Source organism: Chamaea fasciata, unplaced genomic scaffold, assembly GCF_029207755.1.
Source record: "Chamaea fasciata isolate MVZ Bird 193981 ecotype frontalis unplaced genomic scaffold, bChaFas1.0.hap1 SCAF_4, whole genome shotgun sequence".
NCBI classification, from domain to species: domain Eukaryota; kingdom Metazoa; phylum Chordata; class Aves; order Passeriformes; family Sylviidae; genus Chamaea; species Chamaea fasciata.
The window spans coordinates 12385600-12513714 of NW_027094089.1; the positions used below are offsets into that span (position 1 = coordinate 12385600).

A 128115-nucleotide genomic window follows, 5' to 3' on the forward strand; every position below is an offset into this window, starting at 1 on the left:
CCTGCGCAACCATGGGGAAGACATGGGAAGGTGGGATGGGAAGCCCACTTCGGTCCTGGCAGCATGGGTGCGTGAGCTCAAGGAGAGAAACACTCACCGAGGGGTTTCCACTAAAATGAAGGTAGCCTCAGCCTCCCATGATCAAGCCACCAGGTATTATAGAAGTGAGGATGATATGTCGGATCCCCTTAAAGAAACCTCTAATATGTATGTCGAAGAAGAGAATAATAACCAGTGCTAGAGGGGCCCTGCCTCTAGCCAGGAAGAGGCACAGAAAAACCAAGTCTTTTGGACAGTGTGGATTCAATGGCCTGGCACATCAGAGCCACAGAAATGTGAAGCTTTGGTTGATACTGGGTCGCAGTGTACTCTAATGCCATCGGGACATGTGGGGGCAGAACCAATTTCCATTGCCGGGGTGACAGGGGGATCACAGGAATTAACTCTGTTGGAAGCTGGGGTGAGCCTGACTGGGAAGGAGGGGCAGAAATATCTGATTGTGACTGGCCCAGAGGCCCCCAGTATTCTGGGCGTAGACTTCCTCAGGAATGGCTATGACAAAGACCCTAAGGGTCTCAGGCTTTTAGGATAGCTGCAGTGGAGGCAGAGTGTATTAAGCAGTTGAACACCCTGCCGGGACTATCAAAGAACCCATCTGCAGTGGGACTCCTGAAGGTAGAAGAACAACAAGAACCCGTTGCCACCTCGATGGTGCACTGTCGGCAGTATCAGACAAATCGAGATGCCGTGATCCCCATCCACAAGATGATCCGTGAGCTGGAGAGCCAAAGGGTGGTCAGCAAAACCCACTCACCCTTCAACAGCCTCATCTGGCCTGTGCGCAAGTCTGACGGAGAATGGAGACTGACTGTGGACTATCGTGCATTGAATGAAGTGACTCCACCGCTGAGCGTTGCTGTGCCGGACATGCTGGAACTTCAGTACGAGCTGGAGTCCAAGGCAGCGAGGTGGTATGCCACTATTGACATTGCCAATGCATTTTTCTCCATTCCTCTGGCTGCAGAATGCAGGCCTCAGTTTGCTTTCACCTGGAGGGGCGTGCAGTACACCTGGAACCAACTGCCCCAGGGGTGGAAACACAGCCCCACCATCTGCCATGGGCTGATCCAGGATGCACTGGAGAAGGGTGAGGCTCCAGAACATCTACAGTACATCGATGACATCATTGTGTGGGGGAAGACTGCAGCTGAAGTTTTCGAAAAAGGAGAGAGGATCATCCAGATTCTGCTGAAAGCCAGGTTTGCCATCAAGAAGAGCAAAGTCAAGGGACCTGCCAGAGAGATCCAGTTCCTGGGAGTAAAGTGGCAAGATGGACGGCGGCACATCCCCACTGAGGTCATTGATAAGATCACAGCAATGTCTCCACCGACCAGCAAAAAGGAAACACAAGCTTTCTTAGGTGCCACAGGTTTTTGGAGAATGCACATTCGGGAATACAGTCAGATTGTGAGCCCTCTCTACCTGGTTACCCGCAAGAAGAACAATTTCCACTGGGACCCTGAACAGCAACACGCCTTTGCCCAGATCAAGCAGGAGATTGCTCATGCAGTAGCCCTTGGCCCAGTCAGGATGGGACCAGATGTGAAGAATGTGCTTTATTCTGCAGCCGGGAACAATAGCTTGTCCTGGAGTCTGGCAGAAAGTGCCTAAGGAGACTCAAGGCTGAACACTGGGTTTCTGGAGTCGAAGTTACAGAGGATCTGAAGCCAACTACACTCCCACAGAGAAGGAGATCTTGGCTGCCTATGAAGGAGTTCAAGCTGCCTCAGAAGTGATTGGCACAGAAGCACAACTCCTCTTGGCACCCCGACTACCAGTGCTGGGGTGGATGTTTGAAGGAAAGGCTCCCTCCACCCACCATGCCAACGATGCCACATGGAGCAAATGGACTGCCCTCATCACACAGCGTGCCCGTATTGGAAACCCAAATCGCCCTGGGATTTTGGACATAATTACAAACTGGCCAGAAGGACAAAACTTTGGTCTCACGGACGAAGTGGAGCAGGAACAAGTGACACGGGCTGAAGAAGCTCCTCCGTACAACCAACTGCCAGCAGAAGAAACACACTACACTCTTTTCACTGACGGTTCCTGTCGCATCGTGGGAATGAACCGTAAGTGGAAAGCAGCCGTATGGGGCCCCACACGACAGGTTGCAGAAGCCACTGAAGGAGAAGAGGGATCAAGTCAACTTGCTGAACTCAAAGCTGTTCAATTAGCCCTTGACATTGCTGAAAGAGAGAAGTGGCCAAAGCTCTACCTCTACACTGATTTGTGGATGGTAGCCAATGCTCTGTGAGGCTGGTTGGAAAGGTGGAAAAAGGCCAACTGGCAGCGTAGGGGAAAACCAATCTGGGCTGCTGATGAATGGAAGGACATTGCCACTCGGGTAGAGAAGCTGCCTGTGAAAGTCCGCCATGTAGATGCCCATGTTCCCAAGAGTCGGGCTAATGAGGAACACCGAAACAACAAGCAGGTAGATCAGGCTGCCAAGATAGAAGTGTCAAAGATAGATTTAGATTGGCAACACAAGGGAGAGTTGTTCCTAGCTCGATGGGCCCATGATGCCTCGGGTCATCAGGGCAGAGATGCCACCTATAAGTGGGCCCGAGACCGAGGGGTGGATTTAACCATGGACAGTATTTCGCAGGTTATCCATGACTGTGAGACATGTGCTGCAATCAAGCAAGCCAAGCGGGTGAAGCCCTTATGGTATGGTGGGCAGTGGTCCAAATACAAATATGGGGAAGCCTGGCAGATTGACTACATCACCCTTCCCCAAACCCGCCAGGGCAAGCGCTATGTGCTAACCATAGTGGAAGCCACCACTGGATGGTTGGAGACCTACCCTGTGCCTCATGCTACTGCCCGGAACACCATCCTGGGCCTGGAAAAACAAGTCCTGTGGAGACATGGCACCCCTGAGAGTATCGAGTCGGACAACGGGACCCATTTCAAGAATAGTGTTATAAGCACCTGGGCTAGAGAACATGGCATTGAGTGGGTGTACCATATTCCTTATCATGCACCAGCGGCCGGGAAAGTTGAACGGTGCAATGGCCTGCTTAAAACTACCTTGAAGGCACTGGGTGGGGAGACCTTCAACAACTGAAATATTAATTTAGCAAAGGCCACATGGTTGGTGAACACTTGAGGTTCCACCAACCAAGCAGGTCCTGCTCCATCTGAGCCCTTGCAAACGACAGACGGAGATAAGGTTCCAGTGGTACACATGAGAGGTATGCTGGGAAAAACTGTTTGGATTAATCCTGCCTCCAGCAAAGACAATCCCATCCGTGGGGTTGTCTTCGCTCAGGGACCAGGTTGCACCTGGTGGGTGATGCAAAAGGATAGAGAGACCCAATGCATACCTCAAGGAGACCTTGTTTTGGGGTGAACTACCCATGAAAATGTGGCTGTATCCATATTTGCATGTGTATATATATATATATATATATATATATATATATATATATATTTAACAGTTAAAACTCAATGTAATATGTTGGTATGGGAAAAAAATTCGGGGTGGATAATGTTGGGGGTTAGGTTTGTTCCTTCTTTCTCTAAAGAATTTTTTCCTCATAAGTTATCAAGGAGACCAAGTGTTGGATACTTGAGAGTACTTAACCAAAACAAAGAGGTGGACAAAGTTGGAATGAGGAGATAATGCAGGTAAAAGACAGAGCTTGAGGCAGCTGTGGGCTGTTCTTTTTTCAGCATTCAGGAAGAGAGAATGGCTGGGCTGTTGCTGGCTGGAAGAGTTTCACTGTGGCCAAAGGGATCCAGTCCTGGGAAATCTACTATCACCGGTTCGGCCTAAATCCTGAGGTTTTTTTCTGCCACCCACGGGAGTTGGGCCAGGCCCTGCCTCTCCTTCGGCTTCTTCAGCGCTGCTCCTCTTGCTACAGCGTGACCCTGCACCCCCTGCGCTGCCGGGACATCCTGCCCCTGCCTGCCGGGACACCCTGCCATCCCAGCTACCAGCCTGGAACTTTTCCACTGTTTCAGCTTGGCGCTCTGAGGGTCCTGCAGGGGCACTAAAACCAAACTGCCCTGGCTTTTGTGAAACAAAGCCCTCAAGGTTCTTGGTACTGTTTTCTTTTGTTATTAATGCTGTAGTTTTTTGGTGTTTTATTGGAGGGGTTTTTTGGGGGTTTTTTTTTTGTTTGTTTGCTTTGTAGTACATACTAGTAAAGAACTGCTATTCCTATTTCCCAAATCTTTGCCTAAGAGCCTCTGATTGTAAATTTATAATTGGGAAAAAAAAAAGGGGGGAGTGGGGGGGGGAGGGCATTACACTCTCCATTCCAGAGGAAACTCCAGCTTTTACCTGGTAGATACCCGTCTTCCCAAACCGAGACACCTCTAATAAAGGTAACTGGGTAATGCTCATGCTTGGTCACCAATAACATTGATGCAGTGGTATTTCCCATTTCTTACAGAATCCTGTATGGTGCTAAGCAAACTTTAGAAATACTTTAGAAATACTTTAAATTTGTGTTTGGACAGCTTTAGAAAACTAAGTTGTTCTTGCAGTAGTGAATTGCATGAATTTGAAATGAAGTCTCTGGAAAATGTCTAATGAATTCAGGAAGTTTTTGTCTTACTGCTGGTTTTCTTTGTTTGACATTTGGGAGTCATGGGAATAAAGCTTTAATTCAACGTATTCAAGGCTACTGAGATATTGTTAAAGGATGCCTTTTTTTATTTAGCCCCCAGTTTTCATAAAACCTCCTTTACCTTCTATAAACTTTGCTATTGCTCAACAGATTAATAATTTAGTGCAAGGAGAGAAATAGTACAATTATCTTTACCTTTTTTTTAGAAATTAAAAGATACAAGTTACTTGCATTGAGCCAGTACACTGGATGTTCTTGCCTTGCAACATCCTATAGATGATGAATGGAAATTAATTTCTTTGCTCTGCTGTTGGTTTTCCTTCTTTATAAAACAAACAGTAAGAAGTTGTAAAGTTACTTCAGATTTGTTAAATTTATATTGTTAATCTTCTTCTGTGTGTTTTGTTTTGAATAGTAGTTTTTCTAGTCACTGCTCAGCTCAGGAGGTACTTTCCTTCTTGCCTCTTCTTCTTGCCTGGTAGTGCTTTTTCACATTACTACAGCTTTCCAGTCACTTAAATCTGTTGCCTAGAAGACTACTTATAGTCCATGCAGAAGTCCACCTGATGTGATGGTATTTTCAGAAAAAGTTTACAAGACCAACAAAATCAAGGTGCTGTTCTCAAAATGCAAGTTGCAATTATCCCTGCACAACTTCTGTCTGTAACAGTATCGTAGGTAAGATTTCAAATGAGGGAAGAACAGATCAAGGTTTTGTTCTTCAGGAATTTCAGATTAGCAGCCTCCACTTCTGCAGATTGCATCCTAGCAACATTCTAGATGATGGTAGCTACTGTTGAAGAAGTACCACTGTTTAAATACTTAAGACTGGACCAAGAAGAGAACTGTCCAGGTTTTGGCTGGGGTAGAGTTAATTTTCTTCAGTGGCTGGTATTGGTCTGTGTTTTGAATTCGTGCTGAACACAGGATTGATAATAGATGTTTTTGTTACTGCTGAACAAATAAGAGCCAAGGCCTTTTCTGTTTTTGATACTGCCACACTGGTGAGAGGGCTGGGGGTGCTTGGGAGGAGATACAGCAGGGACAGAGACCCAAAATGACCAAAGGGATATCATGCTGGTATATGAAGTGGGGAGAAAAAGGAGGAAGGAGAAAAGAGGGTACATTTGGAGCTATGGCATCTGTCTTCCCAAGATGGCTGAACACCTGCCTGCCCACAGGAAGCACTGAATCAATTGCAATTTTTTTCTTTCCTTTTGTGTGCAGGTTTTTCTTTCCCTATTAGACTGCCATGACTTTTCTCACTTTTCTAAGTCTCTCCCCAGTCATACTAATGTGGGAATGAGTGAGTGGCTGTGTGGGGCTCGGTGGCTGGATGGGGTTAAACCACAACAACTTTGCTCACTCTTTTAGCCCTCCACAGCCTTGTTCTAGACCCATCTCAGTGTAAAACACCCAAGTCCTCCTTGAAAAGGAGACTGGAGTCTCTCCTATAGTTTCTCTGCCAGCACAAGTGAATCATACATCTTTCTGTAGATGAATGTCTTCTCTGTGCTCTCCTTCTAGATTGAATTTTGAGTGGTTTTTTTTAATATGCCAACAATACTCAAGGGATTGAAAGCATAGCCCTCATGCAAAAGGATCTATAGACAACAGCTTCAAAGTATTTTAAGAGAGATGAACTTTTCTGGTTCTTCACAGTATGACTTTTTATAAAAGGCAACAGCAACCACTTCTTGTCGTATTGTGCTGGGGGGGAGAAAAAAACCAAAAACAACAAAAACAAACCCAAACAAACAAACAAAAAGCCACTCAAAACCCAAAACAAAACCAACCACAAGCCAACAAACAAATCCAGAAGTGAAGTTTACTTTCACTGAGTGCATAGTTCTGCATGGAGTCCAAAGACCACCACGCTTGCCAGCAAGAGCCTGCCAGGCCCTATTTGGGAAACACGCAGATGTGGAGCTCCAAATCTCTAGGATGCCCACACTGGAGCCAGGGTATCTCGGACAGTGGATGCCTATGGCTACCATTGAACTCAAGCCTCCAGTACAACAAACCTGAGAGGAATCCAGGTTCGAAATCCCCTTTCAAGTATCCACAGCTGAAGTAATTCCTTGAGAGTGCATTTCTTTTACTTTGTTTTTTTTCTGTCTTTTTATGTCAGCCAACATTTTTAGGACACAGAGGTGGTTATGGAGATTCTAGACCTGCAAGGGAAAAAAACTGTCGAGATTAAGTTTTTCATGTTTTCAAAGCAATACAAAAGGGCATCGGCACTGCTCTCCGGGCCCAAGCAGGAACAGCTGAGGCCCAGACCTGGCGGAGGAAAGGAGCATATCTCCAGGTAGATGGGGGCCGGGAGCCCGAGGAGGGAGGCCGAAGGTGAGGTGCACGGCGGCGTGAAGAGCCGCGACAGCTAGCAAGGGCAGAAAGAGGGAAAGGCGCTGTCCGAGGGCTCCTCGACGGCTGTTTCAGGCACAGGGACCGCCCGGCGAGAGACGACAGCGGCGGCATCGGGGAAGGGGAGGGGGCCTGGGCCCGGGGCCGGGGCCGTGACGTGACTCAGCGCCTCTCGCAGCGCATAAAAGGCGGGCGGCGGGCAGCGGCGAGGCTGGGCTGGACGCCGCGGTCGGGGGCGTTGTGGCGGCCGTCGGGTCTGCTGGGAAAGCGCCCGCGGGACGGGGACGGCGCGATGGGGATGGCCAAGCTGCGACTGCTCTGCGCCGCCGTGGCACTGCTGTGTGCGGCACCGCCGGGGCAACCCGGCGCCGTGCTGCCCGCGGACGAGGGGGACGGGTACGGGGTGAAGCTGTGCGGCCGCGAGTTCATCCGCGCCGTCATCTTCACCTGCGGCGGGTCCCGCTGGAAGCGCCTCTCTCTGCTGGCCGTGGAGCCGGCGCCCGCAGCCGGTGAGTGCCCCAAGAGCGGGGCCGAGGGGCAGGTGGCTGTCGGGGCGCTTCGCTCGCTGCCGAGCGACGGCCTGAGAGGACGGATGGAGAGAACGGGAGGGAACGGGGAAGGGCGAGCGCCCCGCGGCGCCTCTCGCTCCTCCCGCCCTGAGCCGAGGAGGGAAAGTCCCCGTCCCTCTCTGGCTTTCCCTCTGGATCCTGGTTGGCTTTTCCTAGACTTTTGGAAGGACGCCCTGAGATTCGGAGGGAGTGGGACGGCAAGCGCTGGGGCGTTATTTGCCGGGATAATCCACAAAGTTTTTTGTCAGTTCGGCGATACCGCGCGGCTGGGCAGGGATGCCGGCTGCAGAGGCGCTTCTACCACAAAATCCCAGAAAATCACACTTCTTCCTTGTCTTGGCCATGTGGGGAGTCTGATGCGCCCTGGGGAGTGGTGGGGAATGCCTGTCGGTATGGCTTCTCTCCCTTCCCAAGGCTCCGTAATTCCTCGGGCGGCGGAACGAGGTGGGGGTCCTGCCGGGCTTTTCCCCCGGGACGGGAGCCCTGGCGCCGCGCTGCCCGTCAGAGCTCCCGGGATGTGCGGGACCGCCACCGCGATGTTATCGCTCTCCTGTGCTGCTCTGCATCAAAGAGTTGGCACCTTGGAGGATGGACTCCGGTGCTTCAGGTTACAATTGGCACAGCGAGACCTGCTTTATGGTGAAGCAGTTAATGGGTAAAATAGTCCTCATAGTTTTACTGTCGCGTGTTCCAAGACCGATATATTAAGAAATTGTTAGTAGATGTCTTTTGAGCTGTATTCTCAAACTGTGGTAATGTAACTGCGGTAAGTAACTTTAAGTGATTACTCTAATTTATGTTTATATTTGAATACTGAAAAATAATGTTTTTTAAAAGGACAAAAGTTGAAATTATGGCTAAAACTTGCATTGGAATAGAGTATATTTTTTTCTGATTAAACACACACAGTGAAATAACTTAAGACTTCAGGCAGCTGATGAAGCCAGTATTCTGGGTTTTCCGGGAATTTTTTGCCTACCCCTCACCCCCCTCCCGCCCCCAACAGGCGGAGTAAAAGATAAAAGTAACCTTTGTAATTATAACAAATTATTTACATACAGCCTCTGTGGGGATTATGTTGTTTCCCAGCAAATTTTGCTTTTCATTAACAGGAGCTTCTGAGAACAACAGTCACTAAGGACCCTCCACTATGTTGCATGATCTCTAACTAGAAGACTTCTCCACCCCAAAAGACTATTAAATAGCAGTCACTGTCTAATTAATAAAGTAGCTACAGCTACTTTTATTTTTGCACAGACTCAGGCAGCTGTTCTATCTGAAAATTATGTTCTAATTAGCCATATTTAGGTAAATGCAAAATTTGCTGGATGTTCTCATGTTCTTTCAGCTTTCTGAAACAAAAAATTGTGTCAGCTATATCGGCATTAAGATCACAAGACAAAGTCTTATTTTGGATTCTTTTAAAGTTAAGAATTGAAGAAGCTCCTTTTCTTCACATTAGCTGAAGGAAGCAATGTCACTTGCAGAAGTAAAATCAAGAGAAACAGTGTAAGGTGGAAGGAAACAATGTCACTTGCAGAAGTAAAATCAAGAGAAACAGTGTAAGGTGAAAGGAAGTAGGGCTGGATTTTTAAGAACACTTTAGTCAGTGAGATGAAGCATGTCATAAGTAAATTCTGCAAGCCCCTGATATGCCTTGAGAAATGAAAGAAATGAGTGGAAAGTATCAGTTAAAAATAGCTACAGAAAAATGCAATCTAAGAATCAGTTTACATGCAATCTTTGCTTATTTAGTCCTTCCTACATTTGTTCTTCACATGATGCTAGTTTGTGTGATTGTGCACAGGAGAGGAGGGGTCTGATCTAATTCATCACACACAAGACATAGCACTGTGGTGTTCCTGGAGACTTGTCTTTACAACAGAATTCTGTTTCTGTGGAAAAATTGAGACTGCTCTATCAATTGTATCACACTATCAACTGTGTCACACTGCACTTGTGACAGGATGCCTTTACTTCAGTTACAGTTTTTCCTGTGTACTCTGCATGTCTTACAGGAGCTAGACTTTAAAGCATAGATTCTGCTAAAAGTAAGCTACAATTAAGTCATGGTGTGGAGACTCTGAAGTACTGACAGTTCTCCTACATAATAGTGTTTCACTTATTACTAACTGAATGGATTTTGTTGCTGTTTCTTAGAGTTGTGTAATCCTTTTGATGCTCCTACAGTCTGAATTTAAGATAAGTCTTCTCTTTAAAACAGATTCTGCACAAACAGCAAGTAACAAACAGCTGGGAAGCTTCAACCTGCAATCAGTTTTGGATCCTGAAGTGGAGCGGCTGCAGAGAAGCAGCCCATTTCTTGGATGGGAGACGTTTAAGGACTTGTATAGTTTAAATTACTATAATGAATATGTACCTGTGGCAGGCGACTTAAAAAAACTTGTTCGACAGGTAGAGGAAGCTGTTCAGAAGGACAGGGGGGGAACAGGAAATGCAAATCCCATGGAATCAAGCAGCTACCTTTGGGCCAGGTATCCCAGAAGAAAACGGGAGTCTCTGGGTTTGGCAGGAATGTGTTGCAAATGGGGCTGTACAAAAGCTGAAATTAGTACTATATGCAGAGTTTAAAATCCTCTCTACACTTATGCATGAAATCAGTGTTTGTTGCAGTACTACTTGATTGATTACTTCATGGAGGAAGAAAACTCTTGCTGTATTTTATCTTGTCTATATGTGCCAGTCAATATAGCTGGTTTTCTTTAAAAAAAACAAACAAACAAAAAAAACCCCAACCAAACAACAACAACAAAAATACCACCAAAAAAACCCAACAAAACAAACAAAGCATAAATGTAATTGCAATGAGTTTGTTTTGCTGCAGTAACTTCTAATCTATATTTTTTACTAAGTCTTTTCATTTTAATGTTGAGCCTTTACACTTATATTACGAATGTATTATATCTTTGTAACACTTTAAGAAGGACTTCAATATTTCATTAAAATGTAATTATACTAAGTGTTGCCAAGTTATTCTTCCTCTGTCAAAAGAATGAATATAGAATCATAGAATGGTTTGTGTTGGAAGGGACCTTAAAGATTATATAGGCAGGGACATCTTCCACTGAATAAAGGGAAGAGATGCATCCAACCATGGCCTTTAACACTGCCAGGGATGGGGCATCCACAACTTCTCTGGGCAATCTGTTCAACCCTCACAGGAAACAATTTCTTCCACAATATCTTACATAAATTCTCCCTCTTTCAGTTTGAACCTCTTACTTCTACTGCTTCTAAGTTTCTAAAGAGTCCCACTCCTGCTTCCTTGTAACATCCAACAGTATAAAAATGGGGTTCATGGTTCAAAACTGTACCAAAAGAGTATCTTGTCAATTGAAACCCCACTGACTCAGTTTGCTGATTATTTTGACCACACATTTTCCATTTCCTTGTAATTGCATATTTTTTTATGTAGTGTTATCTTTAGAGAAACTTTACCACAACACAACACCGTCAACCTGAATATTTTTTTGTATTTATGTATAGGCTTACACAGTTAGAGTATTAACTCTTCGGTCATTCCTTGTTTACTTCTCAACTTTTTTCCCTACTGCTGAGGCTGAGTGCTGGATGTGCAATAAGTGACTTGTCGTACAGACACATCTCTCTGTGTGTTCTTAAGATATGCTGGTCTACACTCATTCACATGTACTTCTAAGTTGCTAATTGCTACTGTATTTATAAATATCTGTTTTAATCCTTGTAGTTTCTAATCCTTTTGCCTTCTGGCATGTTTTTCTCAGCTGTAAAAGTTGTATTTCTAGATATATGGTTCATGAGGTGAGGGTTTTGGTGTACCTGACCTCTATGATGCTCATGGTAAGTTATCTTTGTAGCAGTAGTTTGCTCAGAGTAGGCTTCGTGGCTTAGGCTGTGTGGTTGGTGCCTTTGGCTTTGTACTTCAAATTATTTTTTGACAAGTATTTATTGATTAGACTACTGCTCCCTGCAATTATTGCATAATTTTTTTATTCCTCTTCTTAAAATATTATTGCTATTGCAGCAATTAGGAATCTATCAGTCCTTTTTAATTTTTTAAGACATCCATTTTATTTAGTAGAGGTTGGGCAGAATGGGCATTCACTATGAATGCTGTTATGTTGGGGAAGATGAATCAGGGAAACCTTATAAATATGATTGCCTAGCAAAAGATTCTGAAAATATGAAACCTATAATCGAAATAGAAATGGAAGCTTACTTTGAGTTGTAGGATACCGAGTCTTAGTTACTATATAACCTGAAAACAATAGTCTAGCTAGCTGAAGGAGAATCCCTTTTGAGTGAACAATACCTTCCTGCTGGCTAAGAAACCAAAGGTCAATGCAGCAAAACAGAGAAGTCTAAAGAGTAGTTTTTAGAGTTTAAAATATAACATAGTATGGTAATGTAGTAGTTCTTACAGGCTACATGTAGATTCTATAGGATTTTGTGTCTTGTATTTGTTGGTCACTGTAAATTAGAACATTCATCACAAAAGAAGATACAATGTATTGTAAAAAGGACCTTGCTCTCTTACCTCTTCCTCGTTCTGCACTTACCTCTTACCTCTTCTGCTCTGACCTCTTCTCTCTTCACCTCTCTGCCCCCTACTCTCACTCTCACCTTTTCCCCCTGCTCTCTGACTCCTGCCACCTTGCTCCCTTGCTCCCTTCTCTCTTAATTCTTACCCCCTTTTTCTTTCCCCCTCTCTCTTTAGGACTTCCCTTCAGCCGAGGCTGGTGGCTGAAGGCAAGGCCCTCTCTACCCACAACCCTTGCAATAAAACCACATACTCTAGAATATCTCGGGTCAGCAGAGTTCCTTCTCCCTGCTGTCCATGGATGCTACTACACTGTTATCTTCCACATTAAAAGAACCATCTCTTCATGAGGTGAAGAATTTATATTTATGAAGAATGAGTCGTCTTCTTAAATGTCTTAGTTGTAGTGACTGTAAAATGCTTTTTGCCACTCTGAGGGGAAAAAGCAACTGTGTGACATTCTGCTATAGTTTTGGGTGGGTTTGTTTCTGCAACTGATTAGCTAAATATCTATAGCTTGGCTTCCAGCATCTCCTCTTCACAGATAGTTTTGGGTCTGGAGAATCCTCATTTAGATTAGGATTTCCTAGAAGATTACAGGAGGGGAAGTATTCCTTATTTTTGAGAAGTATCAAGAACTTCTGGAGTAAAGATTACTTAGTAGTAAGGTGAGGAATAAGAGGAACATAGAATCCCTACTAAAAAACAAAATATGGAAATTCCATGAGAGAAGAAACTGAAAATTGTCCTATATGCATTTGTCTTGCTAGAAAACTGTCTCCCAAACTTTTGAAAAGGAGAATTGGAAAAGGTGAATATGGTTATAGCAGGGTTGAGTGAAACAAAGATGTGGTTAAAACCTTAAATTTGTGAGTTTAAGCCTTGAATGGAACATTCTGGAATTTAACTTGCTGGGTTAGATGTAAGCCATTGGTAAAACTATAAATAGTGTAAGTGGAAATAGTGCTTGAGTGGAACTGTTTCAGGCTGAGATGGCATTATAAATAGAAAAATCAGTCCTTATCTGATATAAAAACGCTTTTCTCAGAGGTATGAGTCAACCTAGAGAAAAGGTGAAATTTGTATTTTCATTTGGTTTCTTAATAGGCCTAGTCATAGACTGTAACAACTTTAGCAGGCAGGCCAAGGCACAGGTAGATGGCACAGACAAAATTTAAGTCTGTATTTTAGAGTAAGGAAGTATTACACACTTTAAGGAAGTATAAACACACATATTACTGTGTGCAAAGTAACCTCTCCCTCTCCTCATTTTCTGTGATACTAGGCTGTATTTTCTAATGGTTTATTTGCAATGTAGCCAAAGGGGATAATCATGTGTCACTCAATTGGAACAGGTCTAGAGGATGCCATCTGCCTACTGCTCACATCACTTGGTGTCCAGAGATACTTTTCTTAAGATGAGAAACAAGCCTTTTATGTAAAATGAGGTGTCTGACTATTAGGTAAGGAAAGCAAACGTGCTTTGAAGAAAACATACTTTGGAGCAGACAGCTCAAGATGTAAAATAATGATTGAATTGGGTATTGATCCAGATAGCAGAGCAAAAGGATACTCTCTCTGCTGAAAGTGCCTTGGAGAGTGCTGCCTTATGTATCCAGCTGCACAAAGTAGGGACAGCACTTTAAGGCAACACATTCTGCTTACCATCACAACTGTTCAGAAACATAATGAGGAAAAAATTGAGGGTTTTTTCCTACATTTCTTTCACAGAAACATTAGGTAGGTATTGAGGAAAACATTGTTTTAGCAACTTGCTGCTTACAGAAATTCCTTACAGTCCTGTTGATTAAGTCTCACTGCATAGGAAGTGTCCAATTTCCGGATAATCTATTAAGATGTGTGAGCCATTGTCTGAACAGCTGTTTTGAATTCATGAGTAGAAAGTGGTATACCAGCACATTCCCATATTAGTGCTGCCATTTGTGGCTGTATGAGTTATATTCTGAATGTTTTGGGGAATTTTTTTCACTAGGGGTGTAGTCTGATTCAGGTCTGACTATGACCTCCTAGAACAATGCCCAATGGCCTCAGAATAATTCACAGCAGTATGTAATAATAGGTTTCCCAGCTCTGTTCCTTGCTATTGCCTTGTTTTAAAGCTGATGGAAAACTCTTAAGGCAATTATGCAATGTGTTGATTGCAGTATAGCTAGAGCCCTGTACCTCAAGTAGTGAGGATGTGTAAGTTTGACCATAGACAGAATGTTAAATGTGCTACAGAGAACTGTGTAGTAAGTCCCAGAGACCTGAAAGACACATCTCCCTCCTATCTCTAGTCCTGTTTGGTCAGCTCTTTATTTTGCCAGTTGTTTAAACTATAGAGGAAAACATCTAGATTCCTGAGTTACTACTGGAGATGTGCTATCCCCCTTTTTTTTTTTCCTATTTTAGCCTCCACTTACAGGCAGAAAAAACATTAACATTTATTTTTGCCTTCTGGCAAAGCTGGACACAGACCTAGAGTTAGCACTCTGAGTTTTAGGGAGAGTTCCTGAGACTACCATGTTTCCTATTCAGCTGGCAGTAGAGAAATTACTCTAGAAAATGACAACTCCTTTCCTACTCAGCAAAATGGAACCTGGGCAGATTTGTATCCCGCCTCCTGCTCTGCAGTCACTCACTTGTATAGGCAATTAGCTGAAAGGGTGTCCTTTCCTAGTTTATGCCACACTGCCACCACACATGGAAGGAATTCTATTCATCACACAGTTTTCATGTATCTTGGAAAATAACACCTGAGCTGTTGGCTCATTTCCCTGGATTTTAGTTCCAACAGACTCACTTGACTGTTAGACTTCTTTGTGCCACCTGTTTTGTGGTGAGATCTTGATATTAGACACTACACTGTAGCAGTGTGCTTGTCCCATACTGTTTTCTGACCTACAAACTCTAAAGAACCAACACTAAGGGGAAGGAAAGTAAATTCTTTAGCTTGTGCATCAGATTCTTTTTCTTCATCTAAGCTTCCTGCTACCTGTGTTTTTTCTGGAAGTTTCCCACACTAGATTTGAATTGCTACATGTTCCTCAAGTGCAGCCTGCTCTCATGTTTTAATCTTAGAGTGATGTATCACTATGATTTTTCAAGAGCACATGACTGACAACACGGCTGAGTGATGTAGTGTATCTCTCATGTACAGAAAGTCAGAGAAAAAAAACAAACAACCTATCTGCCAGCCTTTGTGCTTTGAAAACTCCTTGGTACTGCCCTTCAAAATAGACCGGCCAAACAGCCCACAGCAAAACATGCTTCTTTGCCTTGTCTGAATTGTCTTCCCTGGACTGTAATGTTTGACCTGAGACTCTGCAGGTCTTTTCAGTTTCCATGAGATCTCAGGCAGCAAGTGATGCATCCCTTCTGCCACAGAGGAGTGCCTCATCAGGGGCTGTTTTCTCCAAACAAGCTGAAAGCAAAGTGCCTCTGAATCAGAATGGGATTCCTATGGTTTCAGGTCTCCTGGTATCATTACTCAGTGGTTAATTTATTGAAGGTTTTCACTGTGTCAGCAACCCAGTTTAGTTTGCCTGTGACCATATGCTTCTGGTACTGTAGAAGTCATTGAGTCAGCAACAGCTAGTCTTGACACCAAAGGCCACCGTTGAAATGCTTCTCTGTTTGTGTAGTTTTGCATCCTTTTGTCCCTGCACCAAGAGATGAGATGTTTCCCATGTAGCAACCGTGTGACAATACTGTTTTTCCTCCTGACCTTTTTTCACTTGACATCACAGTAGTTGCCTGAGGGCTCCCATGCAGTGCCATGCTGACCCCAGTAGTCTTGTGCCCTCTGTGCAGAGCTTTTGAGAGGCAGCACCTTATTTCAAAATGCAAGTCAAAATTTCTGTCCTGCTGACACGTGGTAGCTGTTGGCCTTGGAGCTTGTCAGTAATGTGAGTGGCTGGCTTGTTCTGCAATGGACTGATGACAGCTTGGGCATCTTCCTGGTTTAAGGCACCTGCATTCCACAGATCCTTCCAGCCCTGATACAAGGAACAATGTGGGCCAAGGTACTTGAACAGCAAGGCACCTTTTCAGAACCTCTTAAGGTTTGTAGCAGTGTGGCTGTACTTCCATTGCACAGGAAATTCTGGTTCTTTTCACACCTTGTCAGATTTCCTGCATTCCCAACATTAGTCTTAAATCTCTCAGCTCTAGTTCTCTTGGGTCTCTTCCATTCTCACTGAGTGCTGCATGAGAAAGAGAACTGTGAGTTCATCCCTGTGTATCTAAATTAGAAGGCTCAGAAACTGAATAGGCCATGGGAAAAGACAGTCTTTTATATTGTTCCAGTTGTCTATCAGTCTGTCAGAACCTGTTTGCTAGATGTGAGTCTAATGCATTTTAACTTTTTACCTTGGTTCAGCCTTTACCCACCTGATGGAAGACAAGCATTCTCAGCTTTGCTTTTGGAAACTTAGATGGTTTCCAGCCAACACTGAAGACCGTGTAGGTACATCTTCCTGCCTGTCAATTCAGCTGCTTGTCTACGCTGACTGTTAGAAGTGTGGAGTGTGGGTATCTTCAAAGAGATACACTCACTTTGGAGAGCACCTTTTTTCACAGAAACCTCACCCTTTAATGTCTACATGTCCTCTTTTCAATGATTTTTAGACTATGCTGCAATTCCTGTCAGTCTTTCCAAAATTTTTATGAAGAAGCACAACTTCCCAAGCTCTTGCTGTCTCCCTCTGACTTTCTTTTTTTTTGGCAGATCCTTAGTAACTCCAGCTTTGTGAATCTACCTTCAAGTACACAAAAGCTTTTTTTCATAATGTGGCTCCAAGCTTGTCCAAAAATATACTCAACAGCATCTATCTCAAAATTTGTCAGTGAGTTTGTCAAGTTCCAAGCCACACAAAAAGGTCATATTGGAAGCTAAAACCCATTTTTATTTTCAGAGAGACAGTCTGTTAAAGAAAAAATTTTAATGATGATCAGAGCCATGTACCTATTCTAAACTCAAGTCTCATTAAATCACAGTGACTTGGGCTTCAAAAATAAAAAAGCAGCCCTGCTAATGGTATAGTCCTTTACAATGACAGTGTATGTAAAAGAACTACCACTGCTGTTCATTCCTCACTTGGCTAAGCTATCGCCTCGTTCAGACTTGCAGCATCCAAGGGTTAAGGAGTATATTCAGTGCAGGTAGCTTGGTGGCCAGCTGCAGTATCAGATGCAGATTGAGCTCTGGCAGCTCAAAGCAATAGGCTATGAACTGGTGGACCCTTTGCAAACCCTTTTCAAACAAAAGCACAGGGGTGATATGCTGCCTGTGTGACTGCACACTCAGAGTCAGAGCAGGAGCCAGCCTAGACTCCGCAGCCTCCGGCCCAGGAGTCAGATGGAAGAGCAAGACCTTTATTGCACTGACTGTGAGGGCATTAAGAGCCCAGGGATTACTTTGTTCAGGGTCCCTCCTTGGAGGCACTTCAGACTGCTTCTGTGTTGCTGCACCATGAATAAATTGCATGAAGGATCAAGTTGTCGGAGCCTCTGAGAAGCTGAGACTGAGAAGTCTGAGAAACTTGGGGTCAGACCAATAAGGAAACTTAGTCTAACTGGACATGAGTGCAGTGTGGAGAGTCAAATGTAGAAACCATAGGCTCTCTGGAGATGCCCACTGTGGAGGGGCTTTGATCCCAGCTGTGGAAGTATCTGCCCACACCTGAGTGGGATGTTTCCTTAACACAATCATCTCCTAAGTTTTGAGTCTAAATTTAACCATAAACTTAGATTACAGCTAAACTAAAATAGTTGACCTGAATAGGTTATTGGAGAATCCAAAAAATCCCCATGACACAGTCCACTGCCATCAATAAAGAGGTCATCTGGGAGCAAGGCTCTTCACTGCAGTATATGGGGAGAGGATGAGAGAAAATATTGGTAAAGTGAAACAGTGGTGCAGGCTGAAGATAAAAAGAAGCCTTTAGCCCACAAAGGTAGCTTTGCCAGCAGGGCGAGGATCCAGAAAATTTGTGTTGCCCCCAGCTTTGAGGAATTTTCAGGCCCTGTCAGGGTAATGCCTCAAGGAGCTTGGTCTGACCCTGCAGCTGAGCGTGCCATGGGCAGACTGCGGGACAGCAGCCTTTCCCAATGTGCATTCCTCTGAGATTTCTCCTGCAGGAGTGCTGACCAAGATACAAACCAAGGAGCCACGTACAAAATGGCAATTGATACAAAGACTCGGGCGTGAAAGGAAGTATTTTCCTGGTGTGGTCTTGAGAAAGCTAATCTGACACATCTTAGTTAATTATATACAAATATTTATTCATTGTATGATATTGTTCATTACATACTAACAGGTAACTAGCATTTATATATCTATACATACACTATAATTAATTACATAAACATACTATGAATATGGACAAGGACAAGGAAGACGACAGGAAACAAAAATGGCTTGGTGTCTTAAATCGTATTCAAAATCATGTCTTAGTTGGCATGATAGAGATTTGGTTGGACAGTGCACACAGGCATGTATGGCCTGTTCAGGAAAGACATTTAAGACTAAAAGACTATTTCCAGGATGTTTATTCTTAGACCTGAAGGGCTTTTGGAAGCTGGAGTGATCAAACTTTTCTCAGTAAAAAAAAATATTGCTGTCATGCAGGGGACTATGGTAGGCTGTAAATAAAGTTGTTAATGGAGAGGAGTCTTTCTCTGTGTGATCAAAGGACTTATCAAAAGCAGAACAACTTCATACTAATGGGAAATTTCAATTACCATTTTGATGAGAAAGTGATACAAAAGGACACAAACTACACAGAATTCAGGAAAGGTGTTGAAGCACTCTGCAGAAGATGGAGAAAACTGGAGGAAACTGTGCTACTTAATTACCCCTAAGAAAAGATCTAGCTGAGAATGTGGACATAGTGGGCATCATAAGAAAACAATTACCAACACATAGTCATTAGTTTCAGAAAATAAAGGAGTATTAAAACAAATAATGGCATAGAGAATATTAAAAAACCCTGTTTCTAGTACCTCTCTCCATGCCCCAGTGTCTACAAAAATTCCCAAAAGAGTGTAATTAACTAGCAAAACTCCAACAATGATCTAGGGCTGAGAACAAAGACTAGCCTAATGTTGTGGATGAATGGAATACATCTCAAAACAGAGAAGCAGCAATATGTTTTACTAAGGTAAATTAATAATTTGACAAGGTTCAATAAATTTGAAGAAATTTAATGAAGAGTGGCTCGACAAGATTCAATAAGTTTCATGGCAACGTTCACCTTATCAATTGTTGCATGGAGAAAATGAAAGAGAATCCATTTAGAATTTAGAAAGCTTCAAATAGAGACAGATGCTAAGAGTAGGGAGAACCCCATCAGCAGAGAGGACTAACTTCCTAAACCCCTGTGGGCTCAAGGTGGGGCTAGGTCCAATCTTAGGCTCCGACTTGGACAATGATTTATGTCTAAAGGAATTATCTATACAATACTTATAATAATATTGAGTAGCTAAAAAGGATTAGTAGTATTTTACTAATTTTAATTCACCACACAGTTAGCCACTTACCAAGGATCTGTTGTGGATTAATGATCTGCCTTGGGCATGGCAGGATCTGTCAGTGTCAGGTAAGGAATCTGAAATCCCAAGTGTCCCAGCTCATGGGGAGTGTCATCTGTCACACAGTCCAGCTGCAGTTCAGGCAGAGCTCCAGGTGGGTCCATCCTGATGGTGATATCTATAGAGTGAAGTAGCTGGCTGCTAGTGAATAATAGATACAATATAGATATCTTAATTTTAGCTTTCGTGTCCTGTTCTCTGTGTTAGATTTCATGCATTTTTGGGTTTTGAGACCACCATTTGAAATTTGAAATATTTCACCTTTATGCCCTTTTATGAGAGCCAGGGATTGTTAAACTAGGTGTTTGCCTCACCCAGGCTTAGACTCCAAAATTGTTAATAGTTTTCTGTGGGAATTCAAAGAGGATGAAAGAGCTTTCCAGTGGTAGGAAAAAATACATAAACTGTGCAAGATTGGACAGAAAACTACAGATTAGTAATTTAGTCTAACTGTAATTCAAGGAGCAAGAGGAAATACAGCAAACATTCAAGTGTAAAATATAAGTACTTATAAGGTGATGAAGAACCACCAATATGGATTAAAAAAATAAATCAAATCTTGTTGTTAGATGTTATATATCTTGGCATCAAAACCGATAATCTTTATAATTAAACCAGGGTAAGACAGAACAAACTTAACTATTAAATAAGATTAGTTCTGTCAGATCCTCTTAGTATCTTTAGTATGTTTCTGCTATTTAACAAATATGTGGTTTCAAGGAGGAGAGACAGACCAAACTGAATTCACAGCATCTTCCCTTTGGGATATTTGATATTTTCATTAATTGCTTGCATGAAGGGAGACAGTGAAGTTGCAGAAAGAACTGGCAAACACATGCAGAGGAATTCACAAACAGTATTGAGAAGGAAGGGACTGGAATTACATTGGAAGACTTCAAACTGGTCATCAAAAATTAGGGAAATTGATTATTCCTAAACATAGGAAGTAAAGTCCTTTTCTATCAAAACATTCTTTTAAACAGCAAAGTCTTTAGCTAAGTGAAGAGAGGACTTCATACCCTTATGGCAGGTCCTCCTCTTTTGAAGACTGAAGTCAAGCTGAAGTTCAACCTTAAATGTTACTTGGGACCTTTTCAGAGGTACTTTCAGAGATAAGAATCTGTATAGGCTTATTTGTAAGTGCCATACTTCACACACAAAAGCTGCTGTATGCAGACTAGATGGTAAGATTGATTTACCTTTCTACTTGACTGACCAAAAGATTGACCCAAGATTGACCGAAAATTATAAGTATTTTGTTCTGTCATTTGTTATGCAAGCAGAACATATTTGACACCTCCCTCTCTGTTCAATCATTCAATTTGAAGATCTAAATCACAGACAAGAGAAGCAAATTGAATAAAATGGTGCTTGGGGGACGTTCAGTGTGTTGGACCCTGGCTACTGTTTATCGGACACTGCTCATAACTAGACAGCACCCTCAGGGGAGGAGGAGAAAAAGCAGACCAGAAGGCACTGTGGCCACTCAAACTGCAGTTGAATCGGGGGAACAACCCCTGCTGGTAGCAGCTACCCCTGTACAGAAGAAGAAATATAAAGCCAAATCAGTTTGCTTTGTGAGGGATGAAGAGGAAGCAGGACCCTCACCACAAGAGGAAGAGGTAGGGCCAGCGATATAATTTACCCAATCCCCACACCTCAGTCAGCTGCAAGACATAGGGAAATATTTCAACCACCAGACAGGAGAGCCCCCGTTGATCTGTCTGCTCCAATGCTGGGATATTGTGGCACATGGTATGAAACCAGATAGCAGCAAAGCCAAGCAGATGGGATCCCTGTCACAGAATTTGGGCAATGACAAGGGGATTAGGAAGAGGACTGAAACTCTCAGCTTTTGGAGGTGATTTCTGTCAAATGGGAGGGAGAGATATTTTTTCAAGGAAGACCCAACACATGAAAGGGCAATCACCACTGTGAACAAAAAAACCACTTTATGAAGAGAGTAACCAAAAGCAGTAAGGTGCAGAAAGCTCCCATGGCTTTATGTCCCCTCCCTCCACCAGTCTGAAAAAACCTAAGAGCTGGGACAATACAAATTTGGAAGACAGATCATTCATGTTGCACTGCTCATTTAATTTTTTTTAAATTTTTTTTTTCTAGACTGCTGAGCTCAACTGTATTTGGCACTGTTCCCCTGGCTTGGCTCTGTCCTATGTGGCTGACTCCAGCTTGGCTTGGCTTGGCTCAGCTTGGGTTTTGAGCTCTGCACAGCTGCTTCCACTCTGCCTGAGCCAGGAGTGCTCACTCCACTGGGCTCAAAGGAATAGAGAGGGGACCAGGGGTGATGGAGCAGGATTGAGTCCACCAGGCTGATCCTGACACCTTATTGGCTAGGGATAGCCAAGATGGTGCACTTCCCCGTCTTTCTGATCCTTGCCTTTTCCTGCAGAAGTCATATCTCCATTGATATGTGTGTGGTATGCAGTAAACAGTGTCATCACACCCACATAGCACTAAAAGCCCCACCCCTTTCCCTGTAACCAGGACACTGAAATGTGTGCTGCAGCCCAGCAGATCAAGCAGGTTGCAGGTTGCCCTGTGGTATGGTCGATGATAGTCAAAAATAAAATACAGAGGAGTCTGGCAGACTGATCCCATCACACTCACCCAAACCTGCCAAGGCAAGCACTACATGCATACAAACAGTGGCACAACCACTGGATGGATGGAGATGTACCCCATGCCTCATGCCACCACATGGAACACCATCTTGGGCCTTGAAAAGCAAGCTGGGAGATGGCAGCCCTGAGAGAAGTGAGTTGGACAATGGGACCAATTTCAAAAAACAGCCTCATAGACATCTGGGCCAGAGAGCATGGTATTGAGTGAGCGCCCTGTCCAAACAAAACCTCTTTATACTGTGGAAGAGAATAAAGTCCCTATGGTCCATATGGGGAATGTGTTAGGGAAAACTGTCTGGATTAGTCCTGCCTCAAGCAAAGGCAAACTCATCTGTGGGACTGGTTCTGCTCAAGGACACAGGTGTTCTTGGACACAGGTAACACCAAGGGACCAGCTGTGTATTTGGTAGGAGTATTCAAATCTGTTCAAGGTAAATGGTAGTAATTTTCATTAAAAATGGTGGTAATTTTCCTGTAAAGTTAAGTCATATGGAAAGATGACAAAGTAATCAAAATAAAGACATAAATAAAAACCAAATAAAGACATTTGAGTTTCTAACAAATTTAAGAAACGTAAGGTGGAATAAGGTACCCTCTGTCCTACAAACTTGCACCTCTTTAAATACTGAGAGCAAAAGGAAGTGCTTCTTGTTCCCAAATTAATCTGCTTAATGGAAACCTTCATTAAAAATAGATTAAAAGCCCTCGGTCTTATTGTTTAGGTAAGACCTAATATACACCTTTACTTTGGTACATCTAAGTTTCTTCTAAAGGATTAAATGCTTCATATGGCTACTCCAGGAAGGTCAGAAAGTTGTACATGCTGTGCTCTACCTCATCAAACAGAACAAGAAGCGATTTGTAACAAATTTAAGTGTACAAAAGAAAATGCTAGCAGGCATGTGTCATTCATTGTAATCAGCTACTTTATTTTCACTATCCAAATGCAAAAGAAACACACAGTTAAGTTTCAGGTATGGATACACAGTTCTCTAAAAATATCCCTTTCATATTCTCTTCAATAAACCATGTGTTCAAATGTTTACACTTCAATCATAAGTAGAAGGTATCTTCTCCTCCCTGCTCCCTACCACCAGGGGACTTTTTCTACTTTAATATAAAGTACTGTAAACCTCTTATTCAAAAAGAAAAATTCAGAACAAAACTTCTTAGTCAAAGACCTTTTCAGAATTGTTGTCTGGCATGGCACAACATTTAGTAGTTTATTTTGGTATAGTAATTACTGAAAGTTTTTCAGCCAGGTTAGGTGACTGTGAATATTTCAGACTTAAGGCAGACAATACACAGTTTCGAAATACATTAGCATATATTTGTCATGGTATGGCATTTTCAGTAGACATCAGTTTTTCATAATTCATTGTGCATTTCACATTTCAGAAAGCTTCTCCCATGCTGAACACCATCCTTCTTCCTTTAGTCTTGTTCTTCTACACTTTGCTTTTGCTCTCAAAACCTTTTTCTTTGTTGTTTGTGATTATATTGTGTTTATGATCCTGCATTCCTGAAAAGCTTGCTTTCTTTACACAAGAGTTACATTTCTTCATACTTAATAAGTAACATCTTTTCCCATACATTCCAAGGCAGCTGGTCAACATCTCAACTAAATGCAACAATTAAAAATTTAATTTTGGGGGAATAATGTAATTCTTACATATATTTTCACAGTTGTATTCATCAGCACATTTAATAACAATTATCTCAACTATGGAAGCTTTTAACCAGTACTAGGACTTGACAAGAACACGGGTTTCTTTTCCTGAAAATTCATTTCTCCTCTGGCTTACCACATGACTGTTGCATGTTTGTGGAATACTGTATGGAATATATTTTAAAACTAACTTTGAAACTTAACATATTTATACTGATAGACAACAAACCAATACTACACAACACAATACTTGATTGTAGAGATTCTATAAGATACATTGTGCACTTATTAAAAAATTCTTTCACTTCAAATATAAGTGCAAAGCAGTAGTTAATATTTTAATTCTACACTGTAGTAGCAGTCATGTATACATAAACCAGCACTTTTTCTACCAGCAAAATCAAACAGCATTTTGGGTAGCATAATGATTACACTAAAGAATGACAAATGCAATGCCAACAGGAGACAATTTCTAAAACAAAGTACTTAGTCTATTAATATAAAAGCCATGTAAAAATATGACATTATCAATGCTACTGTAGATCTGAGAGCTTTCAAAATACAAAATACAGTGTTTTTTGGTGTTGTTGTTGTTTTGGTTTTTTGTTTTAAAGGTTACACAATTGGCAGTAGCAAATTCAGCAAAATCACTACATTGACATCCTCAACAGGTTTTTTGAGAAAGCCACCGGGTCTGCTCTGGGACCTAAATACTGACACGGCAGATAACTGTACATCCCCCGAGTCCTAAGCACTACTTGGTCCTATTCTCCCAGCTAAGAACATTCATCTCAAATGATCAAGCCCTCTGCACAGGCCTCTGGTTGTTAAAAAAGACTGCCTCTGACCAACAGCACACAATTACACTGCAGTGTAAAGATATGGCTTTCTCTAAAAATGATATAGCGTTAAAGTAAAAAAAAAACAACAAACAACTCCACAAGACACTTAAAAATCATCCTTGAGTTCACCACTACATTTATGCAATCAAATAGACTATATAATTAGTCATACTGTAGTAGAACAAGAAAAAGACCTTTGATTCACTTGAAAAATTAGCAGACTGGAAGATTTCTTCATTGCATTACACAAACTTCCCTGAGATTTTTACATAAATTATGTTTAGTCTACTATGTATTTGAAACCAGTGAGCTACTGTCATACACTGCAAATTTTATGTAATTCCTGCATATGTTATCCAGCTAAAATGCTGTCTTGATGCTTTAAAGCTTTATCTCCTTTATTACAAAAAACCATATACACATAACTGAGACTACAAATACAAAGACATTTTTTGCACAAAATTTCAAATCCTCAAAGCAATGTATAGAAATCGATAAAACATGTTAAATTGAACAAAGCACTTCAAAGTTCTTTGCGTCTTAAAAACTGACTGTGAAATTAGTTTGAATAATTGTCTATGCAAATGCTTGGTGGCAAGAACACTAACAGAAATAGTTTTAAATGTAATGGCCAGAGAGAAGGCTGACGCTGCTCTCCCTTTTTTGCACTCTGTTGTACTATAAAATAGTAATTTTGTAGGAGTGATTGTGGGAGAGAAACAGCATAGTGGTACAAAATACTACTATACTGGCACAATGTTACACTACGTAACGATTGTTTGGTTTGTTTTTGTTCTTTTTTTTAGTTTTTTTTAAAAGTTGAGGTTCTTCAGCTTCTGATAAGATGGATATAGTTTATATTAATAACAAGTACTAAGGAGGCTCCACAGTGAAAGTAACCTCTGTTTCACTAACTCACTGCCACAAGTTTTAAAAATGGACACTTCATTTTAAATATAAATCTGGATGTCAGGTCAGTTTGCCAAGCTGTATATCCCCTTGACTGAACTTCTCTCAGCAGAAGTCCAAGAAGAACAAGCATTTAACTTTGCAAACAATAGCGCTTAAGTAAAAACAAACAAACAAACAAACAAGGTTATTTGAACTAAAAATAAACAAACCCTGCAATTACACTGCTTTGAGAGATGAGATTATCCCCAAGTTTTATGCCTCAAGGCAAAACTGAAGCGTTCTCTTTTCCAAAAATTTTTCTTACTTATTTCAAAAGCTGAATTATACAGCATTCATGTAGCTCTGATCTTCTCCCAGTTCTCAGGAACTGGAATCATATCCTTGCCCTCTGCTGAGTCTGGAGCAATTGCACTTTTAACTCCTCCTTCCAAATAGTCTCATGTTGGGTGTTACCACAGAAAGAAATAGGCTTGGGCCACTTCAACAGGCTCGATGTGGTTGTGACTGGCCATATCAGATACTGAGTTGTAAGTATTCTTTTTCTGTGCTGGATAGAAGATACTAAGATGATCATCTTAACAGCAAAGTGAGGAATTCTGAAAGTGAGGGAATTCTCTAGATTTTTAATCCTGCTTTGAAGTTCCAATTCATAGATACAGCATGAAAACTATAAAGATAGAAAGGAAAAAAAGAGCAGCATTTAAAAGCAGTATGTCTAGCTTTTTGTCATTTAAACTGCTTTGTGTAAAATGAATTCACTTCTGTGTGTTATCACTGTATCTTCAAATCTCTAAAAGCAATCTAATACTTAACAGAGGAAGGGCAAGGAAAAAAGGATAACATCTATGTTTTTTCATTTTTAAATTAAAATTTTTGCATGGATTAGTAAGTTTTCTTCTCTTCCAATACAGCACATTTTGCTCCCTTTCCCTCAATATACTTACAGTACATCATACAGTCTATTACATCTCTTTGGATATAATGCTAGCTGATAACTGATTCAGACAGACACAGCAAACCACTTCTGCTTTGTTACACAGAGAAGCCAGTTCTGCATCAACAATGAAAAAATCACAAAACTGTATTAACAGACAAAAGTCTTTGTGCAACACACAAAACAGGGTGCTCAAACACTATACACTCAGTGTAAAAGCATTTCTAGAAGACTTTTCTGGGCATCTCCATTTCAACAAGGAAATACACTGGTTTTCTATCTCTTAGTTTTATCACATTTTAAGTCACCTCTTTTTTGTATTGCCAAGTCAGGCAAATAATGGTGTTGCTGAATGACCATTATTTAATTTAGAAAAATAATTTCATTCCTTATTGAGAATTTCAACATGTTCTCATAGTAACAAATATATCCTGATAAAAAAAGCCCCACCAGGATTCCTCAGTACGCAGATTGAGATAGGGTATTTGCCACACAGATTTTACTTCCAGCAAGGATAAGATGTGTGCACATGTACACATGTCAAATGTACACAGCTGACTAAGTACATTTTGTTCTGCATTCCAACTCATCCTCTGAAGGAGGGACAGTTTTCTCATCCACCCATGTTTTCCCTTATATGATCCACTCGCTGAGTCAGATCCCGAAAGGTGGGGCGCTGGGCAACACTATTGTTCCAGCATTCTTTCATGATAGCATAAATCTGGAGAAGAAAAAAGAAAATTGGTAGTAGGTAAACAGATACCATACATATTTACTTTAAACTGGACTAAAAGACATCCAGCTTAATTTTATGCTTACAAACAGCAGCAGTAAAAGAGTGTGCCTGAATTCTTGCTATACCCATCAGTTTATCTGCTTGATCCCAGTGACAGCAAGAACCTAGGAGAGGTGGCTCTGCAAAAGTTCTTATTTTAAAAGACTTTTTTTTAAAGTTAGCATGAAAATTCACTCAGCTGTCTTTTGAAACTTTTACAAGACTTATGTTATTTTGCTCAAGTTTTTTCTCTTGCTCTTTTTTTTGAAAAGTTAAAAAATGCTTTAACATGACAAACCCCAGTATGTCCAGAAATCAGATTTACAAAGACAGTAGTTCTAAATAAGGCTTCCCCTGCAAAGTTATGATATACTTCTCCACATTTGTATATTAAATTCTTAATTATTCTTCAAATATAATCAGAAATAAGCAAAAAAAAGTTACTGTGCAAACTCAACCAACTTTGAAAGATATTTCCCCTACAATAGTTACATGGCAACAGTTTTCTTTTTGCCCAGAGATGTACCTAATACCTGGTCTCATAGAACTTGCCAAGCTCTTTACCTGTACTCTTCTCATTAATTCAATCTAGGTTGTTATTACCAATTTCTCATACTTTCAACAGTTTTTCACATGTTGCTTAAGAACAATATGTACAGCTACCAGGAAAAAAAGTAGAAACTGGTCCTTATCTTTCAGCAAATTTGAAACAGCTGCATTGACCAAGCTGCTTTAGAACCAAGTCTCAAGCAGCTTGTACGCTGCAAGATAAGCTGCTGTAAGCTACAGGTGTCTGGAAGATTTATTATCTGTGATGACTGGCCTTTCAGGATCAAAAAAGGATGAGTACAGTTTCTGACACAGAGACATTTCCACCTTGCTTTGATATCTGGAGAAATGTCAGACACTGAAACCTTTGGGTTAGTTAAAATACAGTTCAGTAAAACAGATTATGTATTATCTTATACATATGACATTCAGGTTATCTACAAAAAGCCAAACCTTTGCAATTCAACAGTTGCTGCACTGGAACATAAAATGCAAGAAAGGTTCTTCAAAGACTTTTCTTTCCATTCTCTATATATTTTTTCTTCCCCCATGGATTCCTGCCTCACTTGTAGCATTCCTTCTCTTTCAGACTACTTGACCCTGGTGTTTTCTCTTCATTCAGTTCTGAATGGATTATCTCTTGACTTATTACCAAGTGTGTTTGACTTTAAAGGGATGCAGCAATTAATCTGATCTAGAAGTTACATATGTAAAAAACAACAACCCATAACTGTTTAACTTCCTTTTTTTCATTACTGATTCACCTACACAGCCCAACAAGGTCAGTTTGATTGAACCTGGCTTTGTGCACCCTGATCTGAAGAACAGAATACTACAAGACTTAGAAGTGGTATGAAAGTATTTTTAAAAGCATCTGGTGTATAAGAAAAACTAAAAGAACACTGCAATAATTTTTGTGCTCTGAGGACAGCTTTACAGCCATACTTTTATATCTACAAAGAACATGAATACAAACCTGAAGACCTTCAACACAGAAAATCTGATTCATATACTTAACTGTGCCTACAGTCTGCAAATTGAAAATGTTTGACAGTGAATAATATACATGATAAACATGAGCCTTCCACAGTTGAAAAGGGAACAGCAACAGAAATGCAATAATCAAGATAAAAAGCTCTTTAAATCCTGGAATTAAATGTGAAAAACCTTAGGTAGATAGTAAGATATTTTTGCTAAATATTACAGATTTCAAAAGAATCCTAAGTTTACAGCTTTGAATGAGAATCTCTACATGGGACTTACACAGAATGAGTTCTATATACTAATCTTGTTGCCCTAATACATGTATCTTTTCAAAATAGAAGTGTGTGTGCCCAAGTACAGCAGTCAGTCATAATAGTTCCACTTCATAAATTCAGAAAGACTACAGTCTGGGCTCCTGAGGCAGTACAAGCTAAAGAATCAGAAAAAAATATTATATACTCATCATGAAACTGATAAAATAACAGCACAACCATTCCACTGGAATAAATACTTAAGTGGTCAAAGCAGAACAAAATACAAGTTTTGTATTTACAGGTACTCACCCTAACTGAGCACCCTTCACACTATAGTAATATTTTAACACAGTACTTCACCTCATCAGGGCATCCATCTGGTCTTGGCAGTCGTTCATTATTCTTCAAAAGCTCTATCAAATGAAATACAATCATCTGCCCTTGTTTATCATTGCCAATCATGCGCATGAATTCCTGAAAAAAAAACCCCAACTGTAATACATATTTTTTAGAGGAAAAAAGATGCTGCAATATTCCTACCAAGCAAAAATTCTTTATAAGAATAATAAGAATAAACTGAATAGTACACAACAATGACAAAATTATAAATTACACCTCCAGAGAATATACCAATAATTATATGGGGGGGTTTTGTGTGTCAAAGGGAATCATGATACAGAATAGAATAAAATGGAATGATATGTACACAATTTAAAACACTAACTGAAAAATCTTTAAAAATGTTGATCATCATCTCATGATTTGGCTACCCTGGATAAAGAGAAGGCTGATGTTTTCAATTACTTCTATGCCTGAGTCCTCAAGGGCAAGTGCTCCAGGCACACTGCCCAAGTTGAGAAAGGCAGATGGAAGGACTGAAAGAATGAAGACCCTAAGCCCACTAGTAGGAGAGGGTCATGTTCACAACCATCTAAGGAACCTGAATGTGCAGAAGTCTGTAGACCTGATGAAATTTATTTAAGATGAAGTTTGTGATGACTGGAAAAAGGGAAAGATAACACTGATTTTTGAAAAGGGGAAAGTGGAAGACACAATGAATTACAAGCCAGTCAGTCTCATCTCTGCCAGGCAAGATCATGGAGCCAACTCTCCTGCACATCATGCTAAGGCATATGGAAAACAAAGAAGTAACTGGAAACAGACAACATGGCTTTACTAAGGACACAAATTTTTGCCTGAGAAATCTAGTGACCTTCTATGATGGAGCTACCTAGACTTATGCAAAGTTTAACACTGTCTCACATGACATCCTTGTCTCTAAATGGGAGAGACACGGATTTGAGGGATGGCTGACTCAGTGGATAAAATACTGTCTGGAAGGCTGTGCTCAGAGTTGTGTTCAATGGCTCCATGTCCACGGGGAGAGCAGTGATGGGTGCTGTCCCCCAGGGGTGAGTCCCAGGGCCGAAACTGTTCAACATCTTTGTAGGTGCCCTGGATACTGGGACTGAGTGCACCCTCAGCATGTTCACTGACCACAGCCTGTGTGGTGCAGCTGACACCCTGCAGGGAAGGGATGCCATCCAGAGGGACCTGGACAGGCTTGAGAGTGGGCTCATGCAAGCCCCATGGTGTCCAGCAAGGAGACGCACAAGGTTCTACGCCTGGGTCATGGCAGTTCCAGACACACCTGCAGGTTATGAGGGGACATGATTGAAAGCAGCCCTGTGGAGAACTTGGGGGTGATGGCTGATTGAAAACTCAACGTGACCCAGCCATGTGCACTTGTGGCCCAGAAAGCCAAACGTGTCCTGGGCTACATCCAAAGAAGTGCAGCCAGCAGGGCTGGGGAGGGGATTCTGCCCCTCTGCTCTGCTCAGACCCCACCTGCAGGGTTGCAGCCAGCCAGCTCTGGGGCGCATCCAGCACAGGAGGGACATGGATGGACCTGTTGGAGCAAGTCCAGAGAAGGGCATGAGGTTGATAAGAGGACTGGAGCACTTTTCCTTATGAAGACAGACTGAGGAATTTGGGTCTATTCTGCCTGGAGAGGAGAAGGTTGCATGGAGACCTCACAGCAACTTCCTGAAGGGGACCAGCAGGGAAGGTAGAGAGGGAGTCTTCATAAGGAACTGCAGTGATAGGGAAAGGAGTAATGGATACACACTGAAAGGGGAGAAACAAAGGTTGGATATTAGGAAGAAATTCTTTTTGTGAGGGTGGTGAGACACTGGGAACAGCTTGCCCAGAGAAGCTGTGGCTGACCCATCCCTGCAAGTGTCCAAGGCTGGACTGGATGGGGCTCTGAGTAACCTGATCTACTGAGAGGTGCTCCTGTCCATGGCAGCAGGTATCGGGACCAGATGATCTTTGAGGTCCCTTCCAACCCACAGTATTCTATGCTTCTGTGATTAATTAGTTTTAAAAGGATGAAACTCACAGCTGATTCTAAAGAGCTCTCTGAAATATTAAAATAACTTAATGCTTTGAAAAATGCCAAAGAGAAAACAGGTATTATCATCCTGATGTATAAAAAAAGGTTAGCAGGACTAATCAGTAACTACAAAGCTGAAAAATTAGTATAAATATAGCCAGCAAAAATGACTTAGATAAACCTTGCTGTCCAAAATAACCAAAAAGCAGATTAAAACCTTACTCAGACTGCCAGACATCAAAAGTAAATGAGGATGTGCTATTAACTGATATAAATTTCTAAGCACAACATAACAGACATTTTTTTCCTCCAATACTACAAAATTTCTTTAATGATCCTTAACATGAAAGTGTGAAACACCCATGGGTTGAATGTGCAAATGGTCAAGTTGTGAAAACAATATGTAATTATAAAGACTATGAGAGCTGAACAGACCACTTAGGTTAAATTTACCAAATTACCTTTTCTTGATACATACCAACCTGATGAAGTGGTGAATGCACACGTAGAATTGATTCACTGAAAGAATCGTCCACCTATGCTTGTAACTCACTCTATCACTTTTCATTTCATAATACTTCTGAAGAACTCTAGGTGTCTGCAACATTTATGTTCTTATGCAGGAAGAGCTGTCCTGAGTTCTTCCTTGATATCTCTGATAGCTCATTGTATGGAATTAGTAAGAGATCCACTAAGGCCAGTGCAGAGTTATCCTCCAAGGGCATTCTTGCCTATTATCACTATTCAGCTCTCAAAACCACATTTGCTAGGACTGACACTCTGGCCAAGGGTAAGGCCAGCTCCAGTAAATACAGAAGCTTTAACTCTCCTCTGTTATGCCCATGGATACCATTAGGTGAGATCATGTATCTTATTTTCAATTGGAGGATAATAGTTTCTTTCACCCACTGTAAATTTGTTTTTAAAGACACCTGTTAACAGTCTGCAAAAAAACACTCCTTTCCTTCTTGACCTTCGCTAACTTACTAACTGGGGTTCTGCTAATATAAAATACCTTTAAGTTCTTATTTAACTTAATTTATATGTATGTGTTTGGCTTAGCCTTAAATTTGGAACAACATTTAAAATAAAGGTCATGCAATGGAATGGTTGCATCTGGGATAACTCTCCACAAAGGATGGGAAAGAACAACTCATAAGAGATTTTAAAATCTTTTTCAAACAGAAGTTACAGAATGGATAAGATATGCACAGACTATGAAGTAATTTTCAGATCTTTCCTTCCTATGGCTTGATACCAGTACTTTTTAGTTATTGCTTCAGACTGGATTCTGTCTCATAAACACGAAAGTATTTCCAGAAAAAAAATCAGTAAACATCAACCTATTGAGGTACACAACAACCTAGAAAATTTAAAAAAACAAACAGGTTGTCTGAGATTCATTAACTATATACTTACAGCTGGTGGGCTTTTGCTTTTGTCAATATAGGTGAAGAGTTCATACAAGACCACACCGAAGCTCCACACATCTGAGGCCACAGAAAATTTGCTTTCTGTCAGAGATTCTGGAGCATACCTGCAACACAAAGTAGAAGGAAAACTGATCTCTGCAACATGTGTCATTTTGATTTTGAAAACATTTGTTTTAGTAAGATAGATTTTGTTTTCATGAGTAAGTGATCTTTATTCATTGATATTGGCATTTCCTTTCGGTATCTTCAATTAGTAATCACTCCTTTAATAACAGTTAATTGGTTTTGAAAACCAAATCCACCTTAAACACAGTTAGTGATAAGTAAAACCAAGTTTGATTTTTACCAACAAGGTTGTAGATATATTAGATATATTTCTTATTTGTAGTGCAAGTAAACAGGAATTTGATGTGGGAAGACCTCAAAGAAAGACAACTATAGCCATCCATCACTTTCAGTGAGCTTTGAACTGTGTTGCAGGCACTTCTGGAACTAAACTGTACCTCTCTAATAACATCTACTAAGATGCTATTTCATATCATTTATTCTTTAGGCAAACAGTGCCTGAATGAGAATTAAAATACAGACTAAAATCATATGTATGGAATGGCATTTTCTCTTGGGGTGTATCCAACAGATGTCAGCTGGAAGACCAATGAATGACCAGTGTTTAGGGAACTAGAAGGTCTAAAAATTTGAAAGTGTCCAGGTAAATAGGCCATTTTAGATTTCCTTTATCTCTGAATATGTTTTCTGTTGGACACTATTTCCTTTAAATAAGTATTTTGGGGGGTTTTGTTTTGGGTGTTTTTCTGTGGTTTTTTTTTAAGTATATTGAAAAGTCCTAGATGCTACTCTGTGAAGTGAAATACCATTGTGACTTTCACAGTGCTGGAAAACTGATGTGGAGCTTGCAAGTAAGAATTCCACAACATGCAAAATGAATTGGCTAAATTGGAAAAAACTGAAAACATGCCATGATTTCACATTCCAAAAGACGACTTACCAAAATATAGGACTTTCACCAGGTTCTTTCACTTTGTAGTATTCTTTGTCTTGTGGCAAGACTTTTGTCAATCCAAAATCTCCAATTTTAACTCTGTTCTCGTTCTCCACCAAGATATTTCTTGTTGCTAAATCCCGGTGAACATATCTTTTTGTACCCAGATACTCCATGCCCTAGGTGTAGAGGTTATAAACATAAAGGAAAAGAGCTGTTTTTACCACTACATAGCTGCACTTTCCCTAAGAGGATGAATTAACCTCGAAGTTAAAACCAAAACCAAGTTTGTCTTCTCTGAGGAGTTAATTTTTGCAAGCTCAGGGACTTCTCTTAACTGGAGTGAGATAGACTGAGCACCTATCAGAGCCAAGTATTTTTTTATTATGTTGCTGGATAAATGCTACAGCTCCTTCCTGTGCCCAAATGCAGTTGGCTGGTGATATGCAAAAGGAAAAAATTTGGGCTAAGCTGAACAATCCAGAGTACATGAGAAGAATGTCCAACCTATCCATTTCATTTATGCTTTTTTTCTTCATTTTCTGCATTTGCTTTCCCAATTACTTCCATGAAACTTTGTATTATGATTCCTTGAACTGGCAATTAGTCACTGTATTCCCAACTGTGTGCCTTGTTTCTCTTTTGTGTGGACCATTATTCACCAATACAGTTCTGCTTATTGTTATATTTCCACAGATTGCTGTAAAAAATCATTGGTCTGAAGCCATGCTGTCTTTTGCTGTTGATGATCCCTTCTTACCAATGCACCTAATTACTTTCACTAACCATTAAATTTGGAAGAAGCCAGTGTGTGTAGTGGGACTACTAAAACATGAAGGCCTTGCTTAGATAGCAATAAATGGAAGACTGAAAGTGATGCTGCACAATGTCAAGAGATACTCATATGAGAAAGGAATCACAAATCCCAAAGTTGTCAGTTTCACAATTTTATAAAAAAGCATATCACCCTTCAACACAACAGAAAAGTTAAATTACATTAATAGCACTGGTGATCTCAAAAGTTCTGAAAAGCAACATCATACTAGTCATGCCAAAAGGCTTATTTCTCTCTCTCTTTAATTTACTTCTTTTTTTTTTTGTGGGTTTTTTTGTTGTTGTTGTTGTTTTTTTTTTGTTTTTTTTTTTTTTTTTTTAATGTGAGAAAACTCAGTTTGGCTACAAAGTACAATCTTTCTCTAGTACCTCCCAGTACCATTGGGTGGCATTGCTGTTCTCTCACAGCTCATTCCAAAACTGTTCAAAAATGCCCCATTCCTCATTGCCAGCTTATTCACTACCATAAATACCAAACCTAACTTCTTCAAAGTGAGGTTTCTGTGTTTCTGGTACAACTAGCCTATGAAAATACTACAGTTTTTTCTTACTATGATGTATTATTCTGAAAACAGCCCTAAAGTCTGATGATAGTAACTTCTCTGTTCGCCTGAAAAACACCTATAACAGATCTTTAATTGAAATCATGCAAATTCTAAGTGGATATCATAACCTGGTGGCACTAGTCTAACAACAGATTTTAAATGTGATTTAAAATGTTAGTCTTTAAAACTGAGTTCACCACCAAGGAGACCTGAAACACTTCAAACATTAAGAGAAGGAAAACCCTTTCCCTGTATAGTAGCAAGGAACCAAAACACAGTAAACAACCAAACACATTTATCTTAATCCTCAGGTAATGGGTGTGCCTTCATTTCTCTCATACACTTCAGAGGAGAGTGGCAAGGCAGAGGTAGAAAGGTTTTTGATGAAAACGCCCCAAGCTTACAGATTGACAGAAATGCACAGCAGAAAGAAGAGATGTGATATGCTGAAAGAGCAAACATTTCAAGAAAAGCAAAACCAGCTAAAAAGTGAAACATGATCAGCTAAGCGAAGATAAACCACACATTTTCACAATATAAGGTAATTGCAAGGTTTATAATTAAGTTGTTTTGGAGTAACAGAATGCCACAGATTAGAGTGAAATCTTAAAGCGATTGATATACACTCTACTTTGAAGATTGTACAGCAACACTCCAAAGCAAGGCACATACACTGTAACTCTTCAATTTTGCTTTCCTTAGAAGTGAAGACATTTTTTTAAGAGCAAGTTCCATGCAAATTTCCCACATTTTCATACTGTTTATCCCCATGGCTTGTCATTATCAAAGCCAGATGTCTTTCTACTTTAGTATCTGCAGGATGCATATTTTAGTTCCCTTTCTCTTAGCTAGTGCCTGGTACTTACAAAGGAATCATCTCATCTGCTATTTTCATTTCTTACCATCCTGAAGGCCTGTAATATTATGAAAGTCCTTTCATATATGTGTATGTACACGCACACTAAGGTCCTTTTTTCTTGGTAGTTTCTGAATACAGTTCCTTTCCCAAAGGTTTCTACCATATTTTTGCAGCCAACAAAGGGCAAAATCCAACTTCCAGTCCTCCCAATAGACACCTCAGACCAGGGTCCTGAGACATGTTGCCACTATCGTTTCACCAGGCTTTGAATAAAAGCCTGAGGACTTCTACATGCTTCACAGCTTCTTATGAGAGTGCACAAGGCCAGCACCTTGAGGTAATAGACTGAGATGGACACAGAATAAAACAGCCAAGTGTCTGCAGCCTTTGTGTGTTCAAAAATCCATGTTGCATCTTACTGTATGAATGATTCGGTCACTGTCCTCATAGATGGTTAAGACTCTTCCAGGTCTCTGCTTGAACAAAGACTGTTTATAGTGACTTACCAGCATAACAACAATTTTTGTTGCAGAAAAAAGTACAAGATCATTTTTTAAGCCTGTTACCAGAGAATGACTTCTTGTTTTGGAGACACAGATCAGAGAGCACTTAAACCATCTGAAGTGGGTGGCCACCTATTCAATCCTTTCTCTCTGCAAAAAGACTGACACTTGCCATAGACTTGCTAACATTGTTTTCCCACATTCCATGCTGCTTGCCCATCAAGGAGCTTCTCTGGGAGACTACCCACATTGCTGTGCTTCATTGAAGCACATGACTAGGTGAGATAAGCTGTTAAGGGTGCATCATTCCTCATACATGCAAGAGGTTCAGCAGCTAAAAAGTTAGTCTCAGTTTCAAGCAGGAAACCAGCAAGCTCTTTTCACCATGAGAAAGTTTGAATGTCAGGAGAAGATCTTGGCTCTGGCAGAGACTCCCTGAATTCTTGTCAGACCTTCTCTGTTGATACTGCAGAAGCTAAGTCTTGGGACGTTAATGTGGCAGGGCACAATTACCAGACATAAGAATATCTGTGGGCCATATACCCTAGAAAATACCCTCATCCATCCTAAAGTGATGAGGAAGCTGACAGAAGAGCTCACCAAGCCACCCTCCATCATCTATCATCAGTCCTGCCTCACCGGGGACATCCCAGATGACTGAAAGCTGGCCAGTATGACACCCCTGCACAAAAAGGGCCAGAAGGAGGATCTGGGAAATGACAGACAGTAAGCCTCAGCTTGGTGCCTGGCAAGGTTATGGAACAGATTATCTTGAGTGCTATTACACAGAACCTGTAGGATGGCCAAAGACTCAGACCCAGTCAGAACGGATTTAGGAGGAGCAGGTTCTGTCTGGCCAAACGGATCTCCTTTTATGACCAGGTGACCTGCCTGGTAGATGTGGGGAAGGCTGTGGATGTTGTCTGCCTGTACTTCAGGTGGCCAAGAAAGGCAATGGCATCCTGGCCTATACTAGCAATAGTGAGGCCAGCAGGAGCAGGGCAGGGATTGCCCCCTGTACTTGGCACTGGTGAGGCCACACCTCAAATCCTGTGTTCAATTCTGGGCCCCTCAATTTAGGAAGGATGTAGAGTTGCTGGAGCATGTCCAGAGAAGGGCAATGGAGCTGAGGAAGGGTCTGGAGCACAAGTCCAGTGAGGAGCAGCTGAGGGAGCTGAGGTTGTTTAGCCAGGTGAAAAAGAGGGTCAGGGGGGACCTCATCACTCCCTACAACTCTCTAAAAGCAGGCTGTAGCCGTATGCAGGTTGAGCTCTTTTCCCAGGCAACCAGCAACACGACCAGAGGACACAGTCTCAAGCTGCTTCAGGGCAGGTTTAGGTTGGACATAAAGAAGTTTTTCACAGAAACAGTGACTGGGCATGGGAATGGGCTGCCCAGGGATGTGGGGAATTCACTATCCATGAAGGTGTTTAAGGAAAGACTGTGGCACTCAGTGCCATGGTCTGGTTGACAAGATAGTGTTCATTCATAGGTTGGACTCAATGATCTCAAATGTCTTTTCCAACCTAGCTGATTCTGAGATCATGTAAGCTTATGTAACCTATTATTTCCATGTCTTTGATGTAGGTATTGGGAAAAGAAATTTAGAAATCTTTCTGCTACATGCCTTGACTGGGTGTGGTTATATTTCGATTTTCTTTGTCTTTCTCCTCCTCCCACTTTTTTTTTCTCTTCACAAATTTCTAAATATGCAATGAAATCTCAAGGTGTCTCTAGTTTCTTATATCTAAAGTGCAATTACAGAATAAAACTAGGGAAGGCATAAGCCCTCTTTATAAAGAAAATGAGATATCATAAGAAAGATAACGTTTGTACTGCTTTTCAGGATTTTATGAACTATGTTTGGTACCAAATAATTTATTACAGGCTTCAGTACTTCTAAGGCCCCTAGTTCTGCATATGGAAATCATGTATCTTTGCTCTTACTTACAGTTATACGTAAATTATTTAAACATACACGTTGTCACGGTGTTTTTACAACTGAATGTCAAATTTCTGAAAATTCTACCATAGAATATCATGAACAGATTGCCCAAGTATATTAACTCCTACAATATTTTATGTCAGGTCACCTTCGGCAGAAAAGAGAGTATACTCTGTGTCAGTCAGCATATAAGCCAGTCTAAGCATCCTGCATTAAGACACACAAAAGTTTTTCCAGCTCTGGAAATGAATATATTGCTACTTTTTCTTAGGGTTATGTGAGGCTAGCAGCCCAACAGCATCATAGAAGATACACCAAAACAAGTTATTGTTGGTTTGAGACAAATGGGATGAAGAAAGGAGACAAAACTTTGTTCAAAGATGTATATAATTTGAAATGTCCTACCTTGCATATCTGAGATGCATACAGCAAAAGCTTCTTGTGATCCAGCCTCTCCTTGTGTTTCTGCAGATAATCTCGTAAACTTCCATATGGTAAGTATTCCATAATTAATCTTAGATTCCTACGTCCTTTTACAGCAATAACAAAAAATACAAATGTAATTTTCCAAAGATGAGCTTTTAAATATAAATATTTTAAAACATCTATCAATGGCCGTAATACAGAATGGACTTAATACAAAAAGATTAATTTATGATCTATACATCACTATGCAATTTTTCATATATTAATTAACTGTATTTTCTCAGAAAATGCCACTTACTGACACTCAACAACAATGTGGATATGCTTGAAAAATTAATATTTCACTAATCAACATTATTTCATCAATAATTCAGCTATAATTGCTAAGGCAGAGTAGAAGTCTGTATGTCTGTGTTATCTAGATGAAACTCAGAATGCCCAGTGACATCACCTTATTACCAATGTAAACATCTTTCAGAACAACTTCCTTTGTTTTGTACTCTCTCAGTCCTGGTAGATTTAGGACAAATCACAGACTGTCATAAACACTTAACTCTGAATTTCTCGGTATGCATATTTAGTTGTATTCAATATAGCACATACCTGCACTGTAGCATACTCCTTTGTATTTAACGATGTTATCATGCTGCAGAGATTTCAGTATTTCAATTTCTCTTTCAAAGTCCCTAAGGTGCTCCTCTGTGCTATGTTGCAGCTTTTTCACAGCAACCACCTCCCCAGTATTATCCTGCAGCGGGTCATACCGGCACATCTCAACACTGCCAAAATTCCCCTAGGTCACAAATGGAAACACTTGGGAATTAAAAACAAATCCACATCATTCTTTCTTTGTGTTTCCTAGTGTACATGTTTCTTCATGTCGAGTGTAGTTTTTGTTCAGTGCTCACTGTACTAAGCATTACAGTGATGTGATTAATTATTTAAGTGAAATGCCACAAAACTTCCCTGAGAGAAAAAGTGCAGGACCAAAGGTAACAGTTGCAAAAGACACATATTCCATAAAAGGAAGCAAATAGAACAGGAAATGAGAACAAGGAAAGAGGGTGATGTCCATCTATTTTTTCTCTCCTTTCACAAATTTCCACTTCCACTGGCATAATCCTTTTCCTGCACTTGCATAAATCCCTTTGTCTCGGTTCTTAATTCTGCTGTATTTTTTTGGCTCCTCTTTCATTTGTTTCAGTGTTCTGTCTCTTTCTTCATTTATATTGTCTTTTGTCTTCTTTTATGCAGCCATCACTTACCACTCTGTTGTTCTCCCTATGCTAGGCTATCATAGTCAACAACCAACCATCTGCAAAGAGAAGTACTTCTGCTATTTCACTTTCAAGCTGCTTCAGTACTTGAAGCCAAAGGAATACATAACTAGCATGTAAAAAACCAAATAAAACAGCAAAGAACCATTGCAGAAAAGTAGTACTTGGTGAAGATCTGCCAGCTGAACTTGGTCATCTGTCTAGGTATGTTTTCACACAGCCAGGCTGCAATGACTTGCAAAACCAAATGCTGATTTCTAAAGCCAAAAAGTTCAAGGCCTATGTGTCTCTTGAAGACATATCTTCCTTTAGAATTTAGAGACTGTATATTCAGATTTCTCAGAATATGCATACACAGAACCCCCAATCCCACTAGTTCTGCGCAAGACTGCACCGAGTGTTGTTAAATGAATATCAAGTGTGTCTGTATAGATCTATCTATACACACACACACACATATATAAAGTTTATGCAGCTCTGCATTACTGAAAAATACTTTAGCCTTTTGGTGTGACTGGATTCATTATGGGGGTTAGCTAATTTTCTTCTGTCTAAGAATATTGTGAAAGTGAAATAAGAGCTAGAAGGAACTGCATGTGTTGCTCAGATATGACTGAAATTAGTAACTTCTATAACAGAAGTTTCACTGTAAATAATGTATATTATTTACATAATCAAAGGGGTCATCAAAGGTTACTGAAAACCATAGTTATTTTCTAAACTATTACAGAATTTTGAAACATCTTACCTTGCCAAGTTGCTGTAAAAACTTAAGATGTCTCTCTTCAAATTGTGTTGGGTCTCGATCTTCAAAAGCGCCAGAAAATCCAAGTGCTCCAATTTTCATATTTGGCAACATATCGCTTTCTGTCAATAGCTCGTAATCTGAGAGGTAGAAGGAAGAAGGGAAAAAAGGGAACAGAAGACACAGAGTAGTGAACAAGAGAACGAAGAACCTTATTAAAATCGATGCATGTTCTTCTTTTGTTTGGCATACTTCAAGCCCAGTAGAATATTGACAGCCACCTTTATTTCTATATAGTAATTTGCAGTCAAATACAATGATGTATTGCATAAAACATACTAAAAAGAAAGTGAACCAATAGGAATCAGGAGTCTTTATGATTCTGTTGTATTGCAAGCTTACCTGGAGTGAACAAACTGTTCAAATCACGTATAATTGCTCTAAAAGAAGGCCTGAAATCCGGCTCATAATCCATGCAGTTGTTTATAAGATTAGCAAGTTCTGTCCAGTTTGGGGCAGGAAGCTGGTGCCTATCTTCATAAAACTGTAGTTTCTGGAATTAAACAGGTAAGTCATTTTACAACCATGAAGAGTAGCAGAAGCCTTAACATTCTCACCAGACTAGCTAAAAATTACAGCTCTAAACCTGGACTTGTTATCTCACGAAATGTACATCTCACAGATTTTCATAAAAAGCAAGGCTGGTATAATTTAGAGCGATCACTTCAGAAATTTCCAGCCAGTTAATGGTAGAAGATAAAAGGATAGAGGAAGATGAGAAAAATAGTGTCTCCTTTATTGGCAATTTCATAAATCCTCAGCTGGATGGGTCCAGCAGAAAATTCTACTGATCTGTGAACTGGCTGAACTCACAGTTGTGAAAAACGTTATGAGTATTATGAAAGAATGTAGGGCAACCTCTTAGCTTATTATTAGAAATATTTAGATATCTATAATCTAGGTTTAGGCAAACCATGGACATTATTGTAAGAGCTGATCAAAATATCTGAGAAATCAGATCAGGCTTTATGGGAAGGTTACAGTACCTTTAAAAAATAATACTAACAGTACTTTTGTGGCATAGTGAAGTACTCTTCTTGCTTCCGACTAAAGAAGCAAATACATATGAATTAATATTTTTATGGAATATGTCTCCCCTCCTTCTCCTGCCCCTACCTGAGATAAAAGTTAACATTTCTTGTTTAGCTAAAATAGTAGAATTTTGCAACACACAAAGTACTACTGTATTTAAGATGTTCAATTACAAGAATGCTAATTAAAATCCATGCAAGTTAGGAATACTTTTTCTTAAAGTGATACACTGCTGCAATAAAGCAACAAAAATATGAATAATAGATAGATAATAGATAATACTGACAATTCTGTACTTTGTTCCCCTAAAAATCAAAATAAACACCATAAAACCAAACTTCAAATCATCTCTTCAGGTTAGTATCTACAAGTAAAAATGTCTTTTTCCTATAGTGGTCATAGGCCACACCACTTTACATGCTGATGTGGTTACAACAGCAGATGTTTTAAATTAGAAGTGTTCAAAGAACTGCTATGACTGCAGACCCAGTAATACTCACTCTTGAAGAATCCAGTGTACTCAGGGGTTTGTCTCCTCCACTGCAGATTTCCCACAAAGTGGTACCAAAACTCCATTTGTCTGTAGCTAGGCTTAGTTGTTTGGGATTCTCAATACATTCAGGAGGAACCCATGGTATTCTCTCAAGAAGAACTGTGTGATCACACAAAGGAAACTTGTTAAGATGAATAACAAGGCCAGAAAATGCCCTAACATGTTTGATATGGTAAAAATTACTTTAATACACATGGGTATTTCACTCTGCAATGTACTAATAATACTTTTCCAAAGATTTGTTCCCATCAAGAAAATAAAATTATGGGATATGGACAAAAATAAAAATAATATTTGTGAATCAGAGAGGAGATCCATTAGTTTTATTGTAAAATAAGCCTAAAGGTATAAAATTGCTTTAATATCATTTCCATGTGACATTTTTTCTCTGATATCTCTATTTCCCCCAATCTTACCAAGACTTAATAGCTATCACAAGGAACCAAGACATCAAAGAATAAAAAGTACTTTGCTGGTGGTTGGCGTATTATGGCACAGCAAAAGGCACCATGAAAAGGAATTTTACCCTATGTGATTTTTAAGCTATTGCTACTGACTGTAGTAACAAGTTAAAACATGGGATTGTACTGATTTGGATTTACAGCTCCTTAAAATGTGATCTCATAAGAATAATGTAAGCTCCACATTAAAACACAGAGAATTTAAATTGTTTACTGGCAAATAATGACACTGCATTACTTATAGGCTGTTAGAAATATTATTTCTTTAGACATCAATAAAAGTACCAAGTATGAAGTGTTTTTATTAAAAAGAAAGACCACAAAAAGAACAGTAAGGTTACTTCCATTCCATTAGCATAACAACCTTGCACACATTTTCCTTTTAATTTATTTTGCTGTTTATAAAGCATTGGAACAGTGGATGATAACCCAGTATTTTTAACATCATCAAGTGGTTCCAAGTATTCACCAAGAAATGCACTGAAGATGCATTTTAACTGCCAGTCAGCATTTTCAAAAGTGCATTTGGTTTCCCTTCTGAAAGTTCCTGCAAGCCATAAAAGACTTAACCAATTACAGCTCAGCAGTTACTGCAAATGTAACAGACTATATTATATATTTACAATATAATATAATAATAGTACTACCAATGAAAAAGGGTTGAAAATGAGAACAGCAAGGAAAAAATGCTCACACAATGGAGAATTGTGGCTCTATTTCCTGTAGCTATTTGCTAATTAAAAAGATACACTCAAAACTGCTTGGCTAGGACTGTAAAGATAATTACAGAATGACAGATCAAGGAACTTACTATAGCAGAATTATTTTAGATGGTGGTCAGAAAAAAAACCCAACCCCAAACTTATTTTTCAAGTCAGAAGCAGTGAACAAGAAAGCTGATGCAAAGACTTACTATCTCTTGGCAAAACTGTAATACTGATGCCAGGATCACTTAGCTTTATAAATGGAAGGTTTCCAGACTTCCTGTCTTCCTCTCTGATAAGCAAGATGTTTTTTGCACAGACATTCCCATGAACAAGGCCTTTATCCTCCTGTAAACAGAAATGAACATTTTATAAACTGACCAAAAAAAAGTCTTACTGTTGAAGAGATATTTAAAAACAAATACTGTACAGCATGAGGGAAACATCAGCAAATAAATTATGACGGCACATTAAATTAATCAAGCTAAGATTAAGTTCACCAGTTTCTCTCAAAGTTACAGTTTTCAGCCAATTTTTTACCTAACGTCTCAAACAATTTGAGGTGTGTTAATTCAGAATACTCATCCATCCATTTAAAATTAATATAAGAACATTTAAATTCTGTTAAAGGAAAGACTTATCTAGTTGCATAAGAAGAATGCAATAGCAGAGTGAACGGTACAATGTTTTCCCCTCCCAGTAGTTAACACTACTAGGAAACAGTTTATGTTCAGCATCATGAGCTGAGGTGGGAAGTCCAGAAAGGACTGATTTGTGGGAGAGCTGAGGGGAAAGCATTACTGCAAACGTGTTTATATTTCATGCTAAAACATAAAGCATTAAAAAAGAATGAACATCCAACTACACTTTGTGCAAGATACAAAGTCTGCCTCTGGGTAGCTACTAAATAGCCAGTATATGGCCAACCCATTGCCAAAACCCTCCAGAGTTTCAAGTCTTTAGGTAATAGCTCAGCCTTTCTACACGCATTAGTTGGAATCACTTGAATTCTGCCATTTACAAAACTGAACCACTTACCAGAAAATGCATGGCTAACGCCAACTGTTTGGCTACTTCCAGCTTCCACAAAATATTGATAATATTTTTGTTCTTTTTCAAATATGTGTCCAAGGATCCAAATTTTACATATTCTTGTACAAGGATGTCTGATTCATAATGATAAAAAGAATAACAATTAAAACCAACAACAAATAATGAAATTTCAGGACAGATTAATGACTTTAGTGTCTCTTTTTTTGATACCTTGTTGGTGATCTAACTATAAATTTCAACCTCTGTGGTATCTGAATACTGCCAAAAATATTCTATGTTTCTTTATACTTCTTCAGAGTGTGGAAGTTCACCTAATTTCTTCTCAAATGCAAAGGTACCAGATTTATTCTTAGGGGTAGTTATTTAGATTTAACCTTCTACAGATTAGGTAAAATACAGCGAGCATCTTTCTTTCCTCACCTGAAAGGCACAATAACGTAACTGCTGATGAAGAATAGACATGTACAACACTGCCAATGTGGTGAGTACAGTAACATTCAAGTCATTCACTTCATAGTTGTTTATAATCTATATTCTTACTGAAAAAATGCATGCTTTACTGATAAAAGATGCTTTGCTTGAAAACAGACAAGTATCTGCCCTAAAATTTTGTATATGTATATTACATATGCCTTCATGTAGCCATCTAGTAAATAACTCCAGAAACAAGAACTTCTGTCTACATCACTTTCAACACAGAACTACTGTCTACATCACTTTCAACACAACCATTTCAAATCACATGACTGAACCCTTGCTCTCAGCTCCAAGATGCTCATAATGAAAACTACTGGTATTTTACCTGTTTGTAACAAATAAACAGGTTTTCTAACAAATTCATTTTAGAGACAGCAAACTCTTTTTTTTTTTTTTTTTTTTTTTTGCAATTATGTGGAACAACTTTTATCAAATTTGTACATCAACTGTGTAAATCAGAGAATCAATAAGAGCTACTCTTCCTATTTCTTAGTAACTGCCTCTCCTTAAACTATAGTAAGCCTCCTGCCTTCAGAAAGAGAATAACTTCTAGAGGACAGCTATAATTTTCAGGTGAAACTAGTAACCATATACCTCTTTCAACAATCTCTTTTCAATCATAAACTTGATCCACCTGAAATTTTATATACAGTCCCTGTGTGTGGTACAATGAATAAAATACAAAAACCCCATGTGGCTGTTTGGACACAAGTTCTTGGACAAACATAATGCTGTGCCTATTCCAGCCTTCTAAGAGAGGTAAATTCTGATTACAGAGGTAAATTCTGATTACTGAATCCATCGTCTCTTTTGGAAATTCCTTCCCCCTAATGACGGTAACCACCTACATAATATGCTCATGTTATTATAAAATGATTCCTTTAATACAAATTTCTAATCACAGAAAAAAAAAATGGGTTTTGGGCAAACAGACATTTCAGCTCAAAGACTGAATGACACAAAAAACTGTCAAAGTGAGATCCAGCAGTCATATCTGAAGACAGCACACATTAGCATATGACAACTATCCAAAATTAAGATTTCATTACAAGACAGTATGAATGTGTTCTTCAAGCGTTCTTTAAAAAGTCTTATTAATACATAGTCACAAAGCTGTAAGCTAAACTGAAGAAACATTCAACTTTTGCACGCTATAAAAAAATTTTACTACTGCTAAAATTTCGCAGTGTGTCTGTTGAATTACCAGTACCTCCTATTTTCAGAATGGGACCTCCAACAGTTATATTTGTGCTCACAAAGCCAGCAGGTGTGGAAAAGAGCAGCAATGTCTGTTTCTAAACATAGTAAATGAAGATTTTTCTGGGTAGCACATTACTTCCCTTTCTAGCTAACCACAGCTGATACAATGTAGGGCTGCAATTTTTCTGACACTTTAAAAGCTCATTCCAGAGGCACAGTGTTGGGGGTTAGGTTTGTTCCTTCTTTCTCTAAAGAATTTTTTCCCCATAAGTTACCAAGGAGAATAAGTGCTGGATACTTGAGAATACTTAACCGAAACAAAGAGGTGGACAAAGTTGGAAGGGGGAGATAATGCAGGTAAAAGACAGAGCTTGAGGCAGCTGCAGGCTCTTGGGCTCTTCTTTTTCCGGCATTCAGGGAGAGTGAGAACGGCTGTTGCTGGCTGGAAGAGTTTCACTGTGGCCAAAGGGATCCAGTCCTGGGAAATCTACTATCACCGGTTCGGCCTGAATCCTGAGCTTTCTCTGCCACCCGCGGGAGCTGGGCCAGCCCTGCCTCTCCTTCGGCTTCTTTGGCGCTGCTCCTCTTGCTACAGTGTGACCCTGCACCCCCTGCACTGCCGGGACATCCTGCCCCTGCCTGCCGGGACACCCTGCCATCCCAGCTACCAGCCCGGGACTTTCCACTGTTCCAGCTTGGTGCTCTGAGGATCCTGCAGGGACACCGAAACCAAACTGCCCTGGGTTTTGTGAAACAAAGCCCTCAAGGTTCTTGGTACTGTTTTCGTTTGTTATTAATGCTGTAGTTGTTTGGTGGGGATTTTTTGTGTTTGTTTGTTTTGTAATACATACTAGTAAAGAACTGCTATTCCTATTTCCCAAGTCTTTGCCCAAGAGCCTCTGATTGTAATTGATAATTGAAAAAGAAAAAAAGGGGGTGGTGGTGGGGGGGGTTTACACTCTCCATTCCAAAGGAAACTGCAGTTGGTTTTTTTTTTATTAGCTGGCAGATACCTGTCTTTCCAAACCAAGACACACAGCAAAACTGATCTCACATAAAACAGACATGACAGTCATTTACAGACGTTACTATTCACACTGACTGTACTGTACACGATTTTCGCCTTTTCTTTTTTTTTTTACTATTAACTAGTTCTCAGATACCAAGACTAACACTATTGCAGCGTGAACACATATTAGCTGTCCAGCTGGTGTTGAACTTGCATTGTTTTGTTTGATTTTTCCTTGGTTTTACCCCACAACAATGTCAAACTCTAATAGAGATGTTTAAAAATTTGTAAAAAATATAATTAATTTCTACTTACTCTCTTCTCCACAGACACAGACTCCATAGTTTAACACCAAATGTTTGTAAGAAAGCTGGCTCATCATACTTGCTGCTTCAAAAAAGGACTTTTTGGAAGGGGAGGGAGAGATCAACAAAGAAATAAGTGAAAACAAAGCCCCAAAATTCTAATAAATTTACTAAAACCATTTTTTTTAATATTTCAACTATCTCTTTGCAAAGACCCTACATAACATATATTATATTGTTGTTGGTTCGTGTTTGGCAACTGTTTCTTGGTTGGTTTTTATGTCAGTTTTTCGGTTGTGGAGGGTTTTTTCTAATTTTCTTTTTCTAAATAACTGGTTGTAGACATCACAGGTAGGTTAACAACCTCTTTTTCTCTGTGGGCAAGTCTGTCTAAACATTTTAAAAATCTTTTGTTTTCAGTGTCAGTTACCTAGGTAAAGTAAACTGAAGGCAAATTCATCATACACTATTCACTTTCTAATTTATTCTGCCATAATGCACCATTGAGTTTCCAATTTATTTCTTTGCAGCACATTTTTAAGTTAAAAGACAAAAAGTATTATGTAATTCATCACTATTGCAAGACCTTTTCCAACTTTGTCAGGAACATTTCAAATGCTTTTATTGCTTTCTTTATTTTTTTTATTCTGCTCAGTGGCATCTCCACCTACACTTGCTTATGTACTGATTATTCACCCAACAAAGTGAAGTGAAAAAAAGAACATTTTCTTTCAGGTGACTATATTTTTATTTCTATACTCGAGATTTTAGTAACTGATTCATACTTAACTTTAGAATATAAATGTATTACACCCATGTTATCAAAATTATAATTTTTACAATTGTTTTTAATAGTTCAAAGTGTATGCCTACAGTGTTTATGAATATTAGCCATGTGAAATGTCTCTTCTTTATTTATATTTTCATGTAGATTTATCTTAAATTATTGAAAACTGCACTAAATAGTGAACTGGTTTTCTTGGCTTGTTGTACACATAGCTAGATAATTAGAAACTTGAATAAACTACACGTATAAACAATAAGCAGTATATAAAGTTACATTAATATAGTAAGTTCTACTACACCTTGTGAAAATCATTAAAATTAAATTAATCACATACACAGTCTTGGGCTTGATTACACTACCAGTTTATTAGTTTTTTCACAAAAGCATTTCAGGTCTACTAAAAGCTTCACTCAAAAAGTGAGAAGGCTCAGTGATTATGGGTGAATCCATGTATGGGAAGTTTTTCTAATACATAAATACTTCTGATTACTTGATTTTACTGGAAAATCTGAAGACAGTCTACCCAGAGAAAGTGTTTTTCCACAAATACTGGTTCCTTGCCTGTAAATAATGAATGTACTGGTTAAAACAATCCTGTGGCCATACCACCCCTCCTCTGGTACTTTAACTGTACAAATGATCTGTTCTCCAGTTCTCAGTGGGTAGCTCTGAGCTCTCTCACAGGGGGTGGGAACAGGGTAAATAAAGTACATGGGTGTATTCCCAAAGCCAGTCTCAAATCCATACTCCCAGTGTCACAAGTCTAAGCATGAACTTGGTTCAACATATAACCCTCTACCATATAACAAATACTCATTTATGAAGTAAATTGCTACTGCTCAAAAAAAGAAGAGTAATGCTCAACATAGCATGGACAAATTTTATATAGCAGTCAACAACCACACCAACCTCAGAGTAGTTTCTGTGCACTTTGTCCAGCACCTTTAAAAGAACTTCAGTTTGATGGAGCTGGCCATAGTCTCCCACTTCTTTCCTTATGCCTTTGAAAATCTTAGTAAATGTGCCCTGTCCAAGGCTCTCCTCCTAAAAGGAAGCAAGGATACAGATAGAAAAAAAAGTCAAAAATATCTGCCTCTTTTAAAAGACATCTAAAGAAAACCACCCCTGCATAAGCATGTCTTTAGGGGTGTATTGGCTGTAGAGTCCAGCTGAGAAGGAAAGGAAGCAACTATATCAAAAACATCTTAAATTTTTGCTTGTTTTTTATTGCCTACTCAAGAATCTCAGAAAGTAACTTGCTGCAAGAACCAGAGAGGAAGGAATTCCATTAAATATGTATATAGACATCTCTAGAACAAAATAACTACTATTGCAGTCAAAAGGATGCTTATTAATTAAAAAAAATAGTTTTTTGCATTTCTGGAAAATAAAAGAAATTCTTTTCCATAACTCTAAGGAAAGATTACAGCAAAATCTCCCAGCTCAGATAAGATTCTTTTACACACGTACTGAGGTTTTTAAAACTCGGTGCCTATTAAACCCAACATCCGCAGTGGAAAAAAGCAACTAACAGACTTACAAATATCAAGTCCTCATTACGGATTTTGTGAAAGACCATCTGATTGACATTATTGTGTCTCTGTAGTGTAGGTGATGAAGGTACATCAGAAACGCTATTGCTTCTGAAGACTAGGAGATTTGATTTATCTGGGAGAAAAAAGAGGGAAAGGAAAATCAAAGTAAATTAATAAAATATAAAAATAAACCAAAATAATTTCAGAAGGGCTATTAATGAGGGACTCAATTCAACACAAACAAGATATCACACTGAGATTCAGTATTTTAAAAGCCACATAGCATTTAATTTGTATTTTTTATATTTCTTATTTTCTTATATTTCTATATTTTCTTTAATTTCTTATATTTTCTATTATAAGAAATATAACTATATTTTCAGTAAAATCATCTGGGTTCACTCATGAGGGTTTTTTTTAAGTATTCCTACTTTTGACAAACATTCTGAAAATATCCCTACCTCCTTTCACATTTTAACTGCTGCCCTATTTGTTATAACAATTGGGGATGGAAAAGAGGATGGAAATTACCTTCTGTTATAATAAAAAGTAGAGCAAGTCTGATACTTAAACTAAATCTGAAAAGTATGTCTTTGTGGGTATCTGCTCATATCCATGATTATACTTATTCAATAATTTATCATTCTGATGCATATGCATTTTTGATTTCAATGGAATAATGTTACAAAATTATTCTCTATCATGTGCATGCGTATTTATTTGTTGCATCTTTTCTAAGGTTTTGAATCCATTGGCTATTTTCAATCAAATTTGAGAGAAGTAAAAGTTATATAATATATTCTATTCTGGCAATTTGGTCTTTAAATAGGAACTTTGATAGAGACAAAGATTTATATTAACTGTATGTAGTGCTACTTAGAAGGGCAGATATTTAAAGATTTCATAAAGGAGAAAGATATGAACATCAAAGGCAAGAAAATTAAATGCGAATTCAAGAAAAATCCACTTCTCAGGCAGGAGCTCTCTTCCATGTGTATTTTTTTAGTGTTAAAAAGGAGCTGAAACCATACTGCAGACTTGGCCTAACTCAGCTAAGATCAACAAGGACAGACATTCACTGACAATGTTGTTTCTGTTGCCTATGGAAGTATTCTCAGTGATAAATAATCCATTTAGTAACTCTTTCCTTCTTACAACGTGAAAACATTTGACATAAGAAGAAATGCTACTGCACACAATCCACTGCAATTTAGAAATCAGTTTTGCTTCTAATCATGGAACTGGCTCCCATCACTACTTCTGGAAGACTATCTTACACCAAATTAAAATTTGGGAGATGCTGGAACTGAAAACTATGACAAAGAAGATGAATAAATAGGTCAGTGAAATTTAAAAAAAACCCCCACAAACGTACCACAGAATATTCTGAGTCGGAGGGGACCCACAAGAACTATCAAATCTAACTCCTGGCCCGCACAAGATCATCCCCAAGAGTCACACCACATGCCTGAGAGCATTGTCCAGACACTTCTGAACTCTCTCAGGTTGGTGCTGTGATCACTGCCCTGGGGAGCCTCTTATAGTGCTCAGCAACCCTCTGGGTGAAAAAGCTGTTTATAATATCCAACCTAAACCTCCCCTGACACAGCTTCAGGCCATTCCCTTGGGTTCTGTCACTGTCACCACAGAGAAGGGATCAGTGTCTGCCCCTGCTCTTCCCCTCGTAAGGAAGTCTTAACTGCAATGAGGTCTCTCCTCAGTCTCCTTTTCTCCAGAATGGACAGAACAAGTGACCTCAGCCACTCCTCATACAGTTCCCCTCCAACCCTTCACCACCCTCATGGCCCTCCTTTAGATACTCCCCAGTTTTATATCTCTCTTATACTGTGGCACCCAGAACTGCCCCCAGCACTCGAGGTGAGGCTGCCCCATCTCAGAGCAGAGCAGGACAATCCCCTCCCTTGCCTGGCTGGCAATGCTGGGCCTGATGCCCCCAAGACAGGGTTGGCCCTCCTGGCTGCCAGGGCACTGCTGGCTCATGTTTAACTTGCCATAGATCAGGGCCTCCAGGACTCTTTCCATGGTGCTGGTCTCCAGCATCTCATTCCCCAGTTAGTCTGTACATCCAGGGCTGCCCCATCCCAGATGCAGAATCTGACATTTTCCTTGTTAAACTTCATATGATTGGTCATTATCCCATTCTCTAATTTGCTGAGGTCTCTTTAAAGGACCTCCCTGCCTTCAAGGGTACCAACAGTTCCTCCCAGTTTTGTATCATGCATCTACCTGAGAGGCATTTAGTATTAATTTATTTTTAAGGTTTTAATCTAGAAGTTAGAAAACTTTCTGCTTAGAAACAATTTGTCTCTTACCTTTTGGTTTTGGAGGACAGCATTTGATGAACTGGAAAATTATGCTGTCTGAACGGACAGTTTCTGTCTGGTAACACGTCAAGAGATCCTTAAGATTACTAAAACTTTTCTTGGTTCCACTAAGATTATATTCTCCGTTCTCATTCTTTGTAATCAAACAGTGCTTATAATCTGTAGTACTGTCACGCTGCAGAAAATTTTTCCATTAAAAATGAAATTTATTAATATTTAATATTTGAAAGCTTATTTAAATGTATAGCACTCTACTAATTAAAGAAAGGATGCTTCAGGAAAACATGATCATAATTTGCTATTTTGTTCTCACTGTGTAATATTGATTCTGAGAAAACATGACTCTACTCCCATCACTGGAACTAGCATGTTGATGCTAGAGAAAAAAAAAATGTTAATGAAACCTGAAAAGATGGAGCTGAGAAAACAGATAATGGATCCTAGGAAAAATCCTTCAGAGCTATTAATGAAAGCTTATTCACCCTGACATGGGGTTACATCAAAATAAAATTTTATTGGAAGCAATAGCCCTAATGCTTATATTCCATGTTGGTTTGGCAAGCATTTGGAGATCTCAGCTGTAGTTCTGCTTTCCTGTCATCTCCAGCACAGCTCTAAGAAATTACTTCCCAATACATATTTTTAATATGCACTGATATATTTTCACAATGACTCATGAAAAGATAGCAATAAACATTTTTAAACAAGATGAGCTCTTAATAGTGCTTTTGTGGTCCTGTATCTCAATACTGCAGCAAATGTTCCAAAAAATTCTGAATATAGAAAGCTCTCCAATGACTTGCTCAAGACTCAGGAAAAGAAAAAAGTTGCAGCAGAGTCACTTAAAGGCAATGGTAGTCTTCTCTCACAAGCCTGACTGTCAACTTTGCCTCTCTCACCTTGTTCAGGAACGGATTTCTTTGTCTACAAAATTCCCTACCAAACATGCTTCATTGACTGGACATAACACTTCTCCATTCACACATCAGCATTACTCGGTAATTTTCAGAGATGCACCTATCTCTGACAGCATTAGCAAACTTGCTAGCTTGATGTACACCAGCAGGAAAATTCATGTATTACCTTCCCTAGCTAAAAACACAGAGGTAGCTCTGCACACAATAAAGAGAAATTAATTCTTGAAACAAGATCATGCAATTATTTAACAGTAATATTAAAGCATTATATTATCACTAGCTGCAATGTCAGAGAGAAGAGGTACATCTGGTTCTCTGCCTTCTTGAGAACCATATGCATTTCCAGGGTGGCTTTCTCCCTAGCTAACACCAGGAGATTTGTGCTGATGTAATAGCTGACAAATAATATGGCTGGTGCAGCACTGGGGGTGTGGACAGGACCCAACTCCAGAGGAACTTGTGAAGGAGGCACTCTCAGATCGTCAAAGGCTGTACACTCAGAAACTAATGAAGCCCACTTGTGAGTGGGGAGTTGTGTGGAAAACCCAGGGAAAAAACTCAACCAAAACCCCCCAAACTTTAAAATAATAGAAAACCCATCAAATTGCTCCTTCTCCAAAACATTTATCACAGTCCCAAGACTCATGTCACTATCTCCAGAACTCCTGAGCTCTCTTTCCTGTCTTGGTCTCCAAAGCATGTGGTATTTGCATTAGCAATTCTGTACCAACTCTGATGTTTCTCACAAGACCCTGAAAGTTAGCCCATCTGACAAAAGTAGCCACAGAATATCCATATCAGAAAAAACACTCTGGAGGGAAAAATTCAGAATCATTTACTGAACATCTCAGGCTCACTGTTATATCACAACAAAAACCAAATAGGCACTAAGACAGAATACAAACCTCTATAGCAAAGGTAAGGAAGTATTTTTTAAAATCTTTAGGACTGCAGCGAAGGACGTAGAAACCAGTCTGATTACCCGCTTTCTTCAGTTTACTGATAGCAAAGTCCATGCTACAGTAAAAAGAAAATGTTTAATATCGCATAATTGCAAAATTCAGCAATATAAGAGGTTGAGCAATGAACAATATTAACAAATATCTAATAGAACAACAATTAAAACTCTAATTTTGTACATCTTTCCTGAAGTTAATCTCTTTGCCCTTTATTTTCGAATATATAGGGTGGTTGCTTATGTAGAGAGCAGTACATTTTATTTTAAAAAAACTTTAAAATTTTCTGTACTAAACCATCACAATTATTTATCCAATAAGAAATGTTAAGGGCTAAAAAGTATATATCCCCCACAGCTTATGATATGATTTTCAACATGCATTATAAAAGAAACTAATTGTCTAAAATTGCTTAACAAATAAGCTTAAATTAGCAAAACATTAGTGTGGGTGAAAAAGGTGGGTTTAAGTAGGAAAATGGCTAACAAGAAAAAAGAGCTGAAATAAAACAACATTCATTCATCATTATAAGAACGAATTTCCTCTTAAACAAGCCTTGCTAACTCACTATTTCTATCCATATCAAGGAATGATCTTTCCACTTAACTTTTATAACATGTCAAGAAGGCACTGTATTTTACAAAGCGAAAGAAAAGAGGAAAAATATAAAGCATTTTATGTTACATAAATGCAATAAAGAAAACATTTTAAGATGCCTACCACAGTTCACAGACAACTAAAGGTCATCCTCAAAAAATAATATCCAATTGTCATATTACTAAAAAAATACTTACAAAATTGGCCCATGACAGTTGCTTTGGATATTTTCAAGGACTGATGGTGGTGCTACTTCTTTACAAAGATAATGATGGGCATCCGCTGTTAATCTGTAATATCCATCAATTAATGATACAAAGGAGAGAGCTTCTCTTAACGATTGAAATTCAGCCTCCTGTTCAATTGCCAGAGAACAATGCAGGGCAGGGAGGGAGAGAGAATTTCAACTTTTAATATGCAACAAAAAATGCCTGAATATGCTAATGTTATAAAAGATATACATATGTGCGCACTTTGAAGATATGAATAAAAGCAGTTTTTAACTGATATTTGTACATTCTACCTTCTTGTTATCTTTCAAAACTTGATAGCAACCTTCAATGTTCAAAATTAAATCCAAACCAAACAAAACAGAGAAGTTGTGGATGCCTTATCCCTGGAACAGGCTTTTGAACAATATGCTCTACTGGACTGTGTCCTGGCCCACGGCAGGGGTGCGGAACCAGTTGATCTTTAAAGTCCCTCCCAGCTCCAACCATTCCAGGAGTCTATGAAATCTGCCATAAAACACTCCCCCCTTAGTCTAAATAGATGAAACAGCAGAGGAATGCCAATATGAAAGAGCATTTGAAAGGGAAAAAATAGTAGATACAACTCAGCCTGCAGACACCTACTGAACTGCCAATACAGTGTTATTCTTCACCCTAAAGAATAGCCTTCACTTATCATGGATTTATATGTCTGCCTTCAAGTAAAAAGAAGAATCTCCAGGGATGCACCTGCCTGAAAACTTAATTACTAGTCAGCAGAAACTGGCATCCTGAGCTGGATCATAGACAGATCATCTTTTACTACTATGAAGACAGGTATACTAGATAGGAGCAGGAAGAAAAATAGTGTGGTCAAATGAAAATGGATGTGAAAAGGTCTTATGCTCAGTATGACTAATAGATAAAAGCAGGGCAAAATTAAATTCATCTGCAACAACATATTTATTGCTGCAGATAAAACAAAAATAGAGAAGCATTTTCTGAGTCACCCTAGATTTCATACAGTAATGTAACCCAACAGAACAGGCTTTAGTATGTGTTTGCCTGTGACCCTGGAGACATCCCTAGTAGCTGAACACAATTATTTGCCAAGTTCTTTGTTAAAGAGCAATAAAAAAAAAGCTGGTGTTTTTGAGTAAGTGAATTTAGAGTCTTCCTTTTTAAGAGGACCCGGAAACAACTGCAGCCCATGGTACAGCCCAGAGTGAGGTAGCTGTGCCTCTGCAGCCCATGGAGGTCCATGGTGCAGCAGAGAACCCCCTACACCCCATGAAGAACCTCATGGGGCAGAAGAGGATGTGCCTCAAGGAGGTTGTGACCCCATGGGAAGCCTACACTGAAACACACTTGTTGGCAGGACTTGTGACCCCATGGGCCAATATGGAGCTGTGGAGCAGTCTGCTCCTGGCGGACTGCACTTTGTGGAAGGGACCAACACTGGAGCAGTTCATGAAGAATTGCAGCCTGTGGAAACAATTTGCATCGGAGGAGTTCATGGACGACAGTCCACCATGGGAGGGATCAGTTGCTGGAGCAGGGGATGAGTTGAGGAAGACTGAGAGGTAAAGACAACATGTGATGAACTGACCACATCTCCCATTCCCAATCCTCTGCACTGCTGAGGGGAAGGAGATAGAGAATAACAAATAAAGTTGGCCTACAAAGAATGGAAGGGTGGTGGATAAGTGCTTTTAAAATTTTTTATTCTCATTACCCTACTCTGAATTGATCTGCAACAAATTTGATTAATCTCCCCGAGTCAATTCTGTTTAGTCCATGACAGTTAATAAGTAAGTGATATCTATCCTTATCTTGACCCACAAGACTTTCATTTTATTTTCTCTCCCCTGTTCAGCTGAAGAGTGGAGTGATTAAAGCAGCTTTGGTGGGTACCTGCTGCCCAGCTAGGGTCAGCTCACCCCACAACTCTGAGACAGTAACACTGCTAGAAAGCCTGACTCAAGTGCAAGGTTGTAGTTCAAGTAAAAAAAATTACATTTGTGTATAAAATACTTTCTTAAGATCTTCTTCGAAGAATTGTACACAGTAAAAGCAATAACATTCATTTTGTCCTGATCCTTATTTTGTATCACCATTCTTCAGTGCATTTTGAAGCCTTTTTCAATGTGTTGGTCTCTAGCAGACAGCTTATCAGGACACCATGGAAACAGCACACTTGAGTACTGAAACCATGGACTCAGGTTTAAGACTAATAAACAAAAGAACCAATCTGTGTACCAGAAGTTTTCCTCAGATATGAATATCTATTTCTATTTCATTCCAAGCACACAGTTTTGAATGCAGAAGACCTTTACTGCTCTGATACATGCCTTATACTGCTGATATGTGCTTAGTTTTATCTCATGCTTAATTAACATTGTCATGGATTATACAATACTATGTGTACAGCAAATACAGTCTGGTCCTAGCAGTATCTATTCAAAAGAACAGCAGCCAAAGTAAACAGACCAGATTCTTGCTGTCTTGTTTGTGAATGGTGACAATTCTTCTCTCGCTGGAGCCTTCTTGGCTTGCTTGTTTAATGCTGACATCAATGATATCAGGAAAATCACAGTATGTTTGTAAATCCTGCAACAAATATTATATAATTTCAGTAATAACATAAATGGCAATTAAAAAGCCTCACTTATTTGCAGCATTGGAACTCCTACAACTCTGAACTCATAACTCAGCAACAAAGAGGATTATAAAACTTTAAACATGCCATTACAAGCAAATATAGCATTTTTTCTTTATGGAATCATAACTAGGAGCATAAATTAAACAACAGACAGAGCTCCAGGAACCATATATAGAAATATACACATACGGGTCTGGGCTTTTATAACTGTAGATATTTCTTCACTCTGTAGTATTTTGTGAACAGTGGAACATTTTGATTACTTTTTAAAAGGTTTCTTTGATTCTTGGGTTTTTAAAGTTTTTTTGGTTGGTTGGTTGGTTTTTTTGTGAGCTTATTATTGGCGTCCTGATTGAACAGGTTTAGAAAGCCTGTTAACAATACAAAATGCCATGACTTGATTCATAGTGATAAAAGGTGCAAAATCTGTAGTTGGAATGAAGAAAAACTATAAGAAAAGGTTGTCCTCTCAGTCCTATCTACTTGTTCATCTGGCTGTTGAAAATGTAAGCTTCCAAAACAAATTTCTTCACAACCTACTCCACATATATCATTACATAAAATAAATAAAAATTATTTTTCAGTTCAGTATCTAAATGAAAATTCATCAAAAATGTTTACTGAAACGAGTTATGATCATGTTTACAAGCAGCCATATTAATTCATTCAGTTTTCAAAATCAACTTTATAAAAAGTTTCTTTACCTGTGAAAATACATGCAGTGTCTGTCAATAATAGAATAATAATATTTTCAATTATGAAAAAATAATTTGGTAGTCTTTATTAAAAAATATGATTCCTTCAAACACTACTCTTATGAAAGGCTTGGCTGCCAAGCCCAAACAGCTTAATACGCATACATTTTGTACACCTAAAACTGCAAATTGCAAAATCTGACATTTATAATAGCTCCTGCCAGAGCAACTGGCACTTACAGAAAAATTAGGGAAGGCAGAGGGCTGATACATAACAACTACGAATGAGATAATTGTCAATCTACAAATATTCTAAGAACATCAGACTTTTAAAAGTATGGGCATGTAATCAGATTTACTTTTTGCTAAGTATTGAAAAAACCCGCTAGCATATAGCCTTTTTTACAAATTATTACAGCACACTGTAAAAATACAACCTTTTGTAGTTAGATCTTGCCTGCTATATTTTATGAATCAAAAGTACCAAACCAATGCAATTATTTTGAAAAACTCACACATACTCCACTTTGCCTTTAATTTTACCTTTGGAAAACTCCCAATGTACACTGCTTTGAGTTTCTATCAGGTTTTGGTAAACTCAACGTAATGAGCAGTGGTGATGGCAAATCTTACATGCAGAAAGTAATACTGATAAATAAAAATGCAGCAGTATGTGATTACTAGCATTTATTGGAACCATTAAGCACATAATTCCTGAAAAAAGACTATATGGACTCCACAGTCACACAGATGTCATTTTAAATTTGCCAACTGAGACACTGGTAGGTGTCTAACTGCAGCAGGAAAGAGGTATAGGGGAATTTGCCTGTTGTTTGGAGTCCTTAGATCCCTGCTGTCAAAGAGAATTTGGGGAATTTCTGCATTTCATCGACACCTGTGGGCATGGTCATTACATTTCCACATTTTTTTATATGAAAAGCAGAGAGGTATTACACAACTTTTTTCTAGTATTTCAATAAAATCTAATTTTAAAATCTTGCACTGTTTAAGTCAATATATTCCTGTGATCCTCAGACATAAGGAAGTTGTATCATTATTGTGAAGTAAAATCTGCCTACCAAATTTGCTTGAGGTAAATCAGAACTTCTAAAACAAGCATAATACCCTGTCCCACAACAAACTGCACAGTTGCTAAAATAACTTTTAAAAATTACCTGCTCTCCAAGTGTCTCACAGTCTTTTAGTTTCCCCCTTGAACACTGAATTCCACCATTTCCAGTTATTACAACAGTTGCAAAACTTTCCTCTCCAGAAGGACCTCCACCAGGTTCTTTTACTTCAAAAACCTCTGAATAGAAGGCAGGCTGAAGGGTTTCCAGATTTATGAGATACTTAAGTTTCAGGTTTCTGGCCGTAGCTTTGCATTGGCCAAACTGTTGTATAAATTTGCGGAACCTGTATCTTATTCTTTTTCGTGTCAAAATGTGGTAGTCTTGGATTTTTGCTCGCACACACTTAGGTAAAAACATTTTGTAGCTGTGAATACATAACCAGACAAAAAAGCTACTAATTTTATCCATTAAATCCAGCAAAGATAATTAGTTCTGTGCTAAACATGTCAACATTGAAAACACCTTTCCCTCTAAATGTACCATTATTTTTTCAACTGTAGGATAACAAAGACCCTTTCTTAGATCTGTAGTATGTTCTTTCAAATACAGCCTCTTCTCTTCTTCCATTTTCCATTTTTTCCCTCACTCAGTTACAATATAAACTACACACTGAATTATCCACAAATTTAAAGATGTCTGTTCTTTCATTAGAGAAGTTCTGAGGTAAGGCAGTAGAAGTTACAAAATTGCTTTTTTTGGTGTAGAAATTGTGAAGAGGATACTGCATGGCAACCATATAGATAAAGGACAGATTTCCTGGCTGAAAATACAGGTGGTAGAATACAACACTGTGGTTGGTTGTCACTGAAGTTCCTATGTCAGGGACAGAATTAACTCAGCCGGAGTAGGAACTGATAGGATTGATACACTCAAGTGAGTCGATGAACTCAAGAAAGTTTAGCAGAACTCAAGAAAGTTTAGCAGAGATCTGCCCAACATCATTAAGAGCCTGGAGCACATGACAGGAGAGAGGAGGCATATGGGAGCTTGATTTGTTCAGCCTGGAGAAAAGAAGGCTCAAGTATGGTGTTCTACTAACCGTCTTCTAATAATGTGAAAGGGCAAGAGAGGATTATCAGTATCACAGAGGAGACCGATTAGGTACAGAGAAAATCTTTCACAATGACAGTGGTCATGCACAGAACAAAGCTGCACAGAGATACAGGGGAATATCCACATTCGGACATTTTCAGAACTTGACTGGGGATGCCCTGAGTCACTTCACCGAACTTTGAATTTGGCCCTGACAAGAACAGGGCCTTGGATCTGATGACATCCAGAAGGTGTTTCACCTAAAATTATTGCTTACACATTTTCTCACATAAGAAGAGGCTGCCTTATCTTTCATTAAGAGAGTCAAATTCAAGTCTCCAAATAATGAAAGGCCATCATGACACTAATTTTCTACTGATTTCTAGTTAACATAATACATAAAATCATGTAACTATTAGAATACATCAACTGCCAACAGCTGAAGACGTCCTCCTAGATACTAAGGTGCAAAAATACAAGCTTTAGGCGTCAGATAGATGTGAAACAGTTACAAATCACAGAATCACCTGACTGAATTGTAAATAGCCATTGGGGTTTGGTCCTTTTCTTTGGCCACTCTCATCATATCTAGAACAGCCATTCCAAGGCATTCTTCTTGTGTTTCATGAGTAACAGGCATCTGTACCCATCCATCCAAAAAATCAGCTCGCCACTGAGAAAGAATGCAAGAAAGCAAATGAAAACTGGTGCACTGCTACTTATCAAGAAGAGAGATTTGGGGTGCAGTTGTTGGGGAGAGCTGTTGTGGTGTTTGATTGTTTACGTTTGGTTCATTTAGGGGGTTTTATTTGCTTGGTTTTTTAAAGACTGAAGGACCTGCTTCATCCACAAAAAGATGTACTTATTCATAAGGAATACCAGCTGCTATCATGCTTAGAAGCACTGTTTTGAACTTCATCTTTCCAAATACACAATAGGACATAGAATTTAATTTCCAGCTTGAGAGGGCTTCAAGCTTTCAAGAGCCTACAGAGTTACTAGGAGAAGATGGAAAGGGACTAAATACTAATAACCTTTACCAATCTGCATTTAAAAACAAGCAAGCAAATCATACCTGTGCGAATAAATAAGACATGACAAGATCGTCAAGGACAGGGCTTTCTGCACCACGAAGAATGCCATACCGGTATGCTCTGTTGCTGCCACTGCAATACCAGTGGGGAAAGTAAAATCTGGTGGGAAATAAATTTAAGTAAATGTCAAAATCCAGACCTTTTGGCTAAAAACATTAGACATTATTGTTCTCATATACATGTAACTAGTGCTGCTGATCTGGAGGACCACTATGGAACCCTAGTTACTCAATGAAGACTTCAGATCTAGTATTTTTAAGTACTACAATATTTAAGCAGCGTGATAAACTGAACTGAAAGGAATGAGAACCTTTGCTAAGTTATTCTCGCTAATCAGAATACAGAGAAATTTTATTAGAGTCTTCTAGTTTCTTTTGAAACAGTTCCTAAAAAAAACACTCAGGCCAAATTATATAATGTAAATAAATTAGGCAATTTACAAAGGGAAAAAAATTACTCTAGTTTTAGTTGACCACATTCAATTATAAGGTTAGGGAAAAATGGTTGCATCACAGAAACATGCCTGACTATGCAGGACAATTACTCTACATTTCAGAAACTGCCACTTAAACAGGCAAGCACAGAGGAGATGTATCATTATTAAGAAAGTTATTGTTTTTACTTCTAGTATATTTTTATTGTTTGTTTCTTCTGGCATCTAACACTGGTAAGCATGTGGGATAGAGAAAACTAATAAAGTACATGATTCAAATCACTCCAATATTTTTGACTCTTTTAGCTCCTTGTATTTTAGAAAATGCCAGCAATCTGTTCATAACTTCTAAGAGAAACTATAGTTCAACTAAATATCATATTGGTTCTGTTTACTCACACGGTCTTGTTTTACCATGAAAAGTGTACATTATATTTAGATTACCTTATTCGGTAAATTAGGATGAGTCTGGTTGTTTCATCTACATGGAAGATGTGATTTGGGGGATACCACATTCTGTCTGTTTCACTCATGAGTGCAAACATGTTATGATACACTGGCATGATACCTACATGAAGAACAGAGAAGCACACATCAATAGGAAACTGTTTTCACAAAATATTAAAAAAATACTGTGGGTTAAAAGCAGAAGATTGCCACAGTGCTCTACTACTGTCAGCAACAGGTATCAATTATCATTGCCAACAACACTGCAATCATGATCTCATAACCTGCAGGCTGCTTTGCTGGTGAAATTTCTCATTCTTCCTTTATGTTCTCTGACTGAAGACTCTGTCCACCTGTTCTCCTATACCTCAATGTTAGACTACAGGATTTTCTCTGTATGGCATTTAATAAAATGTCTTCATAGCCTCTCAGTTTAGAAACAGCTTACAACAGTGGATTTTTTCCCTGCCTTTCCAAAATCAGATTGTTTGATTTGAGCATTGATTTTAAGACTAAGCATTGATTTTAAGACTTGAGACTTATTAAAAATTAGAAGTAAAGCAACACAAAGAAAGTTATAAAGACTAGGAAAACCACCGGCCATTTCCATTTTAGTAGCTCAGTTTAGAACAAACCCAAACATACACTGTTAAAATAAAACAGAACTGGAAAATATATTCTCTTCCCTCAACAACTTTGAATTATGCTAATGGTAACTAACAAGCAATCCTATTTAATCAGAAACTATAAAAATCATTAAGCATTCAATCTTCAGCAGCACCAGAATTTTAATTTGGCTTTGACAATCCCAGCTGAAACATAGCCTATGACTCAGCATTGTACTGTGCTGCAGTGTTATGCATCCATGTGATGCCAGTGTTAGATTTGGAAAATAGGTTACGTGCCCGAAAACTGACAGCAGAAAAGGATGAATTGCAAGTAATGACACACATGTTTTGAAGACAGAAAGACACAGGTTGAAAGGCCAGAGAGTAGGATGAAAAATTACAATGTCAAAGTCACAGTAGGTCATATCTAAAGAAAACTTTACATTAAAGCAATATACTTGGGAGTAAGAAGACAAAAAGGGAAAAAAAAAAACAGGTACAACAATAAAAGTAACTTAAAATGACATTAGGAGACAAAAGAATTCTGGGAAAGGGAAAGTACCCACACCCTTGCTCAAAGACTTAGAAAGAAGTAATTGAAATTCTCACAAGAAACCAGGATAAAAAAATATATATATCCTTTATTTCCGTCTGTTCTGAACAACAACTAGGTAATTACTGAAAGGGATAGATCTCACACTTCTTTCATCACATCTAAACTGCATGTGAGACAATGAGAACAACCAACCAATCAGCTCCACATATAAAACCACATAACCCTTTGGAATAAAACATATTTCAGTTTCAAACAACAACTAGCTTACTAAACTTGATACAAAAAAGGGTTTGCTTCTATAGGCATCCAGTAAGAGGGCCAAGAACTAGACTTCTATTCTGTACTTGTGAAGATTAAACTGCTGAAATCTGCAGGCCAATCATCTGACATCTTCTTAAACCAAAGCTCTACCAAACATACCAGAGTTGCAGGTCTTAACCCATGATTTTCTTTGAAAAGGAGTCATAGACTTACAGGAAACTAGAGAAATGGAAAGCATTATGTAAGGCAATGAAAGGGGAACCAAAACAAAACAATACCCCCACGGAAATAAAACCGAAGGGATAAGTAATTGTAATTGGCTGTAATTCTAAATGTTGCAAATTTATGGCGCAATATGATCTATTTGATCCATCCAAGTTTTGAGAATTTTTTTATGGAGTCAAAAAGAAACCTATCCCATGCAACCAAACATGGTTCTTGTTTGATGTGTAAAGTGGGATGAACTATACTATACTACATGCCAGTTGTTCATAAAGCAGTAACTCAGCAGTTACGAATTTAGCAGTTTTAAGGCTGTGTGGCGTCTGTATCCCAAACAATTTCAGATCAATTACAACATAATGTACATGGGAATCGCTAGCCTTTTTCATGACTCTTGCCAGATGCTAAACACCATTCAGGGCAATGCTGAATATTTACTATATAGCTAGTGAGACCTACCTAGTCTCCCTAATACATTTACCCAAACTACTAAACATCCCATGTACACTTACCGAACATTTCAAAACTATATCCTTAAATTCAAATGCTAAGCTACTGTATTTGAACAAATACATTACAGACACCACAATCACCATGACAAAAAAATCACCATCTCAAAAAACCCCACATTTTAACTTTAACCAAGACATGACTGTGGTACTCCTTCGACAAATCAGAAATACATATATTAAGCCTTCCCCCCACCACTGTCTCCCTTTGTATGAAAAGTCAACTGTGCACTCTTACATCCCTCATATTTTAGCATTTATAGTTGGTAACTTGTACCATTCACTGGTAGTATTTAACGACACAGAGATTATGCATATTTTTCAAGAAAAGGAGTTTCACTTTTTTATCCCTTCCCCTTAAGAACTATTTATTTGCTTGGTTAATGGTTAATGCTCAACAATTATAAACCAGAGCAAATCCCTTTATTAAACAGAGTCTTGAAAAATCTGACAAAAACAAAGAGGCCAGAAACTTCTTTTCATGCAATTCTTAGCACCACTATTAACTGCAGGGCCTTTTCAAGTGATGATAACTGCAGTACTTAAATGTTTTGTCTAGAAACAATGAAAATTGAAAAAACTCATGTGGGGAATAAAAGTCTTCTGCTGAAGCCTAGACATGTCAATAATAGTGAAAACTTAGGAGAAATGTATTTTTCAACACAAGTAAAATCATAAGAGTCATTCACAACAGGTATTTAAAGGCCTCCCCTGGATTTTTGCATTGCATTAACCACGCTATCAGCTCAGTCAGTGAGGAATTAGGAAAGATGATAGTGACTCAGACATAATTAATCAGAATTTTCTCTGCTTTTGCTTTTCCAGCAAGGGCTATCAAATAAATTTTCTGGACTTTTGCAATGACAAGACCTCTTTACAATTTATTTATTTATTTATTACATAAGGCTAAAGAAAGAAGCCTTGTCATACTATACAGTCAATTAACAACATGAAAGACTAGAACACAGCATAAGTTTATACTTTATCTCATATGAAACTCTCAATTCAAGCATGTAAGTCATTAGATATAAAAAGATGAAAGCAATTAGTTGAATGATTAAAAACAAATTTTAAAAATCTCAAATCTTCTATATAAAAAGTCTAATACATACATTAGTTATCATACAAGTGGAAGTAACCTATATAAAACTTACATAGCCTTGCATATACCAGACTGAAATTTGCTTGCCTTTTCTGACATGAAAATAGTATCTTGCATTCATCATTCATACAAACTGAAAGCTTACCAAACCCTTAACATCACATTCAATATCACTATCCTGTCAACAAAATGCTTTCTGAATAGTCAATCAAAGCTTGTGTTTCTATTCCTGGAAAAACAGGAAATTTGCCCAGAGTTCTGATTAATTCATTCCCCAGCTAGCCGGGGAGAGCAGGGGGCTGCATGTTCTGGGTGGATTTTCAGGAAAGGCTATCAACTAAAGGAAGACAAACAAAAACCGCCACCTCACAAAAACAAGTAAACAAACACAGACACACTCATGTGCACATACACAAAAAAACCTCAACCCAAAACCAAACAAAACCACCAAACCCTCCCCCCCCCAAACTAAAACCACTCCCCCCACCTCCTCCCAAAAAAAATCCCCGCCAAAACAAAAAACAAAACAAAACAAAAAAAACACCCTCAGTGAACAGTTTTACTCAATGATAATTCTGAGCTGTGTGAACCCTGAGTCACGTCAATTCTGGAACTTGAGGATGTTAGCAAAAATCTGCCTGGAATTCCCATTAGCAGCACAGAATCTCCTCTGACGCATAGAAGCAAATAGTATTACAAATCATCACATCATGCAAGGCAGTCTCTCCCTTGAAAATATTAAATTGACTGCAAACACCACCACCACTTGTCACATTAAATGCTTTGAAATAGTCTTTTTACTCAGTTATAATTAAAAATCCTCTGCCATTTAATGGTTTTCCAAGAGAGACCAGCATTTTTCAAGGGTAGTACCATGGAACTTCCACCATATTTGCAATTCAGATGGGTGAGAATTAAAATGAAGATAACACCTAACACAATGATTCTGCAACCTCTAGAATTATTTCTCTGATACATTTCATTTACATCATCAGTTAGTTCCTCTTATACCACTTTCCCCCACAGGCTGAGAGCAATACCTTTTCCTCAATTTGGTGTGACATTCCTAATATTTTACTTGGCAATTAACTAGCTAACATGCAAGAACTGAACCATTACTGACTCATCAATATAAATTTAATTTCAAGACACCTTATTTATATTTGCGTTTCTGTTAGGAAAATATGATAGTCACTTTTAAATACAGTTTTCCTTATTAAAAACACAAATCCACAAAAATATTTATATTTTTTCTAAACCAGAAAACTGTTTCTAAATAAAGTTTTCTTTAAAAGGGCCAAGCTTTTGCATGCATGTATCAAACTGGAAGAATAATACTTAGACAGACTAATACTTTAATAGCCAATACATACCAGACATAACAGATCTAACGTCAAGTTAGCAGTGACCAGAAAATCTTCAATTGTCTGAACTGTTTGAAAGGTACATAATAAGACTCTCTCTGCTGATGTTTGCCTAGATCCAGTCCTGCTTGCCACCAACAGCAGTCATACTTGCATGTTATTAGCTCTGCTATCAAAAGATCTATCAGTTGTTCAGATCAAAATTCATTAACAATTACCAGATTTGTTATATTAGGTAGTCTTGCTTACTACCCAAATCACTCCCTTCTTAATGAAGTATTCTGACTCATAGCTTGCTGCTGAAAGATGAGTCTTGCCAACATAAACATTATTTGACTGTATGGAGACATATGTGTTCTGCTGTAGAACAACAAAATCCTCTCAGAAAAAAAAATAAAAAAATTAAACAGTAAGAAGCAATGGCTCATGATTTAAGCATTAATAGTTGTTACAAAAGAGAAAAAAAAAAGAACAAAAAGATGGTCACTTTCTTACATGGAGACTATAGGAATGAATTTATTAAAAAATTCAATGTACTTCTGCAAAGAAAAAAGATGAACGCACAAAATGCATGCTTGAAAATTATTTTACTGCAGATTTCAGCCCTGGTGTATGCTAGACTGGGTAAATGCAACAACTCAAAGGCATTCTTAGATATCAATGTATTATTTATTTATTTAAAATATACCACGTTATTTACACACTTTATTTCCTAAACTGTTATGAAGAGTATTAACACACAAGCATTTATGTTATACCTAATAGAACAGTTTCCCTCTGCAAAGTGATTAAGCATGTATAATATACAAAATACGCATAAATTCCAGGACCTGTTTTGTTCCAGAATCTGTTTTGCAGGGCTGCATTAGGAAGTAATTCAAGGTATTTACAGCTCCTGCTATGATTTAACTATTTAAACTGTATCTCAGCTCAGTGAAAGATGACTTTCAGTTACAGGATACTATGTCCTTAAATTATTTGAAAAAATATGGCAGTCACCCAATCCACCTTCACAACCATTCTAATGAGAACAGTTTTACAGTCTGGTGCTAACTACTTCTGAAAGAACAGAGGAATTAGCATTTCAGTCTAAATGCCACCATTTTGATGAGCTTTGGATTGTCAAAAACTTTCTTGTATGAAGCTGGATTTCACTGCTTCATTAGATAAACTGTTCGATATATACTTACCACAGGCTTTACAGGCAACAGCACAAATCTCTTCTGCAACATATTCTCCAGCTGAAAATTGAAGATAATCTCCTTCTGTCTTCCCAGAAGAATGATAAAGATACACTTGAAGCAATGGCTCTGTCTGCTTGGGTGCACTGCTATTCCCACGGAGGTCACCATTCTGGTGGACAGTAGAAGTTGCTGCACTTTCCATATTTGTCATTGTAAGACAAGCCATAGTTTGTTTTGGTTCTGTTCAAAGCATCTGCCTGAAAGAAATGTAAGAAATACTCTTTGACTAACTGTACTTGGCTGTATTTGTAATATTCGCATTTAGTGACAGTACTGTTCTGACACTGAAACAACATTAAAATTTGAACACAAGAGAATAACTTAGATGGTTTACGAAAAGCTAAGTTTCACTTTGATTTACGACATAGCCCTAGAGAAAAAGTAACTGACAGTACTACAGGAAAAACCAAAATAATAACTGGGAGTCCAGCTAGAGGATTATCACTTTTCACTGTATTTTAGACAGCATGTGCTCACCTGCAACATGTTAATTAAACCTGAAAGCTAGAAAAATTGCTTTAATGAAATCTGTACAATTCATTTTATTCCCAGTTTGAACTTGGAAGACAAATTAACTAGTTGGGTCACAAACTAGCACTGATGAAGAGAAGGACAGAAATTGCACCTTTCAGCTGAGTTTTCATTGTAAGCAGATACTTTCAAACCAAGTGCTAACTGAGATGAGAATCTAACAGACTTAGCTTGCACCTAGGAATGAGAGATCTTCCAAGACCAGCTTCTTTCAGAAAAAAACATTTAATCTGCTCTCAAGGTAACAGTCCTCTCTGAAAAATGTAATCAAAGAAGACTAATAATGTAATAAATAACCACAGATATACCTGATAATGAAAGTAAATGTTCTAAAAGGTGAGATTAGAGAGTATATTCCAAAAGCCAGCCGAAGAATATCTTTGCTTCTCTGTGACTTAAAATTGTAATTTTAATTGGTATAATCCATACTTAAGACAAAAGCTTAGATCACAGTCTAAAAGCTTGCTTTTATTAGAAGTGATTCCAAGTAGCTACCACCAGGAATTCTGCATTTTGTTTGGTGAAAATGCAGAATAAGTCTAAACAAGACAATTATTAAGATTCAGGTTTTTAGAACCAAAGAATGGTTTGGGCCAAAATAAGGTTGCTCTGATGCCTCTTTCTCTTTGAGCTGAACAACCCCAGATGCCTCAGTCCTTCCTCATGGAAGAGGCTCTCCAGCCCTCTGATCATTTTCGTGATCCTTCTCTGGACTCACTCCAACTGGTCCATGTCTTTCCTGTACTAGGGGCCCCAGAGCTGGGCACAGGACCCCAAGTGCAGTCTCACAAAAACACAGCAGAAGAGAAGAGGAGAATCACACCCCTTGACCTGCTGGCAATGCTTCTTTTTATATGACGAAATTGGTTTTCTGGGGTGCAAGTGCACATTGCCCGTTCACATCTCATTTTTTACCTACCAAGATCCCCAAGTCCTCATCCACAGGGCAACTCTCAAATCCATTCATCCTCCAGTCTGTACTGATCCTGGAGATTGCTCTAACTCAGCTGCAAGACCAGGTGCACTTGGCCTTGTTGATCTTCATGAGTTTTCCACAGACTCATTTCTCAAGTCTGTCAAGGTGCCTCTGGATGGTGTCCCTTCCCTCAATCCCTTCATCTGCACTAGTCAGCTTGGTCTCATTCCCAAATTCACTAATAAGGGTCTGCATGTAGCTTTTGAAGATCACTGAATGGTTAATAAAGATACTTTACTTGAAAATGTAAATGTTAAAGTTAAAAATATGTTTATTGTTTTGCATAGGAATATGGGTGTTACATTCTTAATACATTATTTTCAGCAGCTTTTTTTTTGTATTGAACTATGTTGCTTTATCATTAAAGAGCTGTTTGGAACATGTTTAGGGTTTTGTTTTTTTAAAATTTAAATTGTGTTCCTAACTACAATTACTTAAGAAAGGTTGAGTGTATGAATATTCATTAATGTGGGCTAAAGATGATGTGTGCTATGGAAATCACAACAGTTACATCAGCAGGAAAAAAGGCTGAATATCTTAAACAAGGAAAACATTAATTTAATGAGTTATAAGATGACAAAAATATTCAATTATACATACAAGACGATAAAAGTGTGTTATCATTATGCTAATTCTGGGGGAAAGAGAAAAAAAGACACCATCACCAAGTGAAAAATGCATCCTTTTACTTCACAAACTAAGCAACACAAAGAACCAGTGTATCATAGATATGTATATACGAATGCCTAAATGCAAATGTCATTCACTACATTCCTTAGGCCATTACGTAAGGAATACAGATTCCCAATGCCTCATTTATAGAGCCAGCCACCTTTAACTGAGAAGATATGAGCTTTTAGCTCCAAAGGTAGCATAACTAACAAGTACACTTTTAACTAAGGAAAAAAGCATCCCCTTAACTCAACAAGGAATTATTTTTTTAGAAGAAAATAACCACCACATATTTAAATATAAACATTATATTTAAAAGATTTCTCATTACTTCTGTCAACATTATGCAAGAAATAATGTTTGTATTCTACAAATTGTTTTTATAAAACATTCACGTCTTTAACCTACAGCTTTAATCTCCACAGGTGGCTGTCTTTAATTACTACAGTAGTTTTCCCAAAATGCTCTAAAATATTAACCCTCTGTTTATTCAAACCTTGACCTGATCTTTTCAACTTGGTCATTTGGCTTTATGTCTATCCAACACTGAATGGAAATATAATTTGTAGACCTAACTGAAAACATGTCCAATTTCAGAAGTGTACTAAACACACGTGCTTGTGCCTGCCTCTCCTTCATAAAATCTGTCTATTTACAACATATTTGTCCTTTCAGAAAACTCCCATCATTCCCTCTTTGTTTCTGTATTACAAAACTCAATACACGAAGAAGGGAACCTTGCTTAATCACACCTAAGAATGTGAAATAGCAGTAAAATGCAGTAAAAAATGCAAAGTAAATACTGTAACAGAATACCCTAGTCTGTTCTATTTGTTGCACTAATTTCAAAGGTTCCATGTGACAATGTGAAAAAAATCTCAAGAGATACTATTTGTAAGATTGTGTTGTGACTTCAAATTAAATGACTTCCAAGTTTCAAGTTTGTCTTTTATGACAAAGTGCAGACAAAACAGGTAAAACCAAGAAATGTTCCTACACCACTTTCTTCACTGAAAATAGAAAACACATTTTCTTGGCCTCTGTCTTATACATGTAACTAAAGCAGTTAAAAGGGCAAAGCCTCACATGCAAAGTACCTGAAACACAAGGTCACCACCAACTGGAGCTGTGAAAAACAAACAAAACTGCTTTCACCTCTTTTTCTTAGCAGACAAGTCTCCAATTGAACACACTTGGTTTTCTCTGCTTTGCTCCCTTCAGAGAACACTATTTTAGCACAACAGAAACACTAAACACGGCAAAAAAATTTAACTGTTGTTGATCTAGCATATTTAAAATATGACCTATTCTTCTGATGGAGTTAAGCATTTTGAGACTAAATATACTGGGAGACAATAACGTACCTGTGTGCAGAACACAATGAGTATCATTTTCTGGGGTATATAGATTTGATATCATACTGTAATTCAGAAGAATTTCTGTGTTTCTGTTAAGAATGTAAGTAATTCTCACAGCTGTATGAAAGGATTTAATATATTCAGAATGTGACTTTTGTAGATAAGTTATTGAGTATCACAAAGGTATTTGTTTGAACAAAAAAAAAAAAACAAAACTATATCAAGTGCACACACATCTTAGAGTGGATGTCTGACATAATAAAGACTAAACGAAAAAATGGCCTAACCAATTATCCAAGTAATAAGTAGGAATAGGTAACAAAGTCTGAGATATAAGGAGGATGTTTTGGAGATGAAAACTATTAGGTGTAAGAGATGTGATTCTGGCACTGATGAACAAATGATTTGATTCAATATAATTATTTTATATTCCTAATCTGGATAATATTTTATGTCATGGCTTCTAAAGGATAAGATTAATCATTCCCTACACTGCTCTAACAACGATCAAAAGCATCTACAACAGAACATGTTTACATACAATTCTCTGTTGATGTTCCTACCAGCAATGCATCTGAAAATTATTTTCACCAGCCACACTGGGCTGCAGTAATTCATATGGTTCTTTTTAAGTCACCCACCAAAAAACTGGTTAATGAGATCAAAAATCATGACTTATGGGAGACATTTCACTAAAACATGGAGGATATACAAAACTCTCACAATTTAATAATATGTAGCATTCACAGCCTTCAAAAGATTGTTTTCCAGCTTATGCGGGGGGGTGGGTTGGGGTGGGAGGGATCATTTGAGGCAATATGTGGCTGCTGAAGGGAAGTCACCTAAGCCAGGGTCTTTAGCCATACCACACCAAATGTACAACTTTTAAGGGTTAAAAATAAGATCATCCTCTCACTGCAGATAAATCCCCAACAGTTAATTACCTTTTTATCACCTGAGAAATCTCTAAACTAAACATGGGAGTGACGAAGACCTTTAAATAAGCAGGTCACAAGCCGTCCACTTGCTGCAAGAATCCACAGAAAGTCAGACAAAGCAGGCACACAGGTGGAGGTGGAACATAATGAATCTGCATTAAAAATAAAATATTTAAAAAATGTTAATGGCTGTGAACAATATATAATGCATAATTATTGAAGAAATGAAATCTGCATTTAGATACAGATTAAATGATACCCTCCCATTTTATTTGCCCAAATTCCTGTCATCTTTGCAAGAAGTTTTTAATTTTAGGCTTTTTAAAATACTATTTTTTAAAAAAAATTGAAACCACATTTTTGGTACTGAGACTGCTTCTCAGTTCTAACAAGAATGTGGTGTAGAAGCCAGATACCTGACTTCCAATGTAATCACCAGGGTTTTTGCATACAACGTGTTTTTCTTTTCTGTGAATACAGCATCAGTTTAAGAAAACTGTTGATGGCATCACATGGAGAAAACAGAAATTAAAAAGGGAAAGTAATCACAAAAAGAAACATGGTATGTTCACTACATGTAGTAATAATCCCTTTAGCCACAACAATTAACAACTGTTGTTAATAATTAATTCTGTTAGAAAACTGACAACATGCACTCATTTCAATTCATGGGGAAGTTAAGATGAGCTGTCTCGTAGCAGGAAGGGCAAGGGCACACCCACCCTTTGCTCTCTTTGCGCAACACTTCTGTGGTTGCAGGAAACTATTGAAAGCACTTAAGCACAACAGCAGCTTCCTGCAGCAGTGAAAAAATACATATATTCCCTTCGTGACCCTTCCAACAGAGGAAGGGCCTGACAGAGAACCAAAAATTAATTTAAAACTGAATAAAGGTGGGGGAAATATAATGGAAATTCAAAGGGGTCAGAATTCAAAATGGAGAACTCTTCAAGTTTTGTTGGATGACTCTTCAGATGGGTATCTCCCCGAACAGGAGTGATGACTTCAACACACCTTTCTCAGTGTCATGTGCTGTGATGACTGAGTCTGTCATGAATACCACACTCCCTCCTTTCTTCCCTCCCCAAAAATGAACCCAGTTTCTTTCCCCACAGAAGTCAGACTGATGGCAATGATTAGCATTTCTCCTCTTGCAATACTAGCTTTAGAGACAAAGTTTTGCCTTTCTTGGACAGCTGTGTATTTTGTATGCACCTCCTCCAAGTGCTTCAGATCATGCCAGGATCTGATCTGAAGGCCAGTAGTACAGTCAGTGCAAGCTTTCCAGACCTGTGCTGAAGAGCCAGAAGGAGAGAGGAAGGGTTGTTAGGGGCACAGCTGTCTCTGATCTACGCTGATCTGAGAACAGACCGTCAAACAAAGCAGAGAACAACCACGTGTTCATGCAGGTTTCAGATCAAAGGGCATTGTGGGTATTCCAATTTATTTTCTATTTTAAAAGTATGGTTCTGTGCTCAGAAGTGCCAAGCATTTGTAACTCCCAGTCAGGCTCCTGACTTTAAGCAAAACTGCATGAAGATTTATCTGTGGCTAACTGTGCAGTTTCTCCACAAATCCAGCAGAATAAGGATTGCAAGATTTTGAATAGCATCAGTAACACTGCAACTTACATTTCACAGGCAAAAAAATCAATAGAACAGCCTAATATAAAGTCTATTCTTCACATGACAAACAAAAACGATTGCTTGTTTATGAAAGCCGCTTACAGCTGTGAACAAGAAGCATGGAAACTCAGAGATGAAAAACTCCAAGCTGAACAGGTTCATGTGACATTTCTCTCTTTCACCCTCACCCTTTTTTAAAGAGAGAGTCAGCATTTTCTTCAGCACACATTTACTGACATACCATACTGACATATCCATTTACAGGATCTGCATCAAGGCCTTATACAATTATTCAGTTCACACACTTTCAGACTAAGTCTCATCTGACACAACCTACTCTTTCATAAGCAGAGCTGCTGTACCAATCTCACAGTGCACCATCTTATCAGTGACCTAGCTCCTTTATTTCCTTCTTTCTTCTATTTGTTCAAGTCTACATCATCTTACATTTCTAGTAGCTGCAAGGATTTAAAAGCCCAGTTCCAAAAGGAACTTAATAGCCTAATGAAACTCAGTCAAAATAAATTAGTCCATCATCTCCAAGCTGCGACTGTCTGCAAAGAACACAATACAGCATTTGTTATTTCAGCAAGCCTTCAGAACTGCTATAAATACAATTAGTTTTTGTGTCCGTGTCACCAACTACTCAGTTTACTAGTGAAAGAAAAGATTAAATAGCATTTTCTATTGACAAGCAAGGCCTTGAAGACATAGGCTGTCTCCCAACAACTCAATATGTTTATTTCCAGTAAGCCAAAGATGACAGCAATGCACACACTTTCCATCTGCTTATACACACATCCCTCTTCCAAGGAATTTGAATGGATATTAAAAATTAAAGCCTTCCCAAGTAATGGTGGGTAGGTGGTGCAGCAGAATGCTCTGCCTGGAATGGAGTAAACCAACTTGAGCAACTGTTTTGCAAAGCTATCTATAGGGAACTAAAAGGAGGTGTCATGCTGCTTTCAGTGTTGAATTATGCTAAAACCAGTCTGATTCATCAACACCAAAGTTAAACACCCTGACAGTGACGAGAAGATGTGCCAGATATGGTAAAGTATCCTTATCTAAAAACACTAAGGTGACACAGTTCACCTGGATATGACTGACAGTCAATCACTTTATACTCTGAAAGTCTAGTTCCACTTTCAAACAGGTTCTTCTAACATATTAGAAGATATATCCACTTCTTGGAGAGTGTGTATGGAGATTCTTCCCTTGGGTGAGGATGCTCTACCCCTCCAGGTTAAGTAAAGTAGATTTGCCGACAGTTGGTGATATGGGTAATATCAATCTCTACTTAATTTTTAGGGGTTTCTTTGCTAGGTTTAATGGAATTGCTTTAATATAACTGCTTTGACACAGGACACACTATAGTATCCTAATTTTAGCTTCTGTATTGGGTAGTAAATAATTTTCATTAAGATCTTTATGTCTAATAATTTATTATAACAAATAATTCATTTCTATATAAATACATCTGGTTTGCCTCCCTTAATCCTGCGGGACAAAGCTGTACAAAGGTTCAAACACAGCCCTATAATTTCTTAGGCCTAAAACTATTAGTTTGGCACTAAAATTGGATCCAGCCATGCCAGGCTCCTCTTTGAGAAGGAGTTTAGAAGGCAAGGGGCGCCCTTCTACACCTCGTGACTCAGTGGGGGCTTTTCTAATATGCTTTGTCTGAAGGTGACACTCTACCTGTGACTGGAGATTAAGATCGCAGCAAAGTATCATAAAAAGTGCTAAGAAATCTTACATTAGTCAGTAGTAATAGAACATCACTAGGTTCAAAAGGGTATTATGTATCTTGTTCCAAGACAACCAAAATAAAATTTTTACCTCTAAATCTAAACTTAGGCTAAGAAAAACAGTCAGCTTCCTGCTTGCCATTATTTTGGCTAGTTTGTTTGATTTACACTTAATATGTATACTTAATATTTAATTATAGTCTTTGCAGTTCAGTTTGAATACACAGACAAATGGAGCACAATTAAGCTTGCCCATAACATGTGCTTAGCATGGCTTGCTATGTTATCAAAAGTTTAAAATCTTACAATGATAACAATAGTTTTCATATTCTGCATACACCACATGCGGTATCCTTGCAAATCTGGTCTGATTTTCTTTTCGTGTGCAAGCTTGTTTCAGTGGGTTGCTTTAAAAACAAAAAGTATACTCAATTCAAGGAACCAAATGCATACATTATTCTGACAAGCAATAAAGTACTGTATTTTTAAAACATCACCTCGTACAGAATGACAGTGCTTTTTAATGGGCCAACAAGAGGTTATGAAGCCTTTGTTCAGTCAGAATATGCCACATCAGCAAGAATTTCACAAAAAATTCACAGCAACAGATTTATATATTTCCAGTACATTTTCATATGAAAATATTCCCCTGAATAACTCTGTCAAAAAATTCAACAATACTTTTAAAAATACTAAGCAATCTGCAAAATCTGAGATCTTTTTTCCATTATTTGGATAGCAGGTGCCAAGGTCATAAATAAAGTTAATTTGTGCTTTAAATGCACCATCCTCTGCATTAAAACTCTGTTGTCTTTTGTCAGATAATATTTATTCTGACCTTAAAAACAGCTTTCACAAAAACCATAAAATATTGTTCTAAAGCATATTCAAAGATAATTAGTAAACAAGGGGTGCATCTTCAGTTTTCATAGTCATTTTCCTAATATGTCCTGCCATGAGTTAAAGCCACACAAGAGAACAACTGCTCCTACAAGAAACAAGCCCAAAAAGTTAAGTAACTCCAAAGCAATTATCCTGTTTTATCAGCTGTATACTAATAGCACACAAGAATTTTTAATACACCAAAATTTGAATGCATGTGGTAGCAAGCAAATACATAATGAAGGTGACAGATTAACATATCAAGGACAAAACATGCCAAAAAAAAAAAAAAAAAAAGGTAGAGAAGCAAAGATAACATTTGCTTACAGCTTTCACTTGGAAACCACTACCAGTATCCACAATTCAGTCCAACACCTTTAGTGTCAGAAAAGAGTAATGGTCCTGGCCTGATCTGCTCGCATGACACACAGAGGACTAAGTGGATAGAAGCTTAGGGATAATATGAGGATTATCACCTTTCTGTTCTGATTAGAAATTTTAAAATCATGATTTTTAAGTTCTTCACAACAGAATGAAGTAATTCTGTTAGTAAGTAATTGCTGTACTTATTGCAGAAAGAAAACTACCTGGGGCTGCTCTCAGAAAATTAATGGACACCAAACTCAGGTAGAAGCCTCAACACCACAGTAACCTGCCAATTAGGTGAGTTTCCAGGGAAGTATTCAAACCAAAGACCTGCCCAGAAGCAATAGCTCTGTTTAGGTTCCATTAGAACTTTGGAGAAAGTTGGTCCCTATGTGCAAAACATTTCAGTTTCACCATGGTGATAAATTTCAGCAAAAGTCTATTTCATCAGAAAATTGCCAAGCAATTTGAGCAGTTGCCCAACCATTTGGCACAGATTATGTGCCAAGATAATGGCATCTGAGGGTCCTTAGTCCATTCAGAGCTACCATCACATCTTTATACTCACAGAAGATATAGGAAAAGTAACAAAAATGGGTCGGGAAGACCTTTTGGATGAAGCACGTGAAAAATATCACCAGTTTACCTTTATTCCCTTACATACCTCCCAAATTCTTTTAAAGTGATACAACAAAAGATGACAACACCAAAATTAGGACTAAGCGGTATTTTCACAAGTTTACCACATCATAATAGATTTTTTTTGTTACCTGTACTGAAAACTGAGTACTGTTTAATAGCTCACATCATGGAACAAAAGTTAGTTACTAGAGCACAGGTCTTCCTGAACTGATTCTTTGATTTCTTTCAGAAAGACATTAAATAGGAATTGCCAGTGCTCCTGTGTACATGGAGGAAATTAATTCAAAGTAAAAAGCAGAACTGCTTGCTACTGGTTTCATTCAGAAGCAAGCAGTTGGCTTTTGGTTATAAAAGTTGGGTTTTGGTTACAAAAAAATAGTGAACGACTGTTCTACAGTGAACAATCAAAGCACAAGTTTCTACACCGGAAAAGCTACCAATGCATTATGAAGAAGTTAGGAAATGATAAAAAAAGGTTCACTGAAAAAATAACATTTTGACGTTGAAAAAATATTCCAACAAACCACCAAAGCAGAGAAAAAAAAAAAAGAAGTACTTTTCTGTTAAAAGGCATTTTTGTCAAAAATACTGTCTTGGGGAAAAACAAGCTTCAACAACATCTAGAGAATATATAAGATAGTTACAGCTACACTGGTAAGTTAAAATAAATACTAGAAGTGCAAACAAAAGCAAAAATTACAACAACAGCTAAGTAGTCTGTAAAATTACTTCACTTTCTTATATGTTGCAAGATTGTGACAGTCAGGAGGGTGATGCTGGAAGACACTTTTGAAGAAAGTTAGCTATTCTGTCCCAAATGCAATTCCTGCTGTCATAATTGAAGAGCGATTTGTGAAAACATGAACCAGCACTTGTTGCTACAGTACTGCAGGGCCAAAGAATAGCATCAACAATTGCAAAACAGAAGTCAGTTTACAGATGCTGTCAAGACCCACGCAGGCTATGCTAAGCTATCAGAAATCATACACATTTCACGCTGCAGTCAGTGAGTCCTGAAGAGTAGCACAGCAGGCACCAGCTGTATCACAGTGGAAAAGGTTTCAAACCAGTTATTCTTCTCCCAGCCTTCTGTAGCAGGCAGGGATTTCCAAGGTATATTCTGATTTTAGCAACTTAACTGTGGAATACATAGAACAGAGAACAGCTAAGACTCGCCACTTGGAGTAGTCTGTTATTTCTGAAAGACATCAGACCTTTGACAAAGTTCTTTATCCTCTTCCAATATAGATGCACCCTGGAGTTCTGAGTCTATAAAAAATATTATCTTCTAAGCAAATATCAACACAACAGTTTAATCAAGAAGGGTTATTTACTGGTAGAAATTACAAGGTTCTCTTCCTCACAGAAGAAAAAGAGCTTTGCATAGCAAACATTTCTGTGTGGAAAACCAGTCAAAAGTCTTTCCAGTTACCATTGGCTATTAGTATAAATTTCCCTGCTTGCATTTGTTCAGGAAACTTTTTCCAAGACCTGGATTTTAAAATGTTAAACTCTTTTTGACTTCCTTTTGAATTCTGTCATCTCCGTTTTCTTGCACTCTTATCTCACTTCCCCAGTCTGGCAACTTCCCTCCTCAGAGCTTAGCAAAACTACTGTCTCTACAGTAACTGCCCTATGTGTTTACACTACATGCAAAGCTCAAGAAGGCCAAAGAGCTAGAATTTTCCTGAGAACCAGGAGCAGAAGACTATGTAGTAGGGGGAAAGGGCAGTGACATCACTAAGTCTCCTCTAGGCAAGTAGGAGGCAAATAGAAAGAGGAAGAGCCATTTTAAAGGCAAGGAGAGTCCAGAACAATGTTTAAAACATGCTTTCACCTTCAAGGTTTATTTTGTAGCTTTTCTCTTTCAACACAGATTGCATTTAGTAACATAAAAGAAAAAAAGAGACAAAAGAAAAAAAAAAGAGGGGAATGAATGATCCTGATTCCTGCCCAAGATCAGAACATCTTAAGAAAAAAATTTGTTATTCAAACCTCAAAGACTGTTTAAGGAAATTTGCAGTCACTTAAATGAGAAATAATTCCATGAAATAATATCACTAGATCTCTTCCTTCTATCATTCTAGGTGAAATGGTGCCTCCAGTTTCAACTCCAGAATATGACAACTGAAACTACTACTCTTTGCCAAACTTCTAAATATCTACCTTAAGAGATTAAAAGTACACTTTTACACTCTGCCATACACAGTAACGTACCATGGAGAATATAATAATCATAACTCCAACCGGCTCTTCTGCCTACAAAAAGAGAAACCACAAAAAGATCCACTATGTTCTCCACAATGTTTCTAAGACGTCATTCCTGCTGCTTCCAGTTTCATAGGTTATTTGGCTTTTTGCCTGTCCCACTTTCCATCATTTGACCAAAGCAAATGGTAAAGTGGTCTTGGACAACAAAATTGCAAAAATAGGCTAAGTGATAAAACATGCATTACCTTGCTTCCTGTAACATCTTTTTCTGTGAAAAATATGGGGGAAAACAAATCTAGTAAATCTGAGACAGAGACATTAAAAATGTGAAAACATCTGGACGAAGGAACTACTCCTACACCAGCTACACTATCTGAACAGAATCTGAAAACATGTGCTTCAACAAATTAGCTCTGCAGAAATAACTGTCAGCATGTAAACAGGATAACAGTTAAGTCAGAGTGAATCAGCAAACTCTTCCAAACAGCCAAGAGCAATAGAAGTCAGTGTCTCCTCCAGACCCTCCAGAAATAATTTCTTCAGCCTACCCTGCTTTTTCAGCTTCAGTTAAGAAATTGTATATCAAAAGGTCAGATCTAAAGCAACCATTATATAACTTCCTTCCTCAAGGTGCGGGGGTTTCTAGGGGATTTTGGTGTCATTGCTCTCCTTCCTCCTCACCTTCGGAAAACTGACTAAAGTTTTCTAAAGGAAACCAAGTTAGTTCTTTACAATGACACATCAGTTACAGGAACCCAGGACACTAATATTATTTACAACCCTGCCTTAAAAAGCACCCTCCCCCACAAGAAACCAAGCAAACAAACAAACAAAAAAAATCCTCCAAAAGATCCTCACAAAACTCCAACCAAAGGAAAAACCAACACAAACCCACAACACTTCCCTCCCTGCTCTCCAACTTAGATCTTATACAGCTTCAGCAAGGCTATAACTAGGTACATTTATAAATGCCTAGAGAGTCAGGGCCTGGTCACATAATATGAGACAAAAAAACATAACTTAAGCCGTCTGAGACACTCAAGCAGCACTCTGAGATATTCAAGCAACTGCCACAGAAATATTTGAAATCAAATTATTTCTTTAAAAGTTTGATTAAATAGTGAAGACAAGACTGTGTAAATGCATTCCCAAGCCTATCAAATAATGCTTCAGAGTTCAATTACTGTGTCAACATATAAATCAATATTTATATCAATATCTAAATATTGTAATTATACATAGAGATATTATAACATATAAATATTGCAGCTTCTTGTTACTCTTCAGTAGAACTGAAGTATTTTCGCAAAGAATACATTCTTTTTTAAAATCATATGTTAATGCTTTGTACTGCTGAATAATTTATGACAGCAATGTTGATGTTTTATCTTTACAATTGAGGAAAATGTACTTGCCTGATAGTTTATTTAATGTTTCCTTAAACATCAATGGCCTGTGAGATCTCCCCTTGTTCCCTATCTGAAATACCAGACAGCTTTTGCAAAGATACTGCACTACTTGCTTTGCCAAGATCATGTTATCTCTATAAATGCAGATTGCTAGAAAAAAAGGCAGGCCAGAAAACCTAGGGCTCTGAAAGTAAACAAAGGTTTTTCATAAAATATACCACTAGCAGAGATTCTGCAAAAGTCAAATAGAAGATATTGGCTTAGAAGATATTTTTTCTAGGAGAAAGAAATATTAAGTTAAGACAAACGTATCTTCACAATGTAACATTTCAAATATTCTATGTTGTCTTGAGCATTTTCACTGGATACACATTTGAACATATCATAATGTATCTCCAGTACTTACAGAACTCTGTTTTGAGCATGATTAAGCATTTGGTTGTACACTTCACTTTTAAAGAGAAAGAAAATATTCCAAATTAAGATAAACTTAGAACTGCCTATATTCACATTGCCTTTCCCTCAAGCTCTGAAACAAGAATGACACAAACTTTTCTTCATTATTTCTGAATTTATATCCTGAAACACCATAAGAAAACTGCAAAAGGCAAGAGCATGAAAACTGTGCCTCAACAGACTAAAAAGATCACGCAGGCTACCTGACAGACTCTAGAAATAAAAAAAAAAAAGTGGAAAAACAATGAACTGTTTAATTGGGATATACAATAGCTTTAGAATAAATATCTATTTAAAAACATTTTTTGTCTCAGAAACAAGAATGCCAAACTACTTAATTAAAAAAAAAAAAAAACCACCAAAAAAAACAGTTAAGAAAGAAGTAGATTCTGTATTTCCTGATTTTAGAACATGAAGAGTAGACACACTGTTACAAAATCAGTTTTAGATAATCCTATGCTACTGAACCTGATGAAGGGAGGAAGAAAGCCCAAATGTAACTGACTGGTCTATGATATACAGAAGATCAGTCAGTAAGATACAACGTTCTTTTCTGGATTTTAAAATGTGCTGTTACAGATTGTGCTAGTATCAGTTCCTTTTTGACAAGGCATTATAAAATAAAGATTAAGCATTTATAGCACAACAGTATTTAATAACTGATAAGTTGTTTATAAAAATGTTACATTGCAAAATTCCCACTGATCAATTATTTTGCTCCCCCCAAAATTCCTTCTGATGACAGAAAACCAGAATAAAAAAAATCTGAAAACACTCAGGTCTCTCAGTACATAAGTCAAACTCCAACACAAGTTTTGCCTCTGAGCCCTGAAGTCTAGGGCTTTCACCCATATTTCAATGTCTTTAGCATCGTGGGATCTCACCCAAAGGTTCTGCAGATATATGAACTCAGTAATGTGAACCAAGGCACCTCAGTTCTATCTGTAAGTCCCCACTCCAACTCAGCAATCACACTGTTCTAATCTTGTCTAAAAGTAATATTTTCCCACCCACTTGTGGATAGGAAATTTGAATCTAAGGTGATCTATTCAAAATCTAAGACAGTCCATTCTCCAAATTGCAGAAAAAGGTTTCTTTCCTAGATCATCTCAGACTAGCAAGCCACTTCAGTTTTCTACAGAATTTTTCAGCATATTCTGCATAGTTATTTGCAGCTTCACCTCAGCTCTGATGAAATAAGAATTTCATACCTCTCTCCAGGTTTTGGAACCAGCAAAGAAGTACGGACTCCAAGAACCACTTCCTAAGGTAAAGGAGAATGTGACTAATGCAAAGTTGACAAAAGCAAGCTGTGACCATGATGCAATGAAAAATCCATCTAGGCCCCGAAAAAAGGCTGTAAAAGATACTGCAGACTCTTTGACACTTATTATTTCATTGAATGCAAATAATTAGACAAGCTAGAGCTAAGTCTAGAATACAAGTGCAACACAGTTTATTACAGCCAAGTTTCTTTGTAATTTGCAAATTTGTAATTACTCTACAGAATAAGAATTGTCTCCATCTGAACTAGCTGCTCTAAGAGGTAAGGTTTTGTACCTACATTTACAAGACAAATTGCTGAAGCCCACTGAAATGAACTCGAAGTTTAAAACCAACCATGATCTCTCCTCTCTTTATGCATGCTTTGAGCTCCTAAAGATATTTCTAAATGGAGTACAAATCACTATAAATACTAGTAGTTCTTGGATTTGCTAAATATATATTCCAAATAGCAAACAAAAGCCAATTAAAAATCCTAGGCAGGAATCAATAACGTCTGAGCAGACCACTTCTGACCAGGTATTCCAACACCTATAAATGGACATCCCTCTCCCCTCTATGCCCGTCAGTTGCCACATCTACCAGCAAGCAATCTTTTAAGTACTTTTTTTTTTTTCTTAATTGCTACTTAGTAAGGACTCTGATCACTAGCAGATGTAAGAAATAGTCCACCCACATCTAGGCCCAAACTACACATAACAATATTTGTCTGCCAATCCACCAAATAATAAGTGAATTAAGTTTCATGTCATCAAAGTCACAGGGCACTATATCCCTTTGACTGGCACAGACAAAAGGACGATATAAAAAAAACCTAGCCAAATGATACAAGTCAGACCAAGGCTTAATTTTTTAGATCCTTGATAGCACTCTTTAGTATCAAACTTGGTTAAAAACAAACCCCCACAATGTGGCTTTGCTACAGAAGAGAAGACATTTCTGTCAGAGACAAACAGCCTCAGTGTCATCAGAACCCTTCCCCTATTCTAGACAATCTCTACATACTTGAACAAGTCTGTAACAATGCATAATAACCCTAATATTTTCAGTTTCCATTGGAGTTCAATACTAGGATACTTTACATAAAACACTGTTACTTCTCTTACTTTCAGGACCTAATACAAGGGTCTAAATCATTTCCCTAGGCTTATACTGTGAACCACTGGTAGACCAGAAATAAACAAAATTCTTCATTTCATGAAATAATTAAGAGAAAAAATTTCATCGCAAAGAAAGATTTATCTCCTCATTCTTTCTGTATAAGGCAAATAGTTGAAAAATCTCCAAATTGCTTAAACACTGCCAAAAAAAAAATTTCAGTATTAAATTTCAACCCTTATTGTAACTTTTCCCATACAGTTTCTCATGTTTCATTTTTCAGTTTTAGTATATAGAGAAAACCTCAGGGAGACAAAAGAGAAAGAAACTTTCCTGAACACACAGAGTTCAACACAAAGGGCATGAATAAGGAAGAAACCAAATCATACCAAGGACAAAAAAGAAGCACTGAGTAAAAGACATAGATTTAATGTACAATATATTTAACACCTCTCAAAGTAAAACAAATTCATTCAGCACAGTGTTTATTAATTCCATTCTCAATTACTCTTTCAAGTTCAGAAAAGATATAATTAGGTAACAAATGTGACACTACTGTGAACAAGTCTATCACAAGCTGTAGGTGTATTGTTCAGTACCTCATAGGTCACCAAGATATTCCTCATGCCTACAACAGAAACAAAATTCTTAGTGACTGTGGTTTCTGCCTGACTCTAAATGCCATTACTATATAGGATGTAATAACCTCTACATAATTTCAATCAGTAAATAAAACAAACTCACAAAACCACGCTCTTGTTAGTCTTCCATCTGCACTCAGGAATGATAGGTTTTCATTTACCAGATGCTTGCCCTTTCCACCTCCCTGAAAACTGTTCATAGACAAAGACCACCATTTTACACTTGGCCTAACTAGAGACACAAGCAGTATATGTCATCACAACCACGTCTCAGGATAGTGTGTAGGCTGGGATAGAGTCTGCTAGTCACTTCAGACAGGCAGTCAGAATCACAAGAAGGGTCTGGTGGGTTGACCTTGGCTGGAGGCCAGTGCCCCTTAAACTGCTTCACCACTCCCCTCTTCAGGTGGACAGGTGAGAAAAAAGATGGAAAACAACCTATAGGTTGAGGTAAGGTAGTTTAGTAAAGCAAAAGCAAAAGTCTGTGCACACATAAGCAAAGACAAAAAAACCCCTACTCTCCACTTCCCATCAGCAAGTGATGTTCAGCCACTTCCCAGGAAGCAAGGGCGCAGCACACGTCACGGTTGTTCTGGAAGGCAAACACTGTAAACAACCAATGCTCTCCCTTCCTCCTTCTTTACTTAGCTTTCATATCTGAGCTGACGTCATATAGTATGGAACACCCTTTGGTCAGTTTGGGTCAGCTGTCCCAGTTATGTCCTCTGCCAAGATTTTGCCCACCCCAGGCTGCTGGTGGGAGGGTGAAATGATGGAGAGACATTGCTGATGCTGTGCAGAGCCACTCAGCAGCAGCAGCCAAAACACTGGTGTGTCACTAACACCTTTGTAAGTACCAATGCAGAGCACAGCACTGTGAGGGCACCTGTGGAAAAATGAACTCCATCTCAGCCAGACCCAATACAAAGAAGCGAGGCAGGGGTTATGGCAGTTAAATGACTCTTGTAACTGACAAAGGATTTTAGAAACCTAGAATCTAAATCAAAATAATGTAACAAGTGGTTCTTGAGCTGCTTTTTACCAGACACAGGCTTTTGTGGACAGCAAGGCAGTGTAATGGAAGAAAGCCCCCTCTGATGAAGGAACCTATGTCATCTGATATGGAAACTTCCTAAAACCATATTATCCCCCCCATGTCCTGTTAAGCAATGTAAGCACAGCTGAATCACACTGAAGATTTGAGGTCATTGTATGTGTTGTACACAGTCTCCACCAGAAAGAAGAAAAAGAGTGGGAAACAGGTAAAACAAGCAAATCATTGAGGGGAAAAAAAACAATGACTCAAGAGAGAAAGGCCAATATTACTTGTATTAGAAACTGACACAACAGAACATCAGATTTTCCAGAAAAATCTGAGTACCCCTTACTCTAAAACATGGATGTTGCTTGAATAGTCTTCAAGTTTAGAATGTATTCTTAGGTCAAAAGTACAGATTAGTATGCCAAATCTGAGCCCAAACATCTCTCAAAAGCAGTTGCTTTTCCTCTCTCCCCATCCCCACTCCCCTTCCCAACTAAGCTTTTCTAACAATGAGAAATTCTCTCCTCTCCTCTCTCATCCACAACTGGGTACAAATTTTAGCTGAAACAACCTCAGCGATTTAGCACTTACTCCACTTCCTTTAAAACTAATTAAAAATTAATTTAACTAATTTAAAACTAATTAAAAGTTCATGACTCAAAGGCAGGCATAACCTTAATACACACAAGGTGAAATCAATACTTGTGCATAAGCCAGTGAAAAAACTGATGGAGCCTGCTTCATCTTGGTAGGCATAGGAAAACAGAAACTACTGAACATGACCAAAGTCTGGATGCCATTTGATTCCTAGAAAAATCCAAAAAGAGGAAGGAAATTAAGGCATCCTGCCAAAATTAAGTTCTTTCTGAGCATTATATTTTAAACTTTGGAAACACAACTGAACACAAATGAAAACCTGGGAAAAACTTCCAACTACTCCTGAGAAGAAAGTATCTTCTCATGGATTATTTGCTGGGAGGCAGTGACATGCTCCAGAGGAGGGGGATACTCGATGACAGGAGGATTAAGTAAAAGCACGAGTCTCAGCTCAGATGGAAGATAAAGACAACGCACTGAGTCAGTCATTGTCAGACAAAAATCAAGAAAACCAGCAAAAGCATAGATATTTCTTCCACTTGATCTCCTGCATCTCTTCATCATTGCCTTATACAAAAGAGTATTTAGGACTCTTCCATTCCCCTCCCTTCTCTGGCAAATATGGTCTCTCCTCATCAGGTCCCAGATTCATCCAACTAAACCAATGCTAAACCTCCCCACCAAGGACACTCCTTTTCCAGTTTTCTTGGGTTCTGTTGGGTCTCCTGCATTGCCAGGCTAAGATATCAGATACTGCGGAGCATAAAATAAAGAATACTTCCCATTCTAAGGTTAAGAAATTCATTGACTTCTCATCCCTATGGTGTCCAAATAACAGCTACATGTGAACAGAAATAAGAAGCAGGAATAGCTGAAGTTAAAAATATACCTCAGGTGGTTCAGTGCATTCTGTTCCCCTCCCTGCCCCCACTCTCCCCCCCCCCATCTACAGGGAAGGAGAAACGATTCTTTTAAGCCTTATCAAGTATTTCTTCAGTCACTCTCCAAGCAGCATTTACTTATTCTCCTAGTGGGCTGGAAAAAGTAGCTGGAGGAGGAGATCACATTGCTGAGCCTCAGGGGGCAGTGATTAGGAATTTCAAACTGAAGATTTCAGTCATTATTCCCTCTTAGAACATGGGGAAGAAACCTCAGAAAGAAAGCTCATGCCTTCGAGCACTACAAGTGCAGCTAATGCCTTTAAGCATTAAAACTGCCACCCTCCTATTGCTGACATTTTCAGGCCTTCTTTTTTTAATGAAGGTAGAACAAATGAAACTTAAAAAAATCATATTTTAAACTGACATAAAAGTAGAGGAAGCAGGAGAAAATACCTTAATGGGGAAAAAACCCCCCAAAGACCAGGAGTTAATCTGGGGAAGAAGATAAAAAGGAGAAGGTTGAAGAAGTCTTTCAATAGAGCCCTTGAGCAAGACCAAGTTAACACAGATGTTTAAAAAAAAGTGATTTAATCACTGTTTTAATCTTGCCATTGTGGAGTGAGAAAAAACACCAGTAGAATGACTGCTATTTCTTAATGAACTTTAACCACCATGGCACAAGACGCCATGTACCAGCAGAACCAGGGCAGTGATTGCCCCCTGTACTTGGCACTGTGAAGCCACACCTTGAATTCTGTGGTTACTATCGGCCCCCTTATGACAAGGACACTGATGTGCTGCAGCATGTCCAGAGAAGGGCAATGGAGCTCTTGAGGGTCTGGAGCATAAATACTGTGAGGTGCAGCTGAGGGAGCTGAAGGTATTTAGCCTGGGGAAAAGGAGGCTCAGGGATGACCTTATCAGTCTCTATAGCTGCCATGAAAAAGGAGGTTGTTGCAAGGCGGTATTCAGTCCTTTCTCCCAAGTAACAAGGGACAGGACAAAGGGAAATTACTCAGGTTGTGCAAAGAGAGGTTCAGGTTGGATATAATGAAAAACATTATTCACTGAAAGAGTGGTTAAGCATTTGAAGAGGCTGCTCAGGGAGTGGTGGATTCACCATCCCTGGAGGAGTTCAAAGACATAGATGTAGCACTTTATGCTATGGTTTTAGTGGTGTTCAGTCAAAGGCTGGTGGTGTTCAGTCAAAGGCTGGACTTGAAGGTCTTTTTCAACCTTTATGATTCTATGTCTCTATAGCATGCTTTGCATGTTCCTAATGACAGAATAAAGATTGTTTAGTCCCAACTACTGGCAAATGTTACCTGTTGTAGAACCAACTAGCCTTACTGAAAGAAACCAGAACAATAAATACTTGTAACAACATAATCTTCCAGAAGAACCAAGCAGCTCTAATCCTCATGGTTCCAGCTGGGTACCCTCTGATCTGCCACTCTCAAACAGAATGGAGAGAGAACAAAATAACCATGTTATTTCCTTATCACCTGGAATATACAACGAATGAAATAAATAATTATAAACATCTGGCTTTCTCACAAGTACATACAAAATCAAATTGAAGAAATAGTTCTGCACAGACCACAAACTCACAAGTATGGATTTCACACCTGTTCAAATTTTTCTTGGGCAGTCTGTGCAAACATCTTGCTCAGATGAAGCAAACCAGTTTTTTTCCCTCCTGGAAGGAAAGCACATAGTTTTCTACAGAGCTTTTAAAACACCCCGCCTAACAGGGTGGTGAAGATGCTTCAGCAAGCTGTGCCAGTTGTTATAACTGGTTTATAAAATACATCCATGCTAGCCAATTTCTTCTCTAGTCAACAGATAAAATCACTACTATGAGTTTCAGTGCTCTAATGAAGCACTGGTTGTCTTGGAGGACAGTCAGTTCCCAACAGCTTCTGAAGCAGTTTGTCATTTCCTTGTGTCTTGTCACAGCTTTCACCCCCAAATACCTTGCTTTTTGTAATGTGAGTCTGAAGGCTGTGCAGCCATACAGAAGTAGCAGAGGTCAAAGCACAGACTGCAGAGAAACAAACCTAGATGTTCAGAAGCACTAAAAGCAAGAGCAACACAATTAGCTGATTCTCACCTATCAATGCTTAGTTAATATTGATCTTTCTACAGCGTGATTTCTCAGACATCCTGTTAATTTAAGTTTGAAAAAGGCTGTATTACATCGAACACACAATAAACCCTCTCACAATGTGCATGTGGGATGTTGGTTCATGTTCTGTCTATTCAGCCATCAAAGTTAATTAAACACAATTGCAGTACATCTCATTTCCTCAGTTGCTTTACATACAATTATCATAACATATATGATGGATTTATGGGCAATTAGAGACAGGTACCTGCCTTTAAAATAGTTCTCTTTCTTTCAGTTTTTCAAAAGAATTCAAATTAAAGATAACTGCTTTTCTACTTCAAGTACTTGTCTATATTGCAAAAGTCTTCTTCATTAATAGTAGGCAGTTCTACAATCATTGAAGTATTTGCTTTGTGATCAGTATCACAGCAAGGAACAGTTAATCACAAATGATTTTGGGATTATTAATTTCCCTAGACTACCAGTGTGATGAGCTTGAAAAATTTAATTTCCCTTTAGTACCAGTATGTGACATAAATTTCTTATCGACTACTGCCCAGATTCAACTGTCTACTGAACAGGAAAAGAAACTGACAGAGTGAAGCCTACCAAGTTCCTTTTTACTACAACTTCATACTTCCTTGGATTTTGCCTGCAGTGTTTATTTGAAGCCCAGTGCCCACTGAAGACATACCACAATACAACAGCCTTCAACAAAATTTCCACAGACTGACAGTCTTCACTAGCATAGACAGGATGAGAAAAATTAATTAGTGCTTACGGTCATATAATTTTCAAGTTCGTGAACTTGGCAACAAAGCTAATAAACATCGGCCATATTTTTTGGACAGACATATCATCAGAAAGGTATCTTGTTGCATGCATATTGCAATACAGCCTTTGCCTAACTGCATTCATTTCCTCCTTTTTTATTGAAGATTCAGAACAGAGATCTTTCTTGATTCAAAACCTGAATTTCTAATTATGTGCCTTCTTCATCATTCTCTGGTCTTTCATATCCTAGTATTCTGAGCTGCAACTGTTACTTCTACAATGAAGGAGTACCAGTAAGTATTTCTGGAACACCTATATTCCACTGTAACTACTGAACAATGAAAAAGACCCACTAGTCATGAAACATTTCTTTCTTAGTCTATCCCTTCTGTTTCTTTCAGCTATATGAAGCTTTCCTTCCTTCTATTCCTCAAACTGCTATCTAACAAATTGTGACACCTGTAACCCCAATCCCAGTTTTGAAATATCTCTAGAGAATTTAGCAACAGCAATTAAGGGTCTTTTACTTATTTATGAAAATGTATTTACAGCCATTTTGGAGTGGCTTTGATTTAATGCACACAAAGATAACTAGATGTACTTAGTCATCTTTTCCTCTTCTAAACATTTGTTGTGGTTAAAGAATGGTACTCCTCAGTTCAGTGCCCCCACCAGTACTCTCCCAAACCAACATCACTTGCTTGATCTTCCCTTCCCACTCTGGCAGGATGAAGTTGAGAATTGGAGGCACAAAAGTTGACAAGCACAGGCTGACATAAAAACTAGTTAATGGAAACAGCAATGAGAAAAGAAAACGCAGAGTAACAGCAACAGAAGTTCTACCTCGATACAAGGATGAATTTCTTTACTGTGCAGGTGACTGCACTGGAACAGATTGTCCAAAAAGGCTGTGGGTTCTTCCTTACTGGAGATATCCAAGAGCTGTCTGGACAGAATCCTATGTCATGTACTCTGCAATGGCCCTGCTTGAGAAAAGAGGCTGGACCAGATGACCCACTGTGGAACCTTCCAACTTCAAACACTCTGAGTCTGCATCTTTTCTCAGCTACTGTCAATGTTTAGTGCATTGTATGACTTCAGACTAATTTTCAACTGCCCATGGAACAATTCTGTTACTTGTATTTTTTCTCTACCTAAACTACAACAGGCAAATTGATTTTGAGAGTTAAATCTCTCTCAGTACATGTTTCCCAGGCCATTTGTTGTTCCACTTTTTTCAGTGATGAGTGAAACATCTCAGGATGAGACCAAAGGCACATCTAGTTCTTCTGGTGGCAGCCAAGAATAAGTGCCCAGAAAAGAGCTTAGGAGCAGAACAAGCCCACAACGGTACTTCCCCAGGGTAGTTTTATAGTGATCCAAGATTCACAAATATTTTAAGATATGAATAGATGAATAAAAGATGAATAAAAAAGCTTCGCGGTCTTTACAAGCAACGCCTGAAAACAAACACCTTCCTCTCTACAACTACCTGAAAGGAGGTCATAGTGAGATGGGGTTTGATATCTTCTTCCAGGTAATAACTGACAGGACAAGAGGAAATGGCTTAAGCTGTACATGGGGAGATTTAGATTGGATATTGGGAAAATTTTCCTCACTGAAAGGGTAGTCAGGCATTGGAACATGTTGCGCATGTTGGTGGTGGAATCACCATCCCTGAAAGGGTTCAAAAAGCATGTGGATGTGGTACATGGGGATATCATTTAGTGGTGAACACAGTGTTACTAGGTTCATGGTTGGACTCAATCTCAGAGATCTTTTCTAGTCTTAGTAATTCTATGACTCTATGAAAAATTATACAAGTGCTTGTCCCTTCAGACATGAAAACCATCAGACCAGAAGATACTAAGGTCCTAGAATTAAGTTTAAAATTCTGACTTTTTTCTCCCCAAATGATTAACCTTAAGAACATTCAAACCTCATTTCCATGTAATTTCTTCTGTTTCCTCCTTTCTCCCATCCTACTGACTAGCACTCTTCTTCTGTGACCCAAAAGGGGAAGGGAATCAGAGTAACTTACTAACTTAAAAGACAGAGAATCATGATCAGCCACTCATGAAGTCAACTTCCAAGGAATTAAATCAAACTCAAAGCAGAGCACCTGATAGGTATTTTCAGACAAGAAAAAATACATACATAAACAGTCATTGCATGACCTAAGACAGATAAATCATTATAAAATAACAACTACATACTAAAATAACCAGGTAAACAGGGGAAGAAAGGAAAACAAAGCATGCAGGACATTTTCCTCCCAGGAAAGACACAGAATATGGCAGCAAAATCAGGCAGGACCGCAGATCCATTTGGCAAGGACAATGACTCAAACTGGAACACATCATGCGGTGAGGCAGAACTACCTAAGTTAATTATCTAGAGATCTTTAAAGGACTTGAGGAGGAGGAGAAAGGCAACTGACAATCTCCAGTGAAACCTCCTGACCCGAGTAGGAAAAAACAGGTATACGCTAAAGGAAAAATCCTGGCAGTGCTTTTAATGAGGCATAACTGATTATACAGGCTGACCAGCAGAGAGAGCTGCATGAACTGGAAAGCCTGCATCTCAAATGGGGCACCAGTCAACACAGACCTTCTGGAACAGCAGTAGGGGCAGCCTTTAATTAACAATGTAAGATATAAGCTATGCAGATGGGGTACACACACAAACACATTAGTTCAATTCTCATACAAAAGTGGTAGGCCTCCTGGCAACACATGAGAAGAATGCAGTTATGAAGTATTCTGAAAAAGTTCTTATATGAAAGTAGCATATTTAAAAACAGCAACACAATTTACACTACTGAAATACATGAGCTGCTGGCAAAGCTGTGGTAGAGGGGAGGCAAGTGCTAACATTACTGCAAATTCAAATGAAATCTTTAGAATGCATGAGGGATAAACATGTAATTTATGAAGTCCAAACAAACCTCACTTCAAAACTCAACTTTCCTATTAACTCTTCTGCATGCTATCTTTCAGTACATAAAGATACATTTAACCACTTAAATCCCATAAAAAACCAGAGAAACTGTGAAAGATACCTATTCTAAAAACATGCCAAAAAAATAAAAGTACAGTGAACCAAGGGCATTTACTTGAAAATTTACCTGTAGGAGAGCTATGTTCAGACCTTAACAAGAAGTTCAACTAACTTTGAATGCCTACAAAACCAGCCACACTGCTATTCTAACACCACCAAAACCTAAGATTACTGTGATTATTTAACTATTAACTAACTCTAGTACCAAATTTACTAAGGTAAGAAAAGCCTTAAATATGAAGGTTAGTGCAGTCTAGTTTTTGATTACATGGGTTTCACATTAGCTTAAATGTGTGAAATTCTGTAAAGCTAGTCTTATTCTCCTGGGACTCCTAATTGCTCCCTACTTGTTCAGCACTTGTCTTTGTACTGGGACAACATTCAGTAAACCAGATTCAGTTAGTACTATTTAAAAGTTTTCAGCATTTGCTGAAGTTTTCTGCATTTTTTTTTTCACTCCAAAACCACAGGACTGCTAGCACAGATGCAGAGACACATAAGGGAACATGCTCCACTGTAACTGTCATACACCGACTTGAAAATGTACTGCAGGAAATTGAAGTTTCTCTGAATCTGCAGAAAAACCAGAAAAGTTAAGAAAATACTGATTTGTGGCTAGAAACTTCTATTTTCTTAGAAAGATACTCAAGGGAAATCTGAAAATAAAAGGTTTCATACAGAAAAAAGGCCATGAGCATACTTTCTACATAGTGAGGCATTTAATTTAACCACAAATATCCATACAGGTTCAGCAGAAATTTGCAGGGATTTAAACTTAATATCCCGTTGCATTCCACTTTGAGAAACAAGAAAAAATCCACACTTTAGAAAGGCTGTTAGACATACTAATTAGAATCTCAAAGTAATAATCAAAAGGGAACCAAAACCAAAAAATATCATTTACCCTAGTGTTATGATTATTCATACATAGGTGCAATTTAAGCAAGTATTTTCTTTGGTGTGAAGCAATACACCATTTTTATATAGCAACAAAACTGAAAGTCACAATTATTACATGTGAAAGTGAAAAAAGAACAGTGTAATAATAAAAATAATAATAAATCATAGATTAATATAGTTGTACGGGATTTATGGTGGCCATTTGGTCTATTACCCCTGCTCAAAATAGGGTCAAATTATACCAGGCTTAAAGCCTGTCTAGCAAAATCTTTACCATGTTCAGAGGTGTATAGTTCATGACTTCTCTGAGCAGCTCTATTCCAGTGTTTGACTGCCCTCCTGGTGAAAATTATTTCCTTAATACCTAACAAAAATTTCCCAGGCTCCTTGCATTTGTTTTCTCTCATCCAAACACCCTGTCCCTTCAAAAAAAAGTTCAGCTGCATATTTTTTATAGCCTTCCATCAGGTAGCTGAAGACAACAAACAGATGCCTCCTTAGACTTCTCCAAATGAAAATACACAATTCCCTCAGCCCACAGTACATCATGTACTCCAGCTGTATTCATCTCTGGCGGTACTTCACTGAAGTTTTTCCAGCATGCCAATGTTGGAATGATCTAGTATTAAGAAGCTTTGAACTGGAATGCACAATCAGGCAAAATTAGATAGAAGCCTTTCAAATAGAATTTCTTTTAAAAGAAATGCATTTTAGTGATATCAATGTTAAGTTAGATACTCAAGAAAAACGTGGACTACACTTAGGAAAAAATTGAGCATGCCCTGAAAAATAGTAATCACAGTAATTCCTGGTATAGTGAGAGCTGAATTGAATACAAATTTTCCATGTAATTGAGCAGTAAACACATCTTATAAGCAGTACCTATACATATGGTTCAGATAATGTGTTCTTTATACAGACACACATATAATAAACATTATGCACATTCAATTTAACTTATATACTTCAAAGGACTTAGTTATCGTAGGTGGAAACCTTATGTATAACCTGGCTGAAATCCAAACAAAAAGTACAGTTTTATAGTACCTGCATTTATTTAGGATTATTCTAGTTTAAAGGCTATCTAGACAACAAATTACAAACAAAAAAATGCTTAACAACTGCAAAAAATTCAGGACTACATCAAAGAATGAAGATATAATTTATCAACATTTGCTGTCTCTGTTGAAGTTGTACATATTTGACACAATCACTAAACTTGCTGGAACAGTTTCTAACTTGCAAAAGCACGCTAAACAATACCTGTATATGAAAGAAGAAACAGTAACCCAAAATTCTACTTTTATATAGGAACTTTGCTGTGCAATGAAAACAAACACAAAGTAGCTGGTTCAGTTGTAAACTCTCTTTGCACTAACATGATTTTTTTCCAAGCAGGGCAGACCAAACTTTAAAATGAGACAACCCCTTTCCTCAGATTTGAAGGATGTTGCATAATACTCCACAATAAACTTTGCTAGACTACATGAAAGTAATATTTTACTCTCCAAGTAATATCAATGACCAACAAACTCAATCTGCAAATGGGAGTAAAAACCTAACACACAGATGCTGACAGATTCCTGGAAATAGTCTCTTTCTGGATTCTACATGAAGATAGAAAAGGATTTAAAACCACTTTTCTTTTGTTTTGTGTGGGACTTTTTTTGTTGTTTTGTTTGTTTGTTTGGGGGTTTTTATTGGTGGGGTTTGGTTGCTTGGTTGGTTTGGTTTGTTTTTTGTTAACCAGGATATATTATGGGATGGTTACATCAACCAAGTAACGTCAGTTAGAGAAAAAAAAAAACAGAGAACCCATTTGAGCATGGAAGAGATGCTACTAACTGCAAAATGTTTGGAGATTAAAGGTTTTTCTTCCCTTGTAACTAGAATAAACTATGTCTCTGTAACCCAATCTGCCAGTGAATGCAAGCAAGGACTGTAACTTATTACATGCCGGCCACTTCTGTCCTCCAGCCCCTAGTCCTCTGTTATCTTTAGAAGTTTCAAGGGGAAATGGATAAGGGAGTTATGCCAACATTCAGCTTACACTGCAGGGGAGTTCTGGGACATAGAAGCTTGTTAAACTTAGACCAAGAACTTCAAGGTTTTAACAATAAACAGGACCTGCTACATAGAAATATTGTCTAAGTAACAAATCCAGTGGGTGCTAAATGGTGGTAGTCTCCAAAATGCTCCATCTGATATTTTATCTAGAAGAGAGAACTTTTAGTAACCTACTTACCTCAGCAGTAACTCAGAAATCAATCTAAATAAAAAGATAATACACATAAAACCTGCCTCGATTTATTAAGCTACTACCTAAGTTACATATTACTCAAATTTGTATCATGTCCACATACCTCAAAATGGAAATAGCTCAGTTCAAGTAATTTCAAATAAATTTTGCTGATTTCACAATGTTGAATGAGAGCCCAAGAAGTGAGGGCTCATATTTGAATCCTCATAGGAAAAAAAAAAAAAAAAAGTGATCCAGCTGTAGATCCTCTTCAAAAGCACTTCAAAACATTTCCTTAAAAGCCACTTCAATGGCTGTAAGCACATTTGCAGTTATGATTATTCTTTCATTCTTAGTATTTTAGGGACCATATTTTGTAGTGAATGCAATCAAACAACAGACTCCTCGCTTTGATGAAAGCCGCCTATATATTGTATCTCTAAAAGAGTATTTCTTTTAATTACTTCAAGTACTGTAACAATATTTAGTAACTAGGTACAATAATGTTGCCTGTTTAATGGCCACCCCTTCTCACTGCAGCAGAAGTACTAGAAATAAAACAATGACAAATAAAAACCTACTGTCATTCTTCATCTATGGTGCTCAACTCCAATTAATTCAGTTGTCCTTTAACTCTGTCAAAACAGGATCACTGCAGCACTGAAAACCCCATTTTGTGGAGCCCTTCAAGAATGTGTCTGCTAAGCCTTTCACACAGAAGAAAGTGTCAGTACCCCAAACTTTTAACCCCTCTCTCTCATCAGTGTTTTCTGCTCGAGGACTCAGTCCTCGTTTGCAGGAGGCGTTGGTAGAGAGTGACAGCAAGCTTCCACATACCTTCTCATCCCAGCCTTATCAAACCCCTTCCCATTAATGCTGTCTATCTCACTATATTAGCAGTTCTACTCTATAACCAAACAACCACAGAAACATTTGTATGGTTGTTTTCCTTTTCATTCAGCTTTTATGTGTTTGTGACTAACTGATAGATTGGGTAGGAAACTTTTGCCAAGACACTAACACAGGAGGTACCAGCTAGGCAGTCAAAGGCTTCACACATCAGAGCCCACATCCTGGTGAATGGACATGTTATTGAAACAAGGGGGTTTTTCACTATGACCAAACCAGATGAAATATCATTACATCTTATTCCTTTTACAAATCCAAAGCAGACCCATATGTTTTGGATTTGGACTGCCTCAAGGCAGTCCAACTGCCTTCCTAGAGCTACAGTGGCTCTCTAATCAGTCCTTTCTGTACTGCCTTTGCTTGGCTACTGAGGACCTCTTACTGGCCCTTTATTTCACGAGCTTTTTCAATGCAGTAGCTTGACTTGGACAAGTGGTTAAATATTTTTCCCCTTGCCACACAAATGCAAATATATTGCTTGTACTGGTCCTGCAAAACCTCTAAATACTTCTCAAACAGAGCCTTTAGTCCAGCAGTACTACAATTATGCTGGCAGCTAAATTTGCTTCCATTTTTTTTCTGGTTTTGTTCCTCCCTTCTCTCTTATACATCATAACCTTCACCCTGCCCTGAAAAAGGCAAAAAGAAACAAAGGAGGACAACAACAAACCTGCTTTTCTTCTTTCCACTTCACTCTATCCCTGCTCTATTCTGTATTTTGTAAAACTACCCCACTTGAAGTTCCTTTTCCTTTGTTTATTCAGGGCATTCTCCATTTCCTATTTCCTCCATCCTCTCCTAGTAGCTGGACTCCTCAAAGGAACTTGTTCTGCCCCTCTGAGAGGTTTGGTTGTTTTTTTTTCCTTTTGGTAGAAAACAAAAGAGCCAGCTCTCCCTGGTATTTCATTTCTTTATCACTCAAGAGCACGCAAGTTGCTTTTGGAGTTGATAATCTTCAGTATCTTCTTGTGTAACGGCCCTCAAGTCAGTAATTTTAAATAAACCATTGCAAGTAGAAATTATTGATCAGGCCATTTATGTGACAACTGAACTTTAAAGACAGGATTATCTGCAAATAGGCAACAAAGAGTGACTTCTAATGGAGAAACAAGTTAAGAATTTATATAAACCCTAGAATATACAAGGAAATATATCTAGAAAAAGGTTCTACAAAAGTCATTTTCATGTAATCACTAAAGATAGTGCTGCCACAAAGAAAGCTGCCATTTTTTTCTTACTTCTGCACTGCAAATTACTTCATTTCTGCCTGAGATGAAGTTTAGATCAGTGATTTCATTAGTTCCAGCACTATTAGTGAGTTTAAAATTACATAAGAGGGTTTTTTTCACCTTGTTTTTTTGTGTGAAAGAAACACACCATTGCAGATGTCAAATGATGCGTTGCTGTTATCAAGTCTACATATCATGCATCTGTTCCAAATAAATGGTCTAGTTATCATCGTAGTCTTGACAGCAAACATGTTTTGAAGTCAGCTAGGATTTTCATGTTACAAGGACAAAAATGAAAAGACAGACAAATTACTAAACTGAGACTCCCACATAGTCTGTGTAATCCACAACTGACCTGCCATTTCTTTCATTACTTGTACTCAACAATTTAATGTCTTAAGTATGGCTGTAATCATATAATGAGATTTGCTAAAGCTAGACTTCGTGTGAACTAGTCCAACAGTAGCACTTTGATGATCTACTTGCTGAATACCAAGAATACTCTTGAAATGTTTTGAAACTAGTAGAAACAGTAGCATTGGCCATAATACATTTGAAATGTTCTATCACATTCTGAAAGCATATGACATTCTAATCATTACCGAGAACTGACTCCAATATTTCACGAAACAGAGGCATGTCATAATTTAAAATACAGAATGACTAATGTTATGTATGTATAATGACACCCTATTAAAGATGCCATCTCATAAAAACAACAGCATTGTAAAACGTTTTACAGCAAACACTGCATTTACAGCAGAACACTTCTGGGTATGTAGCTGTTTCAGTAACAAACAGTTATATTATGTAGCAATTCACTCAGTGAATAAGTACTGTGATCCAATATTTTAATAAGACTTCAAAAGGGCCTCATCCATTACACAGATAAAACAAAACTTTAAAACACAAGTACATAAGAACAAACAGGAAATGAGCGATCACAAATTGTAATTGCAAAACCAATCCTGCACATGATCTGTGTCAGTAGATGGAGATGTCATAAATGAAAGGTTTATTAAACTGCTACTTTATTCCATCACGTGGCCTAAAAAATGAAAGGACTACAATTATATTTCTGCTTATTCCCCTGTCAAGAAACCATAAAGGAATTGGTGACAAAAATGTAAGTAATGTGTGCACACATATGTAAGATACAGCATTTTCTGAGGAAATAAACACTAGTTTAGAGAAAATCTCAGTTTAAATTCTGAAATCTTTAGTGCTCACATACAGCCAGAGTGTCTGACCCTCAACCATGGCAAATCAAAACTGAGCAAAACACTTGCAGATAGCATGAATGCCTGCTTCAATCACCGACCAGAATCAACCTTTTCTTAGATCATTTGTCTACACCGAGGTTATAAAAGAACATTTCTAAAGTCTTATCATATAGGACCTCTCCACTCTCAACATAGAAGCTGCACTGAAATTTGACATTACACAGTACGTTCCAATGGTTACGACTGCTGGAATAATTAAACATGTACAGTAACAGTTAAAGTTAAAAAGGCATACAAGGACTTATACCCACCTGTATTTTCATTCAGAACCACTTACCTCCCCTCACCTTCACAGAACATTTAGTTCACTTTTGTGACACTTCACAGTCAAAGCAAGGACACTTGTAACTTTAAGAATCACTAAATACTCTGAGTTAGAAAGGACACACAGGGATCACTGAGCCCAAGTCTTAAGTGAAGACTTGGCCTGTGTAGGGATTGAACCCACAAGCTCAGCATTATTAGTGTCAGGCTCTAACCAACTCAACTAATTTCAGGGTTTCTTGCACCTTCTTCATTACCTGTCATCCCTATTTCCTTTCCCTCATTGATAATACATTTTGACTTCCTACCATTACCCTTGTATTCAGACTAAGCATCAGTTCTCATCTACTACCAAGCAAACTGCCAGTTTCTGTTTTCCTTCCAGACAAAATATCGATACTTCTCCTTCCTCACACTTCGAAAGAAATTCTAATCAAAATACCACACCCTTACCCACTGAGGCTAACAGAACTGAGTCTTTTCACAATCTGTTTTTCACAAGCAATTTGTTTTTTCCACTAACAAATCAAAACTAATTTCTTCTTTAAAACCAGCAACAGTTCTCCTCCAACTGAAAATTCATTTTCCAACCCTACAAACAATTTTAATATAAGTTAGCCCAGCTTGCAAATCTAATCATACTTAATGTGCTGTAAAGTGCTTTTTGGTTATCTTATTTTCTTCCCATTTTCTCTCCAGAGGCACTCAAAATTTGACTGGGGAGTTGGCTATAGTAAATATGAGGACAACAGATCCAGAAAGACAAATGGTTGTTTCAGCAATGTAAACTGAAAGACAAAATACTTGGTTAGATTTAGGCCATGAAGTTTGATTCCAGGTAGGTCAGACATTGACTACGGTCAAGATCAGAAAGCAATCTTAAAACCTACTTGATCTAGAGCAGAATGGCTGTTTTATTAATTGGACCAGAGGGAAGAAATGTAAGAAAGCAACAAAGCCTCAACAGGAGCGATGTGGCTGAACATGAGAGAAAAGTTATGAAAAAGAAGAGTTAGGAGATAGTAAGAAGGTAATGAACAGAGAAGCATCTGGAGGGATGATGAGACAAAGCTGTTTACATTCTTGCTCTCTCCTTACTTTAAGCCCATATTATTTCCAGAATCCTATTGAGATCCTGTTTCTGTCTGTAAATTCACCTCATACTCCATGAGAAAGGACTGCGGAAGTATTTTGCTGTTGTGATAAAAGAGGAAAATTCCTTTTCTTACAATAATAAAAATACAACCATTTAGAAACAGTAAGGCTATATTATGCTTACAAGCTTATATATATTTCATAATACATATAATATTATATCCCAGTGGCTTTGACAAAGACCATCTTATTTGTAAGTTCAAAATAGTTATCTTATGTGTGGTGCAGTATCATTCATATTAGAAAATACAAATAAACAACTTAATCAAACTTTTTTTCCTACCACTTGCTGTGTAAACTTAACAAATGAGTCTACAAGCCTATTTAACATTGTTGCTGCATCTTATATGTTTTTGCCAGGATGACTTTAATACTTTCTTCCCTTAGTTTCTCTTCTTTCTCCTCTAAGTGTCATTGGTGACAATGATTTACCTTCTTACTTCCCTGACAGCAAGAGGAGGTGCAGCAGTTTTGTTTGCTTAGTGTCTTACTCTAAAGGCTCAGTGAGTGATTGGAAATTATGTCTAGATGAGAAAGATACTGTACCAAATAACAGGTAAGTATTCTAGAATCACTGTAATGTATTATAAAGAACTCAACTTTTAGATGATAAATAAGATTTTCTTCTTAACCAGAAATAAGCAAAATAGTTTCAACCAGTAACACCACAGTGATAATTCATGCACGTTTACTGCCTCTGAACATATACCTCTGCCTAACAGGGGAAGTAATTAAGATATTATTTTGCTTAACAATGGGATTTCTTAAAATTTCTTCTTTCCCCTTAATACTTAATGATCAAGAAAGCAGCCTAATGATTTAGGTCATTATACTACGAAAAGAGTCAGGAACATGAACTTTAAAAAGCAATATAAACAAAAAAAAAAAGTGGAAACAGAAGGCAAGTGTTCTGACATTACATATATACTTAACTCCTCAAGTATAAGAGCAAACCTTAGTAAGAAATGGAAGAATTTTAGACACAATATCACCAGTACAAGCTCTAAATGAAACAAATTTAGTGGTCATTAAATGATGCAAAAAAATGACATACTGATCCATGCATACATATACTTACGTTCCTTAAGGGAAGAAACCTACACTCCACAATTACCTTTATTTGTATGCAATGAGATTACAGAGAAACTGTTAAGACAAATATTAAAACTTGACTTGTGAACTTTCACTCAGGAATCTAGCTTGATGAAAGAGCCAAATTGCACTGGCACACCCTTGTAACCAGTTCCAGAAGACATTCATTCCAGCAGAACAGAATGCATTGCTCTCAACAGGTTGAAGTTTAATGACCTGACAAAAACAAAAGACCCTAGCACTCCAAAAGTTCCAGCAGGTTTAACAGTCCATGAATCTTAAGAGACTCAAAGAGAAAACTAAAAGAAAGCAAACAAACAAAACAAAACAAACAAAAAAACCCAACAAGCAAAAAACCCCCAAGACAAAACAAACCACCAAAACCACAAACTCACAAACGTGAAAACATGTGTTATATGCATGTAATGCATAATTAAGTACCCAGCAATCTAATGGCCAGACAGATTTGTTTATTCTGTCTAAAAAGATATATTTTAAAGTTATGATGGAAATTAAAGAGAACATTTATTATGTTATTAATATGTTATTTCATATTGTTATATTGCAATATTATTATGTCGCATGTTTACTTTTTAAACTGGTGTTCCATAACTTTAATCACTCAAGGAGCCAAATAGTTCTCTGCACTAATGTTTTTAATTAAACAAGACACATTATGATGCATTCTAATGTAAGAAGAGATGGAACTTAATGAGTTCAACCTAGACGTCAAATTTTAATTAATTACATTATGCCAAAAAGCACATTGGCTGTAGTTTTCAACTATAGTAATTTTTATACTATATGCAATGGGCATACTCGATTTCTAAAATTTAAATGTAACAAAACCATAGGAAACTGTCAAAAAACCCTACAGTTGACATTACTAAATACAATACTTATAAAGAAATGTTATATAACCAAATAAATTTGTCAAAACTTACTGTATTTTTCAACCTGTGCAGTACATTAAAGAATGAATGCTCAGTCAATTACATGAGCTGAACAGCACGTTTCTGGTCACAGTATCCTTCAAGGAATTAAAACAATCATAGTTCATTATCGTATGGTTATTTTTACACAGACTGGGGGAAGAATATCTTCCCAGTTTGGCTGTTGGAAAGTCTCTGGCCATCACTGTCCTGGCTTTTATTTGGAAATCTGCCAATATTCAGGTCTTAGCTGAATTTAAAATTCTGCATCTAGGTCCTATTCCACTGCCCTAACACAGAAAAAACCACTGGGAAACAGGAAAAAGTTCACAGTAGAGGGCACCAAAACAGTTGGAGGTCGTAGCATAGACCCTATGAGGACAGACTGGGAAGCAGGGTCTATTTCACCTGGAGGAGACTGGAGGAGCCTACCAGCAGTTCCCAGTACCATCATGGAAGTTTTTGAGAAGGTAGAGCCAAGCTCTTGTCCTCCATCCACAGGAGAAGAGACAACAAGAGCAAGTTGAAAAATGCTCAGAGAGGATATAAAGAGAAAGTTTGACATCCAGACAATGGCCCAGCAGCCGATGTGCTGTCTCCATCTTTGGAGATTTCAATGACCTGTCTGCATTCAGCTTTCATACCTGTTATGACCTCTTTACTGACCCTGCTTTATGCAGAACTTTGAAACAGAAACCAGCTGAGGTCCCCTCTTCACTAAATTATTCTGTGGTTCTATACATACAGTATCTGTCTTTAACTAAAAGTTACATTAATTGACTAAATTTAGGCTTTAGCAGAATTGTAACTACAACCTCCAAATGGTTTTCTTCAAAACAAATGAAGATTTAAAGAAATCCTTTCAATATATATTAGCTGCCTGTCCAGTGAAGATCAGGGATGCTCTTGTTTTCATTCTGCACGTCCCCTGAGCATGAAAGGGGATCATCACTTTTCCTGGCTTCACAGGTATTTAACCCATTAACTGCATGATAAAGGTGACTTCCCCTTAGGCATTCTCACTTAGAAACACTTCAGCTACATTGTATCAACTCAAAATAATACTGAGTTTCTTATCCAAGACCTACTACAAATGTCAGAGAGGAAGTAAAGTAGTTTGACACATTAACACAAAACACCAAGTGCCCTACACACTGATCAAAACTAATACTTTTCTGTATTTCCAGAAATGGTTTCAAAAAATCTAAAGCTGCTCAAAGGCCTTTCATTGAATTTGGTTGAGCAGTCCACAAGACTACTGTAAGGATAAGAAACCAGACAGTCAATGCCTTCTAGCATATTATGGCATGCAATTAACGTCCTGAAATATCAAGTCATGACAAACTTCAAATATCCTTCTAAAATGTCTGATTAAAAAACACTATTTCACCACTCTGCACAGTCATAGCAGCTGCACAATCACATCACAGCATAACAACTTAAACTACAAAGAGACATGTATTATCAACCTTCCCAAAAAATTTTACCTCAGGTTCAAGAGTTAAAAAAAATTGTGTCAAAACTGACCAAACCACCAAAAAAATTGACAAATACTATAATCTTTTTCAAAAAAAAAAAGTAAAAGCATTTTTGCATTCCAAAGTGAATTTAAAATTTAGCTTTGTGGGTTCACTGGCAGAATTAGTGATAAGTGTCATGGTTTAGGAATGGTATTCCCAATTTGGTACTCCCACTAGAAAGAAACCCATGCTGCTCCCTCCATGTCCCCACTCCAGTGAAAGAAACAAAAGGCAGAGATTACAGGTCATGTAAGAACAATTTACTGGAAACAGCAATGAAATAAGAAAAAGGACAGTAATAGCAACAGTATTAACAACAAAAGTGTACAGAAGTGGGTGATTTACATGCAAAACGCTCCCCAAAGGCTCCAAGTTCCCTCTGCCCACCACGCTTCATCTTGACCCGAAGCCACATTCTTCTTTCCAGAAGTGAGATCGCCCTACTTTGGACAGGATGAAGTGCATGGTATAGAATAACAACCTAGACACTGCCTCATGGCTCCAGACTCCTCACAACTACTGCAGAAAAATTAACTCTGTCTTGGCTGAAACCAGGACAATAAGATAGCAATGTCAGCAAGTGGCAGAGTTCTTCGGAAAGAAACCTGGAAAAAATACCAAAGCCCAAGAAAATTATGGCATGGCTTAAGGGTGCTGCAGTCTAAAGATAACCTTCTAAACACTGTTAATACATGTGAACCAGCTTCACGTGTAGCAAAGGCCATGTGAAACTTTCCTGTATGGTTTAAGCTGCTGTGGCTTCCAACTGCTGAAATATGAACTATGTGTGTTACAATCACACATGCAACTACATTGCAAACATAGCTTCAAATTCATTTGGTTCTGAGTTATACTGGTGTAATCTCATTAAACTTCAGCCAAACAAATCACCTGGTTTATTTATTCTCCACTTTGATGCACATCGATTTCATCACACTGCCTTGAAGTCTGTCAATTCATAGTAATGAAAAGTGAAGACTTCAGCTCATTTTCACATCCACTTTGCACAGTGCCTGTCTGTTTTACTAAGTTTTGCATTCTTGTTATCACAAACTTAAGTCTAACATGCTTCTCCCCAGCTTCTGCAAGCATGCTTACGAAATATTTGCTGAAATTCAGTACAAGTCCATCATCCTTTCAATGTCCAAAACATGGGTTTAGTGTGCTAGGCTCCAATTTTAGGGAGGAAAAGACACATAGGAATAGAATGCCGTAATGTTAGCCAACTACCTTGAAATCATCTTTAACTGAAGAAACTAGGTTAGGATAAAAGCAACCAGAAGTACATTTTCACAAGCTTCCCGACAGAGAGCAGTTACAAAGGTTTATGAAGACCCAGGTATACAGCAATTAAAAGATAACCATGCACCTATTTACACAGTAGTTACAGTAGTTCCAAAGTCTGTTTTTTGGGAGCCAGCTGTTGGATTGACACATGCTTTACTGCCCACAGTTGAGGATCTGGGTCTTGTGCAATCCAGTGCCCTTCAATTCCACTGGGAACTCAACATTTCTTTTGTAGCTCAGTCCATCTTTGGGGTTATCCAGGATGTGATTACACAACGTTTTTTCTGACATTGCAAACCAGCTTAAGTTATCCTGTCCACTCCCTTTCCCTCATGTCACTTTTCCAAATGAGACAAAAAAATTAATCTTAAGTCACTAGTGATACAGTTTACAGTACAGCCCTAAAAAAGCTGATGCGTTTACACAACCAAGGGAGCAGCAAATTCCAGTGTTTGTGAGAGGCTAAGGAAAGAAATGTCTTGAGAACAAAGAAAGGTTAAGAGAACAGTTAACACACATCATGATACAACAACTCCACCTTATTCTTAGATCTCTGTGACTTCATAGTTTATACTTCCCTCTTTATGGTTTATAAATTCCCCTTTCATCAGAAATAAATGTTTGTTTTCGAATTGTCTTTGTTCTCAAATGCTCTAGCATTAGTCTCCCAGTCAAATTTTTCCTAATACATAACTCAAACACCACCTGCAGCCATATCTTCATAGCTAAATCCATGCAAGTAAGCCCATAATTTCATGTTGAAATTAAAAGGCCTCCCAGTATAAATGCACTTGAATAACTGAGGCCTCTAAAAATAAGTGTTTGATAAATACAGGTACCAAATGTACTGCATATTTATGCATCAAGACTGGATATTTAGAAGGTAAAGGGTTTCTCACTTTAAAATATCTGACAGTATTAGAAGCCCAAGCTGTAGCCAGCGTTATGACACACTAAATACTGATGAACGTTTTCATCATAACTATGAAGTCCTTGTAGCCAAACAAGACTAATGGATATCAGAGATGGAAAAGACTCATTCAAAGCATGCTAGACCTATCCATTTACACTATTTCTCTAAGATATTATCTGCCCACCAAAAACCCCTCAAAATTCTTGCATAGTTTCTGGTGAACAGGATGATATAGACTGTGCAAAAATGGCCTAAAAACTGATTTAAATTGATTTGATAGTTACTCTCACTAAAGACTACAAAAAAAAAATCCTTGAGACCAATGAAGTCACATAAAGAAGCATTTTAAAAATTTTAATAATACATGCAAATAACTTAAATCACGCTTTGAACATGTATCATAAATCCATTTACTTAAAACATCTGTAAAAGTACTTCTTAAGTCCTGAAATCTACTGCAGCTGCTCAAGCACATAAGCAGTATGATTAAGGTAATACCAGCTAAATCAGCTCCACTGAACTGTTGATAAAGAACCTTACACTACAAACAACACATAGATCAAGAACTGGAGTGAATTTCAGAGAAGATCCCAAGTGGGGTTGCATGCAAAGCAAGAAATACCACATCATATATATTTATGCAAGCACATAAGCACTTTCAGAGTCCTAGCCTAGAAACAACTTCGGTGATAACCGACTTACATGAGACTTGCGCCGGATCAAAACTAAAAGCTAGCCAAGCAAAAAAACCCAGAAGACAGACAACATCTGCTGTCAACAAACACAAAATAATAAACCCCTGAAAGAATAACTAGCATTTATTCCCAAGTGACATTAAATTTTAAGTCAAATGTAAGCTGATAAACAAAACAACCACTCACAAGATGTGCAGCTCAACAGAATCTCTGCTTAATACAGGCACATGAGACAAGAAAAAGCGTTCTGATGAAAAAAGGAAAGGTATTGAAAACATTATCAATTCACCTGGAACATTGTCTTTTGTGACATGACAAAAACCACAGAAAAACATAATCAGTTCATAGATTTGTATGAGATATGAACAAATACTAAGGACTCAAATAAAAAAGAAAACACACACATATACCCCCCTTCCCCCACCCCTGAAAAAAAATCTCCACAAAACCAGAAGAAAACCAAGAACACAGAAAATCAAAGCACCAAGACTAACGCCTGTCTTCTTAATAAAAGGAAATGTGCAACTATGATTAAAAAGCAATCTACGAACAACAAAAGGAACCCTGTAATACTACTGTGGAAGCCACTGTCAAAGACAGATGCAGAGACAACTCACCTCAGAAAAGGACTATGTTTCTATTGATTTTAAATCAAAAATTGCCTGCACCAGATTGGACTTCTTTTTTTTCTACAATCAGATTTAAAGATTCAGCTTTGACTGCGTGAAACACAAACTACATAACCAAAATTAGATGGAAAATTGCCTTCTAGGCAAGTCATTCTATGGAACACTAGGGTTATCATTGTCCACATGAACTAGACCTCTCTGCATCCAGTATTACATAACCCACAGAGCTTGACATTTGAGTGAGGCATCACCCTTTTTCTTTGAGCATCTTACAGGTGGCAACTGACAGTGATAACCTACCTTACACTTGTACCTTGTAGCTGTCACTGTACTGAGAAGCACACTCTACTTTCTAGACGAATACAGTGTGCAGCAGAAGACATGTATTTGTATGTAGCAAATAAAACTGGATTGCAGTTCCTACAGCAGAACTACTATAAAGGAGCTTCTTTGTATACTCACAATTTTTAACTGTTTTTCACATCTGCATAAAGACAGACCTGTCTTCCAGAACAATTTTGAAAATTTCTTGTTCAGAAATTCAAGAAAACTCCTCATTCACCTTTTGATAAAGAAAATGTAACTGAAGCAAGTTAAAGAAATACAGACGTAAGCAATGAGCTCAAATGTTGACTTAGATCATGCTAGTATTACTCATATTAGTCATCTTACTGGGCTCATGCTGAGAACCCCCATGGGACATATGAATACATAAAAATCCACCAAAATCAGTGCACAGCCAGGGTTCTGTTTCTTTGAAACAGAAGCTCTGTTAAGTCAAATGAAAAGATAAAACAGTGTACTTGCCTAATGGCAGTGATAACATTTGCATGCAAGCCTAGGTAAAAAGTAGCAGGTGTGTTACAAGAAAAATACCAGCCTGTAACAGAACAGGAGCACTAGGATAACTTGGGTTGAAAGACACCGCAATAGGTCATCTAGTTCAACCTCCAACTCAGTGTTCCAGTTACTTTTCTAAAAAAAGCCACCAGATTTTGGTTGCCTTCTTCCAGTTGTTTTGGGGTTGTTTTTTTTTTTTAGACAAATACTTGTTTTATTATTACATGGTCAATTTTGTTAACTGCTTTTTAATTGCATTTTTTTAAACTTTTGACACTCTTCTACTCATAATGAACACCATTTAATTACTGTCTCTGTTTAATACTACCACATTTCTGAATTTTATTTCCCTTTTAAGGCTCTTTCAGGTGAGATCTCAGGTTATTTCTTGTAATTGCAAACACTGTCACTTAGGTCTTTGTTTACATGAGGTAAAACTGTAAAATTGACCCAAAGCTGACATAAAAAGAGACCAATGGCAAAGCAACAACCTCATTCAGCAATTGCTTTTCTCCTAATCTCAGAAGGATGATGCCACTGCTAGTACCACACGGCAGTATCATTCACTTAATACTATTCTGTGATCATGCATAACATTACCCCACATAGTTTGGAAATGGCTATTCTACAGAGATTGCAAGGTTCTATTAGCCTAATCATCACTTTCAACAGCTACAAGTAAAAAGCAGTAGCAGCCTCCTTTCGTTTTCCATTCTGCAGTTCCAGTCAGTCTGATTTGACCAACAAGGATGTTGGACTATTTTCTGCATTCCATGTACTTCTTGCTCATTACAACTTCCCCTCCCAGCAGCAAATACTCCTTCCCCATGTTGCTGTTGTTGGCACTTGCAAAAAATGAAAATACATAAATAGGCCAAATTTAGGTTTCCCTGGAAAGTACACCACTGCTTAAAATCCCTGTTATTTCATACAATAATACTGAAGTTATTTAATTTAAAAGTCTAAATTTACACCTTGTAAGTCACTCTGGATGCATTCTCATCAAGCAGAAGAAAGTAGTGGCTACTGCATTCCTACTGAATCCTCAAATTACTACCACAAACGCTAAAAAGGGAAGAAAAGTGAGCATGCCCAAAGAACATCCCTATGGTGCTATTAGCACCATATCCGTTATGAAGAAGACTGAAATGCAGGAAAGGAAGAGAAAGTTAATCCATATAACTGATCCAAAATACCTTTAAGAACCCCCAGAATCTGTCTATACTCTTCTGTTAATACTGATTTTCCATAAAATAGAAACTTAAGAAATACTTCTCTCACCTAGTTACACACACATCACATTTAACTAGCAATAGGACAAATGAAGAAGTAGATACTAAATTGGTAAGCTTTACAGAGTTAAGATGTACACCAACACCGATCATGAAGCAAATAATCTCAAGTGCAAAAACACTCAAAACTATTAATAGCCACGACAATCTTCCCAATTAAGTTTCCTTCTGTCCAGCAACCAAAAGGAATAGAGTCAACAATTCTCAGCATTAAATGATTTGTGAATATCTAAAGGAAGGTGTTATTTTCTCACCTGTCACTGACTGCAAAAGTGAGAAATTTGAAGACAATACCACAGTTAGGTTCTAATTAGACTTCACAGTTGCAAAAAAACCGAAAAAACAAACAAAAAAACCCCTCCAACTCCCCCACAAAAAAAAAAAAAAAAAAAACAACAACAAAAAAAAAAACCAAACAAACAAAAAAAAAACCACCACCAAAAAACCCACAAAACCCTGAAGAAGTTTTATCTGAAATTCTTTTCTTGGAAAAAAATCTAGTGAAAATTAATCAAATCCAGTAATTCACAACCCACACCTAACGGTACATTTCCCCCACGCAGAAGCAAGTTCAACAGAGGTATATAGAGAAAAAACACAAACGTGTGTTTTCGTGACTGTTTGCCCTCCTTCTGCGAAGAGATTTTTTTTTTTTTTTAACGGCACAAATAAGTGTTCGCGAGGAAGTTCTCCCGCAACACACAGCACCTCCACCGACGAGGCGCGGCAGCCACACTTCCAGCGTCCCCGACGCCCAGGTCGGCCCCGGCCCGCCCCCCGGAGCCCTGTTTACGGAGCGGGAGGAAGCCAGCGCGGTGCCCCGCTCACAGCGCCCGCCGGGCAGCGCCGCCCGCCCCCCGAGCGCCCGCCCGCCCCCGCCCGCCGGGGGGGAAGCCCCCGCCCGCGGGACGGGGCGCGGAGCACGGCAGTGCAGCCGCCACCTCGGCCGCCCCCCGGCCCGCGCCGGCCCCACTCACCGCGGCGGCGGCCGTGCGGCGCGGCGCGGCGCGGCGGCAGCGTCTTGCCCGCTCCCTCCCCATGCACGGCGGCGCCGGCCGGGAGACGCAGCGGCAGCTCCGCGCCGACCCGCGCTCTGGCCGCTGCCTCCGGTTGGGCGGTGCTCCCGCCGCCCACGTCATCGCGCGGCTGCGGGCGGGGCGGGTCCCGCCGGGCTCCCCGGGCCAGGCGCGGCCGCCCCGCGCGGGGCTCGCCGTGCCGGGGGGGGCGGGGTGTCCCTCGGCCCGCAGGGACGCCGTGTGGCCGCGGGGCAGGCGCGGCGCAGCTCTCCCTCGTGGGGAGAGGGAGGCGGCAGCCCTCTCGTCACGGAATCACGGCATACTCTGAGTTGGAAAGGGCAACGGGACGCGCACGGATCATCGAGTCCCAGCTCTTGGCCCAACACGGTACCACCCCCGAGAGTCACATACGTGCTTGAGAGCGTGATCGAAACTCGTCAGGAGCTCTGTCGGGCTCCGTCGGCGCTGGAGAGGGCACCAGGGTTTTGTCAGCGCGAGAAGCGGAACCGCTGCCGAGCAGGCGGGCGCTGGTGTTCGCCCCGCTGCCTGTTCCACGGTCGGAGTGCGCAGCAAGGGCTTCTTGTCTCACAGAAGCCTCCTCCGTCTGTAGGAGCCCACTGAGGTGAAAGCTGGACGCGGTGAAGCGAAGGGCTTTGGACTAGCGAGTGTGAGGGACAGATCTGGCCTTGTTCAGCCGTGGTAAACAAGCAGTGCGTCTTTGCTGTGGTCTGGCTGCACAGTAGTAGAAGTGTGTTAGCTGGGCCAAAGAAAAAATGTACGGTTGTTTTTTAAGCAAAGTGTGTGTGTGTCTGCTACTTCTGTCCCACCTCCTCCGATTTACTGCACAGTTCTGACTTCTGAAATGCACACTTTTCTGTCTCTTTCTGTGTGATGAGTTTGTTTCTTGTTTTCTCGTCCGTTCCAAGTAAACCTTGAAGCTTCACTTGAAAGCTCAACAACTGGGTTGTCTGTTTGACAAAGGAAACATACAAGTTGGGACAGGGAAGAACTAAAAAGCCATGTAAAAGTTTGATGGATGATGAGTCTCAGGCTGCTAGCAGGCTCACGCTCAAGACATGCATGCTTTCAAAGCAGGCTGTTACGTGTCAGCTAGCAATTTAGTACTGTCAAAATGTAGTTCTTTCAGAACAATCTTACTTTGTCATGTCACTGTCATTTCTATGATGTGATGCATGGTTTTTTGCTCTGTATAGAAGAAAAGAGTATGCCCATGTGCTATAACATCATCTCACAGGTCTCATGTCCTGTAAGATCATCTCACAAAATCTAGGCCGTTTCAGAAACTAGAAATTATATCAGTGGGTACATTGCTTTGTTTTTATGGAATGTGCAGTGTAAAGAATACCTGGTGATTTTGAAATAAAGTCAATTACAGCATGTTTTCTTTTATAATGTCCAGTACTTCATCTCAAAGAAAGTTTCTGTGGTATTATAATTATATCCTATAATAATTTGCTTTTCATGTTTAATGTCTGTTGGAGGTTAGGTTTGTTCCTTCTTTCTCTAAAGAATTTTTTCCCCATAAGTTACCAAGGAGACCAAGTGTTGGATACTTGAGAGTACTTAACTGAGAGGTGGACAAAGTTGGAAGAGGGAGATAACGCAGGTAAAAGACAGAGCTTGAGGCAGCTGCGGGCTCTTCTTTTTCCAGCGTTCGGGGAGAGTGGGAACGGCTGTTGCTGGCTGGAAGAGTTTCACTGTGGCCAAAGGGATCCAGTCCTGGGAAATCTACTATCACCGATTCGGCCTGAATCCTGAGTTTTCTCTGCCACCCGCGGGAGCTGGGCCAGGCTCTGCCTCGCCTTCGGCTTCTTCGGCGCTGCTCCTCTTGCTACAGTGTGACCCTGCACCCCCTGCGCTGCCGGGACATCCTGCCCCTGCCTGCCGGGACACCCTGCCATCCCAGCTACCAGCCCGGGACTTTTCCACTGTTTCAGCTTGGTGCTCTGAGGATCCTGCAGGGACACCGAAACCAAACTGCCCTGGGTTTTGTGAAACAAAGCCCTCAAGGTTCTTGGTACTGTTTTCTTTTGTTATTAATGCTGTAGTTGTTTGGTGGGGGGTTGTGGTTTTTTTGGTTTTGTGTTTTTTTGTGTGTGTTTGTTTGCTTTGTAATACATACTAGTAAAGAACTGCTATTCCCATTTTCCAAATCTTTGCCTAAGAGCCTCTGATTGTAAATTTATAATTGAAAAAGAAAAAAAGGGGTGGAGGGGGGGTTTACACTCTCCATTCCAAAGGAAACTGCAGCTGGTTTTTTTTATTAGCTGGCAGATACCTGTCTTTCCAAACCAAGACAATGTCTCTTCTCAGTTTGCAGTGTGGAAAACTCACACAAAATGCTGCAGTGACACTGGAAACTTCTTCCAAGCAGAGATAGGAAAGAAACTCCAAAATAAAAAGATTCCGATGCCTCCCAAAAAAAATTACCTAATATGCCACTGATATCCAGGCAACTCAAAACATAGGGGGTGTCACGTACTACATTAGTTGTGCTCACTGCACAACCTAAGACTCTGCTTGTCAAGATTTCTGTGGACAGACTCCTGCAAATGCAACGAATTCAACTGAAATAGATGACAAATCCGTATATTGTTAAGTTTCAGTGGTTTGTCAGGGTCAGGTGTAGTTAGACCTGCAAAATTTCTTCGCCTCTGGAGTGATAAAGCACACTCACTTGCTTCGATTTTGGAATTCCAATCTGTGTTAGGACTCCAAACATTTTAGTGTATCTAATGGTGCCTGGCATTCTTGCCTTCTATTATAATCATACATGTTTTAGTATAACATAGTGAAAAACAGTATTGTCCTATGAAATATCCTTTTTCATTAGCCTGTTCAGCATTTTTCATTACTTTCATCAGAGTTCCTGCTACTACATCAATTTTCAACAAATCCTTTAAAAGGTAGATATCTGCATTCAAAAATTCTGAACATCTCAGGTTCACATCTAACTACCATTTAAGCACCCCCCCACTTCCCGTTTTCTTTTATAAATGATCACAGAGTGTCCATACATTTGCATGTTAATATGCTTGGACGCAAGTGTCAACCTGTGGCAGGGAGTTGAAGGACTGTTTATCTCTTTACTGTTCACAAATTTCATTTTGCATATTCACACTGTGTCAATACCCTCGTGTGTAGGGTGTAGTAACACAGGCATAACCACAGAATCCAAAAACAAGGATGCCAAACAGCAAATTTAGTAAACATATCCCCAAACAATGGACAAAAATACCACTAATTATACACAAAACATTATTTCTACAGGACATGTAGCAGCTTCAAATTTAGTTTGCTTTTCAAAGCAAGTTACAAACTTGCCATCTGTGTAAAAGGCTTAGTTTTACTTACTTGATTACTTCTGTGTTCCAAATTCTGAGATTAGTGTGCTGGCTAGGAAATAGAATTTGTTTCATTTTCATGTTCAAAAAGCTGAAAATTACAGAAATAGTTTCATAGTAGTTCCTTCAAAAATTCTCATAGTTGTCCTCTGATTTATCATTTTCAGCTGAAATTAAAATCCAAGCAAATTCTCTGTACAGAAGTAGGGAATTATTTGCAAAACCTTTGCAAATTACAACACCAAGGAAGTTACTTATTTTAGTCAAATCTATGAAGTCACACTGCATGTATTTCACTTTTCTTTCTAGTTTTGTAGGATATAAAATTCGTACTGTTTAGTAAGTACATATGTCATAATGTTTTTTCTCCTTTTCTTTGTGTAGTAGGCCCTGCCTTGTAGAAAAACATGTTTTGGTTTAAAAGCCATGCTTTTCCTTTAAATACATGGCACAAAGAAGGATCCTACAGGAAATGTTTTCATTTTTTATAGTCATTCACTGAAACATATTTCCTGAAGTTGTATGAGTGATTACCTCCTTCCTGGAGGAGAATTCAAGAAAAAGCACCTGTAAAAAAGCACAGGTTTGTCTATGACTTCGCTTGCAAAATGACACACTTCTAATTCATCTGCTTTGGGAAAATATAACTTAGGAAAAGATGACATCTCTTGGCTTTGAGGGCCCCAACAGCAAGCACAAGGTTGTTCCTTTCCAGACATCCATTTGATACGTCTTCCTCTTAGAGACAATAGAAAGTACCTAAAAATACCTTTTGTGATGCATTTCTGCAAAGACGGCTTTTGGAGCATATACCTAAAAATGAAAAAGGTACTGCTGGAGACACTAAATTGTACCCTCATTGCTGTTCCTGGTGGAAGATGCACTTCTTTGTCAGCTCCTTCTCCAACAGCCCACTGTGTTCTTGATCAGGTACAAAATACCGCATTACATGACAATCCCATAGGAAAAAAAAAACTAAAAACCCAAAACAAACATGGAAAAAGCCTTACAAGAACAGGCATTCATTCAATTGCTGAGCAAGTAAAAAGCACTCAGAGACTACAGTGAATAATGCAGAACAGTGACTTCTATAAGCCAGAGGAATAGAATCAGGTAATGCTTCCTGTGTGTCCAAAACTGCCCTGTTTCCTTTCCCAAAAGTTTCCAGGAGCAGGATAAGTGATAAAAGGAGAAGACAGAGAAGCCTGCTTTGTAGCCCAGTGACCAGGAATAGTACTCTGCCTGGCAGATTCTTTGTTTGTATGAGATATAGGTGTGCCAGATGTCCAGTAGCATTAATTCTTGGATTAAAAAGGATTGGATAGCAGTATTGCTGTATTTCTTCTAAATATGGTAGCATAGTCAACCACGTGTAGTGCAAGAGATTTTCATCTGCACCTTTAAAAATGAATTGTTCCAGTCTTGTGGATTTCAATAATTTCTGATAAGTTTTCTGCAAATAAAGATTAAATGTTTTGCTTATTTACTGTTTAATGAAGCTAATTGCCTCATGTGAGTAGTAAGGCCTGCACTGTTCTCCCTACTGCTTGTGGCTCTATTAAATGTTGCAATCCTTTGAATGCTCTCATCCACGTGGCACAGGTTGGTGTGGATCTGACATGGAAATGGAGTAAATTAATTTCTTGCCAAGTTAGTTGAGTCACAATGGAGAAGCAGCATGGGATTTCCTTTTAAGGAACATGTGCCTTTCTCTTGTTAGAGGATAAAACCTAGTGTGCAGCCAACATTTTGTAGCTGGAAAAAGCAGGCAGGCATGTAAGCACAAGCATTTGGTTTAAGTGTAGATCTTCAAAATAAATTTTTGAAATGCAGTGCACTGACGGGAAATGGCTTGGTATAAATGGTATTATGGAGAACCACAAATTTACTGTCACTCTGTGACTTTTTTGCTTAGTAACCATTTAGGTATACTAGTACCACAGAGTGAGTACAACGGTCAGTAAATCTGAATTTCTACTCAAAATCTGCTAACAGAATAAAATAAAACAAAAGTAATAAAACTGCAGCCTGAGGTTGAAGGAGAACCTTCAAGCATACACACTGAAGTCTCAGCTTGCAGTGCTTGTTAGTGGTTCTGCTGTCAGAAGTCCTAGTGATTGCAATACAAATGCTTCAGGAGTCCATCAGTATGCCAGGTCTCCATCAAGTAAGAGTTTCTTTCCTGAGTTTTGCTTGCATAGATTCTGTTTTGCTTTGCTTTCCCTTTCACCTTTAAAGCAGGGTATCTTCTGTGCGTAAATGGTGTCTAAATACAACAACGTGTGGATTCGTCTTGGGTTTGCATGGCCAAGTTTTGGTAGTGGGGGAGCGACTGGCTTCTGTCATATTGTGCTGGAAGCTTCCTCCATGTCTGGTAGAGCCAGTGTCAGACATCTTCAAGATGGACATGCTGCTGGCTGAGGCTGGGTCAAGCAGAAATGGTGGTAATGCCTTTTGATAACATATTTAAGAAGGAGAAACAGTTATTGGGCAGATGTAATTGCAGCCAGAGAAGGGCAGAGTAAGAAGAGGAACAGCTCTGCAGAGAGTCAGTGAAGAAGGGGAGATATGAGATATGAGATGCTCCAGACACTGGAGCTGGGATTCCCCTGAAGCCCATGGTGCAACTCATGGTGCAACTCATGGTGAGGCAGCTGTGCTCCTGCAGCCCATGGAGGACGACATGGATGCAGAGATCCACCTGTAGTTTGTGAAGGATACCCACACCAGAGCAGGTGGATGCCCAAAAGAGGCTGTGACCCCGTGGGAGGCTTGTGCTGGAGCAGATCCTGGCAGGGATCTGCAGACTCAGGGAGAGGAGCCCTCACTGGAGCAGGTTTCCTGCTAGGACTTGGGACCCTGTGAGATCTCATGCTGGTGCAGGCTGTGCCTAATGGATTGCACCCGTGGAAGAGTGACACACATTGCAGCAGGTCATGGAGAACTGTTGTTGGCTGTGAGATGAGCTCCCACTGGAGAAATTAATAGGGAATCAGCTCCTGTGGGAGGCACCCCTTGCTGGAGCACAGGAAAGACTTCTCTCCCTGAGCACTGGGAGAAAAAAAATTGATGAACTGACCACAACCCCCATTCCCCTTCTGCCTGCACCACTGCAGGAGAAAGTAGAGCTAGGAAGGAGGAAAGTGTTTCTAAGATTTGTATTATTTCTCATTCTCCTGATCTGATTTTCTTGGTAATTGTCTTGGTTTGGGAAGACAGGTACCTGCCAGCTAATAAAAAAAAAAACAACTGCAGTTTCCTTTGGAATGGAGAGTGTAAACCCCCCCTCCACCCCTTTTTTTCTTTTTCAATTATAAATTTACAATCAGAGGCTCTTAGGCAAAGATTTGGAAAATGGGAATAGCAGTTCTTTACTAGTATGTATTACAAAGCAAACAAACACAAAAAACCCCCCACCAAACAACTACAGCATTAATAACAAAAGAAAACAGTACCAAGAACCTTGAGGGCTTTGTTTCACAAAACCCAGGGCAGTTTGGTTTCAGTGTCCCTGCAGGATCCTCAGAGCACCAAGCTGAAACAGTGGAAAAGTCCCGGGCTGGTAGCTGGGATGGCAGCGTGTCTCGGAAGGCAGGGGCAGGATGTCCCGGCAGTGCAGGGGGTGCAGGGTCACACTGTAGCAAGAGGAGCAGCGCCGAAGAAGCCGAAGGCGAGGCAGAGCCTGGCCCAGCTCCCGTGGGTGGCAAAGAAAACTCAGGATTCAGGCCGAACCGGTGATAGTAGATTTCCCAGGACTGGATCCCTTTGGCCACAGTGAAACTCTTCCAGCCAGCAACAGCCGTTCCCACTCTCCCCAAACGCCGGAAAAAGAAGAGCCCAAGAGCCCAAGAGCCCGCAGCTGCCTCAAGCTCTGTCTTTTACCTGCATTATCTCCCCCTTCCAACTTTGTCCACCTCTTTGTTTCGGTTAAGTACTCTCAAGTGTCCAACACTTGGTCTCCTTGGTAACTTATGGGGAAAAAATTCTTTAGAGAAAGAAGGAACAAACCTAACCCCCAACAGTAATAAATTCAACTAATGACCAAATTCAGTCTGTTTTGCCTGAGATGGTAATTAGTTTGTGACCTCTTACTGACTTCATCTCAAATTGTGAACATTTCACTATTTTTTCTCTCCCATGTCCAGTTGTGAAGGACAGTGTTAGAGTAGCTTTGGTGGATACCTGGTATTCAGCCCAGATCAACCCTCCACTGAATTTAAAAGGTTTTCGGTTCTACTGTTATACAAATTGTATTCATATTCATAATAAAGATAAATTAAAGTGCCTTCCATGGTCTACCTCTATCACTCGGAAAATAACTTATGAAAAAGAAGTTGTCTTTGAAAATCCCATGGGAATAGGAAAGTCTACTAGATTGAAACCTCTCAAAACAGATTTTGGAGGGACCAGGGTCCATTTTTTCTTTTGAAAAATCAAAGCAAAATCACCTTATCCTTCCTTACCTTAGTCAAGTATGGGAAACAGCCTGCTTCCCTCATATACACAAACTAGTATTTCTCTATTCATTCTTGGAGCTTCCAGATATTTAAAGGGACTCAGAAATTGATCAGAAATACTCTAATGCATAATTATAGGTTTTCAGTTCATGTGCATACCTTCTCCTCAGGACTCTTAAGACTTCATTGTGTACAGTGTTCACAACTGCATAATGACCGACCTGGCATCAATTTGTGGAAAGTAAGGTTGTTCTTTCAATAGTGTTTTCACATGTGTACATATATTAGAATTTTTTTCTTATGTCTCAAGACATGAATGGAGATTTAGATGAGAACATCTGTTACGGATTTTTAGAATTAATATTTCTAGAAGTTAATTGTATACTGATTAATAATATCTAATATTAAATGCAATGGACTATGCAGCTCTGTCCATATTCTTTTACCATGCATTCTTATGGAAAGTTAACTTTCCTGATCTTGTTTGGCAGCAGTTATCTATCTGAAAGCCAGGAAGCCTCAAAAGTTAATGTCGATGTAAATTCATTTCCATCAGTAGTGTTTCATCCTGTTGGGTTTGGAATTTTTTTTCTTTAGTGCTATTTTATCTGTTGTGTAATTTAATCTGCTGCAGTGTAGCAGGATGTGCATGTGATACAGCTAGAAACTAAAAGGACAAAAAACAACACAATGGGGTAACAAAAATTCTTTTAAGGTCAACTGTTGAGGTTTTTGAATTTCCTCACTTGGGAGCTCAACTTTTATGAAATTTTTATTATTTTTATTAATTTGTTTGTTTGTTTTTAATTCTGAAACACATTTAAGATACAATTACTAAGCTACTTGGATGCAATACAGAAATCAATGTCATGAAACTGAACCAAGTGTATCTTGCACATTTTCCTAACTGCCTACTATACTCACACCAATCACCAGAGACCTTATTGCGGGTTCTTGAATTTAGCATGGAGAAGAGAAGGCTTCAGGGAGAAGTCTTCAGGGAGACTTTATAGCAGCCTTCCAGTTTTAGCAACCTTCCTGTAAAGGAGTCTTACAGGAAGACTAGAGAGAGACTTTTTACATGGCCATGTAGTGACAGGACAAGATGGCTTTAAACTGAAGAATGTAGGTTTAGATTAGATATTAAGAAAAAATTCTTTACCATGGGAATACTGAGGTGCTGGAACAGGTTTCCCAAAGAAACTGCAGATGGTCCAACCCTGGAAGGGTTCAAGGTCAGGTTGGATGGGACTCTGACCAACCTGGTATTGTGAAAGATTCCCTATAGGGGCATTAGAACTAGATGACTTAATGTCTTTTCAAACCCAAATTATATTATGATTCTGTAAGAGCAAGAAACTTTAATATACACACTCAAATACGTAAACAAGGAACTTCAATGAAAAACTCAAAGTGAAAAATTTGTTTGTAGTTCATTTTCCCACGTGGTATTCTCATCTTAATATTTCACAAGGAAGCAAAGACATTAAATTTCAGTTTTATTTCTACTCAATTTTACTTCTGATTGACAGTAGGCAGTAACAGCAAGTTGTGTTTTGATTCACAGTCCTGGAAAAGGCTGAGCAGAGTTAAAAATCAGAAACCTATTCCAATCCAAAATACGATGATAAAAACATGCAGTCTTCTGATTCTTCAAATGTGCTAAGCAATTGTTGCTCAAATGAAAATAGATGTGAGACCTTTTGCTTTATCAATATTTCTGAAAAAGTTACTTCAGGAAAAAGCTAGATAAAAGTGTTGGTATCAAATGTCCACACTGGCAAAACTGTAACATTCAAATATTTTATGTTAAAAATAAATTATTAGGTATCTTTAGCATAGCTGTTTTGCTTTTGAATCTTTTGGCCAATTTCAGTTAAAACTAGGAGTATGGGGTTTTTACAAAGAAGTAAATTCCTAGTCTGGATTCAAAAAGATGCGCTGCTATGGATCACTGCAAATCTGCTAAGAGGCAATTCTAAGAGAGAAGCCTGTCCCACATGCCACCACTTTGGTAACACAACTTTCATTAATTAATAGTGGGATCAGGCTCTACATAATTTAACAACTTAACCCTTAACTACTACTGATTTTCACTATTGCTTTGGAGTTACATTGGGACAAACAAAATCAAACCCATGTCAAATAGCTCTTTTCTTCTCCTCCCTTATTTCTGACTTCCAGTCAGATCTGTTAAAGATTTTTCTTTGTAATTAAAACAATAAATCAAATGCAGCTCTTTTAATTTCCTATATTAAAAAAGTACCCAGCAACTATAAAATTTTAAAACATTGATTTTTTTGTTCTAGTCTTTATAGGATAATGGAAATAAACTACATACTGGAGCTCTGTGGGAGAGTGTTTCTGAATCTAGAAATTGCTTCCATTAACTCCTTTTCTTGGGGGAGGAAGATTTTTAGATAAGCCATTCCAGTAAGTATTCCCTGACAATGAGGTACACATGCAAAATAAAGCACAAAAGCTCTCCCTAGGGCAAAGAATATGTATCACTTGCCATTAAGCTTCCTCAAAGCTTAGTTTATAAAAGATAGTGTCAAGGTAGTTGTACCTCAGGCAGAAACAGGAGTTAACTTGATCCTTCCAGGGAGTAGCTTCAGAGTGTGTCATTCCCAAGATACCTTTCATGTGAAGGACCGAAGCAATTAGATTTGTTTATCTAGTTGCTTCAAAGAGTAGAACTAGTTCTCACCCACAGAAATGAAGGAAAGCTATTTGTTGTGGTTTTCACTCAATGCCGAGCAATGTTCAGTCTGGCATTCCCAGGACCAGAGAAGCTGCAAGAGTACCCTGCAGCTCTGGCACTGCCTTCAACACAGCTAGACCTGTGGAGGAAACCCAGTACTCTGAGATGAGTCACAGGTGTCCAACCCTCCTGGTTTTGAATATCTTCTATTCTGCTTCCTCTGCTGCTACAGAATTGAGTCAGCTACAGACGGAGAGCCTAGAGCTACCAAAAAACCCAGACAGATATTTTTCATTACCAGAAATTGTGACAACAGGAGCCAGTTTCTTCTTAAGAGATGCTGCAGCAGGAAACAGAAATAAATATTCTTCTGATCTGTGGAGAGATTACCATTCAGTAAATGGCAGAGGAAGCAAATGGAAAATATTGCAAAGGGAATGGCTTTTACTTGGAACTGCCACTGTTCTGCTTACCCTCAAAAGTGAAACTAACAAGCCCCACACAGAGCTATTTGAGTTTAATATTTGGCTAGCAGCTGCAGTAACACCAGAAGTAAATTGTCATGAGAATGGTGGGTGAGATACAACTGCTGAACTACTGTGCTTAGCATCTGTGTGTCTTGATTTGTTATATGAGCTGCTGCTGCCAAAATATGCTGGCAAGGGTTGGGTTGGTTGTTTTTTTTTTATTCCCTATGAAATGCTAGTGGGCTAAAGAACAATGTTTAAAAATAGCTTTAAACATTTTAAATATTAACAGATAATTAAAACAGTAGCACAGTTACATTAGTTTCTTCAATGGTGTGCTTCTATGTCTTTGTGAGTTTTATTCCTCAAACTGCTTCATTGAAAAGCAAGAAGCTAAAAAGTAGTATCTAATCCTCAAAGCTCCTTCTCTTAAGCTAACCTTGTCTTTGTGCTGGAGATAGTCTTTGCAGTAGCAATGGTAGACACCTTACATGATGAAATGCAGTAAGGGTTTTCACCAGTGGAAAGTTAACGACAGAAACCCCCACAGTATTGATAAACACAACATCAGGTTGGCTTCCATAACAGCAAGTCCTAAAAGAGTAAAGTCTTTCAATCTCATAGGACTGGAGCTTTATATCAGGATTTTATCTTGTACAATTCAGACACATAGGACTTATAAGAATGTGCTCATTGTCCATTTAGTAGCATATTTCACCAGTTTTAAAGCAGCCCATACATGTTAGTGCCAGTCAGCAAGAAACTTAGATTTTGAGTGTTGGATTTAGTTTCCTTTCTTGCTCTCCTTTAAAACTCAGAGGATTCAGCCAAAAGACCATTACTTTTCAAGATGGCAAGCCTTCAAGGAGACTTCTGAGATGGAAAAGATGAGGACAATGCTTTGTTTCCACAGCAGGAACTTTTAGGGCAGATTTAGTTAGAAGAAATCCAATCTGTCTTTTCACTTTTCTATTTCAGAAACCCTGGACGAAAATCACTGTAGTGAGGCGGATCAGAGTCTAGTGGAAAAAGAGAGGAAGCTGTCTGGATGAGTGGCCAGGGGGACAGCCTGCAGAGGATTCTGTGTACCTACAGGGAACAGAGAAATGAAATTATGCAGAAACTCGAGCCTCACTGCAGCATGGTGGGGACTGTTCTTCCAGCTTGTACAATGAAGCAAAGACCATGGATCTAACAGAAGTGAAAAGAGATCAGTGGAGAAAGTTAACCACAAGTAAAACTGGCAGAATTTAGTCTTTAGAGGTAGACAAAATAAACCAAACAAATTCTGTGAACAAAACAAAAGAAAGAACATAAACTTCACCCAAACAAACAAACAAACAAACAGACAAACAACCACCACCCTCAAACCAAAACCAACATTAAAAAAAGACCAAAAATAAGCCAGGGAGATTCAGGCTTGTAGAGCCCAAAGAAGCTTATAGCCATCATAGAATGAGGCAAATGTTTGCACAGACCTGAGATTCCATGAATCTTGATATTTTCTAGTCCAGCTCCCTGTGGGATACAAATGAGTCACTTCATTCTTCTCTACCACTGGCACAAAAACAGTTCTTCAAAACATAGAATTTAGAACAGAGGATAAAAATGCGTGAAGCCAAGAATTACGTTACATATAATACAAACAATGTACCTTTTTATATTTATATGCCTATGACTTGGCAATAACAATTCAAATTGTAAATCAATTAGTAGCATTGTTATTGTCTGGAGAAGACATAAGGCAGAGGAAATCAGTGAGAGACTTCACTGAAATCTGGAAAGATGTGAAAAGAGAAGTTTCAGACAAGTTCTTTCATAGCAGCTCTTTCTTTGAAAGTGATTCAGTGAAGAAAATGCCATGAACATAAATATGATTAAGTTTTCACTCCATGTATCAGTTAGGCAAGTGACAATTTTGGTAATTTCTTGTATTTTCCTTACAATGTCTCAATAGCTATTCAACAATTTCTGACAAAAATTGCTCTTTTCTGTGCAAACTTGTGAGACTGAGAAGGGAAAAGAAGGGTAATAGGATTCTGCAATCTCCTTGTCCTTGGCTGTTAGTTATACTCTCTTTTTGCTTCTTACTGTAAATTTCAAGTTTTAAAAAAATCTGCTAACAATACTTATTTAACTCTGCAAACTGAAACAGATGTTCATTCTTTATTTGTACTTTAAACTGAAATGAAGAAAACCTTTTTGGGCAGCTGCCACATCCAGTTTCTGGTGGTGAGCATTAGACTAGCCCTCCTCATCCTCTTGTTGAGTAAGAAACCGTTAAGAAGCCTGAGCCTTGTCTAATAGCCTGTTCTTCTAAGATGCTCTATATAGCGTGGAAAAAGCCAGATCTTTCAAAACAGGTCTTCACTTTGAATTCATACATCATTGCCTAGAAAAGTCTAGAGCAAGATCTTGACACAGTTTCAAGGCAAAACTTGCTACTGACATTAACTGTGAAGGGTCCTGCAAACATGGCTGCCCTCCTGAGCCTGTTGCATTTTGTAAAATGGGATGTCATTGACATGTAGTGATGATCATTGGAATCAAGCCCTTAATCCTACTAGGTCATCCATAGTTAAGCACCAGATACCTCACATGGATCAGTCTCCACAAGGCCCTACAGATTTTCACCATGGGCTCACTGTTGAAGGAGTACTGATGTTTGTTGTGTGAACAGCACAGCAGAGGCTGCCAGGGAAGAAGCATGGCCAAACTGGTACTGAGACTAGGGAGTGGCTATGTGGCAGACATACAGCATGAGGACAAATGTGCAAAGACACAGCCTACTTCTGTGTGCTCACCTGTGCAGCGCAGTTGCTACTTCATTTCCATGGGCACCCAGCCACTGTTCATCCTCATGTAAAGAGTTTATTTTGGCCTTTGTTTTCTTGTGGCTACACACTTGATAAATCCCGCTGTAAACGAGGTTTCCTCTGTGGGTCTCATTGCCACATACACACACGGAGTTATTTCTATAGTCTCTAATACACAGGGAATACAGCTTTAGGCACTCTTATTAGTGCACATACATAATCCTACAGTTCCAGGAAGGAGATTAGCACTAACACCTGACATCCATTGCTACTGATTTACTACAAATCATCCTAACAGTTCTGCTTGTAACAGTGTCACAACTCAGTTTTTATCTAGTCCAAGTGCTATTTGGACATTGTGCTGCTGTGACACAGTGCGTGACTTACTTCTGTTACTCATTCAATGCCGTCACCATGCAGTTCAGCCCACACACGCTCTTCCCTGCAGGACTTTCTGTCTTTTTACCCCTCTCACTGACAACAGGTTAAAGGTGTTTTTCAGAGCTTGTCAGTGTTGCTCAGAGAACAGGCACAAGGAAGACACTATATATACCTCATCATGAATGTTCTTTTAAGATACAGCTTGCCAAAACCTAAGCAGTAACTGCAAAAGAAGCTCCTTCCACATTTTTATTTTCTTTAGAGTTGCCCTGACGGAGTTGTGTGTCTCACTTGGGATCCCTTAGGAGCCAGATTAAATAGAAGTGAATGTACATCAAATGTACAAAATAAAAGCGTGGAGATGGCCATATAGTATTAAAAAAAACCAAAACAAAACAAAACAAAAACTCCTATACAAAATTATGCATCCTGAAAACTGGTTCTCTTTTTTTTTTTTTTTTTTGCCTCTGGTTTTTGTCTCAGGAGTATGACTGAAAAACAGGGAAGTGAATGTCAGAATTTACAAGCAGAGAATTATGCCCCTGTGGACTGAAACAAAACCCATTTCACCCATGGGGAAGAGGAAGAAGAGAAAAAGTATCTATGCTCTGGCAGTAACAAAACACCATTTTGAAAACATTACCCAAGACAGCCATGTACTTACTGTCTTGGCCTAGCTAACTTACCTACTTGTGTGCTTCCCCAGACAGTTATGGCTTCTAGCCATGTGCCTTTGGTAAAGTGCACTGACTTGGAATTAAACAATTTTGTTTCCAATATAATCTCTTCTACTCCACAAGCTGTCCTATATCAAGTTACCATGATTTTTCTGACATAACCATAGAAGGTGCAGTCAAACTACAATCATAGCATCACAGAAGAAAGTTTGACAACAGGTATTACAAAACTGGCAGGAGATGCAAGGTAAAGGCATATTTTACAAATACTTTTCACATCACCAATGTGACTACCACTCTCATGGGACTGCACCTGCAGTGCTGCATCCAGCTCTGGGGATCCCAACATAAGACCTGGACCTCTTAAGAGCAAGTCCAGAGGAGGCCCACAGGAAAGATCCGAGGGTGGGAGCACCCCTCCTCTTTATGAGGACAGGCTGAGAGAGTTGGATTTGTACAGCCTGCAGAAGATTCTGTGGAGACCTTATAGCACCTTTAAGTCAGTACCTAATGGAACCTAAAGGAAGGCTGGAAAGAAACTTTTTAAAAGGGCATGTAGTGACAGAACAAGTGGTGATGGCTTTAAACTGAAAGAGGGTATGTTAAGATTAGCTATTAGGAAGAAATTCCTTACTGTGAGGGTGGTGAGCTGCTCTAACAGGTTGCCCAGCATAGCTGTGGATGCCCAAAACCTGGAAGTGTTCAAGGCCAGACTGAATGGGTCTTTGAGCAACCTGGTTGGGGGATGGTAGAACTAGATGATCTGTAAGGTCTCTCCCAACCAAAACCATTCCGATTCTATGAGAGCCGTTCAGCCAAAGGGATTAACTAAATTACTGATGGATTGTTCAAAGACTACAGGATTATTCATGTGCAGCTTATCATTTCAAATTCAAGTTACCTGAGTGTTACTCTGATATGGATAGACTGAGATGAAAGATGTGTCTCCTTG

At 38.7% G+C, this 128115-nt stretch overlaps 2 protein-coding genes across 2 annotated transcripts; one reads left to right on the plus strand and one right to left on the minus strand.

Annotated features, from left to right (window-relative positions):
- The first annotated feature begins 7255 nt into the window (after nucleotides 1-7255).
- Nucleotides 7256-10515, plus strand: LOC136288782 (relaxin-3-like). Its single transcript, XM_066182289.1, has 2 exons — nucleotides 7256-7519; nucleotides 9804-10515. Exons 1-2 carry the CDS (start codon nucleotides 7303-7305, stop codon nucleotides 10169-10171), a joined length of 585 nt encoding a protein of 194 aa, XP_066038386.1. The 5' UTR covers nucleotides 7256-7302; the 3' UTR covers nucleotides 10172-10515.
- Nucleotides 10516-23262: 12747 nt separating this feature from the next.
- On the minus strand, nucleotides 23263-73363 carry JAK2 (Janus kinase 2). The gene is made up of 24 exons (XM_066180855.1): nucleotides 73279-73363; nucleotides 68744-68994; nucleotides 62929-63052; nucleotides 62033-62150; nucleotides 61485-61630; nucleotides 59968-60289; nucleotides 57926-58045; nucleotides 55424-55581; nucleotides 54579-54690; nucleotides 52745-52931; nucleotides 50417-50544; nucleotides 49786-49920; nucleotides 48100-48187; nucleotides 45084-45211; nucleotides 44255-44393; nucleotides 42828-42979; nucleotides 41638-41788; nucleotides 41239-41375; nucleotides 39817-40006; nucleotides 39193-39317; nucleotides 34108-34280; nucleotides 33088-33205; nucleotides 29634-29747; nucleotides 23263-27432 (listed from the first exon to the last, which is right to left on the minus strand). Exons 2-24 carry the CDS (start codon nucleotides 68961-68963, stop codon nucleotides 27325-27327), a joined length of 3393 nt encoding a protein of 1130 aa, XP_066036952.1. The 5' UTR covers nucleotides 68964-68994; nucleotides 73279-73363; the 3' UTR covers nucleotides 23263-27324.
- Nucleotides 73364-128115: the final 54752 nt, after the last annotated feature.

Coding starts and splice junctions, on each gene's coding strand:
- LOC136288782 (XM_066182289.1), top strand. CDS start 7,303: ATGGGGATGGCCAAGCTGCGACTGCTCTGCGCCGCCGTGGCACTGCTG. Junction 7,520..9,803: donor GGAGCCGGCGCCCGCAGCCG/GTGAGTGCCCCA, acceptor TCTTTAAAACAG/ATTCTGCACAAACAGCAAGT.
- JAK2 (XM_066180855.1), bottom strand. CDS start 68,963: ATGGCTTGTCTTACAATGACAAATATGGAAAGTGCAGCAACTTCTACT. Junction 42,980..44,254: donor TACAGTTTTGCCAAGAGATA/GTAAGTCTTTGC, acceptor GTGATCACACAG/TTCTTCTTGAGAGAATACCA. Junction 29,748..33,087: donor AAAGCAAAAGCCCACCAGCT/GTAAGTATATAG, acceptor TTTTTTTTTCAG/GAATTCATGCGCATGATTGG.